This window comes from Chiloscyllium plagiosum, unplaced genomic scaffold, assembly GCF_037043375.1.
Source record: "Chiloscyllium plagiosum isolate Xiang-an unplaced genomic scaffold, Cpla_swu_hap1 HiC_scaffold_48, whole genome shotgun sequence".
Lineage (NCBI taxonomy): Eukaryota > Metazoa > Chordata > Chondrichthyes > Orectolobiformes > Hemiscylliidae > Chiloscyllium > Chiloscyllium plagiosum.
This window is the reverse complement of record NW_028270186.1, coordinates 3421000-3544326: the sequence shown is the minus strand read 5'-3', so window position 1 is coordinate 3544326 and position 123327 is coordinate 3421000. Positions and strand designations below refer to the sequence as shown.

The window sequence follows — 123327 nt, the reverse complement described above, 5'->3', positions numbered from 1 at the left end:
ATCAGCCGTGATTGAATGGTGGAGCAGAGTCAATGGGCTGAATGGCCTCATTTCTACTCCTGTGTCTTAAAGTCATACAGATGTACAGCCCAGAACAGACCCTTCGGTCCAACCCGTCCATGCCGACCAGATATCCCAACCCAATCCAGTCCCATTTGCCGGCCCATATCCCTCCAAACCCTTCCTATTCATATACCCATCCAGATACCTTTTAAATGTTAAAAATCACACCACACCAGGTTATAGTCCAACAGGTTTATTTGGAAGCACTAGCTTTCGGAGCGACGCTCCTTCATCAGGTGGTTGTGACGGATGAACTTTGTCCACCCCAGTCCAACACTGGCCCCTTCACTTTATCTTTCTCTCTCCCCGATTCCATCTTTCGCTCTACCTCTGTATGTCTCTCTCGCTCTCTCTCGCTCTCTCTCGCTCTCGGAGACACACACACCCCTCCTCCCCTTCCATGTGAGAATCACAAACTGGGAATGGTGAGGAATGTGAGGAATTCACTCGATCCAAGGCCACAGAGATATTGCTGAGTCACCTTGCTCAGGCAGGCAGAGAGAGAGAGAGAGAGAGAGAGACAGTGGGGTGTGTCTCACGTGGTGGTTAATGTGAAGGGGGGGGGGGGGGGGGAAAGGAGGGAGATAACAAAGATGGGCAATTCTGGTGGAGCACTTGGGTGAACGGATTTCACAGGCGCATGAGGCTGGTCTGCCCATCAGGGATGGTACTGGCTCATCATTCCCAAGTTTCACCCTCCCACCAATCCCTGTCCTTATCCTGTTGTGCTGTGAATTTTGTTCTCTCAGTCCCAACAAAGCCATGGGCTTGCTGAGGGTTTATACAATGGCATCCCCTCCACCCGCCCCGGGCACCTCTCTGGTTTCTCCAGGACACCCACATGGTTACGAGGGTGCACGGTGCAGAAGGGGAACACTTCCTGTTACCAGGATAAATCTAATCCCACCCTGGGCCTGAGCTCATTCCAGTCTGAGACACACACACACACACACACACAGCTCAGACCATCAGCCAACAACTCCCCAATAACATCCAACTCGGAATAGCACAGAATTACCTCCCAAACACAATATACACAGGCTCACACCCTCACTGCAGAGCTGAGGCAGCGCCGCACTGTCGGAGGGTCAGTGCTGAGGCAGCGCCGCACTGTCGGGGGCTCAGTGCTGAGGGAGCGCCGCACTGTCGGGGGCTCAGTGCTGAGGGAGCGCCGCACTGTCGGGGGCTCAGTGCTGAGGGAGCGCCGCACTGTCGGGGGCTCAGTGCTGAGGGAGCGCCGCACTGTCGGGGGCTCAGTGCTGAGGGAGCGCCGCACTGTCGGGGGCTCAGTGCTGAGGGAGCGCCGCACTGTCGGGGGCTCAGTGCTGAGGGAGCGCCGCACTGTCGGGGGCTCAGTGCTGAGGGAGCGCCGCACTGTCGGGGGCTCAGTGCTGAGGGAGCGCCGCACTGTCGGGGGCTCAGTGCTGAGGGAGCGCCGCACTGTCGGAGGGTCAGTGCTGAGGGAGCGCCGCACTGTCGGAGGGTCAGTGCTGAGGGAGCGCCCGCACTGTCGGAGGGTCAGTGCTGAGGGAGCGCCGCACTGTCGGAGGGTCAGTGCTGAGGGAGCGCCGCACTGTCGGAGGGTCAGTGCTGAGGGAGCGCCGCACTGTCGGGGGCTCAGTGCTGAGGCAGCGCCGCACTGTCGGGGGCTCAGTGCTGAGGCAGCGCCGCACTGTCGGGGGCTCAGTGCTGAGGCAGCGCCGCACTGTCGGGGGCTCAGTGCTGAGGCAGCGCCGCACTGTCGGGGGCTCAGTGCTGAGGCAGCGCCGCACTGTCGGGGGCTCAGTGCTGAGGGAGTGCTGGTGGAAGTGTATGAGAGATTTGAAGTTTGCTGTTCCCGGTGTGGAGGTTTCAGCGTGTGGGGTGTGGGTTGGGGGGGGGGGGGGGGGAGGGTGTCTGGAGGGAGTGGCTGTCCTCTGGGTTTTGGAGACTGGTGGGTCAGGAGGGGAAAACACTTCAACCACTTGGTTTTCATTTCCAAAATGGAAACTATTGCAAATCTTCTCTTTGTCACTAAAGCAGTTCGGTTCTGGACATTGCATTTTAAGTGAAGCATCCAAACATTGCAGTTTGCGTGTGTCCAAACAGACCGATGACCTGCATTACACATACAATATGACGATTTGTACAAATGTGAGACACTGAGAGGGTCTGGTGATGGAACAGGCCCCCTTCAGTAGAAAGGCCTCAGACAGTGGTCTTCCCCCACTGCACTGGGACAGCTGCCCCAGGATTCAGTGGGTCCCTTCGTTCCTAGACCTTGGGATGTCTCAGTCTGTAACACTCAGTCAGGGCCAACTTCACGCTCTGGACAGCCAACACGTCTCGGGTAGACCAAAGAGCATCTTCCACCGAGTTCATGGTCCTCCAGGAGCAGTCGATGTTTGAGACTGAAACACCAACCAGGGCCACACCAGCTCAAACCTACATCGAGCCATGTCCCAGCTCAGTCCACAGCCAACTGTCATATACACACACACACACACACACACACAAGGTCACGTGACCCTTTCCAGGGAACAGTCCTCACTAAAACATGGAAATGGGATTTTCCAACAAATATAACACACCGAGCTCGCTCAATCCCCACCCTATCTTACCTGGCAACTTGTGGCAATGCTCAGTGAGACAGGTTCACTTACCAAGGAACAACCATTCCGAATGCTCTCCCCCAACAGGGTGGTCACTGTCAGAACTCAGCATCCACTTTATCCTGGTGGTGAAAGTGAGCTTCCACTCCAGTCAGGTCAGGCACCCAATCCAACTAATGAGAGCTCACCATCTGCACATGCTCAGATGTTTCTTGGGCTTTGCAGGCTCTGGTTGGACAGATCCAGGGAGGTTTCCCCACATGGTGGCTGACCTCCACCAATTGAAAGCCTGGTTGGACCCAGGGTTTGGAATGGGTAACCCCAGTGCTGGTGAAAAGCAATGAGGGAAAGAGGGCAGGGTGACAGGGCTGTGGCCCATTGACCGGTGTGCAGGGTCTCACTTTGCTGTGGTCTCTGATGGCCCAGAGATTGTAGCTGCTTCAAACTGTGGGGTCACGGCTAGGGGTGGGGGTGCTTGGTCTCTGTGTGTCTGAGCTGATAGCTGACACCCCCCCCCCCCCCACACAGCTGCGTGAGCTCCTCAAACCCAATGGGACTCTCACCAGCCCTGACCATGGACCTTCCTGCACAATGCTCCTCAACAGCCTCACCATCACCGAAGGCCAGTCCCAAGGGGGAAATGCAGGGGGCAATCAATACACAGCAAGATCCCACACACACCTGATCACACAGAGCCATGAAGCAATGACCAAATCAGCAGCTATTACCAACGGGAGTTGAAGGTTGGCTGTTGGCATGATCAGAGAGGACATGGCAGAAGCTGGCAGTGCCCAATCAGGGAGGGACAGTGACCATCCTTGACAGTAAAGCCACATTTGACCAAGTGTGGCATCACAGAGTCCCAACCAAACTGGAATCGATGTGTATTTGGGACAAACTCTCCACTGTCTGGAGTTAAACCCGACACAGAGGAAGATGGATCTGGTTGTTGGAGGTCTGTCCTCTCAGCTCCAGGACATCTCTGCAGGAGTTCCTCAGCGTAGGGTCCTAGGCCCAACCATCTTCAGCTGCTTCATCAATGACCTTCCCTCCATCTGAAGGTCAGAGGTGGGGATGTTCACTCATGTCCAGCACCAAGATATTTCCCAACCAGGCTGCCTAGAGATGTAATGGTGCACCCTCTGGAGCAGGTGACAATTGAACACATGCCCTGGCTCAGAGGCAGGGTCACTACCACTGCACCACGTGAGCCTAAGAGCCAACTTTATTTCTTGTTAGATGTGGACATGGTCTGACACGCAACTGATGTGATTTTGCCCATCACCACATCACCATTCCATCTTTTCATCACCCGCTGTTTCCAAAACCTGTTCAAACCCATCACTGAGCTGGTGCTAACTCAATGCAGCTTGTTATTGATTGGGGGATTGATGGATTTCCTGCCCCAGCCAATGGTTTTGTTGGGGTTTCTGAAGCAGTGCCTATCAGAGGAGCTCAGAAATGCACTTGTTTTTGATTGGTCGGTTGCCCGGTCATGTGACAGGCACAAATGATTGAATCGTTCTGGGATCCTGCTGTGCACAATTGGGCTGTGGCCATTCTCTGCAGAATTTCATGTGGGTGAAGTTGCCCTGGCTCCAGCTCCCTGTCTCTCTCACACACTCACTGACACAATCTGGAACAGGCCACTCTGCCCCTCCAGCCTGCTGGGCTGTTCTGTGAGACTGTGGCGGTTGCGATTTTAATCTTCACTCTCCATTCCTGTGTGTCCTGCCACACACAGCAGAGTCTGGGTCACACCTTCTGACAGCTCAGCATTCTGTCCTGGAGTGGTCTCTCCTCGAGAATCCGTAAGACCAGAAGACCACAGCAGCAAAAAATGAGGTCATTCAGCCCATTGTGTCTGCTCTGCCATTCAATCACAGTTGATAAGTTTCTCAAACTCATTCTCCCGCTGTCTCCCTGTAACCCTTGATCCCCTACTTACTCATGAACCCATCTATCTCTGTCTTAAATATACTCGATGACCTGGCCCCCCACAGCCTCTGAGGGAGAGAATTCCATAGACTCCACATTCTCTGGCTGAAGAAGTTTTTCCTTATCTCTGTTCTGAAAGGTGTTCCCTTTACTCTAAGGCTGTGCCCTCAGGTCCTTGTCTCTCCTCCCAGTGGAAACATCTTCCCAACATCCACTCTGTCCAGGCCATTCAGGATGCTGTATGTTTCAATTAGATCCCCCCCCCCCCCCCGCCTCATCCTTCTGAATTCCATTGAGTAGAATCAATCAGTGGGGCCTCATCCTTCTCAACATCGGTTATCGACCCCAGGATCCTTGTATTCCAGCTTTTCATTCCTCGGACCAGTCTCATGAACCTCCTCTGTACACGCTCCAGGGCCAGTCCATCCTTCCTGAGATATGGGGCCCAAAACTGCCCACAATCCTCCAAATGTGGTCTGACCAGAACCTGATAGAGCCTCAGAAGTACATCCCTGCTTTTATATTCATGTCCTCTCAAAATAAATGCCATCATTACATTTGCCTTCATAACTACTGACTCAACCTGCAAGTTTCCTTGACAGAATCCTGGACTGGAACCCCCAAGTCTCTTTGCACCTCAGACTTCTGCATTTTCTCCTCATTTAGAAAATAGTCCATGCCTCTATCCTTCTGACCAAAGTGCATGACCTCACACTTACCCACGTTGTACTCCATCTGCCACTTCTTTGCCCACTGTCCTAACCTGTCCACATCCTTCTGCAGCTTCCCCGCCTCCTCAATGCAGCCTTCCCTCTACCTATCTTTGTATCGTCTGTAAACATAGCCAGAATGCCCTCAGTTCCTTCATCGAGATGGTTAATGTATAAAGTGAGAAGTTGTGGTCCCAACACTAACCCAGCAGAACCATACTTGTCACCGGCTGCCATCCTGAGAAAAACCCTTGTGTCCCCAGTCTCTGCTTCCTGCCAGCCAGCCAATCATCTGCCCATGCTAGACACCATGGGCCTTTATCATGACAGTGCCACGTATGTGAGAGGATTCCCCCTTCAGTCTGCACCAACTCCACCTGGAGAACTGTGTGGGGAAAACTGATAAAACACTGCAGATTCTCTGGAATCAATTCACCCTGGAAGGAGCAGGAGTCAGGATGGCCATTCAGCCCGTGGGGCCAGCTGCTATCTCCCCCCGGACTGGATGGAGATGTTGCAGCTCTTCAGACCGTCTGAGAGAGCACCAAGTGAACACTGCGTGATGAGTGACTGCTCCCAACAGTCAGCCCATGGCCAGATCTCCCACTGCCCCCACCACAGGCAAGGGACTGGGTGTGTGAGGGGTCAGAGGGCAGCACCCACTGACCCACCGTGTGACAGCGAGAGCATCTGACCAGCCAGCAATCCATCAAGCGGATCCCTGTGTTCCCTGCTAATTCGGGTGGATCACATGAAGGGTGTCAGATAAATCTCATCACTCTTACCAGGGGCTCAGTTCCACCAGTTTTGCATTGAGGGCTGTGGGTGAAAGTGCAGACTGTGATGTCTGTTTGACTCTCTCTGCCCAGGGACACAGAGAGCTGAGAAAATGAACTGTGGTTTCCGTGTGTATCCACAATGACAGACAGAACCAATCTCCTCCTGAAAACACAGGGGGCCACAGGAGATCAGCTTTCTCAGAGTTCCTGACTTGCAGTTTTCCCGTGGCCACGTTAACGGACTCATTGGTAAACATTCCAAAAAAAAAACCTTCGGATGCTGGAAATGAGAAAGAAAAACAGAAATTGTTGGAAAGTCTCCACAGCTCCAGCACGGTCAGTGGAGAGAAATCAGAGTTAATGTCTCAGAGCGAGTGACCCTTCCTCAGAAATGATGAAGATATTTGGTAGAAACAACAGAAGGAATATGAGCTGATATTTCAGTAAAGATATGTCTCTGTTTGTGTGAGTGTGTATGTGAGTGAGTGAGAGAGAGTGTGAGTGTGTCAGTGTCTCTCTGTCTCCATATAGACATAGTCTACAGCAGGACTGAATGCAGGGAGAGATAAAAATTTGAGTGGTGCTGGAAGGGCTTTTGCCCAAAACGTCAATTTTCCTGCTCCTCGGATGTTACCTGACCTGCTGTGCTTTTCCAGCACCGCCATAATCTGGACTCTGATTTCCAGCATCTGCAGTCCTCACTTTTGCCTCATCTGTATGGCCATATCCCTGGGGCATGTCGACAGTGAGTGGCACCATCCTATTCCCCCTGGGTCCCTCTCTCTCAAGGGTGATTCCTGTCCTTTCCAACCACCCCTCTCATCCCAAATAACTCCCCGACTCTCCCACACTGAGGTCTGTAGGAAGGGACCTCCCCCCACCTCCCTTGTTCCCCACCCCGAGCCCTCACCGTGACCGAGAGAGACAGACAGAGAGAGAGAGGAGAGGTCAGGATGCCCCACCATTGCCCTATGGCCAGCAGTGTCAAACACAGCAGGATGCCACTAACAGCAATGCAAGTGGTCTGTTATGGTGCCATTGATGGGGAGACCCACTCTCACACACACTCACTCACTCACTCAGATGGTGGCCCTGGGCCTGGGGAGAGCTGGGATCGGGCCGAAGGCCTCACTGTTCCTCCTATGAAGCTCTGGGTGACCGTGCCCTGCAGGATTGTGGGTAAGATCCTGATTCCCATCATTCCCAAAGGAAAGCTCCAGACTGGAGCATGGATAGGCTCTGTATGGAGTCACATCAGCATCGAGTGGAAGTCTGGCTGCCTGCTGGGCTCTTGCGCCTGCCATGCTCTCTGTCAGTGGGCAGGCCTGATCATGGGATAAGCTGGTGCTGCAGAGACAGAGCCGTCCCCCAGTGTGTGGGAGAGGAACAGGATGTTGGGCTGACCCAGCCAGGGAGGACAAGGAACAGGAACTATTTCAGTGTGATGACCAGGAGCCAGGCAGGACCCCTCCATCTCCATGGGAACCTCTCGCTGAGCTACCTGTTGTTGCTCCCACAGACTGAGAGACATTGGCACGGTGGGTGGAGCTGAATGTGATGGCAACATTAACGCTTTCTGAACTCTTCCTCTGGGTCTGACACCCAGAGGGTGTCTCCGAAAGGGCGATAGAGTGAGACCCACGACTCATTGCAGGGAGGCCACATCAGTCTCGTACTTGACGTTGGCCAAGCGAGTGGATCCCGAGCTCCCTGTCTGGCCGTGGCCCGGGGGAAATGCTGAATGGGATGGGGATTTGAAAGATCCATGGCCCCTTTTCAGGTAGCCAGCTTTTTCGTAAAGACTCTGATTGGATGATGGATAACCACGCCCCGGATTGGGAAGCTTTCTGGTGAATTGGAAATGGTGACTTCCTCTGTGTCACATCTGGGACAGGAAGGCAGGAACTGGGTTCTGTGTGGGGGAAGCACCCACACACACACACACACACACACACACACAAACCGTCACTCTTTCCAAACAAACCACAATCTCCTTCCTCCTCCCGGGCAGATGCCCTTAATTGGAAAGTCTGAAATGGAGACAGGAAGCCCTTCCTTTTGACTGTGCCTGTTATTCACACTCCCCCCCCACCATCCCCCCCCTCCGTCGCCACAAACCTCAGGGCAGGCTGCAAGATTTCACAACCACCAGCAACACTCAGAGTCCGCTCGCTCGCTGCTATGTCTCAGACACAAGATCCCACAGGCAGGCCCTGGGACAAAGACTGTGTTGGTTATTGACACCTTGTTTGGCTGAGGAGTGAACTTCAGCCAGGGACCTGACCAGAACCGCCCTGTATTCCGCAAGGACATCCATCCTGTTATTCGAGGGGCATTCCTCTCCCATCTCATAACGGGATGTGGGGGTCACTGGCTGAGCCCAGCATTTATTACCCCGTCCCTAGTTGCCCCAAGTGAAGGTGGGGGGTGAGCTTCCTTCGTGAACCGCTGCGGTCCATGTGCTGTGGGTAGATCCACAATGCCCTGAGGGAGGGAATTCCAGGATTCTGACCCAGTGACAGTGAAGGAATGGTGAGAGATTTCCAAGTCAGGATGGGGAGGGGCTCAGGGGAACTTGCAGGGGGTGGTGTTCCCATGTATCTGCTGCCCCTTGTCCTTCCAGTTTGGAAGGTGCTGCCTGAGGATCTTTGGTGAATTACTGCAGTGTATCTTGTAGATGGTGCACACTGCTGCTACTGAGCGTCTGTGCTGGAGGGAGTGGATGCCTGTGGTCAGATTTCAGGTTGTTCCAGTTCATTGGAAGCTGCTGTTTTCTTTTCCTTTCTTGGCTTCCTGTTGTATCATGGGCCTTGAGCTAGGCTTCTGGGAAAAGCCATTTCCCAATGGCTGGCTGTGGGCTGGGTCACTGCAGCTGGAGCAGGTTCCCTTGCCCGTTGTGGTGACCAGCAGAGCTCACATCCTGCCTCAGGCAAACCCACACCATGGCTTTCCTCAGCTCCCCCCTCCCTCCCTCCCAGCCACAGCGAGGGCACCATCTGTTCACAATCCGCAAACACTGAGCTTCCAACGGCTGACTCCACCCACACTCACTCTCCTCCCTCCACTCCCTGCCCACAGGCAACACTTTATACAATATTCATTTCAGAATGAATCATGCTTTGTCATCTCCACAGCCGGAAAGTTTGTAAGCAAGAGGCATTATGTGACTTTCATCATGTTGCAGCTGTTGGGATCTTACTCTGTGTCTGACTGTGTGTGTGTGTGTGTGTGTGTGTGTGGGGAGGCCCTTCATCCCAGCCCTTTGAGTGCACCAACCAGTTGGGCCCATGCTCCTGGACCCTGTACCTCTGCTGCTGAAATGTTGAGCTCCAAACTGTCTCCCTTGGTATAGGCCGAGGTGCGACCTGTACCGAGAGCTCACTGTGTAGGTCTCACAAGCTCTGGGTGTGATTCCTTCCCAACTCTCACGTGACTGGCAACGCAGCCAGAGTCTGGATTGACATCAATGTGCACACATACACCTGCTGTTTGGACAGGACACATACACGGGGCCATGATATTCCAGAGAAAACCCACGCTCTCTCCAGGGAGAAGGATAAATCCCACAGCACCAAGCGGTCCTGGAGACCGGGGAGAAAGACATTGGGTGGGAGGGAGTATGAACCTGCAAATCCAAACAACAAAGGAGTGTTGAATGGGTTTGAGTGACAGGGAGATGCTGAACAGGCTGAGGGCTGTTTTCCCTGGAGGATCGGAGGCTGAGGGGTGACCTTATAGAGGTTTACAAAATTATGAGGGACACGGATAGGATAAATAGACAAAGTTTTTTTCCCAGGGGTGAGGGAGTCCAGAACTAGAAGGCATAGGTTTAAGGTGAGACGAGAAAAGATATAAGAGACCAAAGGGGCAACTTTTTCACGCAGAGGGTGGTGTATAGAATGACCTGCCAGAGGAAGTGGTGGAGGCTGGTACAATTGCAACATTGGATGAGTATATGAATAGGAAGGGTTTGGAGCGATACGGGCCGGGTGCTGGCAGGTGGGATGAGATTAGGTTGGGATATCTGGTCAGCATGGATGGGTTGGAGTGAAAGGTCTTTTTCTGAGTTATATATCTCTATGGGTTTAAGTGACCCCCCTCCCAACCTTCTGAAGAGCAAAGAGTTCCTCTTGATTTAGCATGTCCATTCCTTTCACCATCTGGAGTCAGCTTAATCTCTAATACCCTGCCAATTCAGGCCTCACATCTCTTGGGTACAACTCGCCTGGGTCACCCATGTCCTTCAGGGAAGGAAGGGTGCCAGCTTTACCTGGTGACTCCAAACCCACAGCAATGAGGTTCATTCTATACTGTCCCCCTGCAATGGCCCAAGCAAATCACTCGAGTGCAGGTCAACTGAGGATGGACAACCAAACCTGTCCCAGTCACTGAGGGGCCCCAGGTTCACATGCAGAAGGGAAACAACATCAGAAGGCGAGACTTTGGTGAGGAAGCAGAAGGGAATTTTTTGTGGCAACCTGAAGCCTTGAGGCCACACTGAGCTGATGAGATCTCGTCAGGACGCTGGAATGAATGAGCTCACTCCGCAGGTAGCTGCAGGGTGTAAACACAGAGAGGCGCCCGCTCAGGAATGGAAATTCCTGTCTCACTGAAAGGTCAGGCAAATACAGCTCAGCCCCACCCGCTCCGATTGGACAACTTTCCCTTCTCCCAGCCTGATGGTGAGGAATGGCAGGGAGTTACAGAGCAGCGGGGGGGGAGGGCTGGGAACAGGAAAGGGAAGCTCTGACAGGGGCTTCCCTGGGAGTTCAGGGCAGGATCCGTGATCTCTCTCCCTCTCTCGCTCCACACAGAAGCTGCGAGACCTCCTGAGTTTCTCCAGCTCTGTGTGTGTGTGTGTGTGTTTGTTTCAGGTTTTCAGCATCTGCAGTATTCCTGATGTTGTCAGCTTCAATGTGTAACAGAGCAGAGGTTGATTCCCCTTTGATAATGAACACCAAGACACCCAGAGACACTCACTTCATCTGATACTGTCTGATACTGAAGTCTGAGAATGAACATTACCTGTCCCCCAATGTTATCAAGGAGTGATGAAATGAAATGAAATCCTTTCACTCACTCTCTAATCAACAAGTCACAATCTATTTACCTAATTCCAACAATGAACAAATTAACAGGATTACTAACAAACCGAACCATCCCTCTGTAACTACCTATTCCTGAATAAAACAAGATTCTAACAGGACGCTGTTTAAGTAAATACCACTTCCATTTATATAACAAAACAATAAATTAATACTTTGTCTCTCAAAGCTCTTCTGATCTGCTCCTGTCTCTGAATCTGCTGTCAGGGATGTTTCCTGGGTAATTTCCTCTGTTCTGAACATTTCTCTCCACTGTATTCAGTTGTCAGGAAGATTGTCACGCAACCACCTGACGAAGGAGCGTCGCTCCGAAAGCTAGTGCTTCCGATTAAACCTGTTGGACTCTAACCTGGTGTTGTGTGATTTTTAACTTTGTCCACCCCAGTCCAACACCGACATCTCCAAATCATGTCAGGAAGATTGTGTCAGAGGGGCAGGTACCTTCAGGAACAGAGAGAGAACTGTCTCCCTGAGAGCTGGGATGTTCTTACCTCTTCAGGTAACAGTTGGCTCTCCCCCAATTTTCCAAATGCCTGCATCTTTTATATCCTGGATTACCTCTTGATTTCTTTACAATCCAATTGGTTCAAGGTTGTCAACACCATCAGATGTAAATTTGATTGGCTTTCAGTATCTAAGGGGGCTTGGTTTATGTTAATGGACTCAATTCTGGTAAAAGTGCTGCTTGGCTGTTTGATATAAAATGTTTCAGTGTGGGCACTCTCTGTGTACACTTGGGATTTAAACCCCTGCTCAGACATCCATCTTAACTCTGAGCACCGAAAAGAACACCACCTTTAAAGGGACCACGCAATGCCTCTCCCCACTTTACAATGTCACCGTTTTTACACACCAACTTTACAGCAGATGCTCCTGTCCGTTTCACACACAGAGACCAGACAGTCCTTTCTCTTCCCCCCCCCACTTCTGGGATTGTTGTTGAATCTGACTGTTCACAGGGATGAGGGGAGACGAGGGGACTCCAGCCTTTTCCTGCGACACAAGGACCTCCCTGCAGTGTCGAGCCAGACAGGAGTTGTGCCTCCTCCTCTCCTTCGGGGACATCGGCTTCTGGGAGATCGGGGGAAGCTGGGAGACTGGGAGTCAGCAGTGCAGTGCTGAGCCAGGGCAGGGAGGAAGATGATGATACCTCTGCTGTCACACAGCACTAACGTGGTTTCCTCAGTGACTGGGTCACCCCAGAGCTGCCAGCTAACAGGGGAACTACCTTGATCAGTCACTGCTGTTGGAACCCAGTCTCAGGTTCCATGTGACTCCAGTCCCACAGCCAGGGGCCTGCCTCTCTGAAGCAGCTGGGTCACGGGATGGAACCCTCAGCTGGAGCCCCGGATGGGAGGCTGGGCGAGGGGAACAGTGGAGGAACATTCACTGAAGGTGATGTCCATGCGCCCTGGGAATGGTGATTGTTTGTGGCGTTGAAGAGTTGGGGTTCATTCAGAGACCGGAACACAGCAGAGAGCAGTGCAGGTGGTAAGATCCAGGCACAGTCTAGTGTTGAGCCTGGTTTCAGAATGGTGAATCCTTCTCTGTGTCCATCAGCACCACATCAGGGGGTCTCAGTGCTGTGAACACTCTTTCTAATCCTGTCTAGCTCAACCTTACACAGAACTGTACAGCATAGGGACAGGCCCTTCAGCCCACACCGCTGTACTGAACATGAAGCTAAATTAAACTCATCCCTTCTGCCTGCCCTTGGTCTATATCCCTCCATACCTTCAACATTCATGTGCTCATCGAAAAATCTCTTCAACAACCCTACCGGAACTGCCTCCACCACCCCAGGCAGCATATTCCACCCTCTGTGTTAAAACCTTACCCCTCACACCTTCTTTGAACTTTCCCCACTGACCTTAAATGCATGCTCCCTGGTTTTAGACATTTCATCTCTGGGAAAAGGATCCTGACCACCGACCCTATCTGTGCCTCTCACAAATTTATTGACTTCTCCCAAGTCTCCCGTCAGCCTCTGCCTCTCCAGAGAAAACAAAACCTGCATTTTTCTAGCCTCTCCTTACAGCTCACACCCTCTCCCTCTCCAAAGCCTCCACATCCTTCTGGGAATGTGGTGACCTGAACTGAACGTGATGCTGTAACTGTGGCATAATCCCAGATGGAAATCTGCAATGTGACATTCCAAGAACGGATGAAATAGGAGCAGTAGGCCATTCGGCCCGTCATGCCTGCCCCCACCAGGGTCATTGCTGATCCGGGCTGTGGTACCAGCTCCTCAATGTTTCAGAGATCAGTGGGTCTCCTCTTGAAAGGTTTACATTGCTCTAGCCTCCCCAACTGTCTGGGGCAGAGGATTCACTGCCACATCTCTTCCAGACATGCCCACCTTGGGGACGTTCTCTCGCCACGTCCTGAGATCCTCAGTCAGTGCCATCTGTCATCACGTGACCGCCAGTTCTGAGGAGGGGTCACCGGACCCGAAACGTTAACTCTGATTTCTCTTCACAGACCTGCGGAGCTTCTCCAGCAATTTCTTCCAGACATTCACTGCCCTCCTAAGAGATGAAATTCCTTTTGCCTCTCAGGTTAAAAGAGAGTCCCCTAATCCTGCTCCTGTGTCCCCAGTTTGAAAACATCCCCCATTGCTGGAGCATCTTCTCAAGGTCTCCCCTGTCAGGCCCCCTCACAGTCTGACATTTCTCAGGAAGACTCTTCCAGACACTCATCAAGAAAGGCTCATCCTCAATAAGTCACCCCGTGTCCCAGGAATCACCCCCCCGTGTCCCAGGAATCACCCCCCGTGTCCCAGGAATCACCCCCCGTGTCGCAGAAATCACCCGAGTGAATCTGTTTTGAACTGTGTCCAGTGTCAGCACATCCTTCATTAAACACGGGGCTGAAACAGTACTCCATACAGGCCTCCGTTCCTGAAACACCAGTTTTCCTGCTCCTCGGATGCTGCCTGACCTGCTGTGCTTTTCCAGCAGCACTCTATTCTCGACAGTGCTCTGTACTCCCGGCACAGCCTCACCCACACCCTGTACGGTTCAAACATGTCGTGATGGGGTTTCTGAAGTGGAGTCACTGTGGGAAGGACCACAGCTTGAAGGTGCACAGCAAGATCCCACGATCATGGGGGGGTCATGACACAATAAACATGGGCAAACCCAGAGACCCCACTGTCTGATGGGTCTCCCGTTTGTTGTAAACAGAGCATGGCTCGTGACTCGACATCATGCAACAGAAACGTGTCGATTTAAATAAAAAAAACTTTTATTTCATGTCTCAGTTTAAATAGTTTAACATATAACTTTTTGAGTTCCTTTCTGATCCTTAAATATTCAAATAATCCCACAGATACGTCTCAATAGCTATAAATTACATTCTGCCCTTCCTCAGAGAGATGGCTTCACTTCAATATTTCCATAAATTAATTCACAACAACAAAAAACAAACATAAACAGCAGAATTCCACAATATACAAGATGCTTTCCGTTGGCTGACCGGCAGGTGAGACAGGAGTGGTGTGTCCCAGTGCTGAGGCACAGCAGACAGGATACGGAGGGGAAACTGGCGAGCTCAGAGCTGGATGCCTGTACTTGGTGGAAAGCAGCTTTCTTCATACTCCTGTCCGAGACACCGAGAGAGAGAGAGAGAGAGAGAGAGAGAGAGATCAGATCAACACCACCTACAGGAATGTGACAATGACAGAGCAACCCCGGGCTATCCCATTGGGAATAGGATACGGACAGACCGACTCCGGGCTCTCCCGTTGGGAATGTTACCCTGACAGACTGGCCCTCGACTCTTCCATTGGGAATGTGACCCTGATAGACCGACTACGGGATCTCCCGTTGGGAATGTGACCCTGACAGACTGGACGCGGACTCTCCCATTGGGAATGTGACCCTGACAGACCGACTCCAGGATCTCCCATTGGGAATGTGACCCTGACAGACCGACTCCAGGATCTCCCATTGGGAATGTGACCCTGACAGACTGGCCTCGGACGCCGCCATTGGGAATGTGACCCTGACAGACTGGCCCACGACGCTCCCATTGGGAATGTGACCCTGACAGACCGACTCCAGGATCTCCAATTGGGAATGTGACCCTGACAGACTGGCCCCCGACTCTCCCGTTGGGAATGTGACCCTGACAGACTGGCCGCGGACTCTCCCATTGGGAATGTGACCCTGACAGACCGACTCCAGGATCTCCCATTGGGAATGTGACCCTGACAGACTGGCCTCGGAAGCTCCCATTGGGAATGTGACCCTGACAGACCAATTCCAGGATCTCCCATTGGGAATGTGACCCTGACAGACTGGCCTCGGAAGCTCCCATTGGGAATGTGACCCTGACAGACCGACTCCGGGACCTCCCGTTGGGAATGTGACCCTGACAGACCGACTCCGAGATCTCCCATTGGGAATGTGACCCTGACAGACTGGCCCCTGACTCTCCCATTGGGAATGTGACCCTGACAGACTGACTCCGGGATCTCCCATTGGGAATGTGACCCTGACAGACCGACTCCGGGATCTCCCATTGGGAATGTTGCCCTGACAGACTAGCCCCGGACTCTCCCATTGGGAATGTGACCCTGACAGACCGACTCTGGGATCTCCCATTGGGAATGTGACCCTGACAGACTGGCCCCCGACTCTCCCATTGGGAATGTGACCCTGACAGACTGGCCGCGGACTCTCCCACTGGGAATGTGACCCTGACAGACCGACTCCGGGATCTCCCATTGGGAATGTGACCCTGACAGACTGGCCTCGGACGCTCCCATTGGGAATGTGACCCTGACAGACTGGCCCTCGACTCTCCCATTGGGAAAGTGACCCTGACAGACCGACTCCGGGATCTCCCATTGGGAATGTGACCCTGACAGACTGGCCACCGACTCTCCCATTGGGAATGTGACCTTGACAGACCGACTCCAGGATCTCCCATTGGGAATGTGACCCTGACAGACTGGCCCCCAACTCTCCCATTGGGAATGTGACCCTGACAGACCGACTCCGGGATCTCCCGTTGGGAATGTGACCCTGACAGACTGGCCGCGGACTCTCCCATTGGGAATGTGACCCTGACAGACCGACTCCAGGATCTCCCATTGGGAATGTGACCCTGACAGACTGGCCTCGGATGCTCCCATTGGGAATGTGACCCTGACAGACTGGCCCACGACTCTCCCATTGGGAATGTGACCCTGACAGACTGACTCCACTATCTCCCATTGGCAATGTGACCCTGACAGGCTGACTCCGGGCTCTCCCATTGGGAATGTGACTCTGACAGACTGACTCCGGGATCTCCCGTTGGGAATGTGACCCTTGCAGACCGACTCCGGGATCTCCCGTTGGGAATGTTACCCTTACAGACTGGCCCCCGACTCTCCCATTGGGAATGTGACCCTGACTGACTGACTCTGGGATCTCCCATTGGGAATGTGACCCTGACAGACCGACTCCGGGATCTCCCATTGGGAATGTGACCCTGACAGACCGACTCTGGGATCTCCCGTTGGGAATGTTACCCTGACAGACTGGCCCCCGACTCTCCCATTGGGAATGTGACCCTGACAGACCGACTCCGGGATCTCCCGTTGGGAATGTGACCCTGACAGACCGACTCTGGGCTCTCCCATTGGGAATGTGACCCTGACAGACTAGCCCTGGACTCTCCCATTGGGAATGTGACCCTGACAGACCGACTCCGGGATCTCCCATTGGGAATGTGACCCTGACAGACCGGGACTTTTGCTTTCCAGCCAGCTAGGTCCTGGTTGAAGTGGAGGGAGACTATGCATGCACAGCAAGATCCCAGAAGACAAGGGGACCATGACGTAATTGCGAAGGGGAAAGTCTCAGCCCTTCCTCCTGCTCCCTTGTCCATCCTGGCTGGGCCAGGGCATCAGCCTACCATCCCACTGGGCACTGTGACAGTGTGGCACTCCCGTACTGCCAGTGCCCACAATGTTGGCCAGGGGTCCCAGCTTCAGACCAAGGGGGACTAAGGTGTCTCATTGGCTCAGGGCTGTGAAGACAGACAGGAAGTGAGGCTTTGTGGCCTGTCATCTCCTTACCTGTGTCTCCCTGAGCACTGGGGGGCACATTCTTCAGCAGGGTTGCTTCACGCCGTGCGAATATCTGTTGGCACAGCTCAGACTTCCTCCACTTCTGACAGCAACTACCGGGGGGGAGGGCGAGGGAGGGAGAGAGAGAGAACAAACACAGTTGGGTCACTCATGCCAACACTAACACAGGTAACACTCCCTCTGTCGGAACCCCAGCTGACTGTCCAGCCCTCACAATGCCCTGTCTTCCTGAAACACTCAGCTGTGTGCTGGGCTGGGTCGAGTCAGTCTCATTGCTGTGGGTCTGGAGTCACGTGTAGGCCAGACCGGGTCAGAGTTCCTTCCTGGGAGGACATGGGGGAACCAGATGGGGTTCTGACCACAGTCTGGTCGTTTCCAGGTTGCTGTGAGGTTTGAATCAATGTGTCGTGACTCCAAGGTGATGGCACAGTGGCTCAGTGGTTAACGCTGCTGCCTCACAGCGCCAACGACCTGGGTTCGATCCCTGCCTTGGGCTGTTGGTCTGTGTGGAGTTTGCACATTCTCCCTGTGTCTGTGTGGGTTTCCACCCACAGTCTAACGATGTGCAGGTTCGGGTTGATTGGCCGTGGGAAATGCAGGGTTACATGGGTGGGTCTGGCTGGGATGCTCTTTGGTATGGCTCAATGGACTGAATAGCCTGCTTCCACACTGCAGGGATTCTCTGCTCTGAACAGAATGCTGGGATTGGACTTTCCACAGGGATTGTTGATATCCTGGGAATAATGCAGCCAGCCTGGGGCAGAGGGGACTCAGTCAGAAACAGTGAGCAGGATATCTGACAATGTCTGAAATCCATTCCCCCTGCACCAGGCCCCACGGGTCACACACAAAGCTTAAAGGGGTTCACAAACACAGGGGGACAGTCAGAACCAGTTTGAAGGGCTGAATGGCCTCTCACTGGGGAATGCCTGCCCGCCTCTGACGCTTATCCATATTTCTGTGCAGCTGTGTGGGCCAGGTGTCACCACAGTAAGGGTGGCGCTATGCCAAGGCAGCTTTGGTGGCATTGATTCCTTTGCTCAGCGTTTACCGAGTGTGTGTGACCCCCTAACACAGAGGCACTGTCACTGCCGGGATCACAGTGTTCCTCTGTCAGCCACTGACAGCTTCCAGACAGTGAGGAAGAGTGACAGAGAGAGAGACAGAGAGAGAGAGAGAGAGAGAGACGGGGGGCGAAAACCGGGGAAGTGAGCTCACTGACCATTCCAAATCCTTCTCCCTCCCAACACGTCCTGCACAGGGACTGCACCTGAAGGCTGCTATATAAATGCAATTTCTTCCCTTCTTTGAAAAGTGTTGAGAAGCCTGGTTTCAGATCCAGCCCTCAGCTGTGGATAGGTTCCTTGATGGGTCTGAGCACGGAGTAGATCTCCCCTAGCCCACCCTGACTCCCCAGTCCCGGTACTTACTGCAGTAAGACACAAGCCGCTATCAGGAGAGCCGAGGCAATGATGGAGACCACCAGCAGGGTAGTGAGGGCTTGTTGTTTCTGCTGTGTAGCTACCACAGCCAGGAGGTCAGCGTGTTCACATCGGGAGCCCATGTACCCTGTATGACAGCTACAATCAAAAATATTCACTCAGGGTGAGAAAGTACACCAGACAGACATTCCACCCAGCATTCCCTCTCTTCCCATCACCCTGCAGTTCACTGGGAATAATTCATCCCATGTCCAGTGCTCTGCACTTCCTTTCCAAACTTTGGAAAAATCTGTTCCTCCCAATTGCAGAATGTAACAAACCCTCTGTGTAATCAAATAAATCACATTCTGCCCCTGGTTTTCTGCAAATCAACTTGATCCTGGGATCTCCTGATCAACGGGAACTCCATCATGGAAAATTCCTTCACAAAATCAGCCCTTCACTATCTCTCTCTGGCTGGAGAATCACCTCAGCTTCTCCACCCAACTGTCACAGTCCAACCCAAACTCCTCATGCAGTGTGGGACTGGGAATGGTCACTGTTGTGCAGCTGATGGAGCCTGTGTACAGGCTGGAGGTGGGGAGCATGGGGTGACCAACATCTGCACTCTCTTCTCAATCCGAGCAGAGGAAAGGCTCTGCTCCTGCTCTCAAATGGTTTGGGGTGAGTGTGTGTGAGCTGAGTGAGCCAGCCCCAAACACACAAAACCAGGACAGAGTGGAGTATTCCCACTGATCCCAGAACACAGAACCAGAGGGGACAGGCTCCAGGGATTTGGCAAATCAAACAAAAAAGCCCATTCCGCAAACAGAGTGGTGAGTGTCTGAGAGAGGAGGCAGGAGGGCTCACTTGGGGCTTCTAAAGGGGACTAACAGGCTCAATGTGTGAACAGGGAGAGCTCTCAGGGTTAGGGACAATCAGCAGAGAGAGAGAGAGAGAGACTGAGAGTGTGAGTGCGACAGAGTGAAAAAGAGACAGTAAGAGTGACAGAGAGAGACAGAGAAAGAGAGAGAGGGGACGGTCTGGGAGTGCAGCAGAATCGGAGTGTCCTGGGAAATGTCCTCAGTTACTGTGTAGGTACAGAGAGAACATCAGAAAGGACTGTGTGTACTTTCTCATAGAGAATATGGAGTTGAGGGGGAAGTATGTGGAGTGGGACTGTCCTGGCTGTTGGAAGACAGCGAGGTGTTCTGGTTTGAAGACAATATGAAGGATTTGTGAGTTTTTTTTTGACAGTGGCACTGACGAAGCTTTGAGGAGACAGGACCTACATTTGCTGTCAAGGACAGGGGTTCTGTGTGCAAGATCATGGAAGCTCTGCCATGATCAGATGGACCAGCAGAGGCGGTTATGGGGCTGAATGGTCTGTTTGTTCGGTTTCTTTGTTGTAGGTGAAACCATCAGACAACCCTATGTGATTAAGAGGCTGAAAGGTCCCAGTCCCAACTCCCAGGATTTCCAGATCTAAACCCACTTACACACAAGCCGCCAAAGACTCCTGCACCAAAAACCGACAGGTGCCATGGAAACAGAAGTGTCTGTGAGACAAAGGACACTCCTCAAAATGTGCACGGACAGCAGCTGCCACAGGAGGATCTGCAGGTAGACAGGAGAGAACAGCCACTCAGTTATATACTCAGGCACCCTCAGCAGCCTCCTACTCTCCTGGTCTGCACCATCTCCCAAGCTCAGGCTTCAGAGGCCAGTCAGAGCCTCAGAGGAACCTGGTTCAAACCTCACTCTGGGACTTGGAGAGAGAGAGAGAGAGAGAGAGACACCGCCAAGTGGAGTCAGTGTCGTTGGAGGCCCGCGCGCTCTCTTCCCCCCTCTTCCCACAGGAGTCTGGTTCCTGACAGGCTGCCCCTGACCACAAGGAGGGGTGCGTACATCATAGGCCTGGTAACTGGGGCCCACCCGCTCCAGTCGGGAAACTCTCGCACACGGTCTTGAGCCAGGGACAGCACCAAGACGGTAGCTCACAATGAGAGATCGCCCAGTACAGGAACAATGACCAACAACTCACAGATGCACACAGTATGGAAACAGATCCTTCGGCCCATCCAGTCCATGCTGACCATAATCCCAAACTAAACACGTCCCACCTGCCTGCTCCTGGCCCATGTGCCTCCAAACCCTTTCCTATTCCTCTATTTATCCAAATGTCTTTTAAACATTGTAAGTGTCCCCACATCAGCCACTCCCTCAGGAAGTTCACTCCACACACAAACCACCCTCTGGGTAAAAGATGTGCCCTCTCACCTTAAAAATGTGCTCCCTAGTGTGGAAATCCCCCACCCTCGGGAAAAGACAATTACCATTAACCCTGTCTATACCTCTCATTATTTTATAAACCTTGATCAGGTCACCCCTCAACCTCCTACACTCCAGTTAAAGAAGCCCCAGCCTATCCTTAGCCCTTCCCCACCCGGCCACACCCTGGTGAATCTCTCCTGATGGATCCAGTGTCACAGCCATGCTGTGCTCTCCCATTAGCCCACAGCACAGTGGAATGTGCACTCAATCCTGAACAAATTCACACCATTGTGGGCACTCACAGGCCAACCACGTTACACAGAGAGAGTGCCTTGCCCACAGGACACTGATGGGGCTAATCTCTCTGGTTTAAGGTCTACATGAAGGGCTGGCCCATGAGCCAGCAGTGAGAGTTCTCTGCTCTTCCTGCAGCTGCTTGTAAGCTTCATGTGGACAGATGGAGGAGCAGACAGCACTACGAGACTCCATCTGTATTCAGTGCTGCAGGTGCCTCAGGAAGGACTCAATTCACGATGTGCTCTCTCTCCCTCACTCTCAGAGAAACGGCCTCCTGATCTTCACCGACATCAGCACTGAGCAACCAGGAGCAGGAGACCATTCAGCCCATCCAGTCTGCTTTGCTATTTAACACCATCAATGGCCGATCTCATCTCAGCCTCAACTCCACTGTCCTACCCATAACTGTTCAACTCATTCCTCATTAAAACTCTACCTCCTCCGTGCCCCAGCATCCACCACACCCTGGGGCAGAGATTTCCGCAGATTCACAACCCTTTGAGAGAACTAAGTTCTCTGTTTAGAATCTGCTGCCCCCTTCGCCACAAACCTTGCCCTCTGATCTCTCGCTCTGGTGTTCACGTCTCTGCGATTTCAGGCGGGGGTGGGTGGGATCCCAGTGAGCAGGTGAAGACGGAGATCTCAGACTCTGCGTGAGTGTGTTTGTGTGAGACAGTGTGTGTGTGTGTGTGTAGACCCTCGCAGTTCCTGATATCCCTGTCAGCTACCTGGGCAGAGAGAGCAGCACCAACTGAAAAAACAAAGGATAGCCAATGCCCCACAAGGAAGAGCAGCCAGCACCACTGCAGGGGATGCCACAAGCTGCCACATCAATTCCATTCTTCTCACTGCATCCCCACTCCAGTTCAGACTGGTGCTGGAATGTGAAGGTGCTGTATGAGAAAGAGAGAGAGAGAGAGAGAGAGAGAGAGAGAGAGAGAGAGAGAGAGAGAGACTGCCTTTGTCTGGAAGGTGAATGTCTCTAATGCAGCGTTATGTGACTGAGCTGAAAAGGACACCTCCCACGTTCTGAGCTCTCTCCCTCAGAACGTCACGCAGTCAGTCTGGTTCCTGGTTTAATCAGGGCCTTGGTGAGTTGGAATGTACACAGGATGAAAAGGCTGATCAGATATCACTGCACAGAAAGTACACACCTGTCACCTTCAGACCTTGGTGAAGCTGCCATTGTATGGTCAGAGCATGCTGCTGCTGTTTTGTTTCCTGTATATGAGAGAGGGTTTCTCAGGGACCGGGGGCGGGGGTGGAGGGATATCCTATCTGGGCAGCTGCTGCCAGTTGGCTGTCGGATTCTGGGCAGACAACACCACTGTACCTGGGCTCTCTGATCTGCCGACGCCTGGCTACACTACAAACAGAACTGCCAATTCCCCAAGGCCACTGAGATTTCAGGAGGGGCTGACTTCCCACCGTCTGTGAGCCAGGTCGTGCTTCAGCCAAACCTGGCTCACTGCAGCTGGTACCCAGTGTCCCACTGAGAGAGACCGACCCCCAACTCTTTTCTTTTGAGCCTCAGACACTGAGAGTGGGTGGGGTGAGACCTTACAGAGGTGTATGAGATCATGAGAGGCATGGATGGGGTGAATGCATTCAGTCTTTTTCCCAGGGTTGGGGAATTGAGGACTACAGGGCACCATTTTAAGGTTAGAAGGGAAATAATAAAAGGGAACCTGAGGGGCGACTTTTTTTACACAGAGGGTGGTATGTATATGGAATGAGCTGCCAGTGGAAGTGGTTGTGGCGGCTACATTAACAGCATTTAAAAGGCATTTGGACACATACACGGATAGGAAAGGATGAGAAGGATATGGGCCAAGTGCAGGGAAATGGGGTGAGCGTGGACCAGTTAGGGCTGAATGACCTGTCTCCGTGCTGTAGGACTCAGTGACTGCATGAGCAGGCCGTTCGCCCGATGAATGAGAGCTGCTCTCCCATTCAGTCAGACTGTGGATCATTACCCCCTCCAGTCTGTCTGAATCAGCAACCTTTCAGACTGCCCCTCTGAGAGACCCCAGCCACCCTGTCAGAATTGTCCATGTTGTTTTATGTTCATGCACAGGGTGAGGACATCATTGGCTAGGCTATCCTGAATTACCCAGAGGGCAGTTCACACTCACCCACATCGCTGGGGTCTGGAGTCACATGTAGACCAGAGCAGGTAAGGATGGCAGTTTTTTCTCTAACGGACATTACTGAACCAGATGGGTTTCTCCAACAATTGACAATGGATTCATGGTCATCACTGGACTCTCAATTCCACGTTTTTATTGAATTTGGATTCTGCCATCTGCCATGATAGGATTTGAAAGCAGGTCCCCAGAACATGGCCTGGGGACACAATACAGTGACAAGATCACTCAGTCAACGCCTCCCCTTTCTCAACGGTAGGTGAGATGTCCTGCCAAATACTCCCAGGGGATTCGATTTGAGGAGCCTGCCCTGCCAGGTCTCAGAGTAAGGAGACCAAACCAGTTCCCGATACCCAGGAACAGAGCTGGATGTAGGAAGCCATCTTTGCACATGCACTCAATTCCCCTTTCTGATGGAGGCCAATGTGCCCACTGTGTAATACTCAAATGAATGACGTCCCCGTCACACACTCTCTGCCATGTTCTAGCCCGGGCAGAGTACCTGTCCATTCTGCTGCCTTCCCCGGCCAACAGCCAGTGTGGTCCGCCACATGGCCAGCTTGTTGGCATAACTCAAGGGAAGGGCAGGTTACCTTGTACTGACCTCCATGAGCAGTGACCCCCCTTCCCCCCCAGCTGAGAAACATCCCCTGCCTATGCCCCCCTGTTCACCATCTCTCTGCCATGTTCCAGGAGCTCTCTGTATCATTCTGATCAATCCAGCGTCTGTCACCTCCTGTAAACTGCTCTCGAGGTCTGGGTGTGCCAGGGCCACTCGGGTGGAGGAAGATCAGGACATTTGATTCATTGACGCTGCTCCTTTGAAGTATTGTACAGCGGCGGGCTTCACAAGGGCTGGAGGTAATACTAGAGCTCCATCACAACAAAACTTCGATTCCCAGAGGGAGCGGGGCAGGAATCTCCTATTACTGCCAGTCATGATCCAGCCTGCCTTTGCTGGATCCGCTCTGCAGCTGTCACCTGGGGCTAACACCAAGTACTCTGTGCCCATGATGGTACGGGCATTCTGTCCCACAGGCAGCTTACACACCCACCATGGAGACCTGAGGGCAAGGGGGCACTGGCTGCTCAGTCTCAGCCCCAGCCTGACGCTGAGGGAGGCACTCACACAGCGGTCTAGTCAGCAACTCTGGAGAAGACAGACATCTCGCTCGGAGATGGCGTGGCCAGTCTGAGGGGTTTGCTCTTCCAGGTGCTGGGTAAAGGGTACATTGCGGATATGTGAAAGGGGCAAACTGGCTGAACACAAGGGACAGGGGAACAGAAGGCAGTGTCAATGGGGTGAAATGAAGGGGTTGGGAGAGGAACATGGATATCAGCACAGAGCAGATGGCACGAATGGCCTCCTCTTGGAACGGGCACAGTGCCAAATCTGAGTGTGAGTTGGGACTGGGGGTCAGGTGTGGGGGAGAGGACAGTTCATTCACTCAGTCACTCCCTGGGTGGACAGTGACCAGCCTTGCTCAGTCACACTGGAGTTCCTGTTTCTCCATCAGCAACTCAACAGGGGTCATGACCTGGACTCCTCCCATCGCGAGCACACGGCACGGGAAACACAGAGAGAGAGAGAGAGAGAGAGAGAGAGAGAGAGAGAGAGAGATTGGCCTCTGACCCTCTGGTTACCTCTCAGGTGGATGGCAGTAGTTAGTTTCTCAATATAACATGACTTCTGAACCAATAGAAGCCTGCAGATAGTTCCTGACCTCTAATTGCTCCATAAGGCCAAACTCTCAATGGGGATAGGATGGGGGAGGCGCAAACCCCAAAGGTGCTACTGCAATGCAAGTTTCTCTGAGGTGGGAATGAGGGGATTAACAGCTCTGTCAAGACTTGAGAACAGCCAAGGACTGTGATGGTCAGATTCACTGTCAAACACCAGGACTGTGATTGCTGCCACTCACTCTGAGCTTCCCACTCACAACAGCCCCCCCCCTTTATCTGCAGCTCCCCCTTACACCCCTATCCCCAGTCCTGAAGAAGGGTTCCAACCCGAAACATAGAACTTCTCTACCTCCTGATGCTGCCCGACTGAGTGAAGATGGGCAAATTCCCTGCCCTGAAGGACACGGATCAATCGGAGGGCTTTTCCACGACAATATTCCTGATGAAACATGGACTCTCCTGCTCCTCGGATGCTGCCTGAGGTGCTGTGCTTTTCCAGCACCACACTCCGGACTCCTCGAAGGCTTGCTTTCAATTCCAGGCTGGTCTATATCAATGAGATTCCCCCAGCTATAGCTTGGTGGGATTTAAACCCAGGGCCCCAGGACAGGAGTGAGGGAACTGCAGCCCCTAACATTCCCAAGACCAGAGTCGGGAAACACTAGTTCAATTATTGAGGAACGCAGGGTGGGAAACAAACCAGGTGTTCAGAAAGGGGCTGAATGGCATTCTCCTGTCCAGATAGAAGAGACAATCCCCACAAGCCCAATTCAGGCCCCAGTGAAGCATGGACTCACTCACCAGTCAGTGTCGAGGTGCTGTTCTCCAGAGAGCTGCAGACTGTCAGGGCGAGGGCTGCAGGAAGACGAGGAGAGAATCAATAAGTCTGACATTGCATTACAATTGTCCATCCCAGCACACACCCTCGCTTTACTGTGACTTCGTTCCACACACTGACTGAACTTCCACAAGCCACGTGTGAACACTCAGGCCTGGCAACATCACTGTGTCAAACGGCTGGGGCTGAAACAGCCCATTTGGCCCATCGTGTGTCTGCTGTCTCTGTCAAAGGCCGACTCAAATTGTGCTATCCTACCACCCGCCCCACAGCTTGCTGTTTCACCACTAACAATCCGCTCGAATATGTCACCCCATTTCCCCCACAGTGCAGTCAGAAACAGCTCAAACATTTCCCACCGTCTCCCCTCAGTACCTTCTCCGATGGTGTGTTGAGCAGAAACCAGGTTTTTGGTTCCTCCTCTGGCTCTCTGCTCGCAATCTCCTGACGAAGTGTCCCTGTAATCAGGGGGTCAAGGTGACCCCCTTTATCAGTTGCTGAGTGCTCTGTCACATTCTGCAGGCCCAAATCACACCACAGACACGGATGGGGCAGCACTTACTCAACAATCCAGAGCGCACAACTGGTCACACAAACAATTGAATGAGGGCAATCATCAGGGAAGCTCATTACGTGGCTCATTGCTGGAGGTGATAGACATCCGATCCTAATCTTTCCCACACCAAAGGGACATGATCAAACTTTGCACCTTTTCTCAACTAGCCAGAGTGGGGCGGTGGGGTGGGGCGGTGGGGGGGATGCCTTGATTTCATACTGCTTTCTCCACAACAATACCTTGGCCAATCACAGTCATCACCCTTCCTGCTGTTGGCATCCTTGCATTGTGTCCTGACCGTGTGACTGTGAGAGCGGATGTCTTGGTGTTGATCTGTGGACAGTAAGGCTCCCTTCACTGCCCACTTTCCTCTCGGACAAATGCTTCGGACCTCCCAAATCACAGTCGCAATCGGACACAGCGAAGGGGTGTCCAGTTTCACTGACCCCCCCCACCATCAACCGCACTTCCCCAGTCAGGGCATCATGCAGGGGCAGCAAGACACCAAGCTTGGGAATCCTTTCAGTCTGTATCCCCTCCATATTCACTCCCTCGAGATGCACCCCAGCTTTTGGCATCTCACACTAGCAATGTGACACCTAATGCTTGCACAGTAAGATCCCATTCAGTCCACGAACTGGCTGGAAAGTGCAGGCTGGTTGAAGAGTTAAGGATAACCCTAAGACTGGGAAGTTCTTTCTTGAAGAGTGGTGGTGGAAACCATGACATCTACCCCATGTCGGTGGTCAGTCTGCAGACAGAGTTGGGGCTGAAAATGTGTTGCTGGAAAAGTGCAGCAGGTCAGGCAGCACCCAGGGAACAGGAGAATCGACGTTTCGGGCATTAGCCCTTCTTCAGGAGTTGGGGACCTGTGTGGAGGGGTGATACTCCATGGCTGGAGGGAAGTCTGCTGACAGGAGCCCTGAACCCAGCTGAGAGCACCACCTACTGAGTCACAGAGCTGTACTGCACGGAAACAGATCATTCGGTCCAACTCATCCATGCCGACCAAATATACCAATCTCATCTAGTCCCATATCCCTCCAAACCCTTCCTCCTCATATACCCATCCAGATACCTTTAAAAGTTGTCATTGTACCAGCCTCCACCACTTCCTCTGGCAGCTCATTCCATACACGTACCACCCTCTGTATGAAAAAGTTGTCCCTTAGGTCCCTTTGAAATCTTTTCCCTCTCACCCTGAACCTATCCCCTTGCATTTTGGTCTCTCCCAAATTGGGAAAATGACTTTGTCTGTTTACCCTATCGATGCCCTTCATGATTTTATAAACCTTTCTCAGGTCACCCCCCAGCCTCCGACGCTCCAGGGAAAACAGCCCCAGCCTGTTCAGCCTCTCCCTATAGCTCAAATCCTCCAACCCTGGCAACATCCTTGTAAATCTTTTCTGAACCCTTTCAAGTTTCACAACATTTTTCCGATAGGAAGAAGACCAGAATTGCATGAAATATTCCAAAAGTGGCCTAACCAATGTCCTGCACTGCCGCAACATGACCTCCCAACTCCTGTACTCAATACTCTGACCAATAAAAGAAACCATACCAAACGCTGCCTTCACTATCCTATCTACCTGCGACTCCACTTTCAAGGAGCTATGAACTTGCACTCTCTTTGTTCAGCAACACTCCCTAGGACCTTACCATTAAGTGTATAAGTCCTGCTAAGATTTGCTTTCCCAAAATGCAGCACCTTGCATTTATCTGAATTAAACTCCATCTGCCACTTCTCAGCCCATTGGCCCATCTGGTCCAGATCCTGTTGTAATCTGAGGTAACCCTCTTTGCTGTCCACTGCACCTCCAATTTTGGTGTCATCTGTAAACTTACTAACTGTACCTCTTATGCTCGCATCCAAATCATTTATATAAATGACAAAATGTATGGGACCCAGCACTGATCCTTGTGGCACTCCACTGGTCACAGACCTCCAGTCTGAAAAACAACCCTCCACCACCACCCTCTACCTTTGAGCCAGTTCTGTATCTAAATGGCGAGTTCTTACTGTATTCCGTGAGATCTAACCTTGCTCACCAGTCTCCCATGGGGAACCTGGTCGAACACCTGACTGAAGCCCAATAGATCACATCTACTGTTCTGCCCTCATCAATCCTCTTTGTTACTTCTTCAAATAACTCAAATCAAGTTTGTGAGACATGATTTCCCACACACAAAGCCATGTTGACTATCCCAAATCAGTCCTTGCCTTTCCAAATACATGTGCATCCTGTCCCTCAGGATTCCCTCCAACAACTTACTCACCACCGACATCAGGCTCACCTCTCTGTAGTTTCCTGGCTTGTCTTTACCGCCCTTCTTAAACAGTGGCATCACGTTTGCCAACCTCCAGTCTTCCGGCACCTCACTGTGACTATCAATGATACAAATATCTGAGCAAGAGGCCCAGCAATCACTTCTCTAGCTTCTTACAGAGTTCTAGGGTACACCTGATCAGGTTCTGGGGATTTACCTATCTTTATGCTTTTCAAGACATCCAGCACTTCCTCCTCTGGAATCTGGACATTTTTCAAGATCCATGAACTTAGCTGGGAATGTGACCCACTGAGAACACATGGGCCAAGGAAGGGACATGGAAACATCACTCTCTTAAAGAAAGCACAGGCAGGAAATGTCTGCACTGTGTACTGCTTGTAACTGATGAGAGAGACTGGTCTTCCCAGGGGATTAACAAAGAGCTGAGAGCTTAACAGCCCGTACTGTGTTTCACTCTGCGATATTAGAGGATCAAAGTCAATTTGCAATAATGCAGCAACATCAACCAAACAGCCAACTCAGAACCGAACCTGTTGGTTCGAGTTTACCAACAACTCAGGCTCGCAGCTTAGTCCCTTCCCCCCGCCCCACTGTCCATCTCCCCAGTACCACTTATTCCTCCATCCCATTGAGTCATTCAATCAATTCATCAATTAACACCAGCCAGCAGCTCACATCCTGCAATGCCACCAGGTACGGGAGAGCAATTCCTTCTGGTTGCATGGTCACTGAGTGAAATATGAGGGTTGAACAAGGTGTGGGGACTGAGAGCAGGCACTGCTCAAATTTCCAGCTCGCAGTGTGAAAGGCAGTCACTTTGCTCCAAACCCCTCGCCTCACTGAGACATAATTCATGGCAGAGATTAAGTGAGATTAACAGGGAGCTCAGCTGCTGATATCTTAACCAAAATTAAACTGGTATCCTTAAGAGGAGATTGTCCAGGGAGATGGAAAGCAGGAGAGTCATGTGAGCATGTGTGTCTCTCTGGGTGTGTGTTTGTATGTGCGTGTGTGTGAGTGTCTGTATTTGCAAATGCCGGTGTTGGACTGGGGTGTACAAAGATAAAAATCACACAACACCAGGTTATAGTCCAACAGGTTTAATTGGAAGCACTACAATTGAGTGATGAAGGAGCACTGCTCCGAAAGCTAGTGCTTCTAATTAAACCGGTTGGACTATAAGCTGGTGTGTGATTTTTAACTGAGTGTCTGTATGTGTGTGTGTATTACCATTGGTGCCCTTGGTTCCTCAGCCAGAGTGTCTGTTGTGCTGCACTGTCAGAGGGTCAGTGCTGAGGGAGTGCCGCACTGTCGGAGGGTCAGTGCTGAGGGAGTGCCGCACTGTCAGAGGGTCAGTGCTGAGGGAGTGCCGCACTGTCGGGGGGTCAGTGCTGAGGGAATACCACACCTATGGAGGGTCAGTGCTGAGGGAATGCCACACCGACGGAGGGTCAGTGCTGAGGGAGTGCTGCACTGTCGGAGGGTCAGTACTGAGGGAATGCCACACTGTCGGAGGGTCAGTGCTGAGGGGGTGCTGCACTGTCGGAGGGTCAGTACTGAGGGAGTGTCGCACTGTCGGAGGGTCAGTACTGAGGGAATGCCACACTGTCGGGGGGTCAGTGCTGAGGGAGTGCTGCACTGTCAGAGGGTCAGTGCTGAGGGAGTGCCGCACTGTCGGAGGGTCAGTGCTGAGGGAGTGCCGCACTGTCAGAGGGTCAGTACTGAGGGAGTGCCGCACTGTCGGGGGGTCAGTGCTGAGGGAATACCACACCTATGGAGGGTCAGTGCTGAGGGAATGCCACACCGACGGAGGGTCAGTGCTGAGGGAGTGCTGCACTGTCGGAGGGTCAGTACTGAGGGAATGCCACACTGTCGGGGGGTCAGTACTGAGGGAGTGCCGCACTGTCGGAGGGTCAGTGCTGAGGGAGTGCTGCACTGTCAGAGGGTCAGTACTGAGGGAGTGCCGCACTGTCGGAGGGTCAGTGCTGAGGGAGTGCGCACTGTCAGAGGGTCAGTGCTGAGGGAGTGCTGCACTGTCGGAGGGTCAGTGCTGAGGGAATGCCACACCGATGGAGAGTCAGTGCTGAGGGAGTGCCACACTGTCGGGGGGTCAGTGCTGAGGGAATGCCACACTGTCAGAGGATCAGTGCTGAGGAAGTGGGCGCTGTCGGAGGGTCAGTGCTGAGGGAGCGCTGCACTGTCGGAGGGTCAGTGCTGTGGGAGTGTTGCACTGTCGGAGGGGCAATGCTGAGGGAGTGGGCACTGTCAGAGGGCCAGTGCTAAGGGAATGCCGCACTGTCGGAGGGTCAGTACTGAGGAGCGCCGCACTATCGGAGGGTCAGTGCTGAGGGAATGCCACACTGTCGGAGGGTCAGTGCTGAGGGAGTGCTGCACTGTCAGAGGGTCAGTGCTGAGGGAGTGCCGCACTGTCGGAGGGTCAGTGCTGATGGAGTGCCGCACTGTCAGAGGGTCAGTGCTGAGGGAGTGCCGCACTGTCGGGGGGTCAGTGCTGAGGGAATACCACACCTATGGAGGGTCAGTGCTGAGGGAATGCCACACCGACGGAGGGTCAGTGCTGAGGGAGTGCTGCACTGTCAGAGGGTCAGTACTGAGGGAATGCCACACTGTCGGGGGGTCAGTACTGAGGGAGTGCCACACTGTCGGAGGGTCAGTGCTGAGGGAGTGCTGCACTGACAGAGGGTCAGTACTGAGGGAGTGCCGCACTGTCGGAGGGTCAGTGCTGAGGGAGTGCTGCACTGTCGGAGGGTCAGTGCTGAGGGAGTGCGCACTGTCAGAGGGTCAGTGCTGAGGGAGTGCTGCACTGTCGGAGGGTCAGTGCTGAGGGAATGCCACACCGACGGAGGGTCAGTGCTGAGGGAGTGCCACACTGTCGGGGGGTCAGTGCTGAGGGAATGCCACACTGTCAGAGGGTCAGTGCTGAGGAAGTGGGCGCTGTCGGAGGGTCAGTGCTGAGGGAGCGCTGCACTGTCGGAGGGTCAGTGCTGTGGGAGTGTTGCACTGTCGGAGGGGCAATGCTGAGGGAGTGGGCACTGTCAGAGGGCCAGTGCTAAGGGAATGCCGCACTGTCGGAGGGTCAGTACTGAGGAGCGCCGCACTATCGGAGGGTCAGTGCTGAGGGAGTGCCACACTGTCGGAGGGTCAGTGCTGAGGGAATGCCACACTGTCGGAGGGTCAGTGCTGTGGGAGTGCTGCACCATCGGAGGGTCAGTGCTAAGGATGCACCGCACTGTTGGAGGGTCAGTGCTGAGGGAATGCCACACCAATAGAGGGTCAGTGCTGAGGGAGCGCCGCACTGTCAGAGGGACAGTGTTGAGGGAGCGCCGCACTGTCGGAGAGTCAGTACTGAGGGAGTGCCGCACTGTCGGAGGGTCAGTGCTGAGGGAGTGCTGCACTGTTGGAGGTCTTATCCCTAAGTAGGACATTAAAACTGTTCCCATGCTCTCTGGTGGATGTAGGACATTTCTGACAATCACTGACAGCCCAACAGTGTCAGGAAATCCCTTCAGATGGTGCCCTCCACCAACATCGCTCAAGGGAAATATTCAAAACTAAGATTTTCCTGAGGAAACAGTCAGTCAATGAGTTCCATGTCTTGGACAGTGTTGTGTTGGCAGTGAGTGTGAGGTGTAGGGATTAGGTGGGAAGGACGGAACAACGGAGAGAGATAGTGAGAGGTGTAATTGAAATTGACAGTAAATCCATTACCACACCCCCAGAGCTTGGCATCACAAGTTCAGCTCCTGACAACAGAAATCTCTGGAGATCACTGGTAGCCCAATGACTCATGATCTCATCCGAGTTCTGCCTCGTCAAGTTGGGGACTTCCCATCTCAGACTCTGGCCATCCGAACAAAGCTGCAGGAAGCTCTGTGTTTATTCAGTCTGACCCATCTCATTCTTCAGCCAGGATTCAATGAACTAATTCCCATGAGCAGGGGACAGGCAGGATCCCGCAGGAAGACAATGTTCTGGAAACCCTTCCACTCCAGCACCACCCTCTTCTGCACCTCTCGAGCTTCCTCAGCCATTGCTCAGCCTCCGCTGTCACTGGGCTAATATCTGTGGGACTCCATCCCCATCTCTCTCACTGTCCTGCATCACATGGACTACAGCAGTTCAGGAAGCAGCAATCCACCCCCCAGCCCCTCCCCCTGGGACAGTAAGGTATGGGTAGGAAGTGTTGGCCCACCACACAAAGCTGTGAGTGCAGGAAGTGGATGTAGACTGGAGTGGTGAGACCAGGGTGCATCAGACGGTCCCACAGACTTTCCTCACTAATATTCAGGAATCCAACAGCTCGATCCCCAGGAACCCTGCCTGCTCTGTGCCTTGAAGATGCTGCAGTCCCCTGGGCTGATACCACACTCGCCCCTACCACCCCACCTCCGAGAGGGCAATCCTTCCTCAGCTCAGTGCGAGATGACTTGGCCTCTTTGCTCAGTGAGTCTGCAGTCAGTTACAGGCCAATCATCTCCCAGGCTCCATCGTGCGAAAGCCTCTCAGAAATTACCAGGAAATCACCTCCCTGCTTGGACAGCTGAGTGAACCCATGATCAGTCAATTTCCTCAGGCTCAGGGATGAGTCCGTTACAATCTGCCTGAGACAATGACAGCGGCCACAGGTCTAACCAAGGCACAGTGAGGGAGAAGGTTTTCTGAGAAGGAGCTGTGATACAGGGAGGGCTTGCATCATTGCACTGTGTCTGAATGCCAGTGAGAGGGGGCATCAGTGTTAGACCCCACTGTCAGCCTGATTGGTGTCAGTTTCCTCAAGTCTGGGTGGAGAGAATTTGACTCACTCACCCGAATGGAAACCCTGATGGTTGCACTGGTGATTCAGAGAGTTCAAGGTCACAGGGAAAGTCCTGAGGAACCTTCTCATGTAGGTCAGGGTTTACAGAGAGAGACAGACAGAGAGAGATAGAGACACACATACAGAGAGAGAGGGAACATTGACCAAAGCTTCCTGCTCCTGACCACTGAGCATCACCATTCCAACCCACTCCCAGCCTCCCAGCTCCTGGGAATGCTCAGTAGCTATCAAACTGGGACAGGACCTCACTACCCTCCCAAACAAATGGCCTGTCCTTCAATACTAGCCCATACCTCAGTAGCTCCTTCACATCTGTGCCAAGGAGAGACCTATGCAAACACAGAGCTGTTGGCAAACATACACAAAGTGAGAGCCTTTGGAAGACAGTAGTTTGAAGCAGCAGGAGGCCATTCAGCCCATCATGCTTGCTCCTCCATTCACAAACAGCCTGTCTATCTCACTGCAGTCTGAGCCCCACCCTCATGCCTGTCCCTCATGAACGTGACGTCAATCCATTATCTGTCCATCCGTCCCCCTCTCCTGACTCTACTGATAGCAGCTGATCTAACGGGCGCTCTCCTGCAGCCATCAATCCTCCCACAGTGTGACAGAATTCCCTTTCAGGTGTATATGGTCTGTTTCCATGGCTGAGGCAGACAGTGGACAGTTTCATTTCCTTGAAGTGGAGGAACCAGAGCAAGGAACAGCTCCCCTTGTGGGATGGACTCACTGGCCTGCAATGTTCACATTCTCATTCCAACTCTCCCTGGGTCTGGAAGCTTCCTCTATCTCAGAAACCTACCCCCCCCCCCCCCCATAACCCTCTGAGATCACTGCACCCTTCCAATTCTGGCCTGTCCATGTGGAATCACTCCACCAGGGTTGGCCAAGTGTGAGCCCCAGTCTCTGCGCATCTCTCCCAAGACCACTCTGCCTCTCGTCTCCCTTCAGTTTTAACTGCAGGGCAAACAGCTCTGAAAGGGTTAATCCTGGGGTTGTCAGCAAAAAGCACCACCCATCATGTCATGGGCACTCTGTGGGAAGATGTACCATCTCGTGAGACCAGGAACTGAGGTGGGTCCTGCTAATCATCATGTCAGAAACATCTGGAAACATGTACAGAAGTCACCTCTCATTAGACCCCTCCCCAAACACACACACATAGAACAAACAGGTAACAGCAAATTCAACACCCTGATGGACTGAGTCACCTGTTATAATCACTCCGGATGTGACCTGGGGATAACATTACGGGACACTACAGGACGTGAATGGAGCTGTCTCAATGCAAGTCATACCTTCCAGGATGAATCAGCCTGTGAAATCAGTCTGATTCATCAGCGATTCTCAATTGTCAATGGTCTTCAGCTGAACCTACAGTGATCGATCGCAGACCTGTCGATTTCCCTGCAGCTGTCTGAGTGCAGAAATACTTTAACCAACAACAATATCCTCGCAGGAGCGTTCGCCACCTTTCCATCTGTCTAACTGCTTACCTCTTTCTTTGGGATGTATCTCCACCTATCGTTAACTCTTTCACCACTTCCCCCACCCTGTATTCTGCGTAAAATCAACTCTTTCCAAGTTACCATCAGTTCTCAACTTGAAACGTTGACTCTGATTTCTCTCCACAGATGCTGTCAGACCTGCTGAGCTTCTCCAGCAATTTCTGTTCCTGTTTATCATTTCCAGCATCTGCAATTCTTTAGAATCGTCCAACAGAGATATCTTCCTGAAGCTCATTCCTTAGTTTTGTGTCTTGTTCACGACATCTACAAATTGTAAACTTGGGGGGGGGGTTTGAACCCCCTCCCTCTCTCTCCGAGATTCACACTGATGCTCCTGTGTAACAGTGAGCAGGTGCTGCCCTGTCAGAGGGTCACCACTAAGATCTCAATCAGACTCCAAGCTGGAAGCTTTTGTCTGGGGATAGAGTTTATGGACTGCTCAGTCTCACAGCTCCTTGCAAGCACTTGTCCATGCTCCTGATACGGTTTGCATTTTCCAATCAGCTTATTCCGAGATGTTGTGACACCCCTCTGGAGCAGCTGGGACTTGAACCTGGGTATCCTGGCTCAGAGGTAGAGACATTACCAGTGCACAAGAGCCCTCCCTCTGGAACTGCTATCACACTGACACTGAGTAGTTAATTCCCGTCCCCAATCACCCATGGGACTTTCCTTCGGCCAACCACCAACAGTAAATCACCTGCGCCCCTCCCGCTAGCTTTTACTGCTCAGACCAGTTCCAAAATGACCTGTTTCTTTCTCAATCAGAGATAAAGATGTGGGAGTGCTGCACTGTCAGAGGAGCTGTCTTTCAGGTGGTCAGTTCAAGCGGGTCCTGTCTATGGAAAAAATCTCCCCTCTCTGAAGGGAAGAGGAATGTTTGAAACAGGTCTTCGACTCATATCATCGATCAATCCAGTTACCATGGAGCCGATCATGATCATTTGAGCTATAGGGAGGAGAGATTGGACAGGCTGGGGCTGTTTTCCCTGGAGCGTCAGAGGCTGAGGAGTGACCTTATAGAGGTTTACAAAATCATGAGGGGCACGGATAGGATAAATAGACAAAGTCTTTTCCCTTGGGGTGGTGGAGCCAAGAACTAGAGGGCATAGGTTTAGGGTGAGAGGAGAAAGATATAAAAGGGATTTAAGGGGTAACCTTTTAATGCAGAAGATGGTGCGTGTGTGGAATGAGCTGTCAGAGGAAGTGATGGAGGCTGGTACAATTGCAACATTTAAAAGGCATCTGGATGGGTATATGAATAGGAAGGGTCTGCAGGGATATGGGCCAGGTGCTGGTAAATGGGACTCGATTAAGTTGGGATATCTGGTCAGGATGGATAGTTGGAGCGAAGGGTCTGTTTCCATGCTCTACATCTCTGTGACTGGATGATCACAGTGATGGCTGTGGGAGCTTGCTGTAATGTTTTCGACATGACTTCCTCCCTGTTTGTGAACAGCTTCAGGTTGTGGTGACGCTGAGCAGGCTGTGAGATAGATCTCTGCTGATCCACCTTGAAAGACAACTTTTTCAGTCTCTGGGCTTTGATCTGATTTTCTTGGCCGGGGGGGCGGGGGGGGGGTGAGGTGAGGAAGGGGTGGTTGCGGTATCACTGAGCCCCTCCTGAGTAGCTGTTATCCCCACAGGTCTGCACACTGAAAGGTTCTGCACTCACACCAGCCTGGATTCGAGGAGCTCCTGGTGCCCTGCAAAAATCCATCCATCGGTGAATCAAGGAGGAAAATGTGCTCCTTTGACTGTCCCCTGGAATCAGATTACTGAATCAGGAGCATTAACTGTTGCTGTTGCTACTTCTGTGAGACTCAACAGTGAGCCCTGCTCACAGGCAGCTCTGTCAACAACAATCAACTTTAATCCTCCCCACAGAGTCTGGGCGACCCCAGGCACAGGTTCCTGGTGTCGGGACAGGAAGGGACCCCTGTTCCAGGTTACATTGTCCCATCTGATTGACCTGCCTGAGTGAGGGAGGGCTGCACTTCTGACCTGAGCTTGCTGATAAACTTGCTTCCTCCTCTGGAGCTGGGGATTTCAATCCTGTTTCGATCCCGGCACAGTTCCACTTTGTCCAGGTCACTCAGGGACTTCACTCCATTGAGGAGTTAGTCACTTTCTGGAGAACTGCAGGACAAGGGGCTGAATGAGGGGGACACAGGATTTCTGCCTTTACCAAGTTAATGAAGCTGCTCTGATTTCTCACACACACACACGCGCAGGGTGCCCAAACACAGGTACAGACTCGTCCTTTGGAATGCTTGCTCACAGAATCCAAACAGAACTAACACAATGGGTTGCCCAGTGAGATCCCCAGCTCTCGGAAACACTGCCGCACACCGACTGAAACATTTCCTGAATTGTAAAATTAGAAGGGGAACAAAATTGTGCCATTTCTTACCTGAAAAGAGGAGAATGACTTCCGCACAGAAACTGAACATGGTCCCTCTCACTTGCTCCCCTTTCCACACTGTGATGTTGCTGAGAGTCAGTCACAGAGACACACAAGAAGGGGGGGAGAGAGAGAGAGAGAAAAAAAAAGAGAGAGAGTGTGTGTGTGTGAGAGAGAGAGAGAGTGTGTGTGTGGGACCTGCTAGACAAAAGGGAGGCTCCTTTTTCTTAAATAACTAGCTCTTAAAGCTGTCATGTCCTGAATGAGGCAACTCTGAAACGACCACTTTGATGACACTGAGGCTGCAATTTCACAACTTCGCCTCCAACATGTTGGTGTCTCTTTAAGACCCAGGCACATCCCGGTTTCTGATTTAAGGTTGCTCAACTGAAAATAGTGAACCGCAAAATAAAGCACAAGTCATACTGTGGTAAATCCTGATAGGTTAACATCTGAATTGCTTCACACCTCGTTCTTCCCAAAACAATTCCCCACCCCCTTGCAGTCTATACTCAGAGCTGAGTGACATACATTTGACAGATATAACAACTCGACAGAGCAAATCCACCCCAAACCACCTCCTCCTGACCCCCACTTTAAAACGGGTTATTTCCAGAACATTTCTCATGGTCCTCTTGGCCAAGCTGTCTTGCCAATAAAAAGAAGATTGATGTGGGGTCACTGCCATTAGGCTCAAAATGTGCACAGCAGGACCCCACAATCAGCAATGTGATGCCAATCAGATGACAGCAGTGCTCACTGAGGCTAACGATTGATAATGGGCCATCTCCCCCACTCCGTCTCCAGGCTGAAGACAGCGAGACCTGTTCACATTCCACTTGAACAGGCAGACCTAGCCTCTCAGCTTTCTCTAACCTTCACTTCAAACCCAACAGCAGAAATTGGGAGCACGGTGGCTCAGTGGCTAGCACTGCTGCCTCACAGCAATGGGGACCCAGGTTTGATTCCAGCCTTGGGGACTGTCTACGTGGAGTTTGCACGTTCTCCCCATGTCTGTGTGGGTTTCCTCCCACAGTCCAAAGATGCGCAGGTTAGGGTGAATTGACCAATGTTCAACTGCCCAAAGAGTGCAGGGATGTACGGGCTTGGTGGCTCAGTTTGCGCAAATGTGGGGTTACAGGGATAGGGAAGGGGGTTTGGCCTGGGTGGGATGCTCTTCACAGGGGCGGTATGGACTCGATGGGCTGTATGGCCTCCTTTCACATGAAGGATTCTATGGATTCAGCAGAGTCTCACTTTGCGTAATTGGCTCCACACCATGTAAATAAGGAAGAGGAAAGTGGAATTGAGCATGATTACATCAGCCATGATCCTAGTGAATAGTGGAGCAGACCCGATTGGCTGAATGGACTTACTGCTCTTCCTGTGTTTTCCAGTCTGACCATGCACTCTGATCCAGCCTCCTTTGATGGGAAGTGTTTGGGACCATTCTGATAGTGACATTTGAATGATCCTGTGCTGTCTGCCTTGGGATTGACTGATACCTTATCAATGAGGAGAGTGAACACAAAACCCAGATTCAGGTCCAAGAGGAAACCATTCAGGCGGTCAAGCCTGTCGCCTCCTTCAAGTCAATCATGGGCTAATGTGACACTCATCTCCATTTCCCTCACCTTCACTCCGGATCTCGCAATAACGTTCAACCAACAAACACACCAGCAATCCCAGTCTCAGGAATTTCAATGTAACTCCCAGGATCTTGAGTTTGAGATGCCCTCTCACTCTTTTTGTTTGGCAGGAGCTGGGTGCTGCTGACTGGGCCAATGTTTAATGTCTGACCCAAACTGGTCTTGAGAATGTGGTGGAGATCGACGATGAGTTCAGGACTGTTAGGGAGGGAATCCCAGGATTTCATCCCAGTGACACTGAAGGAGAAATGAGATTTCCAAGTCAGGATGATGAGCGGCTTAGAGAGGAACCTCCAGGGGGTCGTGTTCCCATGTATCTGCTGCCCTTGTCCTTCCCGATGGAAGTGGGCGTGGGTTTAAAAAGGTGCAGTGTCCAACTTTGCAATGATGCAAATGCTTGGAGATGAAGTGAGAGAGAGCATGAAGTTCCATTTCATTTTGGCCCCTCTTCGTTGCAGATGGATTCATTTTCCCAGCAGAGTTCACATGTCAAGGGGACACACAGAAGATTGGACAGGGTAGACAGATGGACGATGGTGTTTGCAGGAGGCCAGGGAAGTGCATCACCTCCATACCCCAGACCCTGGCACTCAGCCTGCTGAAGGAATGTGCCCCATTGCCTTTAGAGGCTGAACCCATTCAGGAAGCCTGTTGTTAACAGAAATTCCTTCTTAATCTCTGCTGTTTTTTTTGTCGGCTCAGTTCAGTCACTAGCCTCTCAGTGACCCAGTTATCAAAGGAAACCTGTTTGCCCACATGCTTCTGCGTGTCAATTCAACCTCCCACCCTTGATAAGAAATCGGAGCCAGAAGAGGCTGTTCAGCCCCTCAAGTCTGTCCAAACCCTTCAGTAATATGACTGCTGTGCCTCAGGCCTCTACCCCTCCTTCAAGCCAGTGGGATCACTTTCCCTGAAGGGTGTGAATGTATGTATGTGAAGGAATCTCCTTCTCAACTTCTCCCCTTGCCTAAGGCGTGGTGACCCTCAGGTGGAACCACCAAACAACCGCTACGGCAGCTGTGTGCTCTTGACAACTTTATCCTTAAATCTGGGGAGAGCTGTTTCTTGTTGCCCACTGTTATTAATTGGACTGGCCTTTGATTGACAGTAGCAGGATTTCTTTGCACGCTCCAAGTCAATACTCAAGAAAGTATGCACCTGGGCAGATTGGGAGTGACTTGGATGGTGGGGCCACCGTCTCAGTGTAACATGAAGCAACACGCCCAGGAGCTGAGGCCACTATTATAAATGAAGACAAAGCTTGTGGAGTGTGTATTCCTCCCCTACCCATTGTTGCTACCCTCAGCTGATAGCTTCAAAGAAATTCCATTCTCCAGCACACGCTGTTATCTGTCCACCTCTGTGCAGGTGGTATGCAGCTCAACAGCCTCCACTGGAGGCTGTTCAGCACCAGGCACCTCAATCCCTCACAAGATATCACTGCTAACTGCCGACCGGAAAACACCCCCCTTGAAGAAAGCCGCTTGGCTTTTAAGCAGGGGGCGATTTACAAACCCAGTCTCAGGGTTTGAGGGAGCAGCAAGCCCACATCAAAGTGAAAGCTTAAATAAGGACTGAGCCAAAAACAAAAACTGCAGATGCTGGAATCAAAAGTAGACAGGCAGGAGGCTGGAAGAACACAGCAAGCCAGGCAGCAGCAGGAGGTGGAGAAGTCAACGTTTCAAGTGGAACCCTTGGACATAGGCTTGCTCGCTGAGTTGGAAGGGTCAATTTCAGACATTTTGTCACAATGCTAGGTGCTTTTCCAGCACCACACTCTTTACTCTGATATCCGGCATCTGCAGTCCTCACTTTTGCCTAACATGATCAGTGAACCTCCAGATGGTGGTATGGCCCGCTTTCTATTTGTGTTCAGGTTTCCATGGGTTGGTGATGTCATTTCCTGCGATGACCCTTCTTCAGGACTGGGGGTGGGTGTAATAGGCAGCTGCAGATAAAGGGGCTGGGAGGCGGGGTATGGTGGTGAGGTGCGAATAGGTGGAGACAGGTAAGGACTGATGCTGAGATGGCACCGGAGTAGCAGTGTTACTCAAGTATCAGAACTTCTCTAAGTCATTGTGAAAATGCAGAGGGCACTGCTGCCTGACCTGAGGATTCAGCCAGAGACCCTGCCTCATCCCCCAGAAGGCTGCGCCCAACAGGCTCAGCAAGAGGCCCACCCATCCCCTGGCACTGGGGCCTCTACACAAACACATTTCAGAGACATGGTGTAATGCATTACGGAATTCATCAGGCAAAAACTCACATTTCCAATCCGTCTTGCTCCATCTCAGGACACTCGGAAGCGCTGCACATTCGAAGCAATCAGGTTTCCAAGATGTTGTCTCTCTTGGAATGCAGGATGTCGGGGCCCAGCCTTACACAGCAAGATCCCACAGAAAGCAATGCAAGAGTGACCCACTGATCTGTTGTTAGTGACATGGGCTCAGTTATAAATCTCATTCAGTCAGGCCCCTCGCCATATCGTCGCTGTTCTTTGAAAACTCCCATCCCTGAAACTCTCTCATGCAGCTGAGATGGGATTTGTGGTCCTCATTAATGTCTTGTCTAAAAGGTTAGGGTTATGGTGATTACTCACTCTCCAACAATCCCGAACCGGGGAACACGTTTTAAACATTAGGCTTGCTGGTTTCAGATGGAAGGAGAGTTTTATTTCCTCAGAAGTTCATGTGTGCTCAGCTGAGTGAGAGATGTTTTTCAGTGATGAGTGTGTTAAGGTTTAGCACAGCAGGTAGGGAAGTAAAGCTGAGAGGTTAATCTTCCTGAATAGCAGAACAGGCTCAAGGGTTGAAGGATTCATTCAGGCTCTCCATGTTTGTGTTATCCTACAGCCTCGTGTGAGCTCTATGTCCCTGGAAACAGCACAATTCCATCTCCTCACTTCCTACACTTTTTTCTCTTCCTGTCCATAGCCAGTCCCCCTAGATCCTCTGCACATTAAGACAGCAAAGATAGTTGCACAGCATGGAAACTGACCCTTCGGTCTGACTAGGCCATGCCAACCGTGCTCCCAAACTAAACTAGCCCAACCTGCACGTTTTGGGCCCATATCCTTCCAAACCATTGCTATTCATTGACCTCCCTAAATGTCTCTTAAACACGGAGTGCATCCACATCCAGCATTTCCTCAGGCAGCTCATTCCACACATGAACCACCGTGTGTGTGAAAACCTTTCCCCTTTAACCCCTTTTAAATCTTTGTCCTCTCGTCTTATATCTACGCCCCCTTGTTTTAAACTTCCCTGCCCGAGGGAAAGACTGTTACTATTCTCCTTATATGCGTTCACCCATGACTTTACAAACCTCCATCAGGTCACTCTTCAACCTCTGTCACTCCAGTGAAAAACTCCCAGCCTATCCTTACAACTCAAACCCTGCAACATCCTTGTAAATCTTTTCTGAACCCTCTCTCATATAACAAGATCCTTCCGATAGCAGGGTGACCAGAACTGTACACTCCACAAGTGGCCTGACCAACATCCTGCATAACCTCAAAATGATATTTCAAATCTGATACTCAAAGCTCTGAGCAATGAAGGTAAGTGTGCGAAATGCCTTCTTAACTATCCTGTCTACCTGTGATGCCAAGTTCAAAGAATATGATTTCTGAACCGCTTGGTTTTCTGTTTTCCAAGCCCACCCGGGACCCTCCCATTACCTGGACAAAGAGTCATTTTTTTTTAAACCAAAGTGCAATATGCCACATTTATCCAGATTAAACTGCATCTGCCACTCCTCAGGGACAAACAACAGGACACAGGACAGATCCTACCTCTGTCAAGGAGCACAGAACCAGAAATGACACTTCCCATCAGCCTCAGGAAACTCATTGTCTTAACTGATTTCGCTTCGATCATGACCAACAAATGTGAATAATAGGACTGTATTAAACTGTGACTCTGAGTTTGACTCTGAGGCTGGAGTAAAACTTGCAAGAGGATATGATACTGTTCCAACATGGTGAACCTGGCCATAAAGAGATGAAGTTGTGAGATGGGACTTATCATGAAAATCTCAGTGAATGGTGCTTCCTGCAAGGCTTACATTGATACATAGCTGAGCAGCAGTCAGGTACAGCTCCGAGACCCACAGGCATGGCTGGAACAACAACTGGCATTTACACAGCACCTTTTTTAACCAAGTCAAACATCCTGAGCAGCTGCTCCTGTTGTTATCCTGTGGGCGGCACGGTGTTATCCTGCTCCTGTGGGCGGCATGGTGGCAGTGGGCGGCACAGTGGTTAGCACTGCTGCCTCACAGCGCCAGAGACCCGGGTTCAATTCCCGCCTCAGGTGACTGACTGTGTGGAGTTTGCACGTTCTCCCCGTGTCTGCGTGGGTTTCCTCTGGGTGCTCCGGTTTCCTCCCACAGTCCAAGGATGTGCAGGTAAGGTGAATTGGCCATGCTAAATTGCCCATAGTGTTAGGTAAGGGATAAATGTAGGGGTATGGATGGGTTGCGCTTCGACAGGGCGGTGTGGACTTGTTGGGCCGAAGGGCCTGTTTCCACACTGTAAGTAATCTAATCTAATCTAATCTAATCCAACAAAATCTGACATCTGGTCACATAGATGATGTCAGGCGAGCAGGCACTAATATTTACAGTCAGGCACTGTTTGAGAAGCACATTTACAGAGGACAGTGTTGGGGTCATGACCTCTTGGGGTTTGGGAGAGGGGTAGGGAATCCCAGGAGCAGGGGCCAGGCAAGTGGAAAGCATACCCAACATCCTGGAATGATTCAGTTTATTAATGTTCAAGAGGCCAGGCTTGGACGAACAGGGAGATTCTGCAGGGTGGGAGATGAGGGATATAGGAGTTGACTCTGTGAAGGGTCTTGGAAACAGGGGATGAGTATTTTTAAGTTGTTGAGGTGCTGGAGCAGGAGCTAACAGAGACACAGGGTCTGATGGGGACACAGGAGTTAGGGATGTCCGAAGACAATGCTCTGACACAGGAGGGTCAGCTCGCCAATGAGTCCTGAGGCTCTGTTGTTTTAATTGCCAATGTTTTCTTCAGCCTGTGACCCTGCTCCAATGCAGTAGCTTGGCAGACTTGCTTCCAAGTGTCATCACACTGGAGATTCACTCACAAACCTGAATGGGGTGTTCCTGTTCCTTCAGGATTGCTGTACAAACAGCCATGTTGGGGGTTACTGACACAGGAAGTACAAAGAGTCTCATTTATCCCTGTTCTGAACTCGCCTTCCAGGGCTGTCAAGATCTGCAGAGGGATTAAACCTGAACTTCTGGTTCAGAAACAGATACCTGATCCTCTGCACCACATCTCCATCCAATGCCAGCAGCAGGATTATTCCTGATATCTCAAACAGCACAACATTTCCACGTAATTAGAGTCAACAATATCACGATGTAAGAGTTTTGACTGTTGTGACGGAGACACAGCAGTAGACATGGCTCACACAGTCAGAACACACCAACAGCAATTACATAATGATTGCTTGACAAATCTGTCAGCAGACCAGGGGTCACCTCTTCCCACTGTGTGTCCCTTTCCCAGCACTGACCCTCCGACAATGTGGCACTCCTCAGTCCTGCTTTTGGCATGTCAGTGTGAATTCTGTGCTGAGGTTGACAAAAAGTGTCCCTGAAGGTGTGACTGCACGCCGAGAGAGTTAGTTCCTGGTTTATGGGTGACCCCTTCATGTGAGCAGTGTGCTTATTAGTACAAGATGCATTGCAGGCCTGGGCCTGTGTAATATGTTACAGGTTCACCACGATGCTGTCAGAATCCTGTGCTCAAGTCACTGACCTGACAGACAGCTCAACACCGCCACCTGCAGGCAGGCAATGGGCAGTCACCAATGGCCCCAACATGTCAGCACATCACCAGGCAGACAGACACAGCCCTTGGCATTAATGCCCTATAGCTGCAGGCCTGGACCTGCTCTACATCCTGGACAGTGTTAATATCGGGTTAAAATACAACATTAGCTTGCTGCCAATCAGCAAAAAAACATGATTGTCTTTGCCTGATCCCTCCAATCTGAGGTTGTCATGGTACACCCAGCATGAGGCTGAACTGCTCACTTCACAGAGAGTTGGTTTCGCAGAAAGCATTGCCTTTCCACCGGGGTGTGAGTTCTGAATCAGCCCAGAGGCTCAGACCGTTCCCTGAATGGGGCTCTGTCTCGGCACATGGCAGGACACATTAGCCAAGCCTGAAGGTGGACAGCAGGGAGGACCCTGAATACACAGCACAGCACACCGAGATATCCACATGGGGAGGGGCGGTGGGAGTCTGCATCACCTGGAACAAGATCAGGCTGCTAGTCTTCTCTCACCAATAGGCACAACACTGGGATTCATGTGGATCACTCCTGTTACAGGAACAAGCTGTCTGAAGTTGGGATCGATCAGAGCTGGTCCTTTGTTCACTTCCACACTTGCTCCCTCTATGCTGTTGAATCCCTTCGTGTTCACAAGTCTACCAATCCTAGTACTGAGAACAGGTAATGACTAGCAACTCCCAAGATTCCCAGCCCCCTGAGGGAAGGAATTACTCATCTCATTCTGAAATGGGCGATCCTTGTTTCCTGGGACTCAGGCAGGAGATACAGCCTCTGACACTTCCCTCCCATGAGTACTGACCTCCTCCACCAAGCCTTTGTTCATTTCTTCCTCATCCCACCTTAGCTGCTTCATTCACACCTGAACGCGCCAAGGGAAAGGGAGACCGGCAAGTTAAAACAAGCTGGATTGTGATTTGTGATAAGCTTTCTTTCAACCCTGCTCTGTTTGTGTTAGTCCACTCCAATGTGTGGACACCACTGTTTGAGTTTAGATGTGAAACATCCCAACACTGCAGGTAATAAGTGAAAAATCTCCTCTCTCACTCCAAATGCTCCAACTGAATGGAAACAGGTTGCAGCCCATTGAGCTGACCTACAAAGCAGTTGAAAATAAACTACAACACCCCATCATCTACGCTTCAAGGAACTCAAGAGACTCACCTGTTTTTGTTTTAAGTCTTATCTTTCTCAGACCCACCTCTTCTATGTGTGCAGTGCCTTGTTATTCTCTCTAAAATGAGTAACTTACAACTTCACTCTTCTGTTTGACTCAAGAAGGTCCAACTCCATTTCAAAGAGAAAGTCCTTTGGGTTTGGGAGAAAACCATCTTCCAAATAGAGGATACTTTTCAAAATAACATCATTGCAACCAGCCAAGGAAGTCGTGTGAAAAGGTTCTGGGAGAGAATGGGCAGAGATTAAGATTTGCAGAAAGGATTAGTGTTAAACGTTGGAGGTTTGCCTCTTTCAGGGGGATACCAATGTTGTGTTTATCCAGACCCTGAACCAAACCTTTCAAAACAAAGTCAGGGTGGGTTGAGTTACAGGGGGTGCTGACTACAATGTCTGCATGTGGACCACCCTGAAGCCATAGCCTCTCCCCTCACAGTTACATTCCTGAAACAATTTTCTCTTCTTGAGTCATTGTGAGAAACAAAAAGAAACAGTGAACAGTGCACTCTGTTTAATAATTGCAGAATACCGTGAGTCCAATACACACACAAACAATACAAGTGTTGGAGTTCAACACTTCAAACTGAAGGTACACCATCAGTCAACGCCTTCACTTCCTGCACACTATGCCGTGCTGCGTCTGTAAAAGGGACGAACACATTCGACACAGCGAGGTGAACAGAGTGCGACTGATATTTCTCACTGCTGTCATGCATGGATACCTTTCTCCATGTACAAATAAGACCTGTATTGCTGAGCTTCGGAATGGTGTAGTCCTCCCAGGCACACAATGCTGTGTAAAACGATGCACCAACACTTCAGTTAAACGCACATGTTCTTTGGGGGGTGCTGAGAGAGGACAGTGTCTCATCCGGCCCTTCTCTGCTCCTGACTTGGATGTGGAAGGTGAGCCCAGCTCTACTTTGACCAGAGTGAGATGTGTCCCATTCAAGTGAGGTGGTCCTGGGGTCCGAGCCACGCTCTACGCCCCTGAGTCGGTGACGGTGGGGGGAGGGGTGGATAAAGCTGAGTGTCTGTCTCTGCTGCTGGGTCATCGGGCAGTGTCTGCAGAGTTCGGCTTCCCCTCTCCCGACCTTGTGATCAGCCGAATTCTCGCACAGTGGTCCCTGAACTCGCTTTGGTTAGTTGGGACCAGGAATCGGAGTGGTCCCTGTGCACAAATCCCTGAATCAAGTGGAATTGGTCAAACTGGGAGGGAATGACAGCTCCAGCTGATAAAGAAAGGGTGTCCAGGGCATGTCCCCTACAAACATTATTGCTGGTTAAAATGCCAGAGTGGTTCACAACTTGGGAGACTGCGAGACAAGGAGAGCTTGGTTCAGTGGCTTCTGGAAGCTTCCATACCCTTCTCCATTAACCCACGTCTGAAGTAAGGACTGCATCACAAACAAATCCTGCACAGAGAGCAAACAGGAAGACCTAGTTGATGCTAATGTATATCACCTTCTGACCAGCAGGAATGAATGGGGAGGAAATGCTGTCCTGACCCCAGTCGGGTCAGTTCCAGTGCTCCTGGAGAAGGGCAGCTCTCCCCTCTCTCTCTCTCACACACACACACACACACTCACACAGAGATTACGAAGGGACGCCCTCTGTCAGTCCTCCCTCTGTTCTGGCTGCTCGTCAGTCTCTGGTTTTGGATCTGCCGACGTATAAAGGAAATTGCAGCAGATGTAGAGTGGGAACATCAGGAGTCTGCTGTCCAGATTCAGCACCACCTGTTCCTGCATCCAAAGAGAACCCAGCGTGTGAGCAGCACATTGGAACAAAGGCAACACACTTCACACCCAGACTCGACACCAGCACCAGCTCAGAGCTGAGCGTGGAAACTAACTCTCCACTCCTTCCACCGCCTCCGCCCACCCCTAAAAACAAACTCCTCTGCTCTGGCATCATACAGTGAGCTGGGGGGTGGGGGGGGGGGGGGGGGGGGGGGTCGAGATCCATTGGGATGTTGTGTTGGGATATGATGGGATCAGTCAGGTGGTTATGAGATGAATTGGGAAACACAGGTGGAAGATTAGGCCATTCAGCCCCTTGAACGTGCTCTGTGTTCAATAGGACCATGCTTGATCATCGAACTCAGTCTCCTGTTCCCTGCTTTCACTCAATAGCCTGTGATCCTTTCAGGCTGAAATATTGCATCTACGGCTTTCTTGAAAGTCTTCCACGTTTTAGCCTCAACACTTTCCTGTGCTAGGGAAGTCCTCAGGTTCACCACTCCCTTGGTAAAAAAATCCCTCCTCACTTCTGTCCTAAATGGCCCACTCCTTTTCCTTTAGACTGCGACCCTCTCGTTCTGGACTCCCTGGTCATTAGGAACATCCTTCTTGCATCTTGCCAAGTTAGAATTTTCTCGGTGTCTGGGAGATCCACCCCATTCTCCAAAACTCAACTGAATACAAGCCTAACGGATCGAGTCTCTCTCAAAGGTCAGTCCTGCAATCCCAGTAAGTGCCTCATGAGCCCCAACTTCGTTCCTTGGGTAAGGAGACCAAAACTGCACACAAGATTCCAGGTGTGGTTACACCAAAGCCCAGTGTAACAGCAACAAGACATCAGTGTTCCTGTACTCGATTTCTCACAGTGCGAAGGCCAGCGTCTCACTTGCCTTCTTACCCACTGACGGCAGCTGCTCGCTTCCCTTCAGCGAGTGGTGGACCAGGACACTGCCCTCTTCCCAGCTGATGACCATTCCTATCATGTCATGGCCCTCCTGCTTTTACTAATGACAGCTGATAACCTCACACTGAAACACATTACACTCCGTCAGCCTGTCCAAATCACATTGCAATATCACTGCATCCTCCCCACCCAGCTTTATGTCATGTGTAAATTTGGAGATCTGACATGTACTTGCCTCATCGAAACATTAACATACATTATGAATAACTGGAGACCTACACTGACCCTTGCGACACCCCACTAGTCATTGCCTGCTATTTGGAGAAGGGCCCATTTATTCTTTCCCTTGGTTTGCGATCAGCTGAACAGATTTCTGACCATCTGAAGACACTGCCACAATCCCACAGGGTTTTAATTTCACAGGCTAATTTCTCACATGGGACCTTATTAAAACCCTTCTGAAAGTCTGAACAAATCACAACCACTGGCACTGCATGCCCCCACCTCCCACCTTACCCAATCTACGAGTCACACCCTGAAAACCATTGCAGCACATTTGTAAGGGAAGATTCCCCTTCAGAAATCCCCGCTGACTCATTGTGATCCTGTCACTAGCTTCTACGTGCTCTGCAATGACATCCTTTACAATGCAGTCCAGCATTCTGTCTTCTTCCTGTTAGACTGCTCTTGTTTCAAGGTTCACCAGGAAAGGCACGACTCACAAACTTGCAGATTTGAAGGATGTTGAGGAAACTGTGCACACCCAATGGGAGGTTCAGTTGAAAACCTGGCAGTGATTGCTTTCCCCATGCACCCAGTCACTGCACATCAACGTACCTGGTCTTTTTCCAGTGACAAGATCTGGTAACCTGTTGATCGGCTACAGATCACTTTCCCATTGCTGTCAAAAGATGCCAGTCTTAGCCTGCAATGGACAGGAGAGAGAGCGATTAGATCAGAAGACCAGCAATCCCCCAACTCCTTTCTTGTTCACTCTCCACCTTGTCTGGAACACAAAAGGGATTCAGATTTCTCCCTGCCTCCCTGATGCACTGACCTCTGTTCCAGGGAGATCTCCTGGGTAGCTGTGCCTGACAGACACATTCTTACAGTGTTGTTCTGTCAATCCCCTTCAGTGTTCGCAGACAGTCTCAGGACTGCAGTGACCATGTGCTAAAGCAAGGAGAGGGAGTGGCTGACTCAACAGTGACAGAATCGGTACAGCCAGTCTGAACATCATGGTGGACAGGAAAGTCAGTGCTAGCATGGTTGGCACAGGGAACACAGTGCAAGTTTAACCTGTTGCCATGTGGACATTGGGTCCACCATTTGTTCCCTTACTGGCAGTACCCACTCAGAGAGACGGGCATGTAAAGTGGGCAGAGGAGGAGGAAGAGATCTGTGGGCGTTGACCCCTCCAGCGCGTGTGCACACACACAAACACAGACACACACACACATAGATACAGACACAGACATAATGAGACACACACACAAACAGACAGACAGACACACCATGAGCGTGCTGAGGATTACATCGACCTCTCTGGGTAACCTCCTCCTTGGAGCAGTCTCCAGCTCTGACCACATATCAGATGGGAATCTGTGTAGAGAATCCCAGCTTCTCCAATGAAGTGATGGTCCCTGACTGGGGGTTCAGACATGCAGTTCAGGCCTGACAGACACAGTCCCTCCCCACAGCTTGGTATAAACATGGTTCACAGCTCCCCCACTGTCACCCTCTGCATGCCTGAGGAATCACACTGAGCAAAGGGCTCGCGAGTTGGGGGCTGTGATTTCAGACCATTTCAGTACAAGAAGCAGAAACTGCAGTGAAACAGAGAGAGTGGCGAGGCTGTGGAGGACACTGATTCAGACAAAACAGAATTGGATACTCCCGTCGCTGAGTAACAAGGTACAAACATGGCCAAAGGGGAAGGCACAGGGGATGGTGAGTGACAGCTCAAGGCAGCTAGTACAGGTTCGAAGGACCAAATGGCTTCCTGGAACGCACTGTCCCACAAAGCTGGCATGCAGCCTGGCAACAGGAAGCTCTCTTGATCTTCACAACAAACCAAGGATTAACGTCACTGTAACACTGGGAATGGCAGCAATGATCACTGTGTGAGCACGCAGACATATTGATGGAAGTGGCGTTGAGGCTGCGTGTGACACTGGAGAGATCTGGAGAATATTACACAGCTCACATTGGGAAAGCTATCCAACTGTTCAAGGGTCCTGAGAAAGACCTGTCAGTGCAAGAGATTATCATCTCAGGGTTGTGTAAATTACAGAGAGGAACCAACAAATAAAACCCTCACCAACTGGGGGTGGGGGGGGGGGGGGGGGGGCGTGCATGTGGGACACATTTACACAAGTGGCTGATGAGGTAACAGCTTCTGTTTCAGGGGCAAGAGGATGCAAAGGTGCAGCTGGATGACAGCATAACACACTGGTAATGAGCTAGCACAACGAGGAAGGGTCCAATGGCCTCCTCGTCAATTTCTCCTCACTCAACTACTATTGGGCACCTTTCACATTGAGAGAGAAACTGTGTATGCATCTGATAAAGGCACCGACCTACTGAACTGCACACAAACACATCACAAAGCCAGGTACAACCCAACAAGCGTGAGGAAAAATCGCAGGTTTCAGCTTCACAGATTGGCATGGAGTGAATGGTGCTGTTCCTGATCACCAATCGGTTCCCTCTTTGCCTCACAATCAATCAATGTCTTAAAGAGAAATATGAGAGAGGTTTAAGAGCAACTTGGTCAAGGCGACATTGGAGTGGAAGGCAAATGTCATTGCAGTGTCTGCTGGGACCATAATGATTGGACTGAACAAGGCAGCACATTAAACCAAACACTCTCAGTCCATGTCCCAAACTGACTGATCAGATACTCCAGCTTCATCCCTCACTTCTCAATAAGCAACAAATTCAATCACCACTGGGTGACATTTATCAGAAAGATTGCAATCAAGACAACGGACACTCTCAGCATGTGGGCGGATTCTCTGTCGAGCAGAGAATGGAGCCTTTTTGGAAAAACAACTGTGAGCAATCACTTTGGAAATCCCATGGGTGAGGCACTACTTTCTTATCTCTGTGACTAGGTCTTTGGGGCTTGACTGATAACTGTCCACCCTAAGACTCAAGGTTAGGATGAAGCCAGCAAACTCTTCAAACCTGACACCAGGGGTTCAGCATGTCAAGGAATCCAGATCAGGGTGGAATTAAAATGGAGTCAAGCTGTAGGGAATTTGCACTGAGAGACAGGTTCATGGGTCCACAGTGTACAGAGTACAACAAGGCAAAATTCACACCATGCCAAGGAGACCAAACAAGGCTGAAGGTTTGGGCAAGGACCGGATTACACCAAGGATATGAGATTTACGCAGGGAATTCCAGAGCCTGGGATGAACTGGGAGATGGAAGAGGGGACACAGACAGACAGAATGGGGGGTGGGGGGAGGGGGAAGCTGGAAGAGGGGACACAGACAGATGGGGCAGGGGGGAGCTGGAAGAGTGGACACAGACAGACGGGGGGAGGGATGGGGGGAAGCTGGAAGAGGGGACACAGACCGAGGGGTGGGGGGTAGCTGGAAGCAATAGTGTGTTCACCAGTGTAATTGAGGTGGGAACTGGGGGAGGGGGGGGGGGGGGGGGGGGGGGGGAGAACAAGTCTGAAGCTGACTGCTTTGGTCCCCTGAAGATTCAGACAGACCTCAGCAACCACCCTGTGACTGTACAGAGGAATTCCCACTGGGATGTGACAATGTGGCAGCACCATTATCCCTGAGCCCTTTGGGGGAGACAGCTCATCAGGAGTGTTAGTGACAGCAGCTCCAACATCTTCCCACACAGCTGCAAAGACCGTCCCTCACACATCTCCTCTCCACAACTGATGGGAGTGAGAAGCAGAAACTGGCACTGACATCTAAGGACGCAACTGTATCACTGACAGCGCAGACCTGCAAGGAGGGACATGCCTCAGAAGACTTTCTCAGGAAGGGAAGGGAATTTCATTCCCAGACCCCTCAGCTTCATCCATCACCTGGTATGCCTCCAGTTGGTTGAGTTGCGATCCTGCGCGGAGACTGTCCTGAGATTGCTATTTACAAATGGTGAGAATTGGCCATGTGCTGCCAGAGGCTCACCTTTCCAGTGCAGTTCTGGAGACTGCACCAGGAGAGAGATTGTTTATGGGAGGGGGTTTGGACAGAGCTGACTCTGTGTGGGGAACGGTGAGATGTCAATGACACAAAGACAGAATCCTTGAGGTCAGGGATTCAGCAGGACCTCACGGGTGTACAACATAGGGTTTCAACTGGAGATGTGAACTCTCCCACCGACAAGCAGTGACCATCAATGGGCAACACCAATAAGGCAGATTGCTGTACAAGGAATGATTCAAGCTATTGACTAACAGGTTGGAACTGCTGCACATCTGAACACAGGGTCTCAATACATGCACCTTTCCAGTGTCTCCTGTCACCCACATGAAGGAAGGTCTGGGAAGAGGAAGGGGTCTGGCCCAGTGTGGGAAGGTCGCTCCTACCGAAAGGCGATATTCCTGCGAGGAAGGAGGCTGACAGCCCCATTACACGGCTGGCTCAGGCTGTTCCTCTTGAAGATGATGAATCGGTTTGTGTAGGTCACCAGCAGATCAAAGCCAAAGCTGAAACCAGTCCATCGCCAGCAGTACTGGGGAGAGGCAAGACACAACAGCATTGTCACTCAAAAGCATCTCACAACCAGTAATTGCTCCAACATCACTTTCACTGATAACCAACCCTGTGCAGAGGGGACTGGGACCGGGGTGGGTGGTGGTGCTGTGCAGCGTGGGGACAAATCACACACATTGTTTGATACGACTCAGATTCCACATCGACCAGTTTCACTACCACCTGCTGGATGAGCTTGGAAAATACTTTGAGCAGACCACAAGACAATGTCAAGCTGATCACGCTCAGTCTCACAGTGTATTTACAACCGACTGCCACTGCTGAAGGGGCTGACCACATCGAGACTGGAACAAGAAGTCAAGAACTGACCGTGTCCACAAACTGAGAGGTTTCCATGTTTCAGGATTTGGGGGAGAGCCAGGGAGATCAGTTCAACATCGGTAAAATTAGGAACTTGGGTGAATCTTTCTTGCCCATGGGGAGTGAGTCTGTGCAATGTACTGCAGGGATGGGAAAGGAGGTTCAAATCTCTCACTATCATGTCCCAACTAAACATTTTCACCAAATCACTGGAGCTGGAAGGCAAACATCTCAAATTTCCATCCAAAATTCACATACAACATGATGACTTTTTTGTACTAAGGAAGTCACTGTTTGTTAACACAAGCTGGAATAGAAGTGAAACCATTCCATCGAGTGAAAGCTGACTGATGAGAATAAACACTGCACTTGTCATCAGCTCCAAGGTGAATCCTGTTTTGGAGTTTTTGCTAAGAGCTGGGGTTGAGGATCTTACTCTGGTTGGTGAACAGTCTCCACAGGAGCCTGCAAAGCCTCAGCCTCAGCCTCAGCCTCAGCGTGGAGACTTGGCCTTGTGTAGCGGTGAGCATTTCACTGAGGGGGGCCAGTTTGTGTTCACCTCCTGACCAATCTCCAATGTGTTACATTCCAAATCTCCTCAATGCTCCGACTTTCTGCTGAGATGGCAGCTGCAGTGGCTTTGCAGGCTGAGAATGAGCCTGATATCCTGGCCAATCATTTCCCAGACAGCAGATCAAATCCCCACATCAGCACCCCCATCATTTCTGAAAGGCGGAAGTACCATTCTGTGAGGATGCGGTCAATTATCATGGATCAAAAACCACAGCCACCTGAAAAAGCCTGCAATGGGACAAGAAGCAAACTCCCACACTAACACAGCAGAAACAGGAGTGTGAACAGCTCGGTCAGTTCATTAGATGGCCCAGTTTGAAGTGCGTGTTGAAACCAGCTAGTGCCCTATTGCACCCACCATTCTTTGTATGGAATGACTCCAGGACAATCTGATGTGCTGAGCAGTCCATGCAGCCCCTGCAGCTCCAGCTCATTGTCACAAATTGACAAACACCAGCATGCAGCCATGTGCTGTGGCAGATTGTAAACTACGTCGGAACCTCCCCCTCCTCTCTGGCTTTGCAGGGCCTGAGGTTTCCAGGTGAGTAGGCGGTGCACCAGATCATGGTCAGCATGAAACAAAAGCAGAAACTGGGGCAGAAACCCAGTATCTAGGAAAAAGGAACAGAGTTCATGTTTGACGTCCAGGGACCCTTGCTCAGAACTGCTGAGTTTCTCCAGCAATGTCAGCAGAGTACACCTCTGAAATGTGCCAGAACACAGACTGGAGCAGATGACCATGACTGACCCCTCCATCTCAGAGAAACAGGGGAAATGCTCTTTACTCCAAGGAGACAGACACCAGTTCCTCTCGCCTCTCTATGTAGCTACAACACTCCATCCCTGGGTCCATTCCGGTCTACACCCCCATCCCACCCAACCACCTCAAATCTTGCAAACACTATCCCAAGTGTGCCCTTTCACTCAGCAGCAGCAGGCAGCATGTGGGGCTCAGGGTTGCGATGGCAGAGACTGTAAGGTTATCCCCATCCATGTGGCTGACCAGGAATCTCTCCCATTCTGACCATCTGCCGCTGGACCTATCCGGCCACATTACAGACAAACCTCCCTTGACCATCAAATCTCGCAGTGTGATTTGAAGCTGGGAAATGACCCAGTGCATCAGCAGACTGCTCTCAGTCTCAGTCCAAGTCAATCATATCTTCACAGACAGAGCACTGCTCTGCAAGTCAATCCCTGGAGAGTCCTTCCTCCAAATTAAAACAGAGTCGCTCACCAATAATCAGTGCATTCTGTCACAAAGCCAATTACATCTCTGTGCAGGCAGTGTCCCATAAATTCCCTTGCGCTTCAATCTTGCTGACAAGTCTATTACGTGGGACTTGATCAAACAGCAGCTGCACTTCCCTCATCAGTACAATCTGCTTCTTCATCCAGGAACTGGATTAATGCAGTCAAACATGATTTCCCCTGAATAAATCTGTCATTCAATTCATTAGCAGTCAGATTAAGGAGTGCAAATGCCATCATTCTTTTCTGAAATGGGTTACGTCAATATTTTAAGATGCAGCTTTACACAGAACAATCAGCAGGTCATTTAAAGAACAGAGAACAGTACAGCACAGTACAGACCCTTTGGCCCACAACGTTGTATCGAGCATTGCCCCTGATCGAAGACCAACCTAACCTACACACCTCACAATTTACTGCTGTCCATGTGTTTGTCCAGCAGTTGCTTAAATGGCCCGAACGTCTCTGATTCTACGACCACTGCTGGCAGTGCATTCTACACACCCACTACTCTCTGCGTAAAGAACCTCCCTCTGACATCTCCCCTATACCCGCCTCCAATTACCTTAATATTATGACCCTTCATGACAGCTATTTCTGCCCTGGGGAAAAGTCTCTGGCTATCTATGACTCACCTCTCTTCCTTCCTCTCTCCAGTGTGAAAAGCCCTAGCTCACTCTACCTCCCTTCCTAAGACAAGCCCTCCAATCCAGACAGCATCCTGGTAAATCTCCTCTGCACCCTCTCAAAAGTATCGGCATCCTTCCCATCATGAGGTGACCAGAACTGGACACAATATTCCAAGTGTGGTCTAACAAGGGTTTTACAGAGCTGCAGCAAAACCTCGCGGCTCTTCAACTCATTTACCTGATAAATGAAAACCAAAACACCATATGCCTTCTAAACAACTCTATCAACTTGCTGTGGTTCTGTTTGCCTGGCAGGAAGTTTTTGTGAATGATTCATCCACAAACTCCATCAACAAACACATCGACCTGGACCCAATATACCAACCACTACAGCGGACAGCTGAAACTGACAACCGGAAGCGGCAGGGACAGACCACTATAAACACCGGAGGAAACATCAAAGAAGCGCTTCGCAGGAGGCTCCCAAGCACTGATGATGTCGCCTAGCCAGGGGACGAAACGTTTGCAACAAAAACTTCCAGCTCGGCGAACAGAACCACAACAACGAGCACCCGAGCTACAAATCGTCGCACAAACTCTATCAACTTGGGTGGCATCTTTGAGGGATCCACGTATATGAACCCCAAGTTCCTGCTGTTCCTCCACACTGCCAAGAATCCTGTCCTTAACCCTATATTCAGCATTCAAATTCGACCTTCCAGAATGAATCACTTGGCATTTATCCAGGGTGAACTCTACAATAGCTGCATTTCTTTGAAACCAGCAACCATACTCATTGTAGGGGCTGTTTATACTGCTTATTCAAGCAGTTACTGCAGATGAGCTGCAGCAGCGGATGTATATAAAGGAAATTCAGCCAGCCTACGGAATGGAGATCAATCTTTGAGGACAAAGTCCTTCAATCTGCCAAGGGGAAGTGACACTTTGTCAGGAGCAGACCCAGATGCTACCATACAAGAAACGAGGACAGCACTGAGACTGCAATGTCCTTGGGGAAATTTCCCCACAGCACTCTAACAATTTGAATAATACATTCCAAGAAGGCTGCAGACCTTCAAACATAAACCAGTCCATTACAGACAAACGCAAACAATTTCAAACTTGTACCCTGTAACAAACATGTCAGCTTTCACGTCGAACATGCAATGCTGGTCTCCCTGCTATTGGAAGGATGTTGTGAAACTTGAAAGGGTTCAGAAAAGATTTACAAGGATGTTGCCAGGGTTGGAGAGTTTGAGCTACAGGTAGAGGCTGAACAGGCTGGGGCTATTTTTCCTGGAGTGTTGGAGGCTGAGGGGTGACTTTATACAGGTTTACAAAATTATGAGGGGCATGGATAGGGTAAATAGTGAAGGTATTTTTTTCCCAAGGATGGAGGTGTTGCCCCAGTCGACAAGCCAAACAATGACACACACGAGAATTCCTAGAAGCATGGCATTCCAACCGGAACTCTATCAACAAACACATCGAGTTAGACCCCATCTACCACCCGCTGAGAAAAGGAACAGGAAGTGACCTCACCACAGGAAATAACATCACCAACCCAAACATATAAATAGAAAGCGGGAATTTTCAGCCTGAGGCCCACAGAAGATGTTACCAAGTGATGGTGACGAAACATCTGGAAATGAACCTTGCAGCTCAGTGAGCAAACCTACATCCAAAACGTCAAACTGAGCAACAAATCTCAAAACCCGCTATTTAAAGAGCATCTGAATGGTATATGAACAGGGAGGGTTTAGAGATTTATGGGTTAAGTGCTGGCAGGTGGGACGAGATTAATTGAGGATATCGGGTTGGCATGGACGGGTTGGACCAAAAGGTCTGTTTCCATGCCGTACATCTCCATGTGCAAAACTCAAGGCCATCACTGCAAATAAGGCAGCAAGGGATTCAGCAGAATCCCAATCACCTTGCAAGTGCTGAGGACGTGCAACTCTGTATCTCAGGCAGTGCTGGGTGTGGATTAAATGCAAGAGGGAGCTAGGAAGAGAAGCAGATGCTGAGCAGGTGAGGACAGGAAGGTTAGGAGGAGGCTGGAGGATAGTTAACCCTGGCCAGCTGTTGGTTTAGCAACTTAAGAGCAGCTCTGCTGCTTCACAAGTCTGTTCACAAAGTCTCTTTGCTACTTTCTCAAGACTTACATCACCATCTTTCACCAACTTCCTTCCACAACGCATGCTGCAGACTTCACACTGCTCCTTGTTGATTTCCTTTGGACTGCAAAGAGCAAACGACAACATAATCAAAGCTCATCCAATGAGCTTCACATCAATCAGCCAAGGCATGGAGGCAAAAATTCCAGCTGACATTCCAAACTCTACTGACGGAGAGCTGGATTGTCGGAGGCTCAGAGTTGAGGGAGCGCTGGATTGTCGGAGGCTCAGTGCTGAGGGAGCGCTGGATTGTCGGAGGCTCATTGCTGAGGGAGTGCGCACTGTCGGAGGGTCAGTGCTGAGGGAGTGCCGCACTGTCGGAGGGTCAGTGCTGAGGGAGTGCCGCACTGTCGGAGGCTCAGTGCTGAGGGAGTGCCGCACTGTCGGAGGCTCAGTGCTGAGGGAGTGCCGCACTGTCGGAGGCTCAGTGCTGAGGGAGTGCCGCACTGTCGGAGGCTCAGTGCTGAGGGAGTGCCGCACTGTCGGAGGCTCAGTGCTGAGGGAGTGCCGCACTGTCGGAGGCTCAGTGCTGAGGGAGTGCCGCACTGTCGGAGGCTCAGTGCTGAGGGAGTGCCGCACTGTCGGAGGCTCAGTGCTGAGGGAGTGCCGCACTGTCGGAGGCTCAGTGCTGAGGGAGTGCCGCACTGTCGGAGGCTCAGTGCTGAGGGAGTGCCGCACTGTCGGAGGCTCAGTGCTGAGGGAGTGCCGCACTGTCGGAGGGTCAGTACTGAGGGAGTGCCGCACTGTCGGAGGGTCAGGGCTGAGGGAGTGCCGCACTGACGGAGGGTCAGTGCTGAGGGAGTGCCGCACTGTCGGAGGCTCAGTGCTGAGGGAGCGCTGGATTGTCGGAGGCTCAGTACTGAGGGAGTGCCGCACTGTCGGAGGGTCAGTGCTGAGGGAGTGCCGCACTGTCGGAGGGTCAGTGCTGAGGGAGTGCCGCACTGTCGGAGGGTCAGTGCTGAGGGAGTGCCGCACTGTCGGAGGGTCAGCGCTGAGGGAGTGCCGCACTGTCGGAGGGTCAGTGCTGAGGGAGTGCCGCACTGTCGGAGGGTCAGTGCTGAGGGAGCGCTGGATTGTCGGAGGCTCAGTACTGAGGGAGTGCCGCACTGTCGGAGGCTCAGTGCTGAGGGAGTGCCGCACTGTCGGAGGCTCAGTGCTGAGGGAGTGCTGCACTGTCGGAGGCTCAGTGCTGAGGGAGTGCCGCACTGTCGGAGGCTCAGTGCTGAGGGAGTGCCGCAATGTCGGAGGGTCAGTGCTGAGGGAGTGCCGCACTGTCGGAGGGTCAGTGCTGAGGGAGTGCTGGATTGTCGGAGGCTCAGTACTGAGGGAGTGCCGCACTGTCGGAGGGTCAGTGCTGAGGGAGTGCCGCACTGTCGGAGGGTCAGTATTGAGGGAGTGCCACAGTGTTGGAGGGTCAGTACTGAGGGAGTGTTGCACTGTCTGAGGGTCAGTACTGAGGGGAGTGCCACACTGTCGGAGGGTCAGGACTTAGGGAATGGGCACTGTCAGAGGGTCAGTGCTGAGGGAGTGTTGCACTGTCTGAGGGTCAGTGCTGAGAGAGTGCCGCACTGTCGGAGGGTCAGTGCTGAGAGAGTGCCGCACTGTCGGAGGCTCAGTGCTGGGGGAGTGCTGCACTGTCAGAGGGTCAGTGCTGAGGGAGTGCCGCACTGTCGGAGGCTCAGTGCTGAGGGAGTGCCGCAATGTCGGAGGGTCAGTGCTGAGGGAGTGCCGCACTGTCGGAGGGTCAGTGCTGAGGGAGTGCTGGATTGTCGGAGGCTCAGTACTGAGGGAGTGCCGCACTGTCGGAGGCTCAGTGCTGAGGGAGTGCCGCACTGTCGGAGGCTCAGTGCTGAGGGAGTGCTGCACTGTCGGAGGCTCAGTGCTGAGGGAGTGCCGCACTGTCGGAGGGTCAGTGCTGAGGGAGTGCCGCACTGTCGGAGGGTCAGTGCTGAGGGAGTGCCGCACTGTCGGAGGGTCAGTGCTGAGGGAGTGCCGCACTGTCGGAGGCTCAATGCTGAGGGAGTGCCGCACGGTCAGAGGGTCAGTGCTGAGGGAGTGCCGCACGGTCAGAGGGTCAGTGCTGAGGGTGTGCCGCACTGTTGGAGGGTCAGTGCTGAGGGAGTGGGCACTGTCAAAGGGTCAGTGCTGAGGGTGTGCCGCACTGTGGGAGGGTCAGTACTGAGGGAGTGTTGCACTGTCTGAGGGTCAGTATTGAGGGAGTGCCACAGTGTTGGAGGGTCAGTACTGAGGGAGTGTTGCACTGTCTGAGGGTCAGTACTGAGGGGAGTGCCACACTGTCGGAGGGTCAGGACTTAGGGAATGGGCACTGTCAGAGGGTCAGTGCTGAGGGAGTGTTGCACTGTCTGAGGGTCAGTGCTGAGAGAGTGCCGCACTGTCGGAGGGTCAGTGCTGAGAGAGTGCCGCACTGTCGGAGGGTCAGTACTGGGGGAGTGCTGCACTGTCAGAGGGTCAGTACTGAGGGAGTGCCACACTGTCGGAGGGTCAGTGCTGAAGGAGTGCCGCACTGTCAGAGGGTCAGTGCTGAGGGAGTGCCGCACTGTCGGAGGCTCAGTGCTGAGGGAGTGCCGCACTGTCGGAGGCTCAGTGCTGAGGGAGTGCCGCACTGTCGGAGGCTCAGTGCTGAGGGAGTGCCGCACTGTCGGAGGCTCAGTGCTGAGGGAGTGCCGCACTGTCGGAGGCTCAGTGCTGAGGGAGTGCCGCACGGTCAGAGGGTCAGTGCTGAGGGAGTGCCGCACGGTCAGAGGGTCAGTGCTGAGGGTGTGCCGCACTGTTGGAGGGTCAGTGCTGAGGGAGTGGGCACTGTCAAAGGGTCAGTGCTGAGGGAGTGCCGCACTGTCGGAGGCTCAGTGCTGAGGGAGTGCCGCACGGTCAGAGGGTCAGTGCTGAGGGAGTGCCACACTGTTGGAGGGTCAGTACTGAGGGAGTGTTGCACTGTCTGAGGGTCAGTACTGAGGGGAGTGCCACACTGTCGGAGGGTCAGTGCTGAGGGAGTGCCGCACTGTCGGAGGGTCAGTGCTGAGAGAGTGCCGCACTGTCGGAGGCTCAGTGCTGAGGGAGTGCCGCACGGTCAGAGGGTCAGTGCTGAGGGAGTGCCGCACGGTCAGAGGGTCAGTGCTGAGGGTGTGCCGCACTGTTGGAGGGTCAGTGCTGAGGGAGTGGGCACTGTCAAAGGGTCAGTGCTGAGGGTGTGCCGCACTGTGGGAGGGTCAGTACTGAGGGAGTGTTGCACTGTCTGAGGGTCAGTACTGAGGGAGTGCCACACTGTTGGAGGGTCAGTACTGAGGGAGTGTTGCACTGTCTGAGGGTCAGTACTGAGGGGAGTGCCACACTGTCGGAGGGTCAGTACTTGGGGAATGGGCACTGTCGGAGGGTCAGTGCTGAGAGAGTGCCGCACTGTCGGAGGGTCAGTGCTGAGGGAGTGCTGGGGGAGTGCTGCACTGTCGGAGGCTCAGTACTGAGGAAGCACTGCACTGTCGGAGGGTCAGTAATGCACTGTCGGAGGGTCAGTACTGAGGGAGCACCGCACTGTTAGAGGGTCAGTGCTGAGGGAGTGCTGCACTGTCAGAGGGTCAGTGCTGAGGGAGTGCTGCACTGTCAGAGGGTCAGTGCTGAGGGAGTGGGCACTGTCAGAGGGTCAGTGCTGAGGGAGTAGGCACTGTCGGAGGGGTCCGTACTGAGGGAGTAGGCACTATCGGAGAGTCAGTACTGAGGGAGTGACGCACTGTCAGAGGGTCAGTGCTGAGGGAGTGCCTCACTGTCGGAGGGTCAGTGCTGAGGGAGTGCCGCACTGTCGGAGGCTCAGTGCTGAGGGAGTGCCGCACGGTCAGAGGGTCAGTGCTGAGGGAGTGCCACACGGTCAGAGGGTCAGTGCTGAGGGTGTGCCGCACTGTTGGAGGGTCAGTGCTGAGGGAGTGGGCACTGTCAAAGGGTCAGTGCTGAGGGAGTGCCGCACTGTCGGAGGCTCTGTGCTGAGGGAGTGCCGCACGGTCAGAGGGTCAGTGCTGAGGGAGTGCCACACTGTTGGAGGGTCAGTACTAAGGGAGTGTTGCACTGTCTGAGGGTCAGTACTGAGGGGAGTGCCACACTGTCGGAGGGTCAGTGCTGAGGGAGTGCCGCACTGTCGGAGGGTCAGTGCTGAGAGAGTGCCGCACTGTCGGAGGCTCAGTGCTGAGGGAGTGCCGCACGGTCAGAGGGTCAGTGCTGAGGGAGTGCCGCACGGTCAGAGGGTCAGTGCTGAGGGTGTGCCGCACTGTTGGAGGGTCAGTGCTGAGGGAGTGGGCACTGTCAAAGGGTCAGTGCTGAGGGTGTGCCGCACTGTGGGAGGGTCAGTACTGAGGGAGTGTTGCACTGTCTGAGGGTCAGTACTGAGGGAGTGCCACACTGTTGGAGGGTCAGTACTGAGGGAGTGTTGCACTGTCTGAGGGTCAGTACTGAGGGGAGTGCCACACTGTCGGAGGGTCAGTACTTGGGGAATGGGCACTGTCGGAGGGTCAGTGCTGAGAGAGTGCCGCACTGTCGGAGGGTCAGTGCTGAGGGAGTGCTGGGGGAGTGCTGCACTGTCGGAGGCTCAGTACTGAGGAAGCACTGCACTGTCGGAGGGTCAGTAATGCACTGTCGGAGGGTCAGTACTGAGGGAGCACCGCACTGTTAGAGGGTCAGTGCTGAGGGAGTGCTGCACTGTCAGAGGGTCAGTGCTGAGGGAGTGCTGCACTGTCAGAGGGTCAGTGCTGAGGGAGTGGGCACTGTCAGAGGGTCAGTGCTGAGGGAGTAGGCACTGTCGGAGGGGTCCGTACTGAGGGAGTAGGCACTATCGGAGAGTCAGTACTGAGGGAGTGACGCACTGTCAGAGGGTCAGTGCTGAGGGAGTGCCACATTGTCAGAGGGTCAGTGCTGAGGGAATGCCGCACTGTCGTAGGGTCACTGCTGAGCGAGTGCCTCACTGTCGGAGGTTCAGTACTAAATGAATACAATCTACCTTTAATGCTCGAGCAAAGTGCCATGTGACAAATTCAGGCCAGTGTTATGGAGAAGACTGTAGAGATGTCCTCTACCTGCAGCACTCCAATACATAACCTTCTCCTTATTAAAAAGGGATACGATGTTGATGTATACCACCAAATCTGCTTCAGATGTCTGTGAAATTCTGCTGGGAGGGAACTTCTGAGATCAGTGACTATCTTTAAAATAAATCACTGGCTCAGACACACGTTGGGACATCTCAAGGTGCTAAAAGTTATGTGAGGAATTGAAGTCTTTTGAATATTTCCCCAGTTTGACAGGATGGAGCTGGCAAGAGCCAGAGTGGATCGCGATGAGTGAATCTGAGACCCAGCTCTCTGAAGACTGTTTGCTGTTAACCTGTGGCTTTGCAAATAATTCTGATCTTATTTTAAGACTTGAGAGAAATGAGAGGGGCTTTAATTGAGCTGTTTGGAGATTGACCAAAGTACTTCATAGCCACAGACTTTTCCCCAGGGCAGGATTGACTGGTACGAGGAGTCATAGTTTGAAGATATTAGGAGGAAAGTATAAAGGAGACGTCAGAGGTAGGTCCTTTACACAGAGAGTTGTGAATGCATGGAATGCGTTGCCAGCGGTGGTGGTGGAAGCAGAGTCATTGGGGACATTTAAGCGACTGCTGGACATGCACATGGATAGCAGTGAGTTGAGGGGTGTGTCGGTTAAGTTACTATATTTTACATTAGGATTCAGTCTCGGCACAACATTGTGGGCCAAAGGGCCTGTTTTTTGCTGTACTTTTCTATGTTCTATGTTCAACAGAGGTTTCTTCCTTGCTCTCAGGTCTGGACAGGCTTTGAAAATCAGACAGAACATGTCCATCATGTCTATAGATCTGCCTGTAAATGGATGGAGGCTTAATGTACGGGTGCACAGGGAATGTCTGTCAGACCCACTGTTCTTTAAAGCACATGGAACGGAGGCCTGTGTACTGACATGGACAGAGCACTGGCTGGCAGACAGCAAACAAACAGGAGGAATAAACAGGGTCACTTTCCCAGAGGCAGGGAATGACGAGTGGGGTGCTGCAAGGCTCCAGCCATTCTTAATACACAGTCCTGACTTAGACGAGGGATCTCTCCAAGTTTACAGATCATAGAAAGCTGGGTGTGAGGGGGAGCAGTGAGGACGATACAGAGATACTTCACTGGGATTTGGACAAGTGCATTGCAGGTGCAGTGTAATCTGGATAAATGTGGGTTCATTCAGTTTGGGAACCAAATCTGAGAGCAGAGCAGATGATAATGTGAATGGCGACAGAGTGGGCGAGGGGGAGGTGCAATGTGACCCAGGTGTGCCCTGAAACTCAGCGTGCAGCTGCAGCATGCAGTGAGGAGGGCTTCACAGGGAGAGGAGCAGGGAGGGCTTGCTGGATTTGGTGAGACCACACCTGGAGGACTGGGTGCAGTTCTCTGAGGAAGGATGTTCAGGCTCAGGAGGGAGTGGAGAGATGGGTTCCCAGACTGATCCCTGGCATGGCAGGACTGACACACTAAGAGAGAGTGGATCAGTTCAAACTGGACTTCAGAAGAATAGACAAAATTGTAATGGCTTCAACATGGTAAACAGAGGAAGGATTTTCCTTATGTCTGGGCAGCTGAAACCCAGGGTTAACGAGGGCTATGCTGGACTAAGATGAGAAAATAAGTCTTCACCCAGACAGTGGGGAGCCTGTGGAATTCTCTGCCACAGAACGCAGCTGAGGCCAAAACATTCAATTTTTTCAATAAAGAGTTTGAATCAGGGAAACCCTTCAATGTGAAGCAGGCCACTTGTCCCATCGAGTTCACATCAACCTCTTGAAGAGCAATACAGCCAGACCCAGCCCCCATCCTTTTCCCATGCACATCCCTGGGCATTATGGGCAACTCACTTGGCCAATCTGTGGAGTGTGGGAGGAAACCGGAGCACCCGGAGGAAACCCACACAGACAAGGAGACAATGTGCTAACTCCACACAGACAGTCAGCCGAGGCTAGAATCGAACCCAGGTCCCTGGCGCTGTCAGGCAGAAGTGCTAACCACTGAGCCACCACTCTGCACAAACAGTTGCAGTTCTTCAGGTGAAAGGGACCAAAGGGAGAGCAGGAACAAGGAGCTGAGTTGGATGCAATAGCAATGATCATGTTGAATGGAGGAGGAGGCTGGAAGGGCTGAAGGGCCTCCTCTTGCACCTAGCTTCTGTGTTTGTCTGTTCGGACTGAGGTCTGCCCGGCTATGGAGACTTGTCAGTGCAGGCCAAGTGGGTGAGCTATCAGCTGGTCAGTATATGCAGGCTGTTCATGACCACCAGGAAGAAAGGGTTTGGGATGGAATACCAGTGCCTACATTATCTTTACAGCCCTGATGTGGAGGTGCCCATGTTGGACTGGGATGGACAAAGTCCCGAGTCACACCACACCAGGTTTATTCAAAATGACCAGCTTTCGGAGTGATGCTCTTTTAATCAGCTTGTGATTTCAAGTAAACCTGGTGGACTGGAACCTGGTGTCTGCGTGTGACCTCTGACTTGATCATTCCAGCAGCCTTGGATGTGATCCCCTCCTCTCAAACTCAGTGAACACTGATGTGGGTGCCTGACTTCAGCACCATTCCAGGCAGACAGGCTGGGAGTTTGCAGTGCTCAGACTCTGAGCTGCTCCAGCTGTGTCTCTGTCCAACAGTGAATCCTCCCAAACCCTGAACTTTCACACCATTCGTACTGGGACAGAGATTGGGATTTCATCAAAACAACACAACCTTCAGCTCCATTTCAGAGGAAGAAATGATCAAAGTTATTCTGGCAGTTATGTAGTTAACTTCGTGTTGCAATGCATGCCTGGGACCATATTACAGGGTTCCAGGAACAGATCATGGTAGTGCACTGTGGTAGGTTAGTTAAATCACCAGGAGATGAGCTCATGCTGAAGATGGTGGTGGGGTAATGTGATAGGTTAAGTGTAATGTAGGGATCAGTGCAGCAGATGATGATTCCTTGAGAAAGTCAAAGCAAGCAAGCATGATTGGCTGTGTTAATGTTATCTGATAAGCACGGGAACAACAACTGGATAAACTGCAGAAAGATAAAGAGGATGTGGGCAGTTAGGGAAGGCATTTTTCTGGCTGCCACAGCTTTGATTTTGCAGATTAAAGTTTAATTTTATCAAGGATTTTCTGCGTCTCCCGGTAATTTATTTTATAGAACATTGAGTAATTCTTCCACAACAAAATCAAGTGAGATCACCTACCCTACATCGTTGTCCTGTTCAGTCCTGAGCATGGTAAACCACTGTTGCTTGTAAACTGAAACCAGCCAGCCTGGGAAACAGAGCTCACTGTTAGATTCACGGTCACACTGACAGACGAACAGACACACACACACACACACACACACACACACACACACACACACACCAGACTTCTGCCAAAGCATTGCTGTGAAGCAATGACATACATGACATGACTTAACACCTCACCTAAGAAATTCAGCCCCACCATTATCTCTGCCAATCTAACACCTCATCAAATAACATATCGATTGTTGGAAGACAATGCTGGATTTTCATCTGCATAGTCATGCTTGGTTTTTGAATGTTGAAGCTTGGGTTGTCCCTGGCACAGTGCAGCAAGATGATAATGCCCCAAGTGTAGAAGTACTCGAGGATGAATTTGGATTTTTGCATCATATTACAGAGCAGACTTCTGGTTGCCAAACAGCTTACAGCCAGCAGCACCATCACTGTCAGGTCTGAGGGGCTCCTCAAAGACACTGCTAATTGTCAACCACTCAACCCAGCAGGATTCAAACCCCAGAGCTGACGGGAACCTTTGACCCAGAGGGAGGGACAATCTTATCGGAATCTCAGTGTATACAGTCAACATACAGAAAGAAACTGAGAAACTATTGACCAAAGCAACAGAAAACTCACTTACCTGAAGGAATGATCATATCTCGCTCAATAATCTTTGCCGATATCAGGTCATTGATGACATACTGAAGGCGAAGATGACTGAAGACCCCAGCAAACCTCTGTCCTTGTTCAGAGTCCAGGAAACTACTGTAATTGCAGCTGTCTGAAGGAAAGGACAAACAGACATATCAACTGGATTGCTCAGCCTGCTCTGCCATCTCGGTCAGCAAACAGATCACAGAATGCTTTCAGCACAGGAGGAGGCTATTCAGCCCATTGTACCGGCCCTAGCTCACAGCAGCTGCACTTCACCCAGTGTCACTCTGTTCCCCTTTGCTCTGTTATCCTGCATCTTCTTCTTTTCCAAATCATAACTGAACTGCCCGCTGGAGAAAGCATCAAATGGAGCTGCCTCCAGTACACTCCTGCATTCCAGATCCAAACCACTCACTGTGTGACCAAGCTTTTCCTGAAAGCTCCAATGCTCCTTTGGAGAAGAGCAGCAAATCAGAGCTGGGACCGCTGTTATTCACAGTATGTACTCATGACTTAGAGGAAGGAAGTCAGTGTACTCTGGCCACATTTGCAGACCACACAAAAATAAGTGGGAAAGCAGGTTCCAAGGGGCATACAAACAGTTCACTGACAGACATCGATTGAGAGGTGAACTCAGTGGATAAGAAAATTAGCAAATCAATAATATAGGAAAATGTGAAGTTGATCATTTCAGAAGGATAAAGAAAGGAACAGAGTATTAGCGATATTGAGCAAAGCTGCAGGAAACTGCAACACAAAGGGACTCTGGGTGACTTGTATGAAACCCAGAAAGCGAGCACACAGGGGTAGCAGGTAATCAGGAAGGGCTAATGGGATGTGGGTCCTTATTTCATGGAGTCTAAGAGGGGCAAGTCTTCCAGAAACTGTACAAGGGGCTGGTGACGCCATATCTGGAGCAGTTCTGGTCCCCTTACTAAAGGAAAGGTAACATTTCATTGGAGGCAGTTCAGAGAATACTCACCAGGATGGTCCCTGGGATGGAGGGATTGTCTAATGAGCAGAAGCAAAGTACGTCGGGACTCGACTCACTGGAGTTCACAAGAACAATCTCAGTGAAACATAGAGGATGCTTAAGGGGCTTGACAGGTTCAATGCTGAGAGGATATTTCCCAACATGGGAGAGTCTCAGACCAGAGGACATGCGCTCAGAATAAACGGGGCCAATTTCCGACTGAGATGAGGAGGGATTTCTTCAGTGTGAAGGTTGAGAGACTTTGGAACTCCTTGCCACAGAGAGCTGTGGGGTCAGAGTCCGCGTGGATATTTAAGCCTGGAATTGATAGAGTCCTGACCAGGAGGGAAACCAAGAGTTCCAGGGCAAGTGCAGTGAAGTGGATGTGAGCAATGTCTAATTAGCCGTGATCTTATTGAATGGCACAGCAGGTTTGAGAGGCCAAAGGTCCAAATTCAATTCCTATTGCTTAATATAAGGTCATATACTCTGAGAGGAGTTCTGAACCTATTCCCTAACATGGGAAACATGTAACGTTGGGGACATTACTTCAGCAACTCAAGGAACAGACTGAGGAACAAATCAGGAGTTCCAGCTCCAGAATCAAGAGAGCTAGCAGAAGCAGAGAAACAAAATCCCATCAAGGCCCAGTCTCACATTACTGGGAATCCACTGACTGTTTCGAGGCTATGGGTCTCAAGTTACTTATGTTATTTTGTCTGTTCCTGATCCCAGTTTCACCATTGACTCCCAGAACATTAGCCTGGAGTTTGAGACAACCAGCCCAGTGACCTGAACACTCCATCACTCCACACACAGTGAGAGAGATAGACAGCAAGATCGACTGAGAGAGACACAACACAAACAACTGAGAGAGTGAGACTGAGAGGGCTGAGTTACAGGAAGGCAACAGGACCGGAGGGGACAGACAGGCAGACAGAGAGAGAACTGACAGAAAGAGGGACTGCAAGACAGACAGAATGAGAGCAGAGACAGGAAAGAGATAGAGTCAAAAGAACACACAAATGACAAAGGACAGAGTGAGTGCTCTGTAAAAACAAGGGAGAGGTGGACATACTTAGAAAGAGAGAGAGAGAACAAATGACACAGGACAGAGTGAGTGCTCTGTAAAAACAAGAGAGAGGTGGACATACTTAGAGAGAGAGAGAGAGAGAGAGAGAGAGAGAGCGAGCGAGCGATTTCCCAGTCGGTGAGAGATAGATGACAGTACATGTATGGGAGATAGAGACGGACAGGTGAGAGGGGAAGTACAGAGTGAGAGAGTGAGAGGTAGAGAGCTAATGAGACATAGTGCGTGCATCAGAGAGTGGATATCAGATCGCGAGAAACAGATAGGGAGCTGGTGGATAACTGCATGTTCCAGTGCAGAAGGAGTACAGGAATGATGACGATATTTCATTTCCTTCCGAGCAATGTTCTGCTATCTTGCTTTTGATTAGCTCTGGTTTGTTTGTCTGGGGGAAGTTTAATGGTGAAACTATGACCAAACTGCATGTTTCTAATTTAGCGAAGGATTTGAGTGGGAGGAGATAAGTTCACCAGTGAACTCAGATCCAGGGCGAGGTGTTTCTGTTGAACACGTTGCAATGTGTTTGAAGGGGCAGGCTCAGCTAACAGCACAGTACTGTGAGCAGCTGATGCCCCTGAAACGAGACTTCTCCTGTAGACAGGAGACAGTGCCATTATCTCTGTAACCCTGCTGCAACTACTGATACTCAGTGTACTTCTCCTTGTGGTGGCCAGAGACAGATGAATTTTACACTCGCAATGTATCTGTCTGACCTGTTCAAGAACTGTTGTCAGAAGGCTTAGAACAACAGGAGGAAGATTGTGCAGAGCAAGAATTTCAAGTCTCTAAAGTGCGAAGTGATTGCTCCTGAAGTGAGGGAACACATCCACTAATTACTCGGAGACTGCCAGCAGTTAGCAGTGTAGCTGTGAGTGGATCCCTGGATTGACAACCCACTGTGCTGAGTAACACTGTCTTGTGCCACAGCTGTCATGCACAGTCTCACAATGAGACACACCAAGTCAACGGCATAATGCAACAAGCAGCTCGCTACAAAGACAGGAAGGACAGCAAAGACCCCCCTCAATTGTACTCAGCCAAAACCATTTCCTTTCGAGTGGGCAAGGAAGGAGGTGAACAGCAGAACACTGAAGAAAAAAGCCTTGACACGGTTATGGTGGAGAGCACAAGATCTATGAGGCAAATGAGACCATTCAGCCCACTGAGTCTACTCTGCCGTTCTAACATTTTAGATGAGATTCCCTACAGTGTGGAAACAGGCCTTTCGGCACAACCAGTCCACACTGACCCTCCGCAGAGGAACCCACCCAGACCCATTTCCCTCTGACTAATGCACCTAACACTATGGGCAATTCAGCATGACCAATTCACCTGACCCGCACATCTTTGGACTGACGGAGGAAACTGGAGCACCTGGAGGAAACCCATACAGACACAGGAAGAATGTACAAACTCCACACAGACAGCCACCCAAGGCTGGAATCAAACCTGGGAGCCTGGTGCTGTGAGACAACAGTGCTAACCGCTGAGCCACCGTGCCACCCCAAGGCTGATAACCTTCTCAAGAGCATTCTTGTCTCTTCTCCCTTTCATCCCCTCATCAATGACGATTCTGTACCTGTTTTACATATACTTAATAACTTGGCCACCACAGCCCTCTGCAGCAATGATTTCCACACAATCACCATCCTCGAGCTGAGCAAATTCCTCATGTCAGTTCGAAAACGCTGTCCCTCCACTCGGAGGCTGGGCCCTTGGCTCAGAGTCTCTCTTACTAATTGAAACACCTTCTCCACATCCACTCGATCTATACCTCTCAGTATTCTCTAAGTTTCAATCACTTAATGGGAAGGTCCATGGGAATGTTGCTGAACAAAGAGACCTTGGAGTGCAGGTTCATAACTCCTTGAAAGTGGAATCGCAGGTAGATAGGATAGTGAAGAAGCCATTTGGTATGCTTTCCTTTATTGGTCAGAGCATTGTGTACAGGAATTGGGAGGTCATGTTGCGGCTGTATAGGACATTGGTTAGGCCACTGTCAGAATACTGTGTGCAATTCTGGTCTCCTTGATATAGGAAGGATGTTGTCCAACTCAAAAGGGTCCAGAAAGGATTTACAAGGAAGTTGCCAGGGTTGGAGGGTTTGAGCTATGGGGAGAGGCGGTACAGGCTGGGGCTGTTTTCCCTGGAGCGTCGCAGGCTGGGGGGTGACCTTACAGAGGTTTATAAAATCAGGAGGGGCATGGATAGGGTAAATATTCCTCGGGTCGGGGAGTCCAGAACTAGATGGCATAGGTTTAGGGTGAGAGGGGAAAGAGATAAGAGAGACCTAAGGGGCAACATTTTCATGCAGAGGGTGGTGCATATATGGAATGTGCTGACAGGTGGGACTGGATTAATTTCGGATCTCTGATCGGCATGGAAAAGTTGGACTGAAGTGTCTGTTTCCGTGTTGTACATCTCTATGATTGCATAAATCCCCCCCCTCATTTTTAATAGCCATATACCATCATGAATCTCCCCACTGAGTCTCCCTCGAAATGCCAGATGTGCTGGTCGTGGACTGTTTCTAACTCAGACCAGGAGTGACAACACAATGTCTGCTCAGCTTGCCCCCTGTGTTTAGATTAGATTACATTACAGTGTGGAAACAGGCCCTTCGGCCCAACAAGTCCACACCGACCCGCTGAAGCGCAACCCTTCCATACCCCTACATTTACCCCTTACCTAACACTATGGGCAATTTAGTATGGCCAATTCACCTGACCTGCACATCTTTGGACTGTGGGAGGAAACCGGAGCACCCGGAGGAAACCCACGCAGACACAGGGAGAACGTGCAAACTCCACACAGTCAGTCGCCTGAGGCGGGATTTGAACCCGGGTCCCTGGTGCTGTGAGGCAGCAGTGCTAACCACTGTGCCACCGTGCCGCCCACAAAGCGGCACTGTGAGCCATTCCCCACAAAGTACAGAGAATTCATCGCCACAAAGAGAGAAGCCAATGGCTCTCGAGGACAAAAGCAAATTACGTAATCTTGCAGGGCAACACGACAGCTGAGATTTCCGTGGGTTTCCTTCCAGCAAGGGGAACCATCTTTCACCTCGACCTGGCAATGATTCAGGGACACGGTTTCAATCCTTTGCTGGGAGGAAAGAAGAGGGCAATCAAACCCAGTAAATGCCTCCATGAATGGAAACAGATTAATGCCAACAAGAGGGAAGTGCATCTACATCGCAAAAGGACATATGAACATGAACAGCCAATGTACCTTGACCCCACTGCACTAACACTGACATACCCTTCCTAACACAATGGGCAAGTAACTGTTTCAGCTTTCAGCCAGTCAGCTTCACAGAAACAGATTCCACAGGATATGAGCAGATGGAATCACCTTGGCTGAGGCTGACAAGACAGGAGAGGTGATCATGATTGAGCCTGTACCCAGAAAGATCAGGACAATACTCACCTTTCCTACGTTTGGACAGCCAGTTGTCTGCATCAGACAGCAACTGTTTCAAGGGGCCATTCCAGGAGGGCACAAGCTGAAGGAACATCCACTGTTAAAACAAAGAATTCCAGACTGAGGGACAGGAAGTACTCTGACAGCACATGGCCTACTGATGGCAACTGTGTTTGTGTTTGTGGTCAGACTGCCATTGAGCCAGTGTACGATGCAGCACAAGAGTACTGTCAGCGCTCCCCAACATTCCTGCTGCCAGTGCAGTGCTTCCTGCAACCTGCAAATGGCAATTCAAAGGAATGGAACAGAGTGAACAACTCAAACATAACAAATAGCCAGGCTTTCAACAAGAACCTGCTCAACTGGTGAGGACATGAAATCAGCCTCAAAGATTTTCAGGATTGCTGTAAAAACATGCGATGAGGCTGATCCTTGAACAAGGCAATGTGGGCCTTGGTTTTTTTTTAACCATGAGGTTGGAAAGACACGCTCCAAAATGAGGTGAGTAACGGGGAAGGGGAACGTCAGTGCCGGTGTGTAACGGGGAAGGGGAACGTCAGTGCCGGTGTGTAACGGGGAAGGGGAACGTCAGTGCCGGTGTGTAACGGGGAAGAGGAACGTCAGTGCCGGTGTGTAACATGGAGGGGGAACGTCAGTGCCGGTGTGTAACGGGGAAGGGGAACGTCAGTGCCGGTGTGTAACGGGGAAGGGGAACGTCAGTGCCGGTGTGTAACGGGGAAGGGGAACGTCAGTGCCGGTGTGTAACGGGGAAGAGGAACGTCAGTGCCGGTGTGTAACGGGGAAGGGGAACGTCAGTGCCGGTGTGTAACGGGGAAGGGGAACGTCAGTGCCGGTGTGTAACGGGGAAGGGGAACGTCAGTGCCGGTGTGTAACGGGGAAGAGGAACGTCAGTGCCGGTGTGTAACGGGGAAGGGGAACGTCAGTGCCGGTGTGTAACGGGGAAGGGGAACGTCAGTGCCGGTGTGTAACGGGGAAGGGGAACATCAGTGCCGGTGTGTAACAGGGAAGGGGAACGTCAGTTCCGGTGTGTAACGGGGAAGGGGAACGTCAGTGCCGGTGTGTAAGGGGGAAGGGGAACGTCAGTGCCGGTGTGTAACGGGGAAGGGGAACGTCAGTGCCGGTGTGTAACGGGGAAGGGGAACGTCAGTGCCGGTGTGTAACGGGGAAGGGGAACGTCAGTGACGGTGTGTAACGGAGAAGAGGAATGTCAGTGCCGGTGCGTAACGGAGAAGAGGAATGTCAGTGCTGGTGCGTAACGGGGAAGGGGAACGTCAGTGCCGGTGTGTAACGGAGAAGAGGAATGTCAGTGCCGGTGCGTAACGGAGAAGAGGAATGTCAGTGCTGGTGCGTAACGGGGAAGGGGAACGTCAGGGCCGGTGTGTAACGGGGAAGGGGAACGTCAGTGCCGGTGTGTAACGGGGAAGGGGAACGTCAGTGCCGGTGTGTAACGGGGAAGGGGAACGTCAGTGCCGGTGTGTAACGGGGAAGGGGAACGTCAGTGCCGGTGTGTAACGGGGAAGGGGAACACCAGTGCCGGTGTGTAACGGGGAAGGGGAACGTCAGTGCCGGTGTGAAACGGGGAAGGGGAACGTCAGTGCCGGTGTGTAACGGAGAAGAGGAATGTCAGTGCCGGTGCGTAACGGAGAAGAGGAATGTCAGTGCTGGTGCGTAACGGGGAAGGGGAACGTCAGGGCCGGTGTGTAACGGGGAAGGGGAACGTCAGTGCCGGTGTGTAACGGGGGAGGGGAACGTCAGTGCCGGTGTGTAACGGGGAAGGGGAACATCAGTGCCGGTATGTAACGGGGAAGGGGAACGTCAGTGCCGGTGTGTAACGGGGAAGGGGAACACCAGTGCCGGTGTGTAACGGGGAAGGGGAACGTCAGTGCCGGTGTGAAACGGGGAAGGGGAACGTCAGTGCCGGTGTGTAACGGGGAAGAGGAACGTCAGTGCCGGTGGGAAACGGGGAAGGGGAACGTCAGTGCCGGTGAGTAACGGAGAAGAGGAATGTCAGTGCTGGTGCGTTACGGAGAAGAGGAATGTCAGTGCTGGTGCGTAACGGGGAAGGGGAACGTCAGTGCCGGTGTGTAACGGGGAAGGGGAACGTCAGTGCTGGTGTGTAACGGGGAAGGGGAACGTCAGTGCCGGTGTGTAACGGGGAAGGGGAACGTCAGTGCCGGTGTGTAACGGGGAAGAGGAACGTCAGTGCCGGTGTGTAACAGGGAAGGGGAACGTCAGTGCCAGTGTGTAACGGAGAAGAGGAATGACAGTGCTGGAGCGTAACGGGAAAGGGGAACGTCAGTGCTGGTGTGTAATGGGGAAGAGGAACGTCAGTGCTGGTGCGTAATGGGGAAGGGGAACGTCAGTGCTGGTGCGTAATGGGGAAGGGGAACGTCAGTGCTGGTGCGTAATGGGGAAGGGAAACGTCAGTGTCGGTGTGTAACGGGGAAGGGGAATGTCAGTAACAGGGAAGGGGAACATCAGTGCTGGTGTGTAACGGAGAAGAGGAACGTCGGTGCTGGTGCGTAACGGGGAAGGGGAATGTCGGTGCTGGAGCGTAATGGAGAAGGTGAACGTCAGTGCCGGTGTGTAACGGGGAAGGGGAACGTCAGTGCTGGTGTGTAACGGGGAAGGGGAACGTCAGTGCCGGTGTGTAACGGGGAAGTGGAACGTCAGTGTCGGTGTGTAACGGGGAAGGGGAATGTCAGTAACAGGGAAGGGGAACATCAGTGCTGGTGTGTAACGGAGAAGAGGAACGTCGGTGCTGGTGCGTAACGGGGAAGGGGAATGTCGGTGCTGGAGCGTAATGGAGAAGGTGAACGTCAGTGCCGGTGTGTAACGGGGAAGTGGAACGTCAGTGCCGGTGTGTAACGGGGAAGTGGAACGTCAGTGTCGGTGTGTAACGGGGAAGGGGAATGTCAGTAACATGGAAGGGGAACATCAGTGCTGGTGTGTAACGGAGAAGAGGAACGTCGGTGCTGGTGCGTAACGGGGAAGGGGAATGTCGGTGCTGGAGCGTAATGGAGAAGGTGAACGTCAGTGCCGGTGTGTAACGGGGAAGGTGAACGTCAGTGCCGGTGTGTAACGGGGAAGGGGAACATCAGTGCCGGTGTGTAACAGGGAAGGGGAACGTCAGTGCCGGTGTGTAACAGGGAAGGGGAATGTCAGTGCTGGTGCATAACGGGGAAGGGAAACGTCAGTGCCGGTGTGTAATGGGGAAGAGGAACGTCAGTGCTGGTGTGTAACGGGGAAGGGGAACGTCAGTGCTGGTATGTAACGGGGAAGAGGAACGTCAGTGCTGGTGCGTAATGGGGAAGGGGAACGTCAGTGCTGGTGTGTAACAGGGAAGGGGAACGTCAGTGCCGGTGTGTAACGGGGAAGGGGAACGTCAGTGCTGGTGTGTAACGGGGAAGGGGAACGTCAGTGCCGGTGTGTAACAGGGAAGGGGAATGTCAGTGCCGGTGTGTAACGGGGAAGGGGAATGTCAGTGCCGGTGTGTAACAGGGAAGAGGAACGTCAGTGCCAGTGCGTAACGGGGAAGGGGAACGTCAGTGCCGGTGTGTAACGGGGAAGAGGAGCGTCAGTGCCGGTGTGTAACGGGGAAGGGGATCGTCAGTGCCAGTGTGTAATGGGGAAGAGGAACGTCAGTGCCGGTGTGTAACGGGGAAGGGGAACGTCAGTGCCGGTGTGTAACAGGGAAGGGGAACGTCAGCAACAGGGAAGAGGAACGTCAGTGCCGGTGTGTAACATGGAGGGGGAACGTCGGTGCTGGTGCGTAACGGGGAAGGGGAACGTCAATGCTGGTGTGTAATGGGGAAGAGGAGCGTCAGTGCCGGTGTGTAACGGGGAAGAGGAACGTCAGTGCCGGTGTGTAACGGGGAAGGGGAACGTCAGTGCCGGTGTGTAACAGGGAAGGGGAACGTCAGCAACAGGGAAGAGGAACGTCAGTGCCGGTGTGTAACATGGAGGGGGAACGTCGGTGCTGGTGCGTAACGGGGAAGGGGAACGTCAATGCTGGTGTGTAATGGGGAAGAGGAACGTCAGTGCTGGTGTGTAACGGGGAAGGGGAACGTCAGTGCTGGTATGTAACGGGGTAGGGGAACGTCAGCAACAGGGAAGAGGAACGTCAGTGCCGGTGTGTAACGGGGAAGGGGAACGTCAGTGCCGGTGTGTAACGGGGAAGGGCAACGTCAGTGCCGGTGTGTAACGGGGAAGGGGAACGTCAGTGCCGGTGTGTAACGGGGAAGGGGAACGTCGGTGCTGGTGCGTAACGGGGAAGGGGAACATCAGTGCCGGTGTGTAACGGGGAAGGGGAACTTCGGTGCTGGTGCGTAACGGGGAAAGGGAACGTCAGTGCCGGTGTGTAACAGGGAAGGGGAACGTCAGCAACAGGGAAGAGGAACGTCAGTGCCGGTGTGTAACATGGAGGGGGAACGTCGGTGCTGGCGCGTAACGGGGAAGGTGAACGTCAATGCTGGTGTGTAACGGGGAAGGGCAACGTCAGTGCCGGTGTGTAACGGGGAAGGGCAACGTCAGTGCCGGTGTGTATCGGGGAAGAGGAACGTCGGTGCTGGTGCGTAACGGGGAAGGGGAACGTCAGTGCCGGTGTGTAACGGGGAAGGGGAACTTCGGTGCTGGTGCGTAACGGGGAAGGGGAACGTCAGTGCCGGTATGTAACAGGGCAGAGTAACGTCAGTGCCGGTGTGTAACGGGGAAGGGGAATGTCAGTGCCGGTGTGTAACGGGGAAGGGGAACGTCAGTGCCGGTGTGTAACGGGGAAGGGGAACGACAGTGCCGGTGTGTAACGGGGAAGGGGAACTTCGGTGCTGGTGCGTAACGGGGAAGGGGAACGTCAGTGCCGGTGTGTAACGGGGAAGGGGAACGTCAGTGCCGGTGTGTAACGGGGAAGGGGAACGTCAGTGCCGGTGTGTAACGGGGAAGGGGAACGTCAGTGCCGGTGTGTAACGGGGAAGAGGAACTTTGGTACTGGTGCGTAACGGGGAAGGAGAACGTCAGTGCCGGTGTGTAACGGGGAAGGGGAACGTCAGTGCCGGCGTGTAACGGGGAAGGGGAACGTCAGTGCCGGTCTGTAACGGGGAAGGGGAACGTCAGTGCCAGTGTGTAACGGAGAAGAGGAATGTCAGTGCTGGTGCGTAACGGGGAAGGGGAACGTCAGTGCTGGTGTGTAATGGGGAAGAGGAACGTCAGTGCTGGTGCGTAATGGGGAAGGGGAACGTCAGTGCCGGTGCGTAATGGGGAAGGGGAACGTCAGTGCTGGTGCGTAATGGGGAAGGGGAATGTCGGTGCTGGAGCGTAATGGAGAAGGTGAACGTCAGTGCCGGTGTGTAACGGGGAAGGGGAACGTCAGTGCTGGTGTGTAACGGGGAAGGGGAACGTCAGTGCCGGTGTGTAACGGGGAAGTGGAACGTCAGTGTCGGTGTGTAACGGGGAAGGGGAATGTCAGTAACAGGGAAGGGGAACATCAGTGCTGGTGTGTAACGGAGAAGAGGAACGTCGGTGCTGGTGCGTAACGGGGAAGGGGAATGTCGGTGATGGAGCGTAATGGAGAAGGTGAACGTCAGTGCCGGTGTGTAACGGGGAAGGTGAACGTCAGTGCCGGTGTGTAACAGGGAAGGGGAATGTCAGTGCTGGTGCATAACGGGGAAGGGGAACGTCAGTGCTGGTGTGTAATGGGGAAGAGGAACGTCAGTGCTGGTGTGTAACGGGGAAGGGGAACGTCAGTGCTGGTATGTAACGGGGAAGAGGAACGTCAGTGCTGGTGCGTAACGGGGAAGGGGAACGTCAGTGCTGGTGTGTAACGGGGAAGGGGAACGTCAGTGCCGGTGTGTAACGGGGAAGTGGAATGTCAGTGCTGGTGTGTAACGGGGAAGGGGAACGTCAGTGCTGGTGTGTAACGGGGAAGGGGAACGTCGGTGCCGGTGCGTAATGGGGAAGGGGAACGTCAGTGCCGGTGTGTAACGGGGAAGTGGAATGTCAGTGCTGGTGTGTAACGGGGAAGGGGAACGTCAGTGCTGGTATGTAACGGGGAAGGGGAACGTCAGTGCCGGTGTGTAACGGGGAAGTGGAATGTCAGTGCTGGTGTGTAACGGGGAAGGGGAACGTCAGTGCTGGTGTGTAACGGGGAAGGGGAACGTCAGTGCTGGTATGTAATGGGGAAGAGGAACGTCAGTGCTGGTGCGTAATGGGGAAGAGGAACGTCAGTGCTGGTGTGTAACGGGGAAGGGGAACGTCAGTGCCGGTGTGTAACGGGGAAGGGGAACGTCAGTGCTGGTGTGTAACGGGGAAGGGGAACGTCAGTGCCGGTGTGTAACATGGAGGGGGAACGTCGGTGCTGGTGCGTAATGGGGAAGGGGAACGTCAGTGCCGGTGTGTAACAGGGAAGGGGAATGTCAGTGCCGGTGTGTAACGGGGAAGGGGAATGTCAGTGCCGGTGTGTAACAGGGAAGAGGAACGTCAGTGCCGGTGTGTAACGGGGAAGGGGAACGTCAGTGCTGGTGTGTAACGGGGAAGGGGAACATCAGTGCCAGTGTGTAACGGGGAAGAGGAACGTCAGTGCCAGTGCGTAACGTGGAAGGGGAACGTCAGTGCCGGTGTGTAACGGGGAAGGGGAACGTCAGTGCCGGTGTGTAACGGGGAAGAGGAACGTCAGTGCCGGTGTGTAACGGGGAAGGGGAACATCAGTGCCGGTGTGTAACAGGGAAGGGGAACGTCAGCAACAGGGAAGAGGAACGTCAGTGCCGGTGTGTAACGGGGAAGGGGAACGTCAGCAACAGGGAAGGGGAACGTCAGCAACAGGGAAGAGGAACGTCAGTGCCGGTGTGTAACGGGGAAGGGGAACGTCAGTGCCGGTGTGTAACGGGGAAGGGCAACGTCAGTGCCGGTGTGTAACGGGGAAGGGGAACGTCAGTGCCGGTGTGTAACGGGGAAGGGGAACGTCAGTGCTGGTGCGTAACGGGGAAGGGGAACATCAGTGCCGGTGTGTAACGGGGAAGGGGAACTTCGGTGCTGGTGCGTAACGGGGAAAGGGAACGTCAGTGCCGGTGTGTAACAGGGAAGGGGAACGTCAGCAACAGGGAAGAGGAACGTCAGTGCCGGTGTGTAACATGGAGGGGGAACGTCGGTGCTGGTGCGTAACGGGGAAGGTGAACGTCAATGCTGGTGTGTAACGGGGAAGGGCAACGTCAGTGCCGGTGTGTAACGGGGAAGGGCAACGTCAGTGCCGGTGTGTATCGGGGAAGAGGAACGTCGGTGCTGGTGCGTAACGGGGAAGGGGAACGTCAGTGCCGGTGTGTAACGGGGAAGGGGAACTTCGGTGCTGGTGCGTAACGGGGAAGGGGAACGTCAGTGCCGGTGTGTAACGGGGAAGGGGAATGTCAGTGCCGGTGTGTAACGGGGAAGGGGAACGTCAGTGCCGGTGTGTAACGGGGAAGGGGAACGTCAGTGCCGGTGTGTAACGGGGAAGGGGAACTTCGGTGCTGGTGCGTAACGGGGAAGGGGAACGTCAGTGCCGGTGTGTAACGGGGAAGGGGAATGTCGGTGCTGGTGCGTAACGGGGAAGGGGAACGTCAGTGCCGGTGTGTAACGGGGAAGGGGAACTTCGGTGCTGGTGCGTAACGGGGAAGGGGAACGTTAGTGCCGGTGTGTAACGGGGAAGAGGAACTTTGGTCCTGGTGCGTAACGGGGAAGGAGAACGTCAGTGCCGGTGTGTAACGGGGAAGGGGAACGTCAGTGCCGGTGTGTAACAGGGAAGGGGAACGTCAGTGCCAGTGTGTAACGGAGAAGAGGAATGTCAGTGCTGGTGCGTAACGGGGAAGGGGAACGTCAGTGCTGGTGTGTAATGGGGAAGAGGAACATCAGTGCTGGTGCGTAATGGGGAAGGGGAACGTCAGTGCCGGTGCGTAATGGGGAAGGGGAACGTCAGTGCCGGTGTGTAACGGGGAAGGGGAACGTCAGTGCTGGTGCGTAATGGGGAAGGGGAACGTCAGTGCTGGTGCGTAATGGGGAAGGGGAACGTCAGTGTCGGTGTGTAACGGGGAAGGGGAATGTCAGTAACAGGGAAGGGGAACATCAGTGCTGGTGTGTAACGGAGAAGAGGAACGTCGGTGCTGGTGCGTAACGGGGAAGGGGAATGTCGGTGCTGGAGCGTAATGGAGAAGGTGAACGTCAGTGCCGGTGTGTAACGGGGAAGGGGAACGTCAGTGCCGGTGTGTAACGGGGAAGGGGAACATCAGTGCCGGTGTGTAACAGGGAAGGGGAACGTCAGTGCCGGTGTGTAACAGGGAAGGGGAATGTCAGTGCTGGTGCATAACGGGGAAGGGGAACGTCAGTGCTGGTGTGTAATGGGGAAGAGGAACGTCAGTGCTGGTGTGTAACGGGGAAGGGGAACGTCAGTGCTGGTATGTAACGGGGAAGAGGAACGTCAGTGCTGGTGCGTAATGGGGAAGGGGAACGTCAGTGCTGGTGTGTAACGGGGAAGTGGAAAGTCAGTGCTGGTGTGTAACGGGGAAGGGGAACGTCAGTGCTGGTGTGTAACGGGGAAGGGGAACGTCGGTGCCGGTGCGTAATGGGGAAGGGGAACGTCAGTGCCGGTGTGTAACGGGGAAGTGGAATGTCAGTGCTGGTGTGTAACGGGGAAGGGGAAAGTCAGTGCTGGTATGTAACGGGGAAGGGGAACGTCAGTGCCGGTGTGTAACGGGGAAGTGGAATGTCAGTGCTGGTGTGTAACGGGGAAGGGGAACGTCAGTGCTGGTGTGTAACGGGGAAGGGGAACGTCAGTGCTGGTATGTAATGGGGAAGAGGAACATCAGTGCTGGTGCGTAATGGGGAAGAGGAACGTCAGTGCTGGTGTGTAACAGGGAAGGGGAACGTCAGTGCCGGTGTGTAACGGGGAAGGGGAACGTCAGTGCTGGTGTGTAACGGGGAAGGGGAACGTCAGTGCCGGTGTGTAACATGGAGGGGGAACGTCGGTGCTGGTGCGTAATGGGGAAGGGGAACGTCAGTGCCGGTGTGTAACAGGGAAGGGGAATGTCAGTGCCGGTGTGTAACGGGGAAGGGGAATGTCAGTGCCGGTGTGTAACAGGGAAGAGGAACGTCAGTGCCGGTGTGTAACGGGGAAGGGGAACGTCAGTGCTGGTGTGTAACGGGGAAGGGGAACGTCACTGCCGGTGTGTAACGGGGAAGTGGAATGTCAGTGCCAGTGCGTAACGGGGAAGGGGAACGTCAGTGCCGGTGTGTAACGGGGAAGAGGAGCGTCAGTGCCGGTGTGTAACGGGGAAGAGGAACGTCAGTGCCGGTGTGTAACGGGGAAGGGGAACGTCAGTGCCGGTGTGTAACGGGGAAGGGGAACGTCAGTGCCGGTGTGTAACAGGGAAGGGGAACGTCAGCAACAGGGAAGAGGAACGTCAGTGCCGGTGTGTAACATGGAGGGGGAACGTCGGTGCTGGTGCGTAACGGGGAAGGGGAACGTCAATGCTGGTGTGTAATGGGGAAGAGGAACGTCAGTGCTGGTGTGTAACGGGGAAGGGGAACGTCAGTGCTGGTATGTAACGGGGAAGGGGAACGTCAGCAACAGGGAAGGGGAACGTCAGCAACAGGGAAGAGGAACGTCAGTGCCGGTGTGTAACGGGGAAGGGGAACGTCAGTGCCGGTGTGTAACGGGGAAGGGCAACGTCAGTGCCGGTGTGTAACGGGGAAGGGGAACGTCAGTGCCGGTGTGTAACGGGGAAGGGGAACGTCAGTGCCGGTGTGTAACGGGGAAGGGGAACGTCAGTGCCGGTGTGTAACGGGGAAGGGGAACGTCAGTGCCGGTGTGTAACGGGGAAGGGGAACGACAGTGCCGGTGTGTAACGGGGAAGGGGAACGTCAGTGCCCGTGTGTAACGGGGAACGGGAACGTCAGTGCCGGTGTGTAACGGGGAAGGGGAACGTCAGTGCTGGTGTGTATCGGGGAAGGGGAACGACAGTGCTGCTGTGTAACGGGGAAGGGGAACGTCAGTGCCAGTGTGTAACGGGGAAGGGGAACGTCAGTGCTGGTGTGTAACGGGGAAGGGGAACATCAGTGCTGGTGTGTAACGGGGAAGGGGAACGTCAGTGCTGCTGTTTAACGGGGAAGGGAAACGTCAGTGCTGGTGTGTAACAGAGAAGGGGAACGTCAGTGCCGGTGTGTAACGGGGAAGGGGAACGTCAGTGCCGGTGTGTAACGGGGAAGGGGAACGTCAGTGCCGGTGTGTAACGGGGAAGGGAAACGTCAGTGCCGGTGTGTAACGGGGAAGGGGAACATCAATGCCGGTGTGTAACGGGGAAGGGGAACGTCAGTGCTGGTGTTTAACAGGGAAGGGAAACGACACTGCTGGTGTGTAACAGGGAAGGGGAACGTCAGTGCCGGTGTGTAACGGGGAAGGGGAACGTCAGTGCCGGTGTGTAACGGGGAAGGGGAACGTCAGTGCCGGTGTGTAACGGGGAAGGGAAACGACACTGCTGGTGTGTAACAGGGAAGGGGAACGACAGTGCCGGTGTGTAACGGGGAAGGGGAGCGTCAGTGCTGGTGTGTAACAGGGAAGGGGAACGACAGTGCCGGTGTGTAACGGGGAAGGGGAACGACAGTGCCGGTGTGTAACGGGGAAGGGGAACGACAGTGCCGGTGTGTAACGGGGAAGGGGAACGTCAGTGCCGGTGTGTAACGGGGAAGGGGAACGTCAGTGCCGGTGTGTAACGGGGAAGGGGAACGTCAGTGCTGGTGTGTATCGGGGAAGGGGAACGACAGGGCTGGTGTGTAACGGGGAAGGGGAACGTCAGTGCCGGTGTGTAACGGGGAAGGGTAACGTCAGTGCTGGTGTGTAACGGGGAAGGGGAACATCAGTGCTGGTGTGTAACGGGGAAGGGGAACGTCAGTGCTGCTGTTTAACGGGGAAGGGAAACGTCAGTGCTGGTGTGTAACAGAGAAGGGGAACGTCAGTGCCGGTGTGTAACGGGGAAGGGGAACGTCAGTGCCGGTGAGTAACGGGGGAAGGGGAACGTCAGTGCCGGTGAGTAACGGGGAAGGGGAACGTCAGTGCCGGTGTGTAACGGGGAAGGGAAACGTCAGTGCCGGTGTGTAACAGGGAAGGGGAACATCAATGCCGGTGTGTAACGGGGAAGGGTAACGTCAGCAACAGGGAAGGGGAACGTCAGTAACAGGGAAGGGGAACGTCAGTGCTGGTGTTTAACGGGGAAGGGGAACGTCAGTGCCGGTCTGTAACGGGGAAGGGGAACGTCAGTGCCAGTGTGTAATGGGGAAGGGGAACGTCAGTGCCGGTGTGTAACAGGGAAGGGTAACGTCAGCAACAGGGAAGGGAACGTCAGTAACAGGGAAGGGAAACATCAGTAACAGGGAAGGGGAACGTCAGTAACGGGGAAGGGAAACGTCAGTAACGGGGAAGGGAAACGTCAGTAACAGGGAAGGGAAACGTCAGTAACGGGGAAGGGAAACGTCAGTGCCGGTGTGTAACGGGGAAGGGGAACGTCAGTGCCGGTGTGTAACGGGGAAGGGGAACGTCAGTGCCGGTGTGTAACAGGGAAGGGGAACGTCAGTGCCGGTGTGTAACGGGGAAGGGGAACGTCAGTGCCGGTGTGTAACGGGGAAGGGGAACGTCAGTGCTGGTGTGTAACAGGGAAGGGGAACGTCAGTAACAGGGAAGGGGAACGTCAGTAACAGGGAAGGGGAACGTCAGTGCTGGTGTGTAACGGGGAAGGGGAACGTCAGTGCTGGTGTGTAACAGGGAAGGGGAACGTCAGTGCCGGTGTGTAACGGGGAAGGGGAACGTCAGTGCTGGTGTGTAACGGGGAAGGGGAACGTCAGCAACAGGGAAGGGGAACGTCAGTAACAGGGAAGGGGAACGTCAGTAACAGGGAAGGGGGACGTCAGTAACAGGGAAGGGGAACGTCAGTGCTGGTGTGTAACGGGGAAGGGGAACGTCAGTGCTGGTGTGTAACGGGGAAGGGGAACGTCAGCAACAGGGAAAGGGAACGTCAGTAACAGGGAAGGGGAACGTCAGTAACAGGGAAGGGGAACGTCAGTGCTGGTGTGTATTGGGGAAGGGGAACATCAGTGCCGGTGTGTAACAGGGAAGGGGAACGTCAGTGCCGGTGTGTAACGGGGAAGGGGAACGTCAGTGCTGGTGTGTAACGGGGAAGGGGAATGTCAGTGCTGGTGTGTAACAGGGAAGGGGAACGTCAGCAACAGGGAAAGGGAACGTCAGTAACAGGGAAGGGGAACGTCAGTAACAGGGAAGGGGAACGTCAGTAACAGGGAAGGGGAACGTCAGTGCTGGTGTGTATTGGGGAAGGGGAACGTCAGTGCCGGTGTGTAACGGGGAAGGGGAACGTCAGTGCCCGTGTGTAACGGGGAAGGGGAACGTCAGTGCCGGTGTGTAACAGGGAAGGGGAACGTCAGTGCCGGTGTGTAACGGGGAAGGGGAACGTCAGTGCTGGTGTGTAACGGGGAAGGGGAATGTCAGTGCTGGTGTGTAACAGGGAAGGGGAACGTCAGTGCTGGTGTGTATTGGGGAAGGGGAACGTCAGTGGTGGTGTGTAACAGGGAAGGGGAACGTCAGTGCTGGTGTGTAACAGGGAAGGGGAACGTCAGTGCCGGTGTGTAACGGGGAAGGGGAACGTCAGTGCCGGTGCGTAACGGGGAAGGGGAACGTCAGTGCCGGAGCGTAACGGGGAAGGGGAACGTCAGTGCTGGTGTGTAACGGGGAAGGGGAATGTCAGTGCTGGTGTGTAACAGGGAAGGGGAACGTCAGTGCTGGTGTGTAACAGGGAAGGGGAACGTCAGTGCCGGTGTGTAACGGGGAAGGGGAACGTCAGTGCCGGTGTGTCACGGGGAAGGGGAACGTCAGCAACAGGGAAGGGAAACGTGAGTAACGGGGAAGGGGAATGTCAGTGCCGGTGAGTAACAGGGAAGGGGAACGTCAGTGCCGGTGTGTAACGGGGAAGGGGAACGTCAGTGCCGGTGTGTAACGGGGAAGGGGAACATCAGCAACAGGGAAGGGAAACGTCAGTGCCAGTGTGTACTGGGGAAGGGGAACGTCACGTGATGCAGCGAGAAACACAGAGTAAGTGGGGGGATTGAAGGTTAGCTTGTGAGATGGGCTGGGCTCTGTAGTTTCTTCTGGCCCTGGGCAGGGCAGTTGCCCTCACATCCTGTCATGTGGCTTTGTCTCACACTGCCTTCTTTCTATGATGTGCCTTAAAAGGTGCTACAGAAATGTGTGTTGTTCCTGTTGTGACATACCTACCTTTTTCAGTGCAGTGTACACGTCCATCTCGACCTGCATCACAAACAGGTCTGTTGAACTGATCAGTTTCTCCATCACACCGACGCTAGGGGGGAGGAGGAGAAAAGGCACCACTTTATGAACTGAACAACACACCAACAACAGCATCAATCCCAAACATTTCAACAGACAGAGAGCTGGAGCAGCAAAGGATGGAAGGAGTTGCAGAAGTGAGGCAAGGCGGGGGGAGAAACACAGCAGATCAGACCACCGTTGTGGAGAGGATGAACATGGATTCCATCATATCTGGAAACTATCAGAGATCCATGTTTCCTGGTGGCTGTGCACCTGCTCACGTCCCTCCTGCAAAACAGGATTGGAAGTGAGCCGAACAAAGTTCCAGCACGGCATTTGGTGAGAACTGTTGTTGACTGGATGGAAACAGTTCAGCTTTTGGTTCTGATTATACTGAAACAGCAACGCTCCTTGGCAAACAAGTGTTACACTGAACAAGAATTAGACTGCCTGAACACAAAAGCTGCGTCTCCTGACTGAGAAAAATGGTTCATTCCTCTGGTCCCTGTCACAGCTTCTCAGCAACAGTTGGGAGCTCTGTGCAATGGCTGGGAATTTCAGTTCCAAGTGTTTGCGAGCTACACGGAGAGATCTCCGGTTCAAGGGCAGTCCATTACAAGGGCCAAATCTGAGGTTGGACACCAAATCACTGGCTGCAACGTGGAACAATGTCTCACATTTACAGGCCATTCAGCCCATCGACACTTCTCTGAAAGACCTATCTCATTAACTAGACTCCCACTGCCCTTCCCTGCTGCAAACATTTGTTCACCACCCCCAGTTTATCTGAATCCTTTTTCTTTCTTTCCCCAGTGCCTGCAGACATCAGGTCCATTTTAATATTCGTATGGGACATTCCAGCTCACTCCCCCCACCCCTCCCGCACTCTGCACCAATCAGCACGTGTCTTATCAGGAGTAATTCACAATTTCACCTTGAATTCACTAGCCACAAGCAACATTCCAGCGGCAAACGCTGTGGTTGGTCATTACCTGAGATCCTTCAGCAGCTCCACATTCTGATGTGTCATCAGGTTGTTTAAAAGCCACTCGAAGCATCTGCAAAGGAACAATTAAGATGTGAGTGGCTTGGAACTGCTGCACCTTGGTATTTCTGTGCTGGTGAGCAGGAACAACAATTCCTCTGACTGCAAGTGTACCTGCATCATTGGGGCGGGGGCGGGGAGAGGACAATATCAACAACAAGCCCAAGGAAGCAGCACTGGCAAACGGCAGGACAGTATCAGGAACTTACCTTTGTTTCACAGAGTCCAGGCCGTAGGTCCCTGCCGCTGTATAGAAGCCACAGACTGACTTGGAAGTGATAGTCTCCTTCATGGTTTCTCCACACTGCTGAATCAGAGCGTCCTTTGGGAAACAGGCAGGAGAGAATAAAGAGGTGGTCAGCAAAGCGGACACAGAGGCAGAGGCTGTGTGATCCTCCCCCCCCCCCGCTCCACCCACCTCAGTCCCACACATGCCCACCCAGCCACCACCAGGATGAGAACACACAGACACTTGGCACCAAGTGCCCAACAACAAGTGAGAAACCTGGTCTTGTGTGACACTGGCAGATGGCCTACATTCATCTGGCCAGTGGGAACATCTGGAGGACCAGGCACTGTCTTCCCAAGGGCATGTGGGATCAGCTCTCGCTCTGGAAAAAGCAAGAGACCTTGTGACTGAAATCAAAACACAGCAGAGATTCAGCAGGTTTGGCAGCACCTGTGGGGAGGGAATGTTCTGAGTCCAAATTCCCAACTGAAGGGGGGGGGGGGGGGGGGGAGTAGGAGTCGGAAAGCTGATTTTTTTTTGGTCTTGCAGACAGGCTGAGGAGAAGCAAGGGGAACAAATCAGAAAGAGCAAAGGAAGAGTGCATCATGCTCCAGAAGGGATTGAGCAGAAGAGAGAAGGTGTGCTGAAAGAGTAATTCAAACCCTGCCCTGCACAGATGCTGCCGGACCTGCTGAGCTTCTGATTTTATTTCAGATAAACAGCACATGGAGTACTTCACCTTTATTCAAAATCTTCACTGACCAAACAGCCATTTGAATGAGGCAACACAGCCGCAATGGGTTGAATGGCCTCTCTCATACAGATGGACGTTACCCTCTTAACCCCTCTGGTGGATGTGTCCCTGCCAGTGCTCACCTGTAACACACATCTGAATGACAGGCATCGAGTCACACATCATGGAAACAGAGCTCTCGATTCAACTTTCACCCCACACTCAGCTCATCCCACCTGCCTGCTCTCAGCCCTTATCCCTCCAAACATTTCTGGTTCATCAACTTACCCAAACTTTCACCCCACACTCAGCTCATCCCACCTGCCTGCTCTCAGCCCTTATCCCTCCAAACATTTCTGGTTCATCAACTTACCCAAACACCTTTCAAATGTTGTCCCTGTACCTGCATCCTCCACTACTTCCTCAGGAAGGTCAGACCACACATGAACCACTCTCACCTGGTAAAAACAAAGGTGGCCCTCACGTCTTTTTCACATCTTGCTCCTATCACCTTAAAAACATGCCCGTAGGCTTGAAATCCCCCACCCTCGGCAAATGACACTGGTGTTCATGCAATCCATGCCCCTTGTGATTTTATAACCCTCTCACACTCCAACACTCCAGTGAAAAAGTCCCAGCCTATCCAGCCTCTCCTTATTACGCGAACCCTTCATTCTCAGCAAATCTCTCTGAAACCTGTCCAGCATAATGGTATCCTTCTGATCACAGAGCGAGCAGAACTGCACACAGTACTCCAGGAGAGAGTGCATCAACGTCCTGTCCAACCTCAGTGTGATATCCCACAGTGAAAAGGTGTGCTGCACTGAGACAACTTCCTGTGTTCACAATGATGGGCTTGATCTAACAATGAGAGCTGCAGTAAATAAGGAACCCATTGCACAGTTGCTCACACAACACCATACATCTCAATCATTTTCCCATTGCTCTTACAAAGTGACAATGGGCTAATCCAGCTCATTGTTCCTCACAATGCACCGAGTTGCGAAACACAGGTAAAGGGGGTAGCTGCTCCAGCTACACGGGAAATGGATCAAACACCCAGTCCCCACTGGGTAAGCACATTGACCCCAGAGGGGGAGGGACTGCAAGCTTTACAAATATCCTCACAGGAGAGACTCAGACATGCCCCTCATTCAGAGCCTGTGGGGAGATGATAAACTCAACTGGGTGTCTGCTCACTCCTGGTGGAAAACATGTGTGTACACCCCCACCCCAACACAGTCTGGACAGCAATGAGGAAATGTCAACCATTCAGACAGGGAGCAGGATCCAAATCCACTGGGGACACATCCTTTCCCAGTTTTGGGAAGTCTGGATATCCTGCTTTGGACAATTATCAAAACCGGACTCACAATGTGAACTGGAGCTGTCGACTCAATGGGGAAAGATATTTTGCAACATTCCTCGTGGACCAAGAGAAATAGGAATGCTTCCAAGCAGAAGCCGAGCACTGTTGGGCATTGGCTATCACTCCACTGTGTCACCATTGGCAATGGGAGATGTCTCTACCCATTCACCCATCCCCTCCCCAAGTAACTGTGGCCCATCCTCCCCCACAAACAAGAGAAACAAACCACTGCCCCGTAACATTCAACATCACTGTTCCCACTGAATCCCCCACTGTCAACATCCTGGGCATTATCATGGACCAGAAACTCTTTTGGACTGACCACATAAACACACTGGTTCCAAGAGCAGGTATCAAGTATCACACCTCCTGACTCCCCAAAGCCCTTCCACAACAAAACAGTGGGATGCAACACTCCCCACTTGCCTGGATAGGGGCAGCTCCAACAACACGCAAGAAACGTATCCCCATCCAGGACAAAGCAGCCACTTGATTGGCAACACATCCACAAGCATCCACTCCATTGCCGAGACTCAGTCACAGCAGAGTGCACCAACTACAAGATGCCCTGCAAAAATTCACTAGAGATGCTTCAACAACAATTTCCAAACCCACAACTGGTACCATGAAGGAGGCCAAGGGCAGCAGGTACATAGGAATACCACCCCCTGCGAGTTGCCCTTCCAGTCCCTCCCCATCCTGATTTGGAAATATCTCGCCGTTCCTTCACTGTCACTGGGTCAGAATCCTGGAAGTCACAGCTGAGCAGCAATTTAAGAACACAGTTCACCACCACGTTCTCCAGGGTATTGTGTGGTGACACCCATATCCCATGAGTGACTGATACAGTCAGTGAGCTTCCAGCTCCTCTGAAGGAGCGGTTTCACCTCCCTAGTCTGCTCCCAAGGCTACCCCTAATTCCTGTTCGATGCAATTCAGCTGAAGTGGTCTGCACTGAAATCGTTGATGCACGGGCCTCCTTGGCCTTATCATCTCCCTCTCACCTGGATCGTGCAAATGTGATTGAAATGGACCTGTGTTCTGTCTGCGAACCACTCTCCATCCTCATCACTCACTGGGCAAGGTTTCATATCAGTCTGAAGGTTTATTATTGACTGCATGATAGAGATGGTCCTTATCTGACCATCTCCACACAGATAGCTCTGAAATACTTGATTCCTGTGAAGGCTTACACCTTGTATATCTTCCCCAGAGCCAGTCCCAGCCCAACCAATCACTGCTGATAAAAGTGAACTTGGATGGATAGGACAAGAGATTCAGTTTGATCCTAATGCATCGTGTGTGCTGGTCTGAACCATATTCCGTGGCAATGCTTCCCCCAGCTCCCCGACCCCAGTGATGATCGACAGAAGAATTCCGGCCGGATCTCTGACCTGACCTGATGTTGTGAGCCCCTGCAACTGTCAGCCAGCTCTCTGAGCTGGAGCAAACAGGCTACACATCCAAGCACTGAGTCTCACAGCAAACAGGCTTTCACTGCTGATGCACTGGAGGCCTGTGGAGTGGTAACCTAGCAACGGCCTGCATCTCCCAGCAAGGGAGGGAGCTGGAAAAAGCCAAATATAGCAGCTTTCCTCTCAAACAGAAGGGGACAAAGGCAAGGAGCTGACACAACTCACTGATGCGATGTGAGCTCCCTGTGACCAGCAGTAGGCAGGAAACATGTGCACTCTCAATGACTGACACAGGCATGGGAACTGACAGGAACTCTGTTATAAACCTCTCATCACATTTAGCTCCTGCACCCCAGCAACCTCACAGCATTCGGAGATCTCTGCCCTTTCCCAATTCTGGACTCGAGCATATGCCTGATTTGAACTGCTCTGGCATTGTCACTTCATTGTGAGCTCTGGAAATGCACCTCTCTCTCCTCCTTTCCAACAGTCCATCTGGGACCCAGCTTTTCTTGGCTGCCTGGGGGGAGTGGGGGAGGGGGTCAGAAACCCTTTGGCCCTTGGGGCTGTTTGGTTGTGCTGCCTGTGTGGTGCCAGTCAGAATTGCCTTATATCAGGTCACCACGACAGGCAGAGCACAGCAGCAAGACTGACTCCCTCTGTCCCTCTCCAGCTGATTATAGCCGGGGGGGGGGAGTGGATTAAACCTGGCACCAGCTGTAACAGCACATGTAGACAGCTCAGCTCCATGGTCAGCTAAGCAGATACCTGAACTTGTCTCACTCTATAGCACTGTCTGCTGGTTCCATACAATATTCTGCCTTCTCCCCGAAACACTGCAAAAGGAGGTATCATAAAATTAACTAGGACTCATGACAACATTGTTCACCGGTCAGTCAGGCATTCCTTCCAATCCTCTGATACAGTACAACAAAGGGGCCGTACATTCACTGAACACCCTGAACCTGCCAACACACAGCATGCGAGTACGAGGATGCATGAGGATACTGAGACACAGAAACAAATACAGTTGAGAAAGACCAAAAACGTCCCTGGTCAAACAGTGAGGTTTTCATGTCAGCTTCTAATCAGGCAAAGTGCTGTGGGACAGGGGTGTGTGCAGTGCATTCCAGCGTATGGAGGCAGAGCCACCAGGAGCAAAGTGATCAAGATGAAGGAAGTTACAGAAATAGGCAGGGGTCAGGGGGTGAGGACTGTCTGTGCTTGCAAACACTGAGGCAAGAAAAAAAGCAACACCCATCTTTGAATTGAGACCAACAGACTGTCTCTGTGTATCTTACCAGCTGTAGCATGCAGGCTGCTGCCAGAATGGTCACCACGCGACTGGGATGAATTAAGACATCATCTCGGTACAGCGAGCCAAAAGCCACTTGCAGAGCTGCAGGAGGAGAACGGAATAGAAGTTCAACATCCCACACACACAGCACTTGGAATTCAGCCAGATTCCTCAAATCAGCAGGATTCTGTGCACAAATGTGATGATGTTCATGACATGCACCACAACAGAGTCCTGGGATCGACCAACATTTTCTCTCCATTTATTTCCCCTGCCGACACCATTTTTGTGCAGCCCTCATTCAGCAGGATGGTGCTCCCAGAACAAGTGACAAGAACCACTAACCAAAACCTGTCTTTGTCCACCGCCTTTGGGCTCTTTGTTGTCTGACCCTGTCCCTCTGGTAGTAAGCGAGAGATCATTTCCTTTGTCATCTTGTTTTTAAATTTGGAACTTTTTCATAATTCACTCATGAGATGTGGGAATCACTGGCTGGGCCCATATTTATTACCATGTCCCTAGTTACCCCCCTTGAGAAGGTGGGGGTGAGCTGCCTTCTTGAACCGCTGCAGTTCATGTGCTGTAGGTAGACCCACAATGCCCTTGGGAGGGAATTCCCAGGATTTTGACCCAGCGACACTGAAGGAATGGCGATATATTTCCAAGTCAGGATGGGGAATGGCTTGGAGGTGGACTTGCAGGGGGTGGTGTCTCCATGTATCTGCTGCCCTTGTCCTTCCAGTTGGAAGTGGACGTGGGTTTGGAAGATGCTGTCTGAGGATCTTTGGTGAATTACTGCAGTGTATCTTGTAGAGACACAGAGCGTCGGTGGTGGAGGGAGTGGATGTTTGTGGACGAGGTACCAATCAAGTGACTGCTTTGTCCTGGATGGTGCCAAGCATCTTGTGTGTTATAGGATGTGGAGAGATTTCCATCACACTCCTGTCTTGTGCCTTATAGATGGCATCGAGTCTTTGCAGAGTCAGGTGGTGTGTTACTCATGGTCAGCAACCCCCCCCCCAGGATGCAACTTACTAAAGAGAGAAACAGCACGAGAGTGAGAGAGGGAGGAGGGGGGAGAGAACTTCTTTAGCCTGAGGTGATTGGTTCATTCAGTCCTGGGTCATGTATAAGCTACCACTCCCAGAACATCTCCAGTTTGCCGAAATGGCCTTCAGCTATCATGCTGGAGAGGTAACATTACATACTGTTCTGCTCTGTTCTGCCAGGAAAGTTACGTTCCTGCCCACCCCACCAGGAACATGACTGCAGTGCCAGAGTGTGGTGGTGGAAGATGAGGAGACCATTCGAGCCATCATCTCTGCATCTGTGTCAACAGTGCTATCCTCCTGTCCCAGCCAGTTACTGGATGGAAGGGCCCATATACCTTCTCCCTTTGCTGATTTCCCTGCTGTGTCTCTGTCTCGGATGTCAGCTCAGAACCCAAAACACACTCTTGCAGTGATACTGTGCTACAGGTGGCAGATGGAGCACACCACCCATCCTACCATTCCCAGACCACCTTCATTTCAATCAGTCAATAATGGATCATGGGCTCTGCCTGAGAATGAGCTCAAGGGGCAAGGCTTTCCCTCTACCCTCAACCAGGAGAAGCATTGGAGGTAAAAATGGAAAGCTCCTTCCCAGGCTGTTCCTAGTTCCCACTCAGACCAAGGTACTGCCCTGCAGTGTCTGCTTCCACCCCAACTCTGTGATGTTCATGGGGGTGGAGTGTTGAGAAAATGCTGGAGTTAATCTCTGGGTGGACCAACATTTGGCCAGCTCTCACTTGTCCTTGTCTGACTGACCAATACAGCTGGGAAATGCTCAACAGTACAGACCGCAGACAAAGAACAGGGCATGAGCAGACACAGTAAATAGGTCTGCAGTGCTGCAGGGTAATTGTTGAAGCATCCAAGATGAAAAGCAAACAAAAATCCGTTAGGTTAGCAGGAAGCGAACCACTGACACTGGAACTGGTCACCCAAGTGGGGTTGCAATCCTTCAGGGCCCATTGACAACTCAAAATGATGCTTGCTTCCTTCCACCTTTCTCAAGTTGCAGCACCCTACAGATCCCTGTGCTGGGATTTACCAAAACAAACAATCTCTCCAAACACATGAGATTCAAACAGGGCAGAAACCGCTCAGAGTAAACAGCAACTCTGCTACTGAGTGCCAATCCTGACAGGGCCTCCAGGCAGTGACGGGGCCTCAGGCTGCAGTTTGGGGAAACCTCACTCTCTGCCTGCACCCAACTATATCCAGTCCAGGAAATAGCAAGGCAACAATGTGAATTGCACTAACACCTGTCGCATCCCCTGGATGACCCAAAGTGCTTCTATGCCAATGAAGAACCCTTCAAAGTGTCGCCACAGTGCCACGGTGCTCGATACATCTGGGGGTGAGGAACTCAACCTCCTGCGCTGGAAGACACCACCTTCCCCTTTCCAAGTCACTGCCCACAGAATGTGCTGGATAAACGCAGGCGGTCTGGCAGCACCATGTGTATAGGCAAGGTGCAGCTCCACAAACCCATGACACACTCAGAAACTGTGGTGCTGGGAAAGCACAGCAGGTCAGACAGCACCCGAGGAGCAACAGAGTCAATGTTTCGGGCAAGAGCCAAGGGGGCTGAGAGGGAAATGGGAGGGTAGTGGGGCTGGGGGAGGGGGTGGAAAGCAACTGGGAATGTACTAGGTAGATGGAGGTGAAGGGGGTGGGGGAGTGATAGACCAGAAGGGAGGGTGGAGTTGATAGGTGGGAAGGAAGATGGATAGCTAGATGAAGAGGGCGGTGCTTAGTTAGAGGTTGGATGTGAGATCAGGTGGTGGGGGCGGGAGGTGGGAGGGAGAGGGGGAATGAGGTAATTGGTGGAATCCATACTGATGCCATGGGGTTGGAAGATGAGGCATTCTTCCTCCTGGCGTTGGGTAGTAAGGGTTTGGCAATGGAAGAGGCCCAGGACCTGCATGTCCTTGGCAGAGTGGGAGAAATCAAAGTATTCGGCCATAGGGTGGTGGGGTTTCTTGTTCTCCAAAACATTCCGTGAATCACTGTCCTGTCTCCCCGATGCACAGGAGAAACATGAAGAGCAACAGACACAGTAGATGAGATGTTTGGATGTGCAGGTAAATCTCTGCCAGACAAGGAAGGATCTTTTGGAGCAATGGATAGAGGTGAAGGAGGGGAAAGATGTGGATGCAGGTTTTACACCTCTTGGCAGGAAGTGCCGGGAGTGGAGGGTGGGTTGGTAGGGTGCGTGGACCTAATGAGGGAGTGGCGGAGGGAATGGTCTCTGCAGAATGCTGACAGGGGTGGGGAGGGAAATATCTCTCTGGTGGTGGGGTCTGTTTATAGGCGATGGAAATGGTGGAGGATGATATGTTGTATCCGCAGGTTGGTGAGGTGGAAGGGGAGAACCAGGAAGTTCTGTCCTTGTTGTGGAGTGGAATTACCCCTCCTTGGAGCAGATGCGGTGGAGGCGCAGGAATTCGGAGTAAGGGACAGCAATTCTTCCAGAGGCAGGGTAGGTGGTGGTGTCGTCCAGGCAGCTGTGGGAGACAGTGGGTTTGAAGTCGATGTCTGTGTTGAGTTGGTTGCCAAAAATAAAGATGGAGAGGTCCAGGAAGGGGAGAGAGGTGTCTCAGATGGCCCAGGTGAACTAGAGTTCAGGATGGAAGGTGTTTGTGAAGTTGATGAACTGCTGAACTTCTTGCAGGGGCACGAGGTGGCACCAATAGATTTATTAATGTAACGGAGACAAAGGTTGGGAGTGCTGCCAGTGTAGCTTCGGAAGATGGCCTGTTCCGTGTACCCAATGAAGAGACAGGCAAAGCTAGGGCCCATGCAGGTGCTTATGGCTACCCCTTTGGTTTGGAGGAAGTGGGAGGATTCAAAGGAGAAATTATTGAAGGTGAGAACCAGTTCTGCCAATTGAATCAGCCCCCTTGTGATCCACCCCCTCCCCCCACCCTCAACAGTCCTGATGACAATGTTTGAAACATCGATTCTCCTGCTCCTCAGATGCTGTCCGACCTGCTGTGCTTATCCAGCACCACCCCTTTTTGACTCTGATCTCCAGCATCTGCAGTGTTCACAGCTGGCTAATCCCTTAGCAGAGTTGAGTACAGAGGAACCTCAATTATCCGAACGACACAAGCGGGGAGTATTTTGTTCGTATAATCGAATGCTGGATAACACAGTTTAGCCAAGCATTGGGACCTTGCGATGTTGCCGGTAATCCAAAATTTGGGTAATGACGTTCCTGTGTAAAGTCAGGAACAGGCAAGGTGGAGTCCAAAACACAAGGGCAGGTCATTGACACAGTGTAGGGCAGAAGAGATTCAATGACTGGAGGTCTCAAAGCACAGGATCAAAGCTTAAGGTTATGGGACACTGGATGAAAGCAGAGCTGTGCTCAGGGTGCTCGCCTCTCCACACACACTTTGTCTCGCTCTCTCTCTGCACTGGCCTGTTCAGTGTTCCCAGCATTGCCTGTTTTCAGTTCAGATTCCAGCCATTTGTTGTCTATTTGCTGTCCAAAGATGTCCAGGTTAGAGGGATTGGCCAAGCTAAATTCCAGGGATGTGGAGGATAGGTGGGTTAGCAATCGGAAATGCAGGGTCACAGGGACATGGTAAAAACAAGGACTGCAGATGCTGGAAACCAGAGTCTAGATTAGAGTGTTGCTGGAAAAGCGCAGCAGTTCAGATAGCATCTGAGGAGCAGGAAAATCGACGTTTTGGGCAAAAGCCTTTCATCAGGAATACAGGCAGAGCCTGAAGGGTGGAGAGATAAATGAGACGAGGGTGGAGGTGAGGAGAAAGTAGCATACAGTACAATAGGTGAGTGGTGAAGGGGATGGAGGTCGGGGGTGGGGGGGGGGGGGGAGAAAGGGTGGAGCCGATAGGTGGAAAAGAAGATAGGCAGGTTGGACAAGTCATGGGGACAGTGCTGAGCTGGAAGATTGGAACTGGGATGAGGGGAAATGAGAAGGAGTGGGATGCTCTTCAGAGAGTCAGTGTGAACTCGCTGTGCCAAATGGCCTGCTTCCACACTGCAGGGATTCAGTGGGCAGCGGGGAAAGAAAAGCAAATAGACCAGAAAATAAAATCCTCAACTGCCTGGGAAGAAAAAGCAACAGTACAAATACTCAGATTATAAATCACAAATGTGCGAGAAGAGAAAACAAAATACCACTGTGAAGGGACTTCAGTGAGCACGGGGGAATACAGAGATATTTCCTGAAAGCTTGTGCCATCAAACAGAATAGGAAAACCTGCTTGTTGATTCGTGATCGGAAAGAGCAGAGCTTACAACTGCCTGAATGTGTTGCTTGGTCCATGTGAAGATGGATGAGGTGGAGTCAGCTGGGGTGGAAGCTTCAGTGAGCTCCCATGTGGTCTTCCTGAAGCAGTCCCAGGTCATTTGATCATCATGTTGTGGCTGCAGGGGGAGTGCAGTGAGAACGGTACCTCATTCCAACCCGGGAAGATTTGCTGCATCGTCCTCACACCCCCCACTCACTCCCATCAGCTGATCAATCAGCACGCCTCTCGGGGGTGGGGTGATGCATTTCCATCTCCATCTCCATGACGGGCTCAGCAGCAGTATTACTGATCAAGCTGGACATAGCTCCGGGGTCTGGGCAGGTGGTGAGGTAACCAACAAGAGGGAAAAACACACCTGACCACATCCTTAACAATCTGCCAGCTGTAGATGCATCTGTCCAGGACCATATTGGTAAGAACAACCACCAACCAGAGCTTGTGGAGACAAGATTCCACCCTCACACTGAGAATACCCCCCATCGCATCGTGTGGCACTACCACCATGCTAAATGAGACAGACTTCAAATAGAGTTAGCAACTCAAGACTGGGCATCCATGAGGCACTATGGGTCATCAACAGCAGCAGAACTGTACTCCAGTACAATCTGTAACCTCATGGCCTGGCCCAGCCAATCCCTCCAGTCAACCATTACTGTCAAACTAGGGCATCAACGCTGGTTCAACAGAGTGTGCAGCTGGACATGCCAGGAGCAGCACCTGGCAGACTTTCAGACGGAATAGCAACCTGGTGAAGATACCAACAGGATTACATACGCACCGCTGCTCAACCAATTTGATTGACTCCACGTGATATCAAGGAACGGCTGGAGGCACTGGATACTGTAAAGGCAAAGGTTCATGACAATATTCCACCAACAGTCCTGAAGGCTTGTGCTCCTGAACTTGCTGCTCCCCTGAGCCAAGCTCTTCCAGTACAGTTACAACATGGGCATCTACACAACAATGCATGTCCTGCACCAAAAGAACAGGACAAATCCTCCCTGGCCAATTAGCACCCCCCCCCATCAAGTCCACTCTCCATGGTCAATGAAGGAATGGAAAGGGTAATTAACGATATGATCAAGTTCCGCTGGCTCACTAACAGCCTGCTCACTGACTCAAGGTTTGGGTCATTGACTTCTCCAAAGGATCAAGTGTCATGTTAGGGGGTGAAGGTGATGTTGAACCAGAGCAAGAGTTCTCTGCTCCATCTATTCTTTGTTCCTCTCTTGTGTGTACCATGTAGAGTCTGACTACACTCTCCTTTGGCAGAGGGAAGGAGCAGAGAGCTCAATAATCACACACACAGATCACTGGAGTGTGTCAAAGCTCCCAAACAGTGAAGTGGAATTCATTGAGAACAAGGGCCTGAATTCACAATCAATGTCACTTAAATATCACTGACAGTGCACACTGAGATACACTGGTTACCAAACTGATGAGTTTTAAACTTGTTCTGTGTTCAGGTTTCTCTCTAGCCTTACATATCCCCTATCTCTAACCTCCTCCAGCCCCGACCCCCATCCCTCCCTCTTTCTCTCACCTGATCTAGTCCCTACACTTCTCACTATCTCTGTATCGTCCCCCAGCCCCTACATCCATCACAATCTCTGGAACCTCCTCCAGTCCTGACAGGCCTCCCTCAGCTGTGTTAAAAGAAACGATTTCCAGGGGGTAAATGTGGACTTTTTTTGATGGAGAAAATGACAGAAGCAAAACAATTCTTTTGTTTCCTCTCTTCACACAGAACACCTCACACAAACTTTCGATAGCTAAGAGGTGAATTAAACTGAGCAACTGAATGAAGCTGGTATTACTCAAGAGGTAGTGGTTGACAAGTCAACTGGAACAAAGATTAACGAATGCGCTGGATCAGAGGAGCTGTACCCCACAGTATTCACAGGAGGTGGAGGGAAGAACCGTGTATGAATTGGTGATTACCTTTCTAATTTTATGAATTCTGGAAAGGTTCCTGTAAAATTGAAAGCAGCAAAAGTTGTCACGCTATTTAAGAAGCGATGGAGAATGACAAACTGCAGACCATTATCTGATGTCTGTCCGAATGATGTGTGATAATCCATTGTAAAGGAGTTATTAATCGGACATTTTGAAAAGCCTGGTCAAATTAGGCAGAGTCAATGTGGGCTCGTGGAGGGGAAAATGATATTTGACCAACCTGTTGGGAGGTTTTTGGTTGAGGATGTCACGTGGACCACAGATCAAAGGGAACCAATGGAAGTCTTGTTATATTTGGATGTCCAGAAGACTTTTAACAATGTGGCACATCAGAGATTTAAAGCCCATGGGATTGGGGTGGGGGGGGGGGCGGTGATATACAAGTACAGATTGAGAATGAGTGAAAACACAAAGCAGGGAGAAGCAATGAACAGATCATTGTCAGGATGGTCGGCTGCTCCTGGTGGTGTCCCACAAGGCTCAGTGCTTGGACCCCAGCTATTCACCATCTCTACTCATCACTGAGTCAGCAGGACCACCCCAATATCTCCAACTCCCTGGCACCACCACCGTGGGCAAGAGGAAATTGTGGGGAGACTAGGAGGTGGTTTCATGATGACTGGGACAGGCTAAATGAACATGCTGCAACATGGCAGATGGAAGATAAATGTCAAGTGGGACCAATGTGACAGGTTCAGTTTGCTCGAAAAAACCCCAGAAAAGAAACGACTATCTTTCGGACATGACAAGAGATTGTGAAGTGCATGTCTCCAAAGGGATGTGGATGGCCTTGTTGTGAGTTGGCATGTAGTGTAACTATCCATAAGGCGGCAAAATGCAGCTCCAAACTTTATTCCAACACTTGCAAAAGAGTTGTGCCATGTGTTGTGTCAGTGATGGATGGTTTTACATGAGATCACGTGACAAGCCTCCAACGATGAGAAAACCGATGGGGAGCAAGTGGAGAGTAACTTTGAAGAGAATGATCATTCAAAATGGTGGAGCTAACCCTGACAGATCAGGTCGCTTACTCCTGCTGCATGTTCATCTTTTAATAGAAATCACTTCAAATCCAGTGGATTTTAAAAAGGACATGAACAGAGAAAGACCTTTTTTATTTCTCAATCCAGGAAGTGAAATGTCACTTCAGTTGCAAACCAGAAGAAGTTGCACTCTGTTCTTCCATGAGACAGCAAGTGTAAGGTCATCAGCAAGTTTGGAAATTTACATTTGATTCCAGAATAATAGGTGAATAAAATATGAATGCTTGTCATCTTTCAAAGGAAGTATTGCTCACATTCTGATAAATTGAGACAAAGCATAATGAATTAGCCTGTAGCTATGAAACACAAAATCCAACTGGATGCTCATGTGCAGAACGGTACAAAATTGAATTGCAAATAAATCATTTTGACTAAATTTATATCTTCACTCATTTTCCTATCTGACAATGCAATAATTTGCACCTAATTCTCTCCTTGTGGGTCTTATTTGTAAGATGAGGAAGTTAACAAAAAGCTGCTCATTCCCAGTGAGTAATCTCAAGAATGCAATCACATGCTTGTGTTGCAATCAGAGGAGAATAATTCCAATTGGAGCCTGTGGCTGAGACATCAGAACCAGCTCCTGTTCCACACCCACCCAAGACTGCTCCTCACAAGCTTCGACGTGAAGTGAAATCAGGCAGGTTGTGAACATCAACTGGCTGCCCAAAGCTTTCCCAACAGCACAGCTGGGAAATATTCCCTCAATCATCTGGAGAGCTCTGCTAAACTGCAACGAGAAAAATGAAAACTAGTTACCCCAAGGTTGGTGGTGTCATGGATAGCGAAGAAGGTTACTTCACAATGGGCTGAGGAGTGGCAGATGGAATATAATTTCGATCAACATGAAGTGCTGAAGTTTGGAAAGACAAATCAGAGCAGGATTTACACACTTCATGGTGAGGTCCAAGGGAGTGTTGCTGAACAAAGAGACCTTAGAGTGCAGGTTCAGAGCTCCTTGAAAGTGGAGTTGCAGGTAGATAGGATAGTGAAGGTGGTCTTGGTATGCTTTCCTTTATTGGTCAGCATACTGAGTACAGGAGTTGGGAGGTCATGTTGCAGCTGTACAGGACATTGGTTAGGCCACTATCAAAATACTGTGTGCAATTCTGGTCTCCTTGATATAGGAAGGATGTTGTCCAACTCAAAAAAGGGTCCAGAAAGGATTTACAAGGAAGTTGCCAGGGTTGGAGGGTTTGAGCTATGGGGAGAGGCGGTACAGGCTGGGGCTGTTTTCCCTGGAGCGTTGGAGGCTGGGGGGTGACCTTACAGAGGTTTACAAAATCACAATGGGCATGGATAAGATAAATAGACAAGGTTTCTTTTTCCTGGAGTTGGGGAGTATGAAACTAGAAGGCATGGGTTCAAGATGGGAAAGATTTAGAAGGGACCTAAGGGGACAAATGTTTCACACTGAGGGTGGTGCATGTATGCAATGAGCTGCCAGAGGAAGTGGTGGAGGCTGGTACAATTGCAACATTTAAAAGGCATCTGGATGGGTATGTGAGGAATACGGGCCAAATGGGATGAGAGTAATTTTAGATTTCTGGTGAGCGTGGATGGGATGGACTAAAAGGGGTTGTTTCCATGCTGTACAGCTCTATGATTGGATGGTCAGAATCCAATGTTCGATTTCAGTTCTTCACTGTTGGGTAATGTAATAGTTGGAGAGTGAGTAATAGAATGCAGAGTCACCAGAGGGTGTGTTTGCAGCTTGAATGGATTAAATCAGGAGGAACATTTGTATAAACTTGGCTTGTGCTACCTCGCATTTAACAGGTTAACTGATGACTTGCTCAATATGTTGCAAATGTTCAATGAATTTGTAAGGCTGTATACAGCAAACCCAACTGTGCCGGGAAACTGAAGGCAGAATACCGAACATGTGAAACAAACACAGCATGCTGGAGAAACTCAGCAGCTCTGACAGTGTCTGTGCAGAGAGGAACAGAGTGAATGTTTCACACACTTCTTCAGAACGCGATATTCACAGCGAGGCTCACTCCCTGCGGGTGATCACTCAGCTTCAAGGGCACCACTCAACATCAAGCTTGGGGCAGGGGGAAGCCCCATAGCCATCAGCAACATACTGTCCTCACCACCCCGAGGCCACCAACCTCTCACACCCAATCTCATTCGGGAAATGGGAAGAACATTCAAAACACAACAACTACTTCAGAGTGACAGTTGGAAGCAGCTTTCTCATCATGGCCTGGTGTCTTTTCCTGGAAATAAGAAACACTGAAGGCACTGATGTCATGGCAGGGTGTTGAGGGATAGGCAACTTAGAATCACAACAAGAACCAAAGCAAACGACAGCACTAATTGAATTAAACCTTGAAGCAAGCTCAAGTGGCTAAAGAGCTTTCTCCAGTTCCCAAACTAACAGTAAGCCGACATCAATATAGTCACACACTTAAGAATCCTCTGAGGCCCTGTGCTGCACACCTAAGCAACCCATTAAAACAAAAAAAAGTTAAAATGCTCTTGACTCACTGGATTCCAAGCATGCTCTTAAACTGTAATTTGCATTTTGGCAGCTTGATGCTTTAGCACCTGCTTAACCATGGGAATAGCAGCGGCGGATAACCAGGCTGTCAGGTCAGGACGAGAATGCCCACTACACTGTCTCTCATGTCACAAGCTTTCACAGAGCTATTTCCAAAATAACAGGGGTCAGAGTTCAAAAGCCACTCAGGAAATAGTCCAAAGGGAGGTCAAGAAACTGTGACATCCAACACTCCTGATGGAATTTTGATGCCAAGCCGACATGAAGTGTGAAACCAGAGTGATACTCTTGGTGAAGTTGGGTTTGATTTACACAATGCAGCCTAACATGTGTTTGTCTCCTACCCATGACCCCTCCCCATGTACCAGCAAACTCTCTTGAAACACATGAATACAACCAATCTGAAAGGTGGCCCACAAAACTCAGGCCAGTCACCATCTTATCAAATGGTGTCTCTGCCTCGACCACCAACTCAGGCAGCCATTTCCATATCCTCACCACCCTGTCTGGGAAAGTGGTCTGCCAGGGAGTCAGGTTCGGAGCCTTTCAGGGTCAATGGTGTCCAAACTGAAGCTCCTCCACAGCACTGAGGGCAGCCAGGGGCTCACTCTCCCGCAGTCTCAGTTCTCTTACACCCTGGAAAGGGTGGAAATAAAAAAGGAAGTCATTTGAAAGCTATTCTCTGAAGCGTAGGCAGAAAATGCAGGCTTTGTTCCCTTCATGAAGCATCCCCGCAGGTTTCAAGACAATTTGACCTGTTCAAGGGGTCCTTAAATAGCTGCACCAGAATAACTACAATGTCTGTCTATTGCGTGTTCACCCTGAAGCACCAGCAGTCTCTCTCGCTCTGAGAGAGAGAGAGAGCAGCAAGTTGAAGCCTCGGATGTGGACTATCTGCAGCTTTCTGAGACACAGCCAGCCAAACAGCCCCTGTCAATTATTCAGGGCACCTTGAAGCTTTTCACTTCAAAACAAAAACCATGAGAGGAAGAGACAGCTTGAGCTGTTTGAAGTTTGTCAGCTTGTGCTCACACCTGGGAATTGGAAAAAATCACAAGGCAAAGCCTGGAGAACAGAATCCCAGCTGAAGCTCCCAGTGCAGGGCAGACAGACAGCTGCTCAGTCAGAGGAACTGTGGCACGAGACCATGTGGTACAGTGCGTCACATCCCTTCTGTGGACTCAGGGGCTCTCAGCTCAGCATTATAGAACCCTGACAGTGTGGAAGCAGGCCATTCAGCCCATCGAATCCACACTGACCCTCTGAAGTACATCCCACCACTCCCTATTGTATCCTTGTAACCCTGCATTTCCCATGGCTAACCCACCCAGCCTGCACATCCCTGGACACTATGGACAATCCACCTAACCTGCACATCTTGACTCTGTGAGGAAACCGGAGCACCCGGAGGAAACCCATGCAGACACGGGGAGAATGTGCAAACTCCATACAGACCAAAAGCCTGAGAATGGAATCGAACTATGGTCCCTCACGCTGTGAAGCAGCAGTGCTAACCACAATCACCGTGCTGCTCTGTATCTTTTGAGTTTGGGAAAGCTGTGCTTTTGGCATGACCCTGCTTTGTCAACTAGCCATCCAGCCAACTGAGCGAACAGACCCCTTAGTTATGTTCATGACTGAGTGCGACCCTGTAAATCCCTCCAAGTTGCCCATGAGAGAGAGCTTCCTGCACAGCCAGAAGCCACAGGGTAGCTGCAGCCCATCGGCTTCTCCACATCAGTGGATGTCATGCAGATATTAGTCACCGACTGACTTTCCTGAGGATGGGCTCCACAGCTCCGATGACTTCACTTCAAAAACACCACAGTGGCTGCAAAGAGGTGTGTGTCACCCAATGCTGGTGACAGGTGCCAGATAAATACACCTCTTGCATTTTACTGAATGCCGATTGGTCACCGCTAAAAGGGCTATTTCAGCTGTGTGTATCAACACAGCTCTTATCTGGGAAATTAAAACCAAGTGCAGCGTGAAACCCACTGGGAATGTGTTCCACGTCAACCCAGCTTTGGGGAGACATGACACCTCCACCTTTGTGTCACAGAATAGTCCTAGGCCATTGTGGTTTGTCTTACGAAGAGAGATCATTCAACTGTCAATCTGCACTGAAGGGGTTTCGGAGCATGTCTGGAGATCTCATTCAGGTCTGTAACCAGGTCAGAGCCTGGGAATCCTGCAGCGAGTAATACACCTCCTGTCTCCCCATTGTCTGCCCAAGTCAGGAGTGGGATGGAATACTCCTCACTTGCCTGGATGAGCGCAGGTCCAAGAAGCTTGACACCATCCAGGACAAAGCACCCTCTTGATTGGCACCACATCCACAAGCATCCACTCCCTCCACCACCTACACTCAGTATACACTATCTCCATGATGCACTGCAACAATTCACCAAAGATCCTCAGGCAGCACCTTCAGACCCACAACCACTTCCATCCAGAAGGACAAAGGCAGCAGATACATGGGAACACCACACCCTGCAAGTTCCCCTGAGCCCCTCCCCATTCTGATTGAGAAATATATCACCGTTCCTTCACTGTTACTGGGTCACAATCCTGGAAGTCTCCCTCTGAAGGGCATGGTGGGTCAACCCACAACACATGGACTGCAGCAGTTCAAGAAGGTAACTCACTCCCACTTCACAAGGGGCAACTCGGGACGAGAGATAAATACTGGCCCAGCCAGTGACTCCCACGGCTCATGAACAAACAAAATGAGAAACCTGACAAGACGAGTTTGCTGCCAAAAGATGATAATGCCCATGAGTGGGAGCAGACAGTCCAGCCCCCTGAGCCTGCACCACCAATCTCAACCATCGTGTCTCAACCTGGCCTTCCAAGCTGCTTTCACATGTGCTCACTGTATCCCTCGCTTTCCTGACAGAGCAACTTAGCCATCCAGCCTTAACTATCAGCCACATCAGGACACCAAAACCCCCCAGGGTAGACAGATGCAAACAGTGACAACCCTGAGTGAAGACACTGTTTGTAAACTGCAAACTGTACCCCTATTGCTGTGCCTACCCACTCTCAAATGACACATCAGTGTTGGTAGTTCCTGTTTGATCCAGCATTGAAACAGAGAAACGTACCCTCGGTGTCGATGTTCTGGTCAGGGATCTCCAGTTCGATGTAGCTCATGTTGGACTCTTTCCATGACCCACTGAACATACTTGAAAAGTAGCCAGACTGCAAAATACAGAACAAACAAAAATATTCACGGGTTAGGTGCCTTTCCTGGCTGCTGACAAGCCACAGTACACAAAATTACAGCTAGTGCGATGTGGTCAGAAACTCAGCGCATCTAGCAGCATCGATGGAGAGAGTGCAGAATTAACACTTCATGTCCAGCGTGACCTACCCACAGGACTGAAGGAGAGAGAGCTGGAAACAGAGGTTGGTTTGACGTGAACTGGTCCCTTAGTGAGGTCTGACCCTTGGCTTCTTTGCTGTGTCAAATGGAGTCCAGGCCCCAATGCTCTACTCCATCTCGCAGGAGGCAGAGGGTCAACAGGGCAAAAGAAAGGGATGCTTGACGTGGGCAGCCTGTGGCACACATTCAGTGGTGGTCAAGGTGGACACTATCAGCACTGAACAGCTTCACCCTGAGGTCAACTGCTGATAGTCGCAGGCTAATGTCAACTGGCTGAGCATTCAGACAACTCCAGTCCCACAAGCCAACAAAGGACTTGCCTGTTAGTTCTCAACAGCAACGACCGCATCACCGGCTGGGCCAGCATTTCCTGCCCATCCCCAAATGCACAGAGGGTAATTGTGATTCCTTCACACCCCTGTGGGTCTGGAGTCACATGTAGGCCAGGCGAGCTAAGGATGGCAGATTCCCTTCCCGAAAGGACATGATTGAACCAGGTGGGATTTCCTGACAATCGACACTGGTTTTATGGTCACCATTCAACTGGCAATTCCAGATTTTAAATCGAGTTCAAATTTGCAAACCTGCCACAACTGGATTCAAAGCCGGGTCTCTGGATTCAGAGTCTCACGGTGATAGCACGGTGAGGCTCATGCCTCTCCCGGTACGGAAGGAGGAGTGACTGATCCTGACTGAGTGAAACCTCTCAGGTCTGTGGGAAACAAAGGAGAAGGATGCAGTGATGTGACACGTGGAAGAATTCACTGATTTCCCAGAACATCAGACTCCTTCAGAGGTGAGGCTTCTCCAGGCTGGTCAAGAGTGAATGGTTCTGAACATGTTTAAAACCAAAAACACAAATCCCTGCAAGGATATCCCTCTCACTTTAAAAGAAAGTTAGCTGTGTTACCCAGGGATTCTAGTGGTATGTGAAATTATACAGCAGTCTCACAGTAATTGGCCCCTTCTCATCAATGGTCTCCATTTAATTGCTCCCTCTTTTCGTCAAAATGTGCAATTTCTTGGCCCCTTATAATTAGAGAGCTAATTCTGTCAACTCCTGCACTGTTCAAAAAAAAAAACAGCAGCTCCCGAAATGGCAACAAATATTTCTCTCGGTCCCTGATCACAGACTCGAGGCATTCCTGCTCACCCGGATTTCAACTCCAGGTGAATTGACGAACACCCCCCCCCACCTCACCTACTCCTCCTCCATACAGAAGCTCAGGCAGGCTGTGAGCTAACTTGGAAACCCCAGGTAGGGGCTGATCACTAACAAAGATTCACAGCAGAGTTCACATTCATCCAAACGAGCTGTTTGCAAAGACTGCACTGAATCTATTCAGTCAAAGCAGAGCTGATCAGCCAGGTGAGGCAGCACAGCCAGACAGCTGCGAGCCCCGATCAGCTCCACATGACAGGGAGAGGGGTGGCACGTTGGAAATTCCAATCTATCCTCCAGCAGAAAAAAATGAGGTGATGGAAGGAGAACTGCAAAGACCATTCAGCCCATTGAGTCTGCTCCCACACACCATCAGATGCTGGATCATCTCCCTTTGACCTTCACTTTATTGTCTGCCCTTTGGTAACCTTTCCCCTCCCTCATCAATGCAGAGGAGGAATGACTCAGCCCTGTAGAGACTTCAGGACCTAGCCTTGGCTGCTTTCTGGGCAGAGAGAATTCTAAACCAACAACCTTCTGAGAGGAAACACTCCTCCTCTTCACCACCTTAAAAGGGACACTCCTCTTCTTCAAGCATGGCCCTGTGTTCAATCGCTCTCTCCAGGGGAACAGGCCCTTTAAGATCTTCAGTGTTTCAGTCACATATCCTGTGATCTTTCAGAAATCCAATATGTTCAGGCCTTTCCTCAGAAGAAACCCTTACATGGTAACAGTCCGTCAACTGAACCTCCCCTGATGCTTCTGAAGGGATTACATCCTTTCCTGAATACTCAGCCCTCCAGGTGTGGTCTCTCAGTGACACAGTACCAGGCAGGAGCAGCTTCTCCCCAGAAAGTCCTCTTGGCAGTATGGCTAGGGGACTGAACAGACTCCCTGAGTTTGAACCTCTCTCAGTTACTTCCGGGCTCTCCGATCAAAGCTGCATGGCCCTTGTGGCTGTTTCGATCTCATGCTGTAATCTCTCTCCTTTCTGAAACCATGGTCATGGGGAGTGGGTGTCGCTGGCTGGGCCAACATTTCTTGTTCAGCCCTGATTACCCAGAAGACAGTTCAAGGTCAGGAGGTCTGCAGTCACATGGAAGCCAGATTGGGCAATGACAGATTTCCTTCCCTGAAGAACATGACCAAATATTTCTTAAATCATTACCTCTTTTCCCACACTCCCTAATACACTCCAGCCAGGTTTGTCTTTCTGTACTGTTCTCTTTCTGCCTCACTGCTGCTCATTGCTCTCTCATTTCCTTCCATATCTCTTTCTCGCCCTGTACTCATTTCTCACTCTTGCTTTGTCTCCCTCTTTCTCACACACACAGTGTTTCTCTCTCTCTGACAGTCCCTGCTGATCTCCTCTCTCACACTGCTGTTATGTTGTCATTCCTTCCTCTGCTCTTGTATCACACAGCTCTCAGTTGGTGTTGTTCTTGGATGCTGGTCTCTGCCTCCTCTCCTGGTTTCTGCTGTCTGCATCCTTACTGTTTTTGTGACATTGCTCTCTCTCTCTCTCACCAGTTGGTGTTTTTAGCACTGGCAGGATGAAGTCTCATTTCCTGAATTTCTGTTTGAGATGGATCTGAAATTGGTCAAGTACTTAGCTATCAGCAGAGTTGTTGGGGTCATTTAAGTGACTGCTGGACTTGCACATGGATAGCAGTGAGTTGAGGGGTGCAAAGGTTAAGTTACTATATTTGACATTAGGATTAAATCTCGGCACAACATCGTGGTCCAAAGGGCCTGTTTTGTGCTGTACTTTTCTATTCCATTCTATTCTATTGTAAATGGTAGAGGGTTGTCTTTTGGACTGGTGACCTGTGATCAGCAGTGTTCCACAGGGATCAGTGCTAGGTCCACTTTTGTTTGTCATTTACAGAAATGATTTCGATGAGAATATTGAAAGCATGGTTGATAGTGGTGAGTGAAGGTGGTTATCTAAGATTATAAAAAGGTCTTGATCGATTGGGTCAAAGGGATGATGAAGAGTGGCAGATGGAGTTTAATTTGGATAAATATGAGGTTTTACATTTTGGTAAACCAAACAAAGACAAAACTAAAAATTAAAAGTTGGACCTTGGGCTGTGTCGTTGAGCAGAGAGATCAGGGGTTCAGGTACATAATTATCTGAGGTCTGCATCACATACAGAGAAGGTGGTTAACTAAGCACTTAGCACAGTTGCCTTCATTGTTCAGACCTTAGAGTATCAGAGTTGGGGGATTATGTTGAGATTGTACAGGATGTTGGTGAGGCCCCTTCTGGAGTACTGTGTCCAGTCCTGGTCACCCTGTTACAGGAAGGATATTGTCAAGCTGGAGAGGGTTCAGAGAGATTTACCAGGATATTGCTGGGAATTGAGAGTTTGAGGTTTAACGGGAGGTTAGAGAGACTGGGGCTTTTGTCATGGGAGAATAGGAGGTTGAAGGGTGACCTTACAGACAGACATTCACAAGGTGGATGGCATGTGGCTTTTCCCGAGGATGGGGGATTTCAAGACTCGGCAGAAGAGTTTTAAGGCGAGATGAGAAAGATTTTGAAAGGTCATGATGGGGCTTTGTGATTTTTTTTAAACAGAGAGTGGTTTGTGTGTGGAATGAACTTGCAGACAAAGTGGAGGCTGTGGGTCCTCTTGAAAAGGCACTTTGGTGAATGACCCTTGCCACTGAGGGAAGGAAACTGCCATCCTTACCTGGTCTGGTCTACATGTGACTCCAGACCTCCAGCGATGTGGGTGACTCCAAACTGCCCTCTGGGTAATTAGGGATGGGCATCAAAACCTGGCCAAAGTAACAATGCCCTCACCCCATGAATTAATAGAAAATACGAGGTACATGAAAGAGTAAGGTTTGGAGGGATATGGGCCAATCGCAGGCAGGTGGGACAGAGTTTAGTTTGGGACTATGACATAGCACAGACTGGCTGGACTAAAGGGTCTATTTCCGTGTTGTATGACTCTGTGATACTGCAGGCTTTTCAAGCTGGGAAAGAATGCAGGTCAACAGGGAAGGAGCAGACCATTCTGCCTCTCAAGGCTCAGGAAGATGATGGTTCATATTTGACCTGCACTTCACAGTGCAATCCAGTCTGCCGATCCCGAATCTCCAGAAACCTCAACAGTCTAAACAGCTTGATCTTCAGTCACAGGCAAACACAAAGGAGTACAGAAGCCCAGCCATTTTCAGAAATTTCTCCTTGTTCCTCACCAGGGGCGGTTTGCATGGGGTTCAGAACAAGGTCAAAACATTCTCTCCACAAGACAGAGTGAGGTGCCAGCATCCCCTCCCTGACACAAGGACACCCCGTAAAGGGGGCAGTGCCCTCCCCCTGACACAAGGACACCCCGTAAAGGGGGCAGTGCCCTCCCCCTGACACAAGGACACCCCCTAAAGGGGGCAGTGCCCTCCCCCTGACGCAGGGACACCCCGTAAAGGGGGCAGTGCCCTCTCTCTCTGACACAGGGACACCCCGTAAATGGGGCAGTGCCCTCCCCCTCCCTGACACAGGGACACCCCGTAAAGGGGGCAGTGCCCTCCCCCTCCCTGACACAGGGACACCCCGTAAAGGGGGCAGTGCCCTCCCCCTGACACAGGGACACCCCGTAAAGGGGGCAGTGCCCTCCCCCTGACACAGGGACACCCCGTAAAGGGGGCAGTGCCCCCTCCCTGACACAGGGACACCCCGTAAAGGGGGCAGTGCCCTCCCCCTCCCTGACACAGGGACACCCCGTAAAGGGGACAGTGCCCTCCCCCTCCCTGACACAGGGACACCCCGTAAAGGGGGCAGTGCCCTCCCCCTCCCTGACACAGGGACACCCCGTAAAGGGGGCAGTGCCCTCTCCCTGACACAGGGACACCCCGTAAAGGGGGCAGTGCCCTCCCCCTCCCTGACGCAGGGACACCCCGTAAAGGGGGCAGTGCCCTCCCCCTCCCTGACGCAGGGACACCCCGTAAAGGGGGCAGTGCCCCCTCCCTGACACAGGGACACCCCGTAAAGGGGGCAGTGCCCTCCCCCTCCCTGACACAGGGACACCCCGTAAAGGGGACAGTGCCCTCCCCCTCCCTGACACAGGGACACCCCGTAAAGGGGGCAGTGCCCTCCCCCTGACACAGGGACACCCCGTAAAGGGGGCAGTGCCCCCTCCCTGACACAGGGACACCCCGTAAAGGGGGCAGTGCCCTCCCCCTCCCTGACACAGGGACACCCCGTAAAGGGGGCGGTGCCCTCCCCCTCCCTGACACAGGGACACCCCGTAAAGGGGGCGGTGCCCTCCCCCTCCCTGACACAGGGACACCCCGTAAAGGGGGCGGTGCCCTCCCCCTGACACAGGGACACCCCGTAAAGGGGGCGGTGCCCTCCCCCTGACACAGGGACACCCCGTAAAGGGGGCGGTGCCCTCCCCCTGACACAGGGACACCCCGTAAAGGGGGCGGTGCCCTCCCCCTGACACAGGGACACCCCGTAAAGGGGGCGGTGCCCTCCCCCTGACACAGGGACACCCCGTAAAGGGGGCAGTGCCCTCCCCCTGACACAGGGACACCCCGTAAAGGGGGCAGTGCCCTCCCCCTGACACAGGGACACCCCGTAAAGGGGGCAGTGCCCTCCCCCTGACACAGGGACACCCCGTAAAGGGGGCAGTGCCCTCCCCCTGACACAGGGACACCCCGTAAAGGGGGCAGTGCCCTCCCCCTGACACAGGGACACCCCGTAAAGGGGGCAGTGCCCTCCCCCTGACACAGGGACACCCCGTAAAGGGGGCAGTGCCCTCCCCCTGACACAGGGACACCCCGTAAAGGGGGCAGTGCCCTCCCCCTGACACAGGGACACCCCGTAAAGGGGGCAGTGCCCTCCCCCTGACACAGGGACACCCCGTAAAGGGGGCAGTGCCCTCCCCCTGACACAGGGACACCCCGTAAAGGGGGCAGTGCCCTCCCCCTGACACAGGGACACCCCGTAAAGGGGGCAGTGCCCTCCCCCTGACACAGGGACACCCCGTAAAGGGGGCAGTGCCCTCCCCCTGACACAGGGACACCCCGTAAAGGGGGCAGTGCCCTCCCCCTGACACAGGGACACCCCGTAAAGGGGGCAGTGCCCTCCCCCTGACACAGGGACACCCCGTAAAGGGGGCAGTGCCCTCCCCCTGACACAGGGACACCCCGTAAAGGGGGCAGTGCCCTCCCCCTGACACAGGGACACCCCGTAAAGGGGGCAGTGCCCTCCCCCTGACACAGGGACACCCCGTAAAGGGGGCAGTGCCCTCCCCCTGACACAGGGACACCCCGTAAAGGGGGCAGTGCCCTCCCCCTGACACAGGGACACCCCGTAAAGGGGGCAGTGCCCTCCCCCTGACACAGGGACACCCCGTAAAGGGGGCAGTGCCCTCCCCCTGACACAGGGACACCCCGTAAAGGGGGCAGTGCCCTCCCCCTGACACAGGGACACCCCGTAAAGGGGGCAGTGCCCTCCCCCTGACACAGGGACACCCCGTAAAGGGGGCAGTGCCCTCCCCCTGACACAGGGACACCCCGTAAAGGGGGCAGTGCCCTCCCCCTGACACAGGGACACCCCGTAAAGGTGGACATATCCTACCTGACAGAGATAAATCTTGTGAAGATGCCATTCCTGTCCCAGAGCACAGATGGTGATGTCACTGTTTTCCCCAGCGAGGAAGAGAGTTTGGTAAATATACTTGGAAGTGCTTTTCAACTTTTTCCTGTGAAAAGAAGAGAATGGAGCCTGCTGTAATAATACAACTAAAACAAATCGTGATGCAGTAGACATTTGGGATGGTTCTTTAATCAGCTGGGATACTAAGGTGGAGCACGCTGTGAAGACTGAGATTTATTCAGAGTGCTGTGTGAACTGACCAAGCTCCCTCAGAGTCAGACCTGATGGCTACATGCCCACAGCTCGTCCTCAGCATTTCTCCAAACCTCACAGTTTGCTGTTCTGAAACTTGCAGCAGCCTCCAATCTTTCAGGGTCACCAGCAGTCTGCCCAGGGAAAAGGCTGCATGACCTAGTTTCCTCCAGCTGGACTCTCACGTACCTCATACAAAGACCATCCTTTTCCCAAAGGATCATCCAGCACTCTGTCTTCCTGAACTTTACAGTGAATCTGGCACTGCCACTGAATGGTCACCAGTTCAGCTACTGGTTACCTATCTTAACCTCAAGCACAGGATCCTCACCTGGGTCTGGGTCTAAATTGCAGAAGGATAGGTCTGGCCATCACACCCACCAACCTCGGTGGTTAGCACTACTGCCTGACAGCACCAGGCACCCAGGTTTGATTCCAGCCGCAGATGACTGCCTGGAGTTTGCATATCCTCCCACAGCCCAGCCATGTGCAGACGAGATGGATTACCCATGGGAAATACAGGGTGACAGAGATAGGTTCAGGAATTAGTCCCGGTGGGATATTGTTTGCAGGTCCGTTTGGACTCACTGGGCTGAATGGTCCGCTTGCACACTATAGGGACTCTGAAAATAACCGATCACTCTAAGCAGTGTGGAGGGGAGACTTTTTTTTTTCAGAAATTATTTCAGGGAGATTGTCGTAGAGTAAATTGGTAAACGACCGGTCAACAGCAATGTATTGAGAAATAGTTGAGAAGTTATTTCACAACACTGAGAATGGATACCCTCAGACATGGGAGCAGAAATTAGGCCATAATTAGATATAAATAGAAAGCAGGAGGCAACAGCTTCACTTCACTTGGAGGTTGCCACTGATGATGTTACCCAGCCAGGTAATGAATCGCCTGGATATCAAACCTACACCCTAAGTTTAGTGAAATTGTTTGTTCTCCGAGGGTAGTTACTCTTTTAGCCTTTTCACCTCTTCAAGAAAAGAGGCAATAAATCTTTGTAAGGCAAAGGCAGATCGATTGTTGCCAAGCAAGGGGGTGAAAAATTATCGGAGATAGGTGGGAATGTGGCTTCAAAGTTGCAGTTTGATCAACTGTGACCTTACTGAATGGCAGAGCAGGCTCAACGGGCAGAATGGCCTCCCTGTTAATAGAACCTGGACTGACAGCAAATACTGGAATATGAAAACAATGTGCTGGAGAAACACAAGTTCAGCTGCATCCACAGAGAGAGAAAAAAGGAGCATGTTTCAAGTGCAATCAGGCTCCTCTTGAGAGCATGAATGGGCTGGCAATGGTCACTCTATCTCCTTCCTCTCTGCATGTTTGTAAGTCTGTCTGGCACTCAGCGTCATTCACTGTTTCTTGAACGACGGGTTTAAGGCCAGAAGGTATGAGTGTCCAATTAGGCCATTTGACCCATCAAGTCTACTCTCCCATTCAATCATGGCTGAAATGTTACTCAATCTCAGTCTCCTGCTTTCTCCCCTTAACCAATAATCCCTTTACCAAATCAGGAACCAAAGTATGACTGTTTTAGAAATGCTCCATGACTTGACCTTAACAGTCTTCTGTTGTAATGATTGGACAGATTCACTACCCTCTGGCTGAAGAAATTGCTCCTCACGTCAGTTCTGAAAGGTTGTCCCTTCGTTCTGAGACTGTGCCCTTGGATACCAGCATCTCCTCCGCATGGAAGAACCTTTTGGATCTGCCCTGTATCCAGGCTCTTCAGCCTTCCCAATGCGACCATCAGATCGCTCCTCACTCCTTCTGAACTCCATCAAACACAGACCCACAATCCTTCATTTCCAATCCACTCGTGGAAACCTATTCCAGACACCCCCCTCTAACATCAGGATACAGGACACAAAACCAATCAGAACATTCCCAAGCGTGACACACCGACCCTGGAATGGGGTAGGAAGGGGCACCCACATTTCCGGGAACCCTGAATCCACTCTGACCTGGGCGCAAGTCAAGATATCAATGACGGGCGAGAACGGGTATTGAGGTGTACTAGGGAGGTACCCGCAGCATGCACTGAGGCCCTTCTACCCGTTTGGTTCCTGCTAACCACTAGAGGCGGGAGGTTCCTACAATTCCACTTTCCCTGCACTTAAGGCAAGGTGCCAGTGCACAAATGCCTGCTCTGGGGATGCTCAGTGCAGAGTCCTGTGGTTTGCAGCAACCTCCCTGCACTGGGCTTGGAAAGGTACAAGGGACAAAGTGGACCAGGACTGTTCAGCTTATACGGGTCACGTGACTCCCAGCCGGCCACGTCGCGCACGCGCCCAGTTCCGCCCTCGACGCCGCGGAGGGGCACGTGACCTATCTCCAGCGCGCGGAGCCACGTGACCAACCGCCGCCGGGGGCGGGGGAGACGCTGCGCATGCGCCCCTCACCTCCGCGGCCCGGCCGCCTCCAAGGCCTCGGGCCTCCCGCTCTCGTCGTCGTCGTCGTCGTCGTCGTCTCCATCCTCCTCCCCGCGCCGCCGTTTGCGCTTCCTCCGCTCGCACTCGCATTGGCAATTGGAGGCGCCCGAGGGGAGGGCGGCGGACACCAGCCGGCTGCCTAGGCCGCCCATTGACCTTCCCGGTTTTGTTTCTCTCTCTCACTCGGAGCTTCTCCTTCTCCGGCGGCGCCGCCGCCTCCTCCACCAGCTCGCCGCCATCTTGTCCCCGCCCTTAGGGGGGGTGGGGTGGGGCCTAGCTCTCCACCAATCACAGCCCGCCTCCCTCTTAAAGCGAGGACGCACCGCTGCCCTATTCCGGGTGCGCAACCGAAATTCACAGCGCCCCCTCCCCCTCCAACCCCATGATCCCGCGAGGCCACTGCTTCCTCATGATGTTGGACTGGGGTGGACCAAGTGCAACGACAATCACCCGGCGGTTTGGCATTTTTTGAGATCACAGGCTTTTCAGTGGCGTTGCCCCCTCCCCCGACGATGGGGATGGGGGTGGGGGGCACCCTCCCAAAGCCTGTGGTCCCTCGGGCGAACCCGCTGGGTCCTCGCCCGGCCTCGTGTGATTCGTTGACTTGCTCCTCGGGTTCACGGCGCCGGCTCACGGAAAGAGTTACTCCGTCCCCGTCCCGTCCTCCGGCGTAGCCCTCACACCCCTCGCCACACGGAGTTACAGAGACGTACATCACGGAAACAGACCCTTCAGTCCAACCCGTCCATGCCGAGCCGATATCCTGAATGGATGTTGTCCCGTTTGCCAGCGCTTGGCCCATATCCCTCCTGATGCTGCTGTGAGTGGAGTGTTGAATATTGTCCCCGGCTTCCACATTCCACTCACACCAGTTTTGAGATTAGATTAGATTCCCTGCAGTGTGGAAACTGGCCCTTCGTCCCTCCAAGTCCACACTGACCCTCTGAAGAGTAACCCACCCAGTCCCATTTCCCTCTGACTAATGCACCTAACACTACGGGCAAATTAGCATGGCCGATTCACCCTAACCTGCACGTCTTTGGACTGTGGGAGGAAACCCACGCAGATATCAGGAGAATTCTTTGAGCTTTTGAGCTCCCTGCCTTTCAATTCTGTGTCTGAGTGCTCTTCTTTATCAAAAACACCTGATGAAGGAGCAGTGTCCCGAAAGCCTGGGATTTCAAATAAACCTGTCGGGCTGTAACCTGGTTTTGTGAGACTTCTGACTTTGTCTACCCGAGTCCCAACATCAACACATCCACATCAGTCTTCTCAAGGCAAGACCACAGCTACAATGCAAGTGGTAAATAACTAGACCGGATTGGAGACACCATTGTTGAAGTTGAATGGGGGCCAGGGCTTGGCAAGATCAGAATGATTAAGAGCTGACGTCTTAACGCATACTTTCAAAGAAAGGGCAGTGGTAATCTGACCCACAAGGTCTCAAGAAGCAGTTGAAAAATTACCAAACTTGTCTTGTTCACGGACACTTGGGTTTATTGGGACAAAACATGTTGGTGGAATTAAGAAAGGGATTCACGAAGATCGAATCAATTGGAGGAGAAGATGTGAATGGCTTGCTTCTCTTCCTGAGTGGCTGATGCACTGGAACTTGTGTACCTTAGGCCATGGGAAAATCACTCAAATTAAATAAAAAGGATGCAGAGGCTGGAAAATATGAACAGCAGAATGCCGGAGGAACTCAGCAGGTCTTTCAGACTCACAGATGTTCCCAGAGATGGTGAAAGCATGTCAATGTGGAGCATGTCGCTGTGTTTCACTGTGAGGATTGACAGCAATCTGTCATTCCTCATCTTTGCTGCAACATTTCGGAGCTGCAGTTTCAGCTACCCTCATGAGTACTCTGCGTAAGTAATCTCTTCCCTACCATGGAGAATACAGCAAGCAGGCCCCAAACTGAACCTTCCTGTGACAGGACAAAGAACAGAATCTTCCGAATCCTTTCAGAGAATCGGTGGGGGGGGGGGGGTCATCTCTGATTGAACAGCAGCAGTGATTCATTTTTAATTAAAACATTTGGAATGTAAATGTTTCATTTCTTCGCCCTCAATGATTTAGAATGCACTTAGCAGGTCGACTGACTGCCTTGACCCACAGGAGGAGGTAATTGCCAGGGTGAAAGTGAGGACTGCTGGAGATTACAGTCAAGATTAGAGTGGTGCTGGAAATGCACAGCAGGTCAGGCAACATCTCAGGAGCAGGAAAAACGACTTTTCGGGCAGGAGCCCTTCATCAGGAACTGCCAGGGTGTCAATCCTTCCAATACACAGCGAGCAGCAGGAACAGATGCAGTCTCTGGTGTGGCCAAGCAATCTGTTCCACCCAAACTGGCTGTTAATGTGGATCTAACTATCAGCTGACTAAAAGGTATCAGAACAGAATTAGATAATTTGGCCCATCAACTGCTCTGCTACTTGATAATGGCTGATATGTTCCTCAACTCCATTAACCTGCCTTCTCCACAGAACCTTTGATGCAGTTAATAATCAAGGTTCTGTGTTTCTCTCTTAAATACATTCAAGACATGGCCTCCACAGCCCTCTGTGGTAATGAATTCCACAGATTAATTAGCCTCTGGCTGAAGAAATTCCTCATCTCAGTTCGAGAGGGTTGTCCCTTCACTCTGAGGCTGTGCCCTCAGGTCCTAGTCTCTGCTACTGGTGGAAACATGTTTGTGACCACTCTGTCCAGACCTATCAGTGTTCTGTAAGTTTCAATCAGATTCCCCTCATCCTTCTAAACTCCATCAAATGCAGACCCAGAATCATCAACCGCTCCTCACACGACAAGCCTTTCATCCCTGCGATCATTCACATTAACCTCCTCGGGAATCCTTCTAAAACCTTGCAAAAAAGGAGCAGGAGTAGGCCGTCCAGCCCTTTGAGCCTGCTCTGCCACGCAATAAGATCGCGGCTGATCCTTTCTTGGACTCAGCTCCACTTACCCGCCCTCTCACCATGTCCCTTAATTCCTTTATTTTTCACAGCAGTATCTACCTTAGCTTTAAAAGTGATTTCTGAAGTAGCATCAACTGCTTCCCTGGCAAGGAATTCCATCAATTCACAACCCTCTGGGTGAAGAAGTTCCTTCTCAGTACAGTTCTAAACCTGCTTCCTCTCATCTTGAGGCCATGCCCTCTTGTTCTCGGTTTACCCACCTGTAGAAACATCCTGGATCAGTGGTGCTGGAAGAGCACGGCAATTCAGGCAGCATCCGACGAGCAGGAAAATCTCGGATGCTGCCTGAATTGCTGTGCTCTTCCAGCACCACTGATCCAGAATCTGGTTTCCAGCATCTGCAGTCATTGTTTTTACCTTGTAGAAACATCCTGTCTATTTTTATTTTATCAATTCCCTTCATAGTTCTATGCATTTCTATAAGATTCCCCCCTCCCCCTCATTCTTCTGAATTCCAATGAATATAATCCCAGTCTACTCAGTCTCTCCTCATAAGCCAACCCCCTCAACTCTGGAATCAACCTCGGGGTGAACCTCCTCTGCACTCCCTCAAGTGCCAGTACATCCTTTCTTAAATAGGGAGACCAAATCTGCACACAGTACTCCAGGTGTGGCCTCACCAGCACCTTGTACAGCTGTAACATTACCTTTCTGCTTTTAAACTCAACCCCTTCAGCAATGAAGGAAAAAATTCCATTTGCCTTCCTAATTACTTGTTGTACCTGCAGACACGTGGTCCCTAACTCCAAATCATCTCTCTAAATTGTAAATAATTGTGGTCCCAACACCGATCCCTGAGGCACACAACTAGTCACTGATTGCCAGCCAGAATACCACTCATTTATCCCCACTCTTTGCTTCCTTCAGTCAAACAATCCTCTATCCACGGCTAATACTCTACCCTAACACCACACATTCTTATCTTATGCAGCAGCCTCATGTGTGGTATCTTGTCAAAGGCCTTTTACAAATCTCGGTACACCACATCCACTGGGTCCCTGTTGTCTACCTTGCTTGAAATGTCTTCATAGAATTCCAAAAGATATGTGAAGCATGACCTGCCCTTCATGAACCCATGCTGTGTCTGTACAATGGGACAATTTCTTTCATGATGCCCTGCTATTTCTTCATTAATAATAAACTCAAGCATCATCCCCACTACAGAGGTTAAGCTCACTGGGCTATAATTCCTCATCTTTTGTCCACTTCCCTTTTTAAACCACGGCGTCACATTTGCAATTTTCCAATCTGCTGGGACTGCCCCAGAGTCCAGCGAATTTTGGAAAATTACTGCCAGCCCACCTGCTATTTCTCCCGCCATGTTGTTTAGTCCCCTGGGATACATTCCATCAGAGCTAGGAGACTTGTCTATCCTTAGCTCCAATAGCTTGCCCAACACTACGTCTGCAGTAATAATGATTTTTTTTCCAGGTCCTCACTTACATTTGTCTCTTTGTCAATTGCTGGCATGTTATTGGTGCCCTTCACTGTGAAGACCAATACAAACACCTCTTCAGTGCCTTGGCCGTTTCATCATATCCCATAACTAAATGCCTCTTCTCCTCCTCAAAAGCGGAGGTACGGTGGGTGGCACGGTGGCACAGTGGTGAGCACTGCTGTCTCACAGCGCCAGAGACCCGGGTTCAATTCCCGCCTCAGGCGACTGACTGTGTGGAGTTTGCACATTCTCCCCGTGTCTGCGTGGGTTTCCTCTGGGTGCTCCGGTTTCCTCCCACAGTCCAAAGATGTGCAGGTTAGGTGAATTGGCTATGCTAAATTGCCCATAATGTTAGATGCAGGGGTAAATATAGGGGAATGGGTCTGGGTGGGTTGCTCTTCGGAGGGTCAGTGTAGACTTGTTGGGCCGAAGGGCCTGTTTCCACACTGTAAGTAATCTAATCTAAAAGCACCAATGTTTTACTTTTGCCACTCTTTTTGGTTTTATATATTTGCAGAAACCTTTGTGATCAGTGCTTCTGCTTTTTCTGTGCTTGTTTTTTCTCATGTTCTATCTTACTTTTCTTTAAAGGTCAACAGAAAGCCACAAAAGAACTGTAAAGTTTTCCCAATCTTCTAGTTTCCTGCTGTTCTGGCCACTTTGTACGCCTTCTCTTTCAATTTGATAGTGTCCCTTATTTTCTTAGACACCCATGGCAGAGTACCCCTTTTCTTACAGATCTTCCTTTTCACTGGAATATAATTTTCATGAGCACGTTGAAAAATTGCTTTGAAAGTCCTCCACTGCTCGTCAGTTGCCCCACCATAAACTCTTTGTTTCCAGTCTTCTTTAGCCAAGTCCTCTCTCATTCTCTTGTCGTCTCCCTTGTTTAAGCACAGGACCCTGCTATTGGATTTTATCTTTACACTCCTCATCTGTATTCTAAATTCAACCATATTGTGATCGCTCCTTCCAAGAGGATCCCTAACTATAAGGTCATTAATTATTCCTGTTGAAACTTTATTGCTGGAATAGCACAGCAGGTCAGGCAGCATCCAGGGAACAGGAGATTCGACGTTTCGGGCACAGGCCCTTCTTAATTATTCCTGTCTTATTACACAGGACCAGATCTAGGATAGGTTGCTCCCTCGTCGGTTCCATTACATACTGTTCAAGAAAACTATCACAGATACACTCAATGAATTCCTCCTCAAAGCTGCCCTGGCTGAGCTGGTTTGACCAATTGACATGTAGATTAAAATCCTCCATGATAATTGCCTTACTATTTTTACAGTCATTAGTAATTTCTTTGTTTATTGCCCGCCCTGATGTGATGTTATTATTTGGTGGCCTATAGACTACCCCTAACAGTGACTTTTTCTTCTCAGAATTTCTAATTCCCACCCAAATGGATTTGACTGTATGCTCCAAAGAGCCTATATCATCTCTCAGCACCGCCCTGATGTTGTCCTCAAATATCAGCGTTACACCACCTTCCTTGCATTCCTGTCTATCCTTCCGAATAGTCTGGTACCCCTGGCTATTTAATTCCCAGCACATCCTTCCTGAGATAAGGGGCCCAACACTGACCAGGATCTTGTACAGACACTTTGTGTACCCTATGACACGGGTTCACCTCTGACACCCAAAGTCTCTCTTTGCTGTTGCCTGACTTTGTGTTGGAGGGATGGATTGGAAAGAACCCCCAACCCACCCCAACACTTGGAAGATGCAAGATCATGCACTAACTGGCTCTTCCATCAGGAACAGCAACACACAAACTTCAAATATAACCCTTCAACAGCACAAACTGAGTGAAGGACTAAAATCAAGTCCAATTTGTACACTCAGGTAAATATCAAGCATCAGTCAGTGCTGTAACTATTGGATTAGAGCATGCTGGACTGAGCCAATCACTACAACAGGCATAAAACAGAGTGCTGGAGAAACTCAGCAGGTCTCATAGCATCTGTGGAGAGAGAAATAGTGAATGTTTCCAGTCTACTGTGACTCTCTCTCTGTTCTCGTTTCTCTCTCCACAGACACTGCCAGACCTGCTGGGTTTGCCCAGCACTTTGTTTTTGTTTCAGGTTTTTAAGCATCTGCTGTATTTTGCTGTGACTTGCCTCTTAAACAGACAAGCTGTCTGTTCCAGTCACACAGTTACAGTCATATCTGAGGAAGCTTTCCCTCAGTCTGCACCCACGACAGATGCAAGCAAAGAATGGGGAGCCTAAAGAAATCATCTGGTGCTGAGACCATCATTCTCTGATAGGTGTAAGCTTTAATTCCTTCTCATTCCACGAGCAACCAGCAAAACCTTGTGAATGAAATACATGCTCAGTTGGGCTTGGATGCTGATTGACAGAGCTGGAATAAGAAGAGTACTTCTTTCCCAACTTTGATTGTTTGAAGTGGTTTTTCCCTCTTTCTTGCACCTTGACAGCGTTCAACAGGCAAAAGGTGACAAGGGACATTTGCCACAGCACAGCTGACTGAAAGTGTAGTGAAGAGGTTGGGTTTAAGGGGAATCACCTCAGGGTTCAAGAAATGAATCCCAGTGTTTTGACCTGCTGCACTGAAAGGCACGGTTAGTAACAGTGGGAGACTGCAAAGACTCCATTTGTATAAATGTCAGGGCATGTGAGACGATGGAACTAAAGCCTTTGTAATTTGATGGGATTTTCCTGCCACAGTCTGCACACAATAGGAAATTGACTCAGAACAGGGATGGCTTTGCAGCCATGGTGGTATCATCCCTACCTCTGAGCTGGTGTAAAAGATCGTTGAAAGGGGGTCACTGTTG

The 123327-nt window shown here is 51.7% G+C and overlaps 3 protein-coding genes across 5 annotated transcripts; all 3 read right to left on the bottom strand.

Moving 5' to 3' along the window:
* Positions 1 to 14420: 14420 nt before the first annotated feature.
* Positions 14421 to 37716, bottom strand: tgfa (transforming growth factor, alpha). Its single transcript, XM_087984252.1, has 6 exons — positions 37529 to 37716; positions 25892 to 25945; positions 20189 to 20306; positions 18699 to 18848; positions 17257 to 17360; positions 14421 to 14786 (listed from the first exon to the last, which is right to left on the bottom strand). The coding sequence occupies exons 1-6, from the start codon at positions 37566 to 37568 to the stop codon at positions 14779 to 14781; spliced, it is 474 nt and encodes a 157-aa protein (XP_087840378.1). The 5' UTR covers positions 37569 to 37716; the 3' UTR covers positions 14421 to 14778.
* Positions 37717 to 46668: 8952 nt separating this feature from the next.
* Positions 46669 to 116414, bottom strand: gmcl1 (germ cell-less, spermatogenesis associated). Of its 3 annotated transcripts, XM_087984394.1 has the most exons (15): positions 116076 to 116389; positions 113391 to 113514; positions 106352 to 106448; positions 92409 to 92506; positions 87571 to 87683; positions 87309 to 87374; positions 86263 to 86347; positions 72954 to 73044; positions 67448 to 67588; positions 66763 to 66832; positions 58485 to 58560; positions 53380 to 53525; positions 49656 to 49743; positions 47762 to 47917; positions 46669 to 47587 (listed from the first exon to the last, which is right to left on the bottom strand). In XM_087984394.1, the coding sequence occupies exons 1-14, from the start codon at positions 116255 to 116257 to the stop codon at positions 47789 to 47791; spliced, it is 1506 nt and encodes a 501-aa protein (XP_087840520.1). In that variant the 5' UTR covers positions 116258 to 116389; the 3' UTR covers positions 46669 to 47587; positions 47762 to 47788. The 3 variants fall into 3 exon arrangements, with proteins under 3 accessions (XP_087840520.1, XP_087840521.1, XP_087840519.1); XM_087984395.1 differs by lacking the exon at positions 47762 to 47917 and having other exon boundaries at positions 116076 to 116414; XM_087984393.1 differs by having other exon boundaries at positions 46669 to 47917; positions 116076 to 116382.
* On the bottom strand, positions 58567 to 65897 carry LOC148135685 (uncharacterized). Its single transcript, XM_087984459.1, has 6 exons — positions 65875 to 65897; positions 61482 to 61679; positions 60987 to 61316; positions 60148 to 60624; positions 58911 to 59883; positions 58567 to 58876 (listed from the first exon to the last, which is right to left on the bottom strand). Exons 1-6 carry the CDS (start codon positions 65895 to 65897, stop codon positions 58757 to 58759), a joined length of 2121 nt encoding a protein of 706 aa, XP_087840585.1. The 3' UTR covers positions 58567 to 58756.
* Positions 116415 to 123327: the final 6913 nt, after the last annotated feature.

Excerpts from the sequence above, each read along its gene's own strand:
- LOC148135685 (XM_087984459.1), bottom strand. The coding sequence starts at position 65,897 with ATGGGCACCTCCACATCAGGGCT. Across the intron at positions 61,317-61,481 it reads AGCACTGACCCTCCGACAGT|TGCCCACTCCCTCAGCACTG; the intron begins GTGGCACTCCCC and ends ACCCTTTGACAG. Across the intron at positions 60,625-60,986 it reads AGCACTGACCCTCCGACAGT|TGCCCACTCCCTCAGCACTG; the intron begins GTGGCACTCCCT and ends ACCCTTTGACAG.
- tgfa (XM_087984252.1), bottom strand. The coding sequence starts at position 37,568 with ATGTTCAGTTTCTGTGCGGAAGTCATTCTCCTCTTTTCAG. Across the intron at positions 18,849-20,188 it reads GAGTCTTTGGCGGCTTGTGT|CTGTCATACAGGGTACATGG; the intron begins GTAAGTGGGTTT and ends TTTTGATTGTAG. Across the intron at positions 17,361-18,698 it reads GCGGCTTGTGTCTTACTGCA|TTGCTGTCAGAAGTGGAGGA; the intron begins GTAAGTACCGGG and ends CCCCCCCGGTAG.
- gmcl1 (XM_087984394.1), bottom strand. The coding sequence starts at position 116,257 with ATGGGCGGCCTAGGCAGCCGGCTGGTGTCCGCCGCCCTCCCCTCGGGC. Across the intron at positions 113,515-116,075 it reads GAGGCGGCCGGGCCGCGGAG|GAAAAAGTTGAAAAGCACTT; the intron begins GTGAGGGGCGCA and ends TTCTTTTCACAG. Across the intron at positions 87,375-87,570 it reads CTGGACTCTGTGAAACAAAG|ATGCTTCGAGTGGCTTTTAA; the intron begins GTAAGTTCCTGA and ends GTTCCTTTGCAG.